Raw genomic sequence first — 144,179 nt, 5'->3', positions numbered from 1 at the left:
TGCATGTCAGCTTTCCCAATCGCTCAGGTTTACAGCAAACATAACTTCACTCACCGATATCCATATTGGTGTCAGAAACAATTTAGGCCTAAGCAAATAAGTTCACGTTCTCTTCCGACCTGCACAAACGTGGAGTGTATTTTGAGATATAGGTATGTTATATCATGTTCCTAAGCTATTCAAAAGAGAAATTTTAAAAATGTAACATCCCTTCCTATTCCAAACATACACACTACATTGTGTGTGTGTGTGTGTGTGTGTGTACAAATATACGCACATATACTGTACATACATATATGGTGTCATGCAAATTGACAAAAAAAATAAAAAATAAAAAACAATTGCATCCAAGAAGAACCCATGATGAGTTGAAGTCAAATTGTGACCTTAAAATCAAAGATCAAATTGCTATCAGGAGCTTGAATGGCACCTGTTTGATATGAAAAGTGCACACTGCAGTTAGAGCCACTATATGGAAGGGTACTTACAACAACCGCTTGAGTTTCGTGACACTCATATCAAGGGTAAAGGCAAAAACTGTTATTAAAACACTTTCCTTGTGGCCAACAGCTGTCAGTCTGTATGAACATGGAAAGATATAATAGTATCCACATTATATTGCTAAAGAACAAAAACAAATAACCATTATGCGATTAAAAACCCACTATTTGTCATGACATGATTCATTTACACACCAACTGACCTTTAATATATGCTATTAATCCTGAGTTTGCTCAACTTGACAAACCGGATAAAGCTTAAGATAAAATGTTAGACTTACCACATTACAAGGTAAAAGAAGCAGCATGAATATACAACGTATTTGTCATATTCTATCATTTACTGTTGGATCACATATTAGAGAAAGAAGACATTTCATAAAAACTGAAATGTAGCCTTAAAAGTTGATAAAAAAAAATGAATTAAAAAATGACAAACATTCCCTCTCCATTGGCATGTTGTCATTACCAACTGCTGATTCAGCGAATTACAAAAAACTACTTCCAAGTATTGAACAATGAATCAGCTCTTGAGCTGGACTAACCAGAGACCACACACATAGACAGACAAGGTTTCCCTTAGAACCTTGACTGACTTCTTCCTTGGCATCACCACCACAAAATACAATCTGTTTAGCTACACGACCCATTTGCACTTTAACACCAGGCTTCATCAAATCCTACTAGCCATCATTTGAACAGCACATTTACAGCATTATTACTGAGGACCATATGATGGCCCATTCATTTTGTTCAACACTAGTGGTTAAGTCAGGTAGAGTGAATTTGGAATAAGTACATGCATTAAGGGAAGTGAGGCATACTGCTGGTGCCAGTGCTTGTGTGCCTGCAGATAAGTCAAAAAAACTTGGCTATATTTAATGATTGTGTGTTTTAGTACAAAGACGCAGGCCTCCTGGGACATTGGGGGTAACGAATTGTGTTACTACTAGCCAAAGTGGCAAGTGTTTCCTTTACCGCAAATCTACAGACTCCTCTAAACTGTAGTGTGATAACGCAATACAATGCGGCCCCGAAAACCCCTTATCAAGTAGGACCAAAGTGAGCTAACGAGAGCCCTCAGACACCCACTTCACCCCTACCGATGAGCTGGGCAGTGTCATCAGTGGTGGGGGGGCTGTCCTCTGCCTCCGCCTCGTCCGTTTCAGAGTCAGTGTCATCCTCTGGGGAGTAGTAGCCTTCGTAGCCCAGGATGGGGGAGTCGCAGTGAGCAGGGGAAGCTAGGCACTGGGCAGTGGTTACTGTGGTGGAGGTGGTGGCCGAGTATGCCCCTGGGCTGTCGGTAGGTGATCCCGGGTTGGAGGGGCGAAGGAGTGGGGTACGCTCCGAGTCCGCTTCGCCTTCCACCCCGTCCTCCTCCCCACTTCGTCCGACGTCCTCCTCGGAGTCGGATTCCGAGCTTTCTGGGTTGTGCCGCGTGACACGCTGTTTGCACACTGGACACGTCTTCTTCGTCAGTGTGAGCCACGGATCGACGCATTTGCTGTGATAGGCTGTAGAGAAAAATAAAAATTGTGGGAAATGTGGGATAAAACTTTGTTTTATTTATTTTTCTTCTACAAAGAAGTCCTGAAACTGCCATAGCTGAGAACAGACACACTTATACACAATACACATACAGATGTAATTTCATAATTACCATGTGAACAGGGCAAAACCCGCAGCTTATCTCCCTCCTCATACTCATCCAGACAGATGGCACAGACATCATAATCATCACCTGCCAGATGACAAATTAGAAATTAAGTATCACTGCATTTGACAAATCACACCATTTATGAATCCATCCATGGAACAGACGCAAATAATGCAGCCAAATATATGTCTGTATTTGAATCGACATAAACTATACATTATTCCAATATTACACAAAGTGTCCATTTGCATTCACTCATTCATCAGCAAAGACATTTTGAAAGAATTCCTGTCTAGCTGCATTCATAAGAGACCGCATATTACAAGACTTAGAATTCCTGTCTCCCAACATTCCTGAGAGAACACATTGTTTATCACATACAGTGGGTGATCTAAAGAAAGTTCTTTAACATGAAGGTAACTATCTGAAACTAGCTCGGTCGCAAGACAAATTTCAGTGCAAACTGACAATAAAGTACTATCATATCATCTGGAAGGGATTATTCAATACAATAATTGTCTAAAAAGTTAGCAAAAAGGTACATAGTACTTTTGCCAAATTTCATAAGAATACCAAAACCAAAACTGTCAAAAACAAATATGTGTGTTTACAATCACTATATTCAAAATGTATTCAGACTAATTACGAGTAAGACATCCATATTGGTGCATTCCTGCCTCAAGTTTTTAGCATTGTTTTGAGATGGCTGAAAAACGAATTACGGAAAGTAATTAAATATATTATAGCCAATTCTTGTCACCTTTTTTAAACTTATGGATTGGTATCCGCTTCAGTTGTTCCTTGGACAGACGGTTTTTCCTCAGTCTTTTTCTGTATTGTACACAACGTATAACCTGAACCAGGTGAAGACAGACGAGAGAAGACATGTTATTGATACCATGGCAATACCAAAATTACAGTGGCCAACAACATATTTCAGTGACGATAAAAGGTATCACGTTTAGTTCTGAGACCAGAAGTTTGTCCACTGAATCAAACAAATCTGATTTTTAATACCAAAAATGGTCCCAAAAACAAAGCAATACCCTACCAAAAATACTTTTTGTAGTTCCCTCAACACTGAACTAGGGCTGGGTGATACAATTATTTCAAACTTTTGCCTCAATTACAATTAATTAATGGTTGTTTAACAAAAAGGTAAAATAGCAGACCTACAAGCTCACATGTGTTACATTGCGACACGTTGTAAGCTTGTAGACACGCCACCATTGTACAACGGAGTAATACAGTGGTTAATCAGATCATCAATCAGATCATTTTAAATAATCGGTTAATTGCCCAGTCCCACAGTGAACAAATAATTGCACTTACCAAGATGACAACCATCACAAGAATGATCATGCCAACCACTCCAGTGAACGGAATGAGATAGTATGAGAGTGGAAAAGCAAACTCCGGCTTGAGAATCACATAGGCCCTGCAAACCAAAAAAAACAACATCAGGTTTTGTACAGGGAAAAATATAAGCTAAGCATTCCAATGTCAATCATAATACCAAAGTTTTACTAGAATGTAATTAAGAAAATAATCACGGCAGGCCCATGATTCATTTGAAGGCAGCACTTCGTCCTACGGATACTTGAACTACTTTCTAAAATTCTAAAAATGTCTTCTACATCCTGACAGTTTTCTGAAAAAGCTATGTTTCTATGTCAGTCGTCAGGCTGTCCAAGTAGGCTATCTTTTGTTGTTTTTCTTGTTTTTTCGCTCTCTTCGAAGTTAAACTGGGCAAGCTCTAAACTGACTGGGCCACGGTTGCAAGGGGGCCGAGACGCGAAGGGGTGGTTGCGTTATAGTGGAACGCTACATGTTCAAAAAGACAAGAGGGGAGCTAAATGCATTAATGTAGCACAGTTGTTAACTTAATTAGTACATGCGCGAAAGGGAACATTTCGACAATGCATTAGGCATCTGTCAATAATGCATTGTATTAAACCCAAATGCGATACCTTTGCATCTCTGCACCGAGTCGAAACAACACGGGAGCCTCAGCTGCTGCAAGCGGAATATGGTGCTTGTAGCCCAGCAAGACTCCGTTGCCATAATTTATAATCCAATTCATAATATGTTTGGGAAACTCAAAACTCCCTCCCTGCCATAATAATAATTCAATGTGCGACTTCTCAGTCTATCGTAAGGCAGATCTACAAGCTCACAAACAACGCGGTGCAACCAGACGCAGTGTGAGCTTGTAAATTGGCTATTTTCGGTGCGTGACACCGTCGTACGATGCGTATACATTACGCTTTTAAAGTGACGGTACACAATTAACAGTTCGCCGTTAGGTCTGCGCCCGCCGTTGAGTCTTTTAAATCACAACTTAAAACATTTTTATATTCACAAGCCTTTCCATCACCGACATGATCTTGCACCTTTCCTTTTATATTACTTTGTCCTATTTGCCTGTTGTTTTACTATTGACGTCTTCTGCACTGAATTGTACTGTATTGTATTGTATTGCATTTTATTGTATTGTATTGTATTCCACTATATTCTGCCTTGTGAAGCACTTTGGTACAATGAGAGTTGTTTTTAAATGTGCTATATAAATAAATTTGATTTGATTTGATTTGAGTAAGCCACAGAAGTACCTCCACAATTATTATTTTTCCTCATAAGTTTTGTATATTTGATTAAATAATTAGCTTTCATCAGTCAAAGGGGCTCTGATTTGGATTTGTCATAATGTTGTATAATGTGCTTACCCTGGTTCTGGAATGATGAAGTTCCTGAGAATTTGGGAGGCATAGAAGCTGGTAAATACTGACGGAATGTCAATCATCTCTGCAATGGTGTCTGCAAACATATCCAGGCACACAAGATTGGTTATAAAACCATTAGGAACAAACTTGGATGGTAGCAGTCTTATTTCAGCAAACTTTAAACAAAATGTTGTCAAAAACGTGAGAACTTTTAGAAAGAAGCCTAACCATTGCCGTAGTTCATACTAAGCAGAGTGTCCGAATACATGTTGTGAACAATTGCAGCACTGAATCCAGCCAGCTGTGCATTGAGTACCTGAAAAATTAGGCATAGTGTTATTCCAGTGTATGTTGTATAAAAATATACATCGTATTTAAGAATACATGTCATTCACCACACTGACCTTTATATCAAAATTACAATCATAGCGCCTGATGAGAGCTATGTATTTAGTAACATTGACATCACTAGTTGCCGACAGTGGAGGTGGAGGTTCTATTGCTGTGCAGCCATTAAGGGGACGGGATTCCACCAACAAACCCTTTAGGACACAATGACAATGAAAACAATTATATTTATACAACAGCTCAGATGCCACATGCTTTGAGTGTTTATTTCTTAATTTCCCCACTCGTACCATAAGTCCCTCTTTGGGGAGTGCAGCTCCAAACAAAGCAGGAAGGTCCTCAAACAACATGGAGGTCATATTGCTATAATGCTAAAAGAAAGAAGAGAGACAAATAATGTAATGGTGCCAGAAAACAAATTTGTTTAATTCTAATTAGAAGTAAAGGTCATGCAGCATACATACATATATATGACTATATATATATATATATATATAAATGAGAATAATGAGATTACTTACCGCATAGATATAGGCATGTGTGGGTGAGGGTGCCAGTGTACAGCACAAGGCCAGTGTTAGGACACTCAATCGAGCTCCCATGCACCACACCATTCTTGCTCACTGGTGGTTGCACTTAACTGTGAAGAAGGATGCAATTAAATAAGACAGGTATCGCTCATCAAAGGGGCTCATCAAATGCACTATTTTTGTCATGAAATAAAATACATCCCGCTGGATGGGCGCAACCCGGAAAAAATGACTCTGACTGGTACATTACTTTATTAAAATGGCAAAGTGCATTTTAGAGAAGCTGGGGAACTGAGACACTTCCCAGCTTTGAGAATAGACTTTTACCAATGTGGTCTAGCAGGCTTTGTTTCGGTGAGTAGCTACGTCGTTTTGTTTATTTTTGGGGAATTCTAAACGCTCGCACGGCAGTGGGAAAACTGCTAGAGCAGTGGAGGCGTGCCCGGCAGGGCGTTGGTGAGAGACTCGCTATAAGCACTGGACCAGGGCTAGGGCAACCTCGACAAACAATGCATGCTCGGGCATGCTCTGCTCATGTTTAGGATTAATTGGGAGTGTTTAAGTTATCAATTTGACTAAACAAAGTTACCACACCTTACAGTGTAAATGGCTGGAATGGCTTAGGGTTGACGACAGCATCTTGCAATGGGTCTGGTCCACAAGATTCGCTACACCACCAAGATACCCATGTACCTGTCTAAATACTTTCTTAATGCCAACGAAGTCCACACCCACAACACCAGACAGGGAGGTCAACAAACCATGTGCAACCCAGATTCGGCACAAAACAAGGGACAATTTTAATTTCGCTCCTATGCCACCAAAATGTAGCCTGACACTCAGCCTGAATTTTCATTTCGTTTGAATATATTTTTTTAATGGGCGTGGCTAGCGATTCAGGGGCTGGAGCCAGGCTAACCAAAATGTGGAACACCCTACAAACAGTCATTAAGACAAGTTAATCCCTTGACTCCTTCAAAACCGCTCTCAAAGGGCACCTACAGACGGCTGCAATTCAAAACTGGCCACCGTAAAATCTAAATCCCCCCCCCCCCACCCCTTTTCCCCTCACCGTTTGTTTCTTCTCAGTTTACCTCCTTTTATGATGATTTTCCTGTTTTTTGATTATATAGAAGTGTATATTTGTATCTCTAAATGTTCTGATGAATTATAAAGGGTGGACCCTATTGTAAACAAGTGTAATGCTTTATGGTGTCGTCCACAGTTAACAGTTGTGTATTGAGTTGTGCTTGAAATGTACTGTAATTCTCCAATCTGTTAATAAATACTTCAATCACGTGGCCTAGTCGCTTCTTTTGTAATTGTTTTCGAGACCTGGTTGTTATTTTCTCTCGCAAAATCTGGCAACACTGCTCCCTCCCTCCCTCCCGTCCCCTTTCATGCTTAGAGCCGAGCGAGAACAAACCATCTGAGGAAAAGCAGATTATTACTGAGGTTGTGCTGTTGAACACTTACGTACTTATGGCCCGCAGCCGTTCAAGTTTCATCTGTAACAACCAGTAAATATTTCAACACAAATATTATATTTAAAAACCCGTTTAGAAAATCCCAGAATATTTAGCATTCAACGACACTCCAGCACCGTCTCGAGAACAAAAACACGGGTAGCTGCTACTACTAGCTAGCGCCATAGAGTAAGACAGAGTTACGAAAACTCCGTTCACTTCATGGGGCCAGTCCAATGGCGGCTCCCCTACATAGAGAATGGGGACAATTAGGGACAAGTCCTGGTCCGGAAGTAGGCACAAATGCATTGGATCCAGGCAACAGCCCAGCTTCAATGATCTTAAATCCCTTTATTTTAGATTGTTTTGTAGTAATCGTACAACATAATTACAGAGACCGTAGTTGTTACTGCGCAATGCTTTACAATAGTTGTCATGTTGCACACATGTCTAAAATTGCTCTTATTTGCGCCGCCCTCGTTGAAAACAATGTATTTCCAACTCCAGTTTGTCCCAGTTCAGGCTGCATGAACAGCGCTCGAGCGCTCGGTTTCTGCCCCCTCAATATCCTAACTCTTCCATTAGAGATGGCTCTGGCTAGCGCTACACACCATAATACACACGGGCGATATCGCTAATATTGTAAGTTGTCCACGTTATTAGAATCATTACACATCGTTATCCAAGAAAGGGCTAATATATACTCTCTGGTCCAAAATAGTCTCTGTTGTGAATATCCACCCTGCAGGTGAAGGAACGGATTAACACTGTTAGCTAACGTTAGCTCCATTTTCTTCTAGCTAGATAAATCGTCAAATATTAGTCGGTAGAAAACTGTGTCACACTTGTCTCTACAGCTCAGCTACTTACCACCACACACAATTGTTCAATGTTGCTCGAATGTTGCCCAGATTGTGTCCTTTAGTTGACAAAGAAGTGCTAAATGCTAGCTAGGTCCGCATCGCTTCTTCTTTCTGCTAACTTTGTGTTGTTGTTGTGTTTGTTTCCTTGCTACTTCCGGAAATATGGCTGGATGGAAAATCCTGATGGAAACCATAAACACGGGAAGTGACAACTAGCGACCCCTGCTGGTTTCATTGAGTCCTAGAAATAATACACTCCTCACTGAAAATTTAAATTCATTCACCGTATGTCACAAACAAGTCACAAAGTACCGGAGTGACGGAGTCTATCATTTGGATTAACTCTATCCAGATTCCAGACAGTTATTTTAGGAAAACAAGTGAACTATGATTATAATAAAATAATACATTAAAAATATAGTGTATATATTTTAGCCCTTCATAGCTCACCTATATTCACAATCAAATGAACATGTTTTGTACTATTACATGTAAATGGAGTCACTGCATTGTATAGTAGGCCTATTGCTTTTCCAACTGAGTTATGAAAATGACCACTGATGACCTTGAAAAAGGAAGTAGGCCTACTTTTGACCTTGATGGTGCACAATGCAGACAGTAGCCTATAGATAGAGCGTCCACTTGACTGCAGTGTATCTGTCTGTTTATGTGTTTGTCTCAACAAAATAAGTCAAAAATGGATGGGCTTTTCATAAAACTCAGAGGGGTATAGGCCTCCCCAGAGATGAACTGGCTTGCATCTAAAAGGATAATGACCAAAGACAAAATGAGATAATCAATCATAGCTCAGGAATGGAGAAATGTACAAGAGGTGGTGCTATACTGATTGATTGATTGATTGATTGATTGATTGATTGATTGATTGAACATTTTATTAACAGTTTGCAGAATTACAGTACATTTCAAGCACAAACTCAATACAAAGGCTGTTAACTGTGAGTGGACGACCCAATTAATCATTACACTTGTTTACAACAGGGTCCACCATGTTCAATTCATCAAAACATTTAGAGACGTACAAATAGACACTTCTATATAGACAAAGAACAGTACAGGAATTCATCATAATGGAGGTAAAAAGGGAAAATAAACATATACAGTGAGGGGAAAAGGGGGGGGACTGCATGAAGGCAGGGTTTGCAACCCAGGTGGCAGTTGCATTTTATTGCTTTTAATTTCACATTCGATTATTACTCTTCTAAGAATCAGAATCATAAAACATTCTGATTCTTAGGTTCCTCCATCTGAGGAATGACACTATAAACACTATAGCTACTACTAGCTGTTGAATACATGCAGCACTGATTTCATTTCCATTTACTTTTTGCCAAATACACTGCAAGTTAACCCACATTTTCTCTCACACTTTGGTTAATATAGGTAGTATGTAAAACGTCTGGTATATATGGAGATAAATGGGTGACCACATACATATATGCATTGCACATTTTATTGACTGAATATATCCGTTGGTAAAAAAAAAAAAAAAAAAAAAAAACCTGCATGGTGGTGGTGACTGTGGTGGCACAGATTTATACAAAAGAATGCTACAGGGATAGCCCAGATAAGCCCTCATATTATTTCCGGTGATAAGCTTAGACTTTTTAGTTTTTACTTTCCACAAGGGCCACTTACAATTTGCACTTGCAGCCACCATAGGTGCTCTTTTACAGGAGTTTTGAAGGAGGGTCACACATTCTGGCAGCATAACAGGTGAATGAATTTGACCCCATTTTTGTGCCGAAACTGGGTTCAGTGAGATCAGTGGGGCTCCTTCTGGTACTGAAGTGAAACTGGGTTCAGTGAGATCAGTGGGGCTCCTTCTGGTACTGAAGTGAAACTGGGTTCAGTGAGATCAGTGGGGCTCCTTCTGGTACTGAAGTGAAACTGGGTTCAGTGAGATCAGTGGGGCTCCTTCTGGTACTGAAGTGAAACTGGGTTCAGTGAGATCAGTGGGGCTCCTTCTGGTAAACTGGGTTCAGTGAGATCAGTGGGGCTCCTTCTGGTAAACTGGGTTCAGTGAGATCAGTGGGGCTCCTTCTGGTAAACTGGGTTCAGTGAGATCAGTGGGGCTCCTTCTGGTAAACTGGGTTCAGTGAGATCAGTGGGGCTCCTTCTGGTAAACTGGGTTCAGTGAGATCAGTGGGGCTCCTTCTGGTACTGAAGTGAAACTGGGTTCAGTGAGATCAGTGGGGCTCCTTCTGGTACTGAAGTGAAACTGGGTTCAGTGAGATCAGTGGGGCTCCTTCTGGGTTCAGTGAGATCAGTGGGGCTCCTTCTGGTACGGCGTTGTTCCTGTGTGTGTCTTTTAGGTACATCTCTGTTTTCTCACGTATCTTGAAGACCAGGCCCATCGCAAGTTGCTTTACCCTGTCCCCTCACGCCTCTACCCTGAGCCATCCCACCCTTGACCCTAGCAGCTGCATAATAAGGTGTTAGGTGAGTTATTCTGGGTGAAAATCCTAGCAGTAAAGCAACCTGACCAGTTTGTTTTGAGAGGTCTGCAGTTTAATGACTATAATGAGTAGCCTGGCTTTGGCCATACCGATAACGTGGATTCACTTACGCTCTATAGCGGGGAGGAGGCGTGAGTGAATCCACGTTATGTGTCTGGCAAATCCAGGCTAGGTATAATGACTAATGAGTAGAGTGTGCTCCAGCGCCACCGATATGTTTCTATTTGATATCGAGTGTCACAAGTAATGATGTAGCTGTAGCACACTCATGTGCACTGCACTGGTTTCGGCTTTAAAGTGCGCTTCACTCTGCTCTCCGTACCCTGGTAAAAATGTTTGTTTTTATTATATTATACTGCACGTAATGTTAAGTATGTATTGACTTTTATAATTTAATGTTTTTACCCATTGTATTTGTATTGGGCCTCTGAGCTGTTCACCTTGATTCCATGTCAGGGCATTGTTGAGTGCAGTATAGCTTATACTAATTGTGTTTGTTTTGCAGTGAAATTATTAACCATGATGAGTTTAAATTTGTTAAATTCTGGTGTCTCCACTAAGCTCTCCAACCCCAATTTTTTGAGCTCTGCCTTACAAACCTGTTTTGCTCAAAGCCTTAAATGGTTGTTGGTGAAATTCCAACTGATGTAGTCGGTAGTGTTTTAAATGTTTTAGTAAACCCTATTTCGGCCAGGGTGTTACACATAGTCGAAATTACGTTGGATGAGTGTCCTCCGTGTGTTCCTATAGTGACCATCCTGAATAGAAAATGTGTTCTTTGGTTGACTTTCCACTAATCTGACCATCAGGTTATACATTTAATTTTTTTATTTTTTATTTTCACAGTTTTGTTTGTTCAAGATTTCAGGGTATACAGTGCTTCCTTTTGGATAAGGATCCAGCACGCACGCACATCTCCAGAAATTCTACAGGTGCTGAACAACAAAAATCACACCCATACGGAACATACCAAAAAGATGATAAGATATACATTTCATTTATTCTAATCTAACCCTTTATTTTCATAGGGATATGCCTTTGGTCTAGTGGTTAAGATGTTGGCGTTTCATGCGGGAGACCCGAGTTCGAATCCCGGGCGTTACATTGGTGCCGTGAGGCGGATCGGGTTTCCCCGTGGGAGGAGGTCTAAAGGGGGGTGAGTGTAGCAGAGTGGCTCAGAGCCTCTGCCTGATGGGAGGAGGTCTAAAGGGGGGTGAGTGTAGCAGAGTGGCTCAGAGCCTCTGCCTGATGGGAGGAGGTCTAAAGGGAGGTGAGTGTAGCAGAGTGGCTCAGAGCCTCTGCCTGATGGGAGGAGGTCTAAAGGGAGGTGAGTGTAGCAGAGTGGCTCAGAGCCTCTGCCTGATGGGAGGAGGTCTAAAGGGAGGTGAGTGTAGCAGAGTGGCTCAGAGCCTCTGCCTGATGGCCTCAAAAGTCTAATATCTCCCCTGGTCCATATAGGGATATCCCTTAATTTGGTCTAGCGGTTAAGATATAACCACTATATATATATATATATATATATATATATATATATATTTCTAAAGACTTAATATTTAGACTAATATTGATATGGCAGTAATGGGAAACTGACTATCAAGAAAATAAAAATATAGCACTTCATGTCAAAAAGGTTGCGACCACTGCTACAGTATGGGGTTGTATTGTAACTCCTCACTTCATTTCCATTTAAAAATGTCCTTGTATGTCCTTCAACAGATTTGTTACCGAGTAATAAATTAACACCTGCAACCAATAACTTTGAATTAAATTAAACTGCTTCTCACTGGCCACAATATATCCACATGAAAATGCCTCACAAAACAACATATGCACATATTTCTGTGAAAGATTAATTCATTTCAATTAACCAAGGGGCCTGTATCAAATCTGTTGAGCATTGTTTCTTTGCTGATGTACAGCAGTGGTTCCCAAACTCTTTCATGTCAAGGACCCCCAAATTGACACTAATTATCCCGCGGACCCCCATTTGAAAAGACATGCCAGGGACCCCCATAAGAGAAGATTTTTACGGCTCTAGCAGTGATTTTCAACCAGTTTAATTTCAAGGACCCCCCAGTTTGACATGCATTAGTCTACGGACCCCCATTTAATGGCTTTTCTATCTCTGGGACCCCAATTTATTTTGTAAAATCAATGTTAATTTAACTCTGAGAGTGTACAAACGGAACCAAATGAACCCGTTAGGGTCAATTTGGTTCCATTTGTACACTCTCAGAGTCATAGACCCATAAGGGTCCATTTGGTTCCAAACTATCATTTAGCTGGGTACCCCCTGGAACTCCCTCAAGGACCCCTGGGGGTCCACGGACCCCACTTTGGGAACCACTGATGTACAGTACGTAGATCAGGGGTGCCCAAAAGGTAGATCCCGATCTACTAGTAGATCACAATTAAAGGCTGTGCAGGTAGAGCACATGACATGCCCCTGAAAAACAGTGGCGTGCACAGACATTTAGAGGGGCGGGTGCTCAAGTGAAAAAAAGGGCACCTTGTGCAGCGTGTGGAACCGGCCGGTTGCCTTAATAGTGTGAGATTTATAGATTGTGTGGCCTAAATAATATATTAGAAGCTTTTTATCAAGAATTGATCAATGTTACCATGGTCCACATCCACATACTGTACACTGTACACTTTATTTTCAAAAGGGCACATTGCCAAAAGGGCAGGGGGTGCTCTAGCACGGCCCCTAGTGTCTATCTGTGCACGCCACTGCTGAAAAATATATAATTTAAATAATAAAATATGTATATTTTTGGCATCTGCCACTTGAATTATGTCACTTGATTGGTTGACATCAAAAGGGCCTGTGTCAGCTCAAACCCACAATGCAATACTTTGTTTTCAAGAGTGTTGCGCACAAACGTCAGTACAGTAGCATTACAACATTATATACAAATAATATTCTATTTTCCATTCCAAGTGTTTGTCTTATATGTAACGCCAGTGCTATTCCAAATCCCCCTCAGGTACATTTTCACAACTGTAATTTGTAGTTAAATCTTGTGGTACAAAATGTAGTAAATTAGACAGCATTTCCTTTGAGCAGATAATGACAATCATTTGGAGAATCTAATAATATTTTAATAACAGAAAGACATTTGATAAGGAATACTCTTTTATTTCAGTCAACATTCTTAAATAGCAGTAATAAATTACATTCTTGGTTGACTTTTATTTGGTATTATAGGCTTTAGCCACACAGACTCTCCAAGTGAGTGCCACAACACAGTCCACAACAATAACTTTCCAGGAATCCATTCCTGAAACATGTTTATTCCTGCTCCATGGTGTTTAGGCCTAAAAAGTGAGATACACAGCACCTGGAAAGAATTAACAGAAGCAAAGGAATCACTGGAGAGAAATATAGGTTTATACATATCTTACAAGACATTTTTTTGAATGGGGGGAGAAAGAAAGAAAGAAAGAAAGAAAGAAAGAAAGAAAGAAAGAAAACAAACAAAACAATGTGAAACCATTGCATAACAGATTGATTGATTGATTGAAGTATTTATTAACAGTTTGCAGAATTAATTACAGTACATTTCAAGCACAACTCAATACAAAAACTGTTAACCGTGAGTGGACAGAACTTACAAGAATCCCTTTCCACAGCCCAGAGGTCCAAAGAACATTTCTGATGGCAGGCACACCTTTCTACACACGCCACTCAGGGTGGGGCAGGACCAAGGAAAGGATGCAGCCTCATTTTCAACAACTAGAATTAAAAAATAAAATATGTGTGATATTCATTGTTTCCCCCCCCCCCCCCCCCCATTGCTATACAACAAAAAAGGTTAATTTACCATCCACAAAAGCATAGAAATTGATCAGCAGAAGAACATGCAGAGAAAATAAACCAACACTTACTATGAAGTGATAAGACAACCAAGATCACCATCACCAACAAACGTTGATAAGACATTTTTCAGGTGTTCTTACTCCAGTGTTGCTATTACCCAAAATGAGGCCTGGTTCTGTTTTTATTTGGGTCTCATGGGAGGAGCAGAACTAATGTGGAACAACATAGCGGTCACTATGTTAGTCATTATGGACATGCTGTTCTTAATCCCATTTAGGAGAATTGCATCCCAGTGTGCAGAACTCGTGATCAATTATCGTCATCATCATGAGACAGGAGGAATCCACGACCAAGAAACTGGAAAAACCTGTTCTCAGCTGATTTAAACCTCATGCTTATCCTTAAGGATAAAACATTTTTGGCTAAGAGTGTTTTATCTAAGCAAAGTTGTAAAAGTAACCAAACACCCAGCAGGTTTATGTTCAAAGTGCGCATTTGCCTATGATCTTTCACCCAATTATTTTTCATGGCAGTTAAAAATCAACAGTATATAGAATATAAAGAAAAAAAGATCCGGGCACTCAAGGTTAAAATGAGGAAAAGGCAACTGCCAACATGTTTCCACCTAACCGGTCTTCATCAGGGCAAGAATGAAGCACATCGCCAAACACACTCATTTATATAGCAGCAAGAAAACACAGCTTCGCAAATGAGATAATTGCCAAGTGTCAGAGGCACATGAGTAGCAATCAGTTATACCTCAGTAATTACATAAACATTAAGCATTCAATCAGCTGCTGACATCACACATGTGTATGACAGCAAGAGGACTATACAATAGCAAAAGCTAAGCATCGACTATTCAACAAAAGAAAAAGGACACTTTTATTACAAATAATGAAAAATTATGAAAAAAACATAATAATCAGTATAGAAAACGAAAAAACTAAAGAAAACACATAAAACTAGAAAAAGTGCCCTTCTGGGCATGTCTCCACCAGGAGGATAGGAGTGTGTGTGATGTTTGGCAAAATGTTTAGGAGTGATATAAACATGTTTGTTTGTTTTTTGCAACAATCTTCTTCATTGTGTTGAGGAAATGCAGAGTCATAGCATCTCTGAGGATAGAATTCTGGATGAGCAGGACATGTGCAGCATTTTGTACAAAACGGGCCACTCCTGACGACTTTGGAAGGCAATCTTAGCCAATCAGTGTAGAATCTGAGAAATCAAACAGACTCGTCTTGATCACATGACTACAGAGATCATGTATACCGATTTGCATGAGATTTGGATGAAATCTGTGCGACTAATATAAACAATGTGTTTTGCAGAAATCGGCCTCATGGTGGCGCTATAACCGGCAGATGTGGAGGGATGCAGGGAAAATGGTTTTCCATGCCTCTAGGGAGTGCGCATACAAAGTTGTACACATAACGATGCAGTTATAGGTAAAAACAGGAATTGCCCTGTTATAGCGCCACCATGAGGCTGGTTTGGAAAATAAATTGTGTCATGTCGTCCTCAGCCTAGTGGAAATGTGCGTGTATAATTTCACGGAAATTGCACACTGTGTTTGTGATTTGTGGCATTTTGTTCGAAACGGACCAATCATGTGAGCTTTGGAAGCGAATCTTAGCCAATCAGGAAGGAAGATGGGAAATGGTGCAGATCCGTGTTTATCACATGACTATGGAGATAGTGTATACCGAATTGTGTGATGTATGGATAAAATGTGTACGAGTAATCTACAGAAATATGTTTTGCCTAAATCGGCCTCATGGTGGCGCTATAACAGGCCGTTGAGGAATATTTGGGGCAGAGGTTCGTCGTTGGCATCCAGGGAGTGTGTGTGCAAAGTTTGGCATGGATCGGGCCAACGGTGCCGGAGATTAGCTGGTAACAGACGGACGGAAGGAAGGAAGGACGGACAGACGCACACACACACGGACGGAGTGCAAAACATACTCTCTCCCCATGCCTTCGGCCTGGTGGAGACAATCAATATCTTCATTGAGCCCAGGAGGGGTCAGGGCATCCAGGGAATGAATCCAAAAAGTTTCCCTTTGGTTCAACTTCCTAAGGCGATTCCCACCCCTTGGGAAAGGTTTAATGTGTTCAATATATATTATGTTGAACAACATGACACTTTCATGTAATTTAATGTAACCAAGCTGAACACGATTCAATGTAACCAAGCTCTTATTTATGGTGACCTGTGGTTATGCAATCTCATGTAGAACCACTTCAAACTTCATTCATACTGTGCACTTTGCAAAGCAAGAATGTTTGTTTCTTTGTTTGTTTGTTTGTTTGTTCATTCATTGTTTCTAGTTGGTGGGAACAACAATGCCCAAATTAAATATTTGTAAAATGAGACACACATAGTTAATCACACATAGTTAATATTAATAAAGATTATATTGCTGTATAATAACATTTTAATTCTGTATTGAGAAGGCAAACATGCAGGGCAAACCAGTAAGTGGATAATATTATTTATATGGAATATTGTTTGTGATATATGTGTGGGCTTACTTGGATGTATTCCTCTACTGATAGAAAAAAGAATGGAACGCTATAATGAACTATGTTCATCTAGAAACAGGTTGGAACACCACAAGTTCCACACTTGTGGTGAAACAATGTCAATGTTTTTGAAATAACAATAGTAATAGCATAGCTCAACCAACTGAGCTATCTGGACACAGTCAGTTGTTTCATTGTAAACAGTAACATCATTCAGTGTTTTGGTAACAAGTATATGTGTCCTCATTTTGGGCATGTCATTATCCATTTCGTGCAAACTTCTCTTCAACCGGGATTTCAGTTAATGGTCCATAGATTGTGTGTAGGACGCACACAAATTGCTCAAAAATTCAGGCAGAAAATCAGGTATAAGCATTTTTCAAACTGCTCAAAATGGCTGAAAATCTGAGGGCGGAGCTTACTTGTCAAAGTGACAGATGTGTTCCCCATGAGTCAAGGAACATGTGGAAACAAGTGCCATGAATTTTGGCCAATTCAAAGGTTTCATTTTCAAAAAATTGCTATAGCGCCCCCCTTTGGCTAATTGGAGTAAGACTGCTTTCAGTACTATTTGGCATGCCCCTCTACTATACTGTAAAGTGACATAAGCATATGACACTGCATGTATGTATTATAGGCGAATTTTCACAAACCAGCAATTTTCATTGGCTCATAAATACTATGATTTTTTATCCGTATAGGTCCAAGTTCACGTGTAGACGTTTTTGTGCATTTTGATCAAAGATCCTGGGAGGAGATACGTTTGAACAGTTTTTCATATAATTCAAAATGGCAGGTGATCAAGGTCAGAAGGTCAGAAGTCAAAAGTCAGAACACGAAAGTTGTTCGGGATGAGGAGACACATATGTGTATCAAAGTGTCATTGCCAACGATCAAACGGTTCATGAGCTATGCACGTTAACATTTTGCATTTTCAATTGAGTGCTATAGCGCCACCATTTGGCCAATCGTCATGGGCTTCGCATGGTCACCGTTTGGCATGGCCCTCAACCAGATTCCCGTGTTTGGCGAAAACCGACTGCACAGTTCAGCCAGAACAGCTATTTTTTGTCGGAAGGAGAAGGAGAAGAAAAAAACCCACAAAAACAATAAGTGACCAAAGTCACTTTAGCCATCAAGGGGCGCCGCTGGCCAAGTGGTCCAGGCGCATGCCACATATAGGCTTTGGCCTGACAGCGCATCGCATGTTCGAGTCCCGTTCATGACGACCTTTGCTGCATGTCTCTCCCCATCTCTCTCTCCCTCTTCCCTGTCTCATCTTCACTTGATACTATCAATAAAGGCAAAACAAATACAAAGTTTAGCCATCAAGTGTTCATTTGGTTTCCTATGTTTGGAATGTTTTTTTGTTTTTTTTAACGTTTTTCTCCAGTATGGATACTCAGGTGTCTCTTTAGATTACCTAACTCACTGAAACTCTTCTCACACTGTTTACAGTAGTATGGTTTTTCTCCAGTGTGGACACGCAGGTGATTCTTTAGATGAACTAACATCCTGAAACTCTTGTCACACAGTTTGCAGTGGTATGGCTTTTCTCCAGTGTGAATACGCAGGTGAGTCTTAAGTTTAGCTGACTCACTGAAACTCTTGTCACACTGTTGACAGTGGTATGGTTTTTCTCCAGTGTGAATACGCTGGTGTTTTATTAGAGTACCTAACTCACTGAAACTCTTCTCACACTGTTTACAGTAGTATGTTTTTTCTCCAGTGTGGACACGCAGGTGATTCTTTAGATGAACTAACATCCTGAAACTCTTGTCACACAGTTTGCAGTGGTATGGCTTTTCTCCAGTGTGAATACGCTGGTGAGTCTTAAGTTTACTTAACTCCCTGAAACTCTTCTCACATTGTTGACAGTGGTATGGTTTTTCTCCAGTGTGAATACGCAGGTGTTTCTTTAGACTATCTAACACACTGAAACTCTTCTCACATTGTTTACAGTGGTATGGTTTTTCTCCAGTGTGAATACGCTGGTGTTTTATTAGACTACCTAAATCCCTGTAACTCTTCTCACATTGTTTACAGTGGTATGGTTTTTCTCCAGTGTGAATACGCTGGTGTTTTATTAGACTACCTAACTCACTGAAACTCTTCTCACATTGTTTACAGTGGTATGGTTTTTCTCCAGTGTGAATACGCTGGTGTTTCTTTAGACTATCTAACACACTGAAACTCTTCTCACATTGTTTACAGTGGTATGGTTTGTCTCCAGTGTGAATACGCAGGTGAGTCTTAAGTTTAGCTGACTCCCTGAAACTCTTGTCACACCGTTGACAGTGGTATGGTTTTTCTCCAGTGTGAATACGCTGGTGTTTCTTTAGAGTACCTAACTCACTGAAACTCTTCTCACATTGTTTACAGTGGTATGGCCTTTCTCCAGTATGGATACGCAGGTGATTCTTTAGATTACTTAAGCGACTGAAACTCTTATCACACTGTTTACAGAGGTATGGCTTTTCTCCAGTATGGGTATGCTGGTGGGACTGCAGATGAGCTAGCTGACTGAAACTCTTTTCACACTCTTTACAGTTGTAAGGTTTTTCTCCAGTGTGGATACGCAGGTGTGACTCCAGGTTACCAAACGTATTGAAACTCTTGTCACACTGTTTGCAGGTGCATATCTTCTTTCCTGTGTAACTCAGCTGATGTGTCTTCAAGTCTCCCGCCTGAGCTACATTCTTGGTAAACTGTTGACGACCGTCAGATTTTGGTCCATCCGTGTCTCCTTGTTGCTGGCTGGCTACGGGGCTGTTGATTTGCTGCCAGGCTGCCGAGGTCATCTGTTCATTCCTCAGCGTTTGGCAGTAGAGGTCGTTGTGGCTCCTCTTCTTCACGTGTTGATGGAGGAAGGTGGAGGCACCGGCATATGGACTCTCAGAACAGGAGACCTGAGTCTGGACATGTGGGGACTCACTTCTTCCTTCCATCATCACATATGATGCTACACAGTATAAATGGACTGTGGTGGGAGGAGAGTTTTGGGTTTCTCTCTGAAATATGTCTCTTTGTTTTATATTTCTCTCTCTGTCTGTCCCTCTTCTCTGTCTCTGTCTATATCTTTGTCTCTCTTAAGTAAATCCCTTAACACAACCTTCTACACATCGCTCTGCTATGAAGTGAAAGTCTAACAACACTTTTCACCTTATGTAGGCTGACCAGGAGGTGAGGTCTGATGTCACACACAACATAAACCGCTGCAGTGCAAGCCTAGAGCATAACTAGCGCAGGCTGTTTGAGCGACTTTTGACAACGTTAAAAAAAGCGACCTCAAAGATTCCCACTTGAAATCTGCTAATGCATGGTTGGTTGTGTGGAGTCTGGACCCTGCTAATGCATGGTTGGCTGTGTGGAGTCTGGACCCTGCTAATGCATGGTTGGCTGTGTAGAGTCTAGACCCTGCTAATGCACGGTTGGCTGTGTGGAGTCTGGACCCTGCTAATGCATGGTTGGCTGTGTGGAGTCTGGACCCTGCTAATGCATGGTTGGCTGTGTGGAGTCTGGACCCTGCTAATGCATGGTTGGCTGTGTGGAGTCTCCACCCTGCTAATGCATGGTTGGTTGTGTGGAGTCTCCACCCTGCTAATGCATGGTTGGTTGTGTGGAGTCTGGACCCTGCTAATGCATGGTTGGCTGTGTGGAGTCTCCACCCTGCTAATGCATGGTTGGTTGTGTGGAGTCTGGACCCTGCTAATGCATGGTTGGCTGTGTGGAGTCTCCACCCTGCTAATGCATGGTTGGCTGTGTGGAGTCTGGACCCTGCTAATGCATGGTTGGCTGTGTGGAGTCTGGACCCTGCTAATGCATGGTTGGTTGTGTGGAGTCTGGACCCTGCTAATGCATGGTTGGCTGTGTGGAGTCTCCACCCTGCTAATGCACGGTTGGCTGTGTGGAGTCTGGACCCTGCTAATGCATGGTTGGCTGTGTTGAGTCTCCACCCTGCTAATGCATGGTTGGTTGTGTGGAGTCTGGACCCTGCTAATGCATGGTTGGCTGTGTGGAGTCTGGACCCTGCTAATGCATGGTTGGCTGTGTGGAGTCTGGACCCTGCTAATGCATGGTTGGTTGTGTGGAGTCTGGACCCTGCTAATGCATGGTTGGCTGTGTGGAGTCTGGACCCTGCTAATGCATGGTTGGTTGTGTGGAGTCTGGACCCTGCTAATGCATGGTTGGCTGTGTGGAGTCTCCACCCTGCTAATGCATGGTTGGCTGTGTGGAGTCTGGACCCTGCTAATGCATGGTTGGTTGTGTGGAGTCTGGGCCCTGCTAATGCATGGTTGGTTGTGTGGAGTCTGGACCCTGCTAATGCATGGTTGGCTGTGTGGAGTCTGGACCCTGCTAATGCATGGTTGGCTGTGTGGAGTCTGCACCCTGCTAATGCATGGTTGGCTGTGTTGAGTCTCCACCCTGCTAATGCATGGTTGGTTGTGTGGAGTCTGGACCCTGCTAATGCATGGTTGGCTGTGTTGAGTCTCCACCCTGCTAATGCATGGTTGGTTGTGTGGAGTCTGGACCCTGCTAATGCATGGTTGGTTGTGTGGAGTCTGGACCCTGCTAATGCATGGTTGGTTGTGTGGAGTCTGGACCCTGCTAATGCATGGTTGGTTGTGTGGAGTCTGGACCCTGCTAATGCATGGTTGGCTGTGTGGAGTCTCTACCCTGCTAATGCATGGTTGGTTGCAGGAGTACAGTGTTGAGAGACAACCCCTAAAAAGCCAATCAGCGAAACAAAAAACACTGACATCATCTCCAGTCTCCAATCAGTGAACGACACAGGCCCGGAACACGGGCCCTGATTGGGTACATAATCTGGACCCTGCTAATGCATGGTTGATTTGTAGTCGTAACAAAAAAATCACACCCGTGTGAACTGAGTGGTGTAAGGTTTTATATAGCATGATCAGCTGTGGTCTGACGTAATGTCTGACGTAATGAAATCATTATTATTATATAAGGTAAGGTATTATATAGCCTGATCAGCTCTGATCTGACGTAATGAAATCACACCTGGATGTGATTTCACAACTGGCTTTTTTTGTGCAGAGAAAATGACCACGGTTGCTACGGTCATCCAGTTCACCCGGGTGTGATTTAATTACGTCAGAAATTATTTTGAACATAGCAACCATGCTCATTTTTTTCTGCACACAAAAGCCAGTTGTAGGAGTGGTTTACACCACTCAAAAATGACCTCATCCCCCAACCTAATTTGGAAGCGTATGCCAGTGGTGTCTGTCGGCCAATCAGGGATTGGTTGATGACGTAACTAAGGTACATTTGGTGATCTGCTGGGTGTATGTATGTATGTATGTATGTATGTATGTATGTATGTATGTATGTATGTATGTATGTATGTATGTATGTATGTATGTATGTATGTATGTATGTATGTATGTATGTATGTATGTATGTATGTATGTATGTATTTGGTTAAAATGGGTAAGGTTTAAAAAAAAAGGCAAAAGCATGCTCTGTTGCACTGGCCTAAAAGTGGGTCCTCTAAAACTGCTTCAACTTCTGAGAATGTGTTTGGTTCATTAGCCACCAGATGGCATACCTTATAAGTATGTATGTCTGTATGTCTGTATGTCTGTATGTATGTATGTATTTAAAAGGGGGGCTTTTTTGTAAAATCCCAGCCTACAATACCTTCATATATTTAAAATCCAAAGTAAGGTTACCAGTGAAGGGCAACCCGCCTATTCACTGGGGACTATGCAAGGCAGAGGCGTCCACCCCCCTGAGTCCAAGTTAGACTAGACCGCATACCTGTATGTATGTATGTATGTATGTATGTATGTATGTATGTATGTATGTATGTATGTATGTATGTATGTATGTATGTATGTATGTATGTATGTATGTATGTATGTATGTATGTATGTCGGGGTAAGAATGGTGGTACCTTATTGGCTGTCGATGGTGACGTAACTAAGGTACGTTTCAAGGTTGGTATAAGATCAGTAACGGGTCTAAAGGACTTAGAACAGCAATTGTAATAGACATTAGATAGTAGCAGTACTTGCGTGCTCTGCTTGCGCACAAGTTGTTGTGCAAGGTGCAAGTTGGCACCTTGACAGAGTGCATTTCTAGTTGAATAATAATAATAAATATAGCTGCAAGCAGCGATAAGGTGGGACCAAGAAAGAAGACAATACACAATAAGATCAATATGCACAAATAAGACTCACAGGCTGAGTTGTCAGTACCCAGATTTGAACACACAACCTTGTGGTCGAAGGGCGAGAGCTCTACTGACTGAGCTACACGGAGACAATCAGTGACTACAATATAATCAGAAAAAAACCCCACAAAAACAATAAGTGATCAAAGTCACTTCATAACTTCTTGGTCCCTTAAAAACACAAAAACAATAAGTGACCAAAGTCACTTTGTGACTTCTTGGTCCCTTAAATATATAATAATAATAAGTCCAACAAACTAAAATTGTGAACAAGAAGGCACTGGAGCAGCTCAGACGATTTAGGCCCTTGGTTTATTATAACAGGGTGCAAATAAAGAGTGACAATGTTTCAATGTATAAGTTACATCTTCGTCAGGTCATAGCCCGAGGGGGCAACACAGTAAGGCTTAATATGGTGCCGGGGGCAGGCCCTTAGTTAACCAATGTCACACAGCCAGCAATCAGCCAGCAATCATTAGTTCATATATGTTTTTCACGTACGATGTAGGAAAAATAGTACAAAAATAGAACAACATTTTTGGTTTTAAGAGACGACTGTCAAGTTGACGACTGTCAACTAAAACTGTCTTTAGGGCATGACTCCTTGGACACTATCAAGGGTCCAGTGGGAAGTCATTACTGTTCTCTTTTCTCATCCACTCGTTTTATTCTCAAGGTATTGTCCAAAGAGGTCTCGCTTGGTGCCTAACGTTGGTGTTTAATTGCTGTCTAGAGAGATGGAAATTCAATGTGGACCAATGACCTCTAACCATTGTGATAAACATGTTCCATATTTGCATAATCCACCAAAAAGTGGAAAGTTGAACATTTGCGAAATTATTTAACGGAAGTGCATTTTCTTGATTTTGTTTTTTTATGTATCAATGAATTGACTATATTATTAGTGTGTCTGACCATATAAGAATTCTAGTTTGATTTTGCAGTTCGTCATTCAACGTTGTTGAATCTACAAGCTCACAATGCATTGCAGCTCAACCCATTGTGAGCTTGTAGATCTGCTATTTTCTTTATTTTTAAATATTGTTGAAAGTTTTTGCCAGTAATGACAGGCCCAAAATAGACATTTCATTCTCCCCTTCCAAAATCGATAATTTGTATTAAAATCCATTATTTTTATAATCGATTTAATCAATCAATTATTTTGATTATCTGTTGCACTGCTGTAACGTCTCAAAAATCAGTAAATCTTATTCTTATAAGATCAAGGTTCAAGTTTATTTAGTGTCCCCGAAGGGCAAATTGGGTTGCAGCATGGACAGTACAGGGGCAGCGGTGGCCGAACGGTTTGTCTTGTTATCGGAAGGTCGCCAGTTCGTATCCCCGGACCGACACGTTAAAATTACCACCGCTGAAGTGCCCTTGAGCAAGGCATTAAACCCCTACCATGAAATGTTCTATGAGCAGGGTCTGGCTGTAAACAAGTTCGTCAAGCTTAGTCCATTCACCCTGGGTAAACAAAGAACTTTGCTTACTTTGCTTTGTACATTAAACAATGAAACAGTACAAATAAAACATAAACAGTACACATACAGTAGCAGATACCAAAGTGCACATTAACCATTAAAGTGCAGGCGTTAAAGTGCTAGGCGATAAATGCACGTTGGCCATAGAAAGTGCGTGTGCTTATAGGCACGAGACCAATAAAGTGCTCATCATAAGGTTATCTCCTTAACCTACCCACAGCAGCATTCAGTGTGCAAATAGAGACAGGGACAAAGGAATATTTGTGCCTGTTTTCTGTGGCACAGTGGGCTCACAAGCGGAGGCCGGATGGGAGAAGGTTGCACTCTCCATTTTAGTGGGTGAGCAGCATCAGATCGAATACACAGCGCTTAGTATATGCACCCCGTTCATTTGTGAGCGAATTATCTTATAGAGGCCACTTTCACAATTTGTCGACATTGAACTTATAGCCAGTTTCCTTAAACAGTACAGGCGTTGTTAACCTTTTTTATACATCACATCAGTGTTTAGGTCGAATTTCAGCTTGTCATCAATTATTGTGCCTAGATATTTGTAGCCTGGTACAATATACTGTCTGTCCATTGACAACACTCTTCTTGAGATTGTACAAATGGAACCATTTGTACACTCTCAGAGTTAAATTAACATTGATTTTACGATATAAATTGGGGGTCCCAGAGATAGAAATGCCTTTAAATGGGGTCCGTAGAGGCGTAGACTAATGCATGTCAAACTGGGGGTCCTTGACATTAAAAAGGTTGAGAATCACTGCTAGAGCCGTACAAATCTTCTCTTATGGGGGTCCCTGGCATATCTTTTCAAATGGGGGGTCTGTGGGCTAATTAGTATCAATTTGGGGGTCCTTGACGTGAAAAGGTTTGGGAACCACTGCCCTATGACTCCCCCGAGTCATACGGATATCCCTTTGACTGGTTAAGATGTTGGTTTTCCACGTGGGAGACGGAGGGTTCGTGGAGGGCCCTGAACGGCAGGGCCAGTTTATGGAACTCCAACATCCCTTGTCAAATTAGCTTATTGCCTTCTTCTAGAATCTATGCAATGGGAGAGTCTGTTCTCCTATATGGCAGTGAATGCTGGACCCTGAAATCAACCCTGCAAAAGTCTCTATATGGGTGCTATACCAGAATGTTGCATGCAGTATACTTAGCAACTTAGCAAGAGTACACGTGTACACAAGAATCATGTTACCACAATAGTCTATAGCAAGAAAGCTAGGAGAATGCATGAGACTAGCAGCCAGCAGGACACTGCCAAAAACACTAAGCTGCCAGCCAGCAAAATAGTTCTGTGGGGAACCATCACACTGGCACCGGTCACGAGGATGTCCCATATTATTAACATAGCTCATGTGGATGTACTCAAGAAATATGCTGAGCGCAAAGCACCACCGAGCTGGCCAGATATATGGAGGAACCGGGATGACTGGAAGCGACGATGAGGACGAACAAACCTCTCTTCAAATAGATCTCACCACTCTTCAAATAGATCTCCCACCTTTACCTGCCTATAACCTACCTACCTAGTGCCTGCCTATACACACACAACACACACACACACACACACACACACACACACACACACACACACACACACACACACACACACACACACACACACACACACACACACACACTATACGCAATAGGTCTAGGAGGGTGTAACTCGTTCAATCTGGTACCCAGGAAGGGTGGCCCTTCAGACGTGTTGAGCAGCCGAGCGACAGCTCCCTCTCAGCCCTGGAAGTGCGCCCGCGTATTGTGCGTATTGCATATAGTCTTTTTCTTATTGCCGCATTCCTTGGCCCCTCTTATAACTGCTTGCAGCTATATTTTTTATTTTTACACATTTCTTCACGTACAAAGTGACAGATGTGTTCCGCGTGTTGCAGGTTCGAGTAGTCCTCTGTATTTTACTTCTACACGAAGGCATCTTACAAACAGTGGGTAACCTGCCCTCATGTGGCCATTCTGGGGTCTTCAGATGATGCTCCTTTCTATTCTGGCAGTGCAAACTGGCTGGTATATCTGGGTGCTGTATTGTCAAAAAAGAAAGAAAAAAAAAGTCTGGTGCAGTGCCATCATTTGAAATGTGGCTGAGAAAACTGGGTGAAACCCTGAGAGCCTTAGATTAAAAAAAGGCAGGAAGGATTGATAAGGAATACCGGCATGGGATCTGGTGCTGAGATATTTAGACTACTAAGGCCTGAGGGTGGTGGGAGATTGTATATGACTGACTGTATGTCAACCTGGTAACAGTAGGCCTACTGACAATATATTTGTTTATTTTGCTCTTGCTTTGGTATCTTCATGTCTTCCTTATAGGGCAGGCTATATGGTTAACTTAAAATTGAATTTCTAACAGTGACGACACTTCAATTCAAAGAAGTGGAGTTTATTCAAACACTAAATAAACTGTGTTTACGGTTTACTATTGCTGTATTACTTCGCTTGCTATTACGCGCATTAACAAAGTGTGGGCATGGTCACATTGTGGCGGGCTGGGGGCCACCACAGGGCATGGCTGGATGCAGGCTGGGCCTGTGGACATGTCTGTTGTATGGTGGACATGTGGACATGTCTGTGGACATGTCTGTTGTATGGGTGTGAGAACCAATTATTTCCTGCCATGTCTTGTCCTGCCCTTTGCTGTAATAAGCTGTATGTACATGTAATTTAATTTGATTTCTTTAATGTAGTTTTTCCTTTTCTTTTTTTCGCCCCCTTTTGTTTTCTGAAACTTTGAATAAAGATAGTTACAAAAATTTAAAGTGTGGCCATTACATTCAAAACAACAAACAAAATCTTTGGAGACTGTCTTTAGCGCATGACTCTTTGGACGCTATATCAACTCAGTCCAGTGGGAAGTCATTACTGTTCTCTTTTCTCATCCACTCGTTTTATTCTCAAGGTATTGTCCAAAGAGGTCTCGCTACGTGCCTAACTTTGGTGTTTAATTGCTGTCTAGAGAGATGGAAATTCAAGGTGGACCAATGACCTCTAATCATTGTGAAAAACATGTGTTGCATCAGCAATGTTCCAGCAGGCAGAGATGCATAATCCACCAAAAAGTGGAAAGTTGGAAATTTTCTAAATGGTATAATGAAAGTGCATTTTCTTGATTTTGTTCATGTATGAATTGACTATAGTCTTAGACTATTACTATTAATAGTCATTCAACGTCTTCAAATCTACAAGCGTACAAAGATTTTACTTTTCTGAATACCCCGCAACGGGAGACCGGGGTACGATTCCCAGGTGTTGCACTTGCATGATGGGCCCGACATACCAACAGTCCTACAGTCATTAGTCAGACAAACCCGTGCTGCGGGTTAAAATTCACCCGTGCTGCGGGTTAAAAATCACCTGTGGCTCCCGACATGCGTGGCGGGTTAAAACGAATCTGTGTTGCGGGTTCAAAATCACCCGTGGCTTCCAATGAGGTTAGTGTATGGTTATAGGGTTTGGGCGGGGAGGGTCTGACTCATGGTGTGTCTGACTGACTGTTGGTATTGATTACCAGTTTAGACACTCGTGTGATCAGGGGCCCTAAAGATGAATACAATATTAATATAAACATCTTAATACTGTCCAATACTTAGATACGGAGGGGGGTGAAATTACGACAGGCAGTTCCTGTCGTAAAAATATGACCCCCCCAATATGACCCCCCAGTCATGCCGCACGTCCCATGCTTCCCATAAACGACCATACTCCACGTCTATCCAATAAACCATCTTAAAGGTTCTTATGTCTGATGCTTGGTCTTTCCTATAGTGAACTGGCCATATAAGGAGCACGTCTTGAGTGTACAGGGTTTGATGAGGTCAGATCAACATATGGAATGTCAGAACAGGTCAGCTCCATACAGTATATGGAGATCTAAGGGTGGTAGCGGGGACATTCTCTTGAGTGTACAGGGTTTGATGAGGGCCTGTTGAGAACTCTAGTTTTCGCCGGCTGCCGGGCGCGGCTGCACTAATAACTTTGGGGCAGGCCCGTCTAGAGTTTGACATTTGAATGGGCAGGTACAGTATAAGTCAAAAGGGAGACATCGAAGAGGAAGGATTGATGGGGAAGGATCAATATATGGAATGTCGGAAAAGGTTTCTGACATACCGTATATTATATACGGTATGTATATACGGTATATCCATATATGGACATCATGTGATGTCCATATATGGATATACGGTATGTCAGAAACCGCCATCAGGGATCTCCATATATGGACTTAACTGCGACAGCAGGTCACATTTACTATGACATCTGGGTCTCCACATCTCCATCCCTGATGATGTCACATGATGTCACGAGACCTGAACTGCAGGTTCGAGTAGGCCGGCGCTAGTAGCAATATTTCATGGAATAAGACTCCCTCTTGTGCATTATTGGTTAAGTATCACACTTGGGTATTAATGGCTAACCGTAACTACAACAAACAAACATTCTGTAATGATGAAATACTCACTTGGGCCATTGACGTCAACCTTCCACTCCTCAGCCGTAGCTAGTATTAAAAACGTCAACTCTGGCCGAGATGACCACATGGAGAGGAGGGTTGACCATCAGTGAGATACTATAAACTCCATTATGGTTAGGTTTGAAATAGTTATAGTATAGTGCTCAGTGTGAATGTGAATGTTTGTCATTTTGGTAGTTCTATAGTTAACTAAAATAACCTTGACTGAAATACACAATAAGCCAAATGTTCTTTTGCTTATTAATTCATTGATCTTTATTTGTCTTAATGTAACACTCAAAGGCTATTGATTGATTGATTGAAAATTGTATTCATAGTTTGTAGAATGGGTATAGTTCAAACGATGTGCAGGTCAATACAAAATCTGCTATGAGGATAAACCAGAAAAAGCACTTCTTGTTTACATCAGGCTATGCAATTATTGAGTGTAATTCCAAATGAGTCCTTACTTATATTGTACTACTCTAATAGATATTTCTATCTGACTGTCAAAATGTATTTCATGTAATAACAACTTGTATTTTAATTCATTTTCAGAATTGAACCCATGCAGGCATGGAAAATAACACAGTGACGTCATTCACGATGACCGCGTATGCTGTCATGGAAAACTACAAACATGTACAGTTCACCATATTTCTCCTGCTGTACATCATGATTATCTTTCTGAATGTGCTCCTGATTTATGTGATATACAAACATGAAGAACTGCGTCAACCCATGAATCTGTTCATATGTAATTTAGCCATTAATGAAATATATGGCGGTACTGCATTGTTGCCCGCAACTATGAGTCTGCTCACATCCGTGACTCACCAAATGTCTCTGAAAGGCTGCCTGACTCAGATTTACTCTTTACACACATACGCATGTATTGAATTTTGTATTTTAGCAGTTATGGGTTATGACAGATACGTTGCCATATGTTATCCACTACATTATCACACCATCATGTCTGTGTCGAGGGTATGCAAACTTGTAGCATTGGCATGGCTATACCCATGTCTCGTTTTCCTTTTTTATTTCACCTTAACTTTAAAACTGAAATTCTGCGGCAGATTCATACATAAATTACACTGTGTGAACTTTGAACTTGTCAAAAACGCATGTTCTAATACTTCTCACATTAATATCCTAGGCCTCATCACCCTTTTGTTTCTCATGGCTCCTCAGGTAGTAATGGTTCTTTTTTCTTACGTACGTATTCTCAGAGTGTGCGTGAACTTATCGAAAGACTCTCAAGTGAAGGCTCTTAAAACCTGCGTACCACATTTAGTGTCTATTGCAAATTATACCATCGGCACGTTTTGCGAGGTTATACAAAGTCGATTTGAGATGAGTCACACGCCTGCAGAAGTGATGATAATGCTCTCTATATATTTCATCATAATTCCAGCAGTTACCAATCCACTGCTCTATGGAATCGGCACTAAAGCCATAAGAGTTGCGATTTTTAATCTATTCTTTAGGAAAACGAGGAGGGTACCAAGATAAGAAGAAAAAGGACACTGCTGTATAGGCTATACATCAGCATTATTTAATTGTACTATGTACAGCATAGTATAGCATATATGTATAGTTTATATGTATAGTGTCATTATATAGATATGTTCTAGTTATAGTTTATATGTATAGTGTCATTATATAGATATGTTCTAGTTACGTTCTTAGCTTACGCATGTTTCGCGATAAATGCATTTTACATATGTGATGTATTCCCATGCTTTTTGTTCTTGCTTAATGTAAATCGCTCTGGATTAAGAGCGTCTGCTAAATGCCTAAATTGTAATTGTAAATTGTATTTTATTATTATTGTTTCATTTGTTTCATTGTCTTTGCATTGTTTAAATTAAGCTGTTCTTTTTGTATTACTACTACTATCATGTTATTTTGTAATACTAAATATGTATTGTACATATTATAAATACTAAGCCTACTAGAAACTCAATTGACAATTTGACATGTTAATATGCATTTGATACTATCCAAGGGGAAAGTAAATAAGGTTTATGCCAGTATATCAGCACTCGAATGTAAAAGTCATTAAATCCGGTCATATCCCAACATCCACACATTCTAGTCCTCTGCATTTTACTTCTACATGCAGGCATCTGACAAACAGTGGATAACCTGCCCTCATGTGGCCATTCTGGGGTCTTCAAATGATGCTAAATGGTAAATTTATATAGCAGGCGCTTTACATAAATTGTGCATTACATTCACCCATTCATACACCGATTGCGGCAGAAGCCATGCAAGGTACCAACCAGCACATCGGGAGCAATTTGGGGTTCAGTGTCTTGCCCAAGGACACTTCGACATGTAGACAGGAGGAGCCGGGGTTCGAACCGCCGACCCATGGATCATTGGACGACCTGCTCTACCTCCTGAGCCACAGTCGCCCCTGAAATAACTGCTCTGATGTTCTGGCAGTGTAAATAACTCGGGGGTATTTGGGTGCTGTATTGCCATCATTTGAAATGTGTCTGAGGTGAAAGCTGGGTGAAACCCTGAGATGCAAGGCAGGAAGGAGAAGGGTGTTGGTGCTGAGATATTTAGAGGGCCTGAGGGTGGGTGGAGATGACTGACTGTGTGTCAATTAACCCTGTAACAGTACTGACTATATATATATATTTTTTTTATTTTGCTCTTGCTTTGGTTTCTTCATGTCTTCCTTTTTCCAAACTATACGTATTTATATTAATTATAAATAAATCTGCCACATTATAATGATAGCAGGTTTGTTTTCGTTTTTTATGCCACAATAAAATGTCACGTACACTAGAGCATGGGCTCTCACTGACTCCAATGCATTCCACCGAAACTTGGGTGTAGTTTGACTCCTATGGTGCGACGAATCTACCGTCTGGAATTGCATGATAGCGAAAATGACGTCAGTGTCGGTGACCATACCTCCATTCCATATACCTTATGGCACAAACTAGGAAGAGCGACTTCCTGAGAAACTAGTGCTTGTTTACTTGTTTGAGATGACTGTGTACTAGTGGATGTCACCTTTTTCCAAACAAACACATAGAGAAACAAAACTTCAATCTCATTGTAAGATATGCGTTAGAAATTCATAATTATTTTCCAAACTTCCCACGTTAGTAGTCTGATTCAGTAATCTTTTTTTGCCTGTGAAATTTGCGGAGGGACATTCTTTCTCAAGTCTGCTCGGATGCAGACTTACATGGGACCAAAGCTTTCTGTAGTGGTGTAGCCTATGTCATTACAATGCCTTATTCTAGAGAATTTAGACTACTAACGTGGGAAGTTTGGAGAATTCCTTTACACCCAAAATATAGGTGTAAACAGCTTAGTGAATCGGGCCCAATGTCTGTGAACTTAGAAGCCCTGCACAGCCAGGGCTCTCCCCTTCCCTCGTTCAGCTACAGATATGCTGGATCACTGTAGAAACAAAACTCTGCCAGGGACATGGAAAAGCATCTATCAAAATAAAAATAAATTACTCGTTTTTGAAAAGGTTCAGCCTATTCCACTTATAAATATAACTTATTGATTGATTGATTGATTGATTGATTGATTGATTGATTGATGCATGCCATGGGGGGGAGGGGGGCAGGGACAGCTGAGGGAATGAAATCACCTGTTTCCGAACACAGTTTGAAAACAAACAAAAAATACAAAAATAAAACGACAGCATCAAAAACAAAACAGGAAAAAAATAGTAAACTGTTGCTATTCGGCCAGCTCTTTAGGGAGAAGTTACTGCCTGGACGTCATTGGAATGCTGTGAAAACAACACGACCGAATCTCAGTAGAGATAAAAGATGTATATAAAAGATGTTCATGTCACTTAAGATGTGGAGGGGACATCACCCTCATCAAAGACTAAATACATGTTGTCCAAAATGCAATACTGTATGTATGGTACATGAATCGTAGCCTACTACTGCATGTATAATAATATAGGATCTTCACAGCACCTGTTTTGTCACAGCATGGAGAATTCATCCGCAGTAACCTCGGTGGTGCTTTCTGCATACTACGGAATGGAAGCTCAAAAGCCAATGTATTTCTGCATTTTCTTTCTTTTATACATTGCCATTATCGCTGAAAATCTGCTATTGATCCGAGTGATCTTTATTGAAAAGACACTGCATGGACCAATGTATTACTTTATTTGTAACTTGGCTGCAAATGGACTCTATGGAGGCACTGCTCTTTTCCCAGCTGTAATGAGCACTTTGTTGTCAGATTCGTACGAGGTAACTCTACCTTGGTGTCGAACACAGATCTTTGCCATACATACATATGCATTTGTTGAATTTACAATTCTAGCTGTAATGAGTTATGATAGGTATGTGGCCATCTGTTACCCACTGCAGTATCACACACTCATGTCACTTAGCAGAGTGTATAAACTAATAACTTTAACTTGGCTTTATCCCTATGTTGCATTTTTCATCTTTTCAATGTTATCATTTCAGTTACGACTGTGTCAGAAAGACATAGATAAGTTGTACTGTGTCAATTATGAACTGGTAAAACGCTCCTGTGCAGATACAACGGTCCTGAACTGGGTAGGGTTAGCTTTTGTATTTGTATATACATTTCCACAGCTAATCACAACATTCTTCTCTTACGTACACATCCTGAAGATATGTGCATTATTATCCAGAGAATCTAAGCAAAAAGCTCTCCATACCTGCGTTCCACACTTGTTTGCATTAGTAAACTTCTCTGTGGGGTGCTTTTTTGAAATAATACAAAGTCGATTCAATATAAGACATTGGCCTTATGGAATCAAGGTGTTCTTGTCTCTGTACCATTTGATCTTTCCTCCCATTCTTAATCCAATGATGTATGGTGTAAGTTTAAAATCTGTAAGAGTAAGACTATTTAAATCTTTACTTGGAAAATAGTCTAAATTCAAAGCAGTAGCCAAGATCACTGTTTTGCTGTATTGTGTATGTTGTTAATTAACATTTAGAACATACTGCGGTACTGGAAACTAGTTGATATATAAAAGCAACAAAAAATGTGAACATGCAAGTTTTCAAATTGTACATACATCCTGATCACACTGCTAAATGATGACTTTTCACACATTTCTGAATGAGAGAAATCAATACCAACAGCAATCAATAGATTTGTAATTATTGAGGTGAAAATATTGATAAATGTATTTATTTTAATTATTTGGGACACATGTGGCTCATTGTACATTAGCTGCATTTTGTTTTGAGTGCTACAGTATCTTTGACTCATCTGCATACCGGTAATAATTTTTGCCTATGTCTTTTGTGGAGTTTGTATCTTTACCTAAATATATATTGTTAATAAATGCACATTTTCAAATATCTCTATAATCAATGCAGTTTAACACACATTATTTTATTTATATGTGTTGGTGGGTCTTTACAAATATCACGTCAATCAGCTAACCATATATCTTTATCCAATACTAAAAACATGTAGTAACGTAAGTAAACTACGTCAACGTTAAAAAAATATGACGTATATTTGTCATTGTTTTAATTAACGTTACAACAGTGATGAATTTAAGGGCATCATAAAGGATGTGGTAATGGAGGCATGTGCTTATTTTCTTGAGAGGCCACTTTGATTGAACAGATTTTTTGGTTTATTTATTTTTTGTGTATTTGTCTATATCAGGGGTGCCCAAAAGATACCAGTAGATCACAAAGGCTGTGCAGGTAGATCACATGACATGCCCCTAAAGAGTATTTCATTTAAATATATTGAAGAAAAAAAACGATTAAAAAAAAACAACATTTCTCCCCCTCTATTTCCCATTCCAAGTGCATTTGTCTTATACTGTACAGAATGTAACACGAACTCTACTATTCCGAAGCCCTCTCAGGTACATATTTAAACTATTTTCAGCAATGGTATAATAATTGATTTGGTGGGTAGATCATGCCGAGCTGGTCATTTTGAAAGTAGCTCTCAAGTCAAAAAGTGTGGGCACCTCTGATCTATATCATGCAAATATGTTGTACTTTTATATGTTACATTATATACAACATAGGGATGCTAGCTAGGTTCATGTGGTGGTTAATGTATAGTCCGCACAGGTGAGTCTGTGTCTGATGCTGTGAGTGGGCATGAAACGTCTGCAGTGCAGCAGCACTGTCATGCAGGGGTGAACCTGATATTGATAGATCCTAGAGGGCTGTGCCTAGAAGGGCTGGGCGATATGACAAAATCTCATATCACGATATAGATTATTTTTTATCACGATAACGATATACTCACGATATAGCATATTTTTTACGATACAGATTTTTTTTTATCTAAAAAATAGATTTTTGTTCAGGCCGAGTACTTTACTGTACTGTACTGTACTGTACTGTACTGTACAAGCTCTCCTCCCTGGCCTCTGTCTGTGTGTTAGGCTGCACAACAGTGACACTTGGTGGTGACAATAATTATGCTATTTCCGTGCTCGGATACAGGGACACAGGGACACACACATAACCGTCTATAGTGGTTGCACCACTCAAAAAACAGGAAAAGAACACTTATGCCAATATCAAACTTATGCCAATTACAATATGTAAAATCACAATATCCAGTCTAATTATATGAATATAATACTGATGCCCTGCCCATGCACAGACAGGCCTAAAGCAAGTACAACAAGAATACAAAATAAAATATATATAATAATAATTATTATTATTATTATTATTATGACAATTAAAAAGCAAAAATAAAGAAATAAGACTTTCCCATTCAGACACAGAAGTACAGGCCTGTGTCTGCATTAAATTGTCTTATGGAAAAAAGAAATACCTCATGTCACTCAGTTGTTGTTGTTTCAGTTCATTTTAAGCTCTGTATAGGGAATCAAAATGTTCTGTTGTAGTTGTAGTCACTGTAGTGTAGTTTGTTAAAGACGTTGGGAAGCTTAACGATGTTTAATTGACTACAGGCGATAGAGTGAGAGACAACGCGACCGCGTCGTCAACTCTCCAATGCCCAGCTGTGCGTATGGGAGTGGATGTTTTTATTTTCCTTTTTTTTTTGATGATCACAACTTAAGTTAGCGTCTTGTGTTGTTGTTGTTGTAAGCTGTTGCTGAATTAAGAACTTTTCAAATGGAATAATTTATTATATAATAAATATAATTTAACAATAAAACAAGACAGGTAAGAGGAAAGAAGTAGAAGAAGTTTGCACCCGACGGACAAGCTCAATTTTTCAACTGTGTAAAACATGCGTCTGATGCGTGGCTCACGCAGTTTATCAATTTGACCCAACATGAAACCTGCATTTATGTGAATGGCCGGTTACTTTAGTGTTACTCCGCTCTGAATCTCGTCAGCCATCATCTCCCTTCATGTTTGTTATGAAATAACAGCACAGCGTGGCTGGGCGCTGTGACGTAAAATACTGCCGTACCGCTTGTTTTGCGACACAACGATATAAACGATAGAGAACATTTTTCACGATAGACATTTTCTATCGTCTATACGATATATATCGTCATGTCGCCCAGCCCTTGGAATGCTGTGAAAACAACATGACCGAATCTCAGTAGAGATAAAAGATGTAGCCTATATAAAAGATGTTCATGTCACTTAAGATGATGAGGGGACATCACCCTCATCAAAGACTAAATACATGTTGTCCAAAATGCAAATGCAATAATAATATAGGATCTTCACAGCACCTGATGGAAATAAAATTCCGGCGACCCCAAGGATCGTATTAATGGATAAAAATAAATTATATCTATTCTGTAATGCTAATTAGAAAGGACTGTAAATATATATATCTTCAATAACCCAGCAGGGAGACCAAATACCGTGCTGTATTTACCTTAAAAATGAGTGAGTAGCCCTTTAAATCTTGAATGACAGTCACTCTACCATAAAAAAATAGAAGGATACCTTAAAAACGAATTGGAGACAGACGAAATAAAGTTCTGAGAGGAAGTTTAAGGTTTTAACTGTACTTTTTAGTAGGTAATAAAGTCAATTTACATAGAGAATGTGCTACATGGTTCAGATAATAATAATAATAGTACAATACATCACTATAATTTAGAGTATTCAATTGTTCCAATATGGATCCGAACTGAACCTCTTCACAGTATCTTCCTGGCTTATACTGCATCTGACGTCAGTTGTTGATAAACGTTCATTGGCTGAATAGATAGTTCATTTCCGCAATATCCACGGTGGTGCTGGTTGTCGAGTACTCATTGGACCAGCACATGGATGATGAGACTGGTCTCGTGACATCTTCCTTGGTTCAGTCATTGATGACCATAGACCGGGAAAGCACAGAGGCTGGCGTTGCTATGGCAACCTGAAGATAACATTCTTTCCCTGATAGCTGTGAACTCTTTAACAGAGAAATGGCCGGCTATCTACTTTCTCACTGGGCACCAAGGCCAAATACATGCAGTGTTTATCCAAATAGACCTCTCAATATGCCACTTAACTTGACTGGGGACAGACAGTATGGAGACCGAATAAGGAGTCAACAAGATATAAGATCTGAATGTGGCGTCAGGAAATCCATAATATAAATATGATAAAATAATATAAAGGATAAGATGAACCACCCTGTGTAAACAGGCAGTAGGCTATGAGTAAAATGATGATATGGGAGATGACAAAATATGACCTATATGGAACACGGTCTGGGCACAAAATTCTATATGTGTTGACCAACAGAATATGATGGAGTGGCCAACTTGACATGACGTGTAAACAACATGTCAGAATTTATCTATCAACTCCGCCCTTAGTTTACAAATAATGTCAAGGTGGCAACAAAATAAACCTACTTAAAATGGGAAAAGGTCAATTATAATTTATGGAATTTAGGATGTCCGAATGTGGAAAAAAAATAAAACAATTAAAACCTTTTTTTTTTTTTTAATAAAAAAATAATAATAGAAGCATAAGCTAAGCAACTAGCAACAACAAATAATTATATAAATGTACCTAATAATTGAACAAGGTGTTGTAATGTAGAAAACCTCAAATGACTTTCCCTATACCACAACAATAGAACTGATTTATTGATTGAATGGTGGATCTGAAAAATGAGAATGATTAAGAAAATAGGAAAGATAGAAGGGGGGAGAAAGATGTGCATGAGATTACAGCTAAAAATGGGATTGGGTGATGAACAAATTGGGATGGTAAAATATATCTATATATCTAAATATCTACATTGAGGTAAGGGGCATTGAAGTTAAGGTAAACAGAAAAATACCATGTCATGTTCCACCCAAAAATGGGTTTTTATGAAATTAATGACCGAAACAACCTAAAATTTGGAGCCAAAGGTCAAATGGACCACAGGACCGCATCAACATGGGGGGCTTCGTCAGCCAGGTGCACTAATCACATTCCTTCAGATCACATCAGTGGGTCACATTTCAGGGCTCTCAAACAGCAAACGACCAGTAAACTTAAGAGAGGCTATCCTTATGACAGGTAGAAGTTAGTGAAAAGTCAAGATTTTTTTGTCTGGGGTCCTGTGGAAACCTTACTAACATTATCACCCACAAAGGTGGGTTCTCATGGCCAACAGGCCTGGATACAAGTCCATAGGATCTATGTGCATGTATCCTCAAAATAATTTAGACAAAACTCACATGAGAAGGTATTCCTCATTCCCTTTAATTCAATACTTCCTGAGTCCTCGTCGGTCCTAATGGGGAGGCATATACACCAGTTCCTGGAGAATGGATGAACAGAATGAAAGGGAAAAAATTAAAACATGTTTTGGAGATATGAACTGGGAGATATGTGGAAGAATTATTGAATTCAGAATGGTAACTTAACTATGGAATAATGGCAATGGAATGCCACAGCAGAGGTTTGGTTCTGACTTCTTTGACTACCTGCGATATGAATATCAGAGGAGAGAAAGGAGAGAAAAATACTTTGGCCAAGGCCCAATATTAATATCAAATCAATAACAGTAATAACAAATTACATTAAATGATGGAGACAGTGGATGTCCATGGTAAAAAAAATGGGAAAACACCCTAAAACTGAGAGCGTCAAAAACGGTATAAAATTAACCTTGAGTGTCCTGAATGGACTAAATTTAACCTTAAGTTGGGAAGGCTGCGTTCCCGATTGGAATGCACCCAAAACTGGGAGGGATGGTGATTAGATAGCTGTTTATATAACAAAGAAGCAAGTGTTCTCAAAACATAAAAACAAATGAAGAAAATAAGAAATGGAAGGACAATGGGTGAAGGGGGGAGGGGGAGGGGGTGGGGGGAAACAAAAAAACACAACTGTACGAGTATGAGTGTGGTTGGTGCAAAAATAAAAATAATGATTGAATCAGGGTAATAAAAAATAAAAATAAAATAACCATTAGAGGCATGGTGAAATAAAATTAACCTTAAAGGCATGGTGAGGTAGAAAACATAACCAATAATCAAAATGAATAATGAACTGAGGCTGGGTTTCCAGTACTCACTATCACTGGGAAATACAGTACTCAAGGCTGAGGTTCAGAGAGAACAAGAGAGTGCACTATGACCAGCATATCACTCACCTCGATCCTCTGAAACCCCCCCCTTCACGTCAACGCCAGTGATAGTGGCCAGAAAATCCTGTGGGTGAACCATAAAGAAAACAAAATATCAGAATTATACAGGGAAATATCAGGTGAGAATGTATAATGACAATGTAACTGGGTGTTTAAAAAATGAAATAAAAAAAATACAATACTTGAGGGTTTACTGTGTAGTTTGGCAGGCAGAATTCCATATAGGAAAACTATAACACATTGGTGAGACAGGTTAAATAGGGGCAAAAACATGACTAATAAATGATACATTTTGATAAATTTGATTGATAATAAGGATAATATATTTGTACTTAAGAGAGAGAGAGAGAGAGACCCAACGTTCTCACAGTATGCATTTCACAGAGATTAACCCTAGAGGGAGGATACTTAGAGAGGCAGGGAGAGAGAGAGAAAAATATCTCCAAGTATTCTAATTTTTTCTATATTTTTTATATTCAATTGTTTTAATTGCAATGATTGATCCGTTAACACAGGAAATTACAGCTGATGATGACAGAAATAAACGCACAAGTCTATTTTGCCCTGCATTGCACTGGACTTTAAGACTATCATGCATAATATGGCATGGCAAATGCAACACGGACAGAAATAAACAAAAAAAGTAGGTCATCACTCCTCAAAAAACACATGTATGCAAATGTACTTATCAAATACGCTATTAATGACGTAGCTAATGTCACGTATAAGACGCCAAAAAAGAAATTGTGAGATCACAAGTTCTACCTGTCAGAGCCTTAAGTTACTCGTTCCAAGCAGAGAGAGATTTAAAGTACAAAAATAAATCATTAAAATAAATAAAGACCGGTATGAAAGTATTCAAATGAAAGAAATTAAAATGGGCTCCATAATCTCCCTCCTGTAGTAAAAAGAGAGGAGAATGTACTTTAAAAAAAATGAATGGAAAGAACAGTGTGATCTGTTCACTTTGGAAAATGGTGAAATGTTCCTTTAAGGGGGAAAAATCTAAAAGGGAGAATAACTAAGAGTTTACACTATTGAGGGTCGTGGTCAAGATAAAATAAGTAAGAACTCTTTCTATTGTCGTGTCGACTCAAGGCAGGAAAGACATCTTGGAAAGGAAGAAAACAATAAATATATGCCCTAGGCTGACATACTCCAAAAGAGCTATGTCAAAGTCTATGTCACAAGATATGAAGTTAGGAGAGGTATAGCCAAACTAAAGAGATAGGACCTACGTATGTCCTGAAACGTTATAAAGTTGGATATAAGATAGACAACCTATTGTGACCATTCATTAGTTGGGGAAAATAAATAAATAAATAAATTGGACAAAATAAATGTAGTAATAAAAATGATAAATAGGGAGAATAAGTTCTGTCTTGAATGTGAAAACTTTTATGACTGAAAATAATTAATTAAATTCAAAAAGGGAGTATTCCACACATATACAGGGAGAGAGAGAAAGAGACAGACCCAGCGTTATCCCCGTAAATCTCACCTGGAGGGAGGACAGACAGAGACAGACCGTTCTCACTGTGCATATCACATATGGAGGGAGAATAGAGAGAGACAGACATATGTCAGAGACATATGTCACTCACACTATGTATTTCACATATAGAGGGAGGACAGAGAGAAAGAGACTGTTCTCACGCTGTGCATTTCACATGAGAGATATTACGTAGATAGACAGACAGGGCTGCTCTTTCAGGCATACCGACACAAAATAGGATATACTGAAATTTGTACCTAATGTTACATGTAATATTATGAAAAATATCCAGATGTAATCTTAAGGCAATGATAAAAAAATGTAAATGCAGTAAAAACTGTAAAAAGAACTATTCCTAATACACTTCTGAAGTTATAAAACAAGATGGCGTTCCCACAGCACAGACTGGGAGGGGGACACGCACGCACACACACACACATCACATTCAGGAGGGCATGGATGGACAGGGAGGGAGAGACACGCACGCACACACGCACACTGAGACTGCACTGACATGCATTACAAAGTAAGCGCACGCACACACATCACTAACGGGAGAGGAATGGGAGACACAAAACAAATGTAGATAAGAAAAGCGTAAATTAAAACAGTCGGACAGGGAAAAAATCGCCTCAGCTGAGGAGGGGAACGAGATAAATGAATCATAATAATCATTAAACTATCTAGTAAAAAGCAAAAGCTACGCTATGCCACAGCGCTAAATAAAAAAAATAAAAAAAATCAAACAAAAAGGGAAAAGGGTGTGTGGAGGGGGAGAGGGAACAGACGTCATATCTGACGTGGCCATGATAGCTCCGTCACATAATTAGTCTGCTTTTATTTACTAAAGACGTAAATAATTTCCATGATGTGAAGTACTATATGCAGCACATTTTCTCTGTAAATCGATTCCTACCTTATATCGTTGTTCACGTCGAAGGAGTCAAGATGGAGAGCAGCTCTTCAAACGAGGCAACAAAAATCTTGTCTAATTAAAAAAAAAAAATTATGATGGGGGGAAAAAAAATGGGGAAAGAAACTGTAAATTTGGAATAAACTGATTCTTTTTTCTGTCCCCCTGTCTAGTGATTAACACTTGCAGGGTTCTGAATCCGGCTCGATCGACCAATTGATGGAAATAAAATTCCGGCGACCCCAAGGATCGTATTAATGGATAAAAATAAATTATATCTATTCTGTAATGCTAATTAGAAAGGACTGTAAATATATATATCTTCAATAACCCAGCAGGGAGACCAAATACCGTGCTGTATTTACCTTAAAAATGAGTGAGTAGCCCTTTAAATCTTGAATGACAGTCACTCTACCATAAAAAAATAGAAGGATACCTTAAAAACGAATTGGAGACAGACGAAATAAAGTTCTGAGAGGAAGTTTAAGGTTTTAACTGTACTTTTTAGTAGGTAATAAAGTCAATTTACATAGAGAATGTGCTACATGGTTCAGATAATAATAATAATAGTACAATACATCACTATAATTTAGAGTATTCAATTGTTCCAATATGGATCCGAACTGAACCTCTTCACAGTATCTTCCTGGCTTATACTGCATCTGACGTCAGTTGTTGATAAACGTTCATTGGCTGAATAGATAGTTCATTTCCGCAATATCCACGGTGGTGCTGGTTGTCGAGTACTCATTGGACCAGCACATGGATGATGAGACTGGTCTCGTGACATCTTCCTTGGTTCAGTCATTGATGACCATAGACCGGGAAAGCACAGAGGCTGGCGTTGCTATGGCAACCTGAAGATAACATTCTTTCCCTGATAGCTGTGAACTCTTTAACAGAGAAATGGCCGGCTATCTACTTTCTCACTGGGCACCAAGGCCAAATACATGCAGTGTTTATCCAAATAGACCTCTCAATATGCCACTTAACTTGACTGGGGACAGACAGTATGGAGACCGAATAAGGAGTCAACAAGATATAAGATCTGAATGTGGCGTCAGGAAATCCATAATATAAATATGATAAAATAATATAAAGGATAAGATGAACCACCCTGTGTAAACAGGCAGTAGGCTATGAGTAAAATGATGATATGGGAGATGACAAAATATGACCTATATGGAACACGGTCTGGGCACAAAATTCTATATGTGTTGACCAACAGAATATGATGGAGTGGCCAACTTGACATGACGTGTAAACAACATGTCAGAATTTATCTATCAGCACCTGTTTTATCACAGCATGGAGAATTCATCCGCAGTAACCTCGGTGGTGCTTTCTGCATACTACGGAATGGAAGCTCAACGTATTTCTGCATTTTCTTTCTTTTATACATTGCCATTATTGCTGAAAGTCTGCTATTGATCCGAGTGATCTTTATTGAAAAGACACTGCATGGACCAATGTATTAAGACCCTTAAAACAAGGCTCCAGACTTCCCAAAACAAACTGGTCAGGCTACGTGGCCTCACTCCCCGAACCCACCTCACCCCTGCCCACTTTGACAGGCTGGAATGGCTTAGGGTTGACGACAGAGTACAGCACCTTGCAATGGGTCTGGTCCACAAGATTCGCTACACCACCAAGATACCCATGATGTAGGCTACCTGTCTAAATACTTCGTTAATGTCATCGAAGTCCACACCCACAACACCAGAGGGAGTTCAACAAAGCATGTGCAACCCAGATTCGGCACAAACAAGGGATTAAATTCATTTCACTCTTATGCCACCAAAATGTGGAACGCCCTACCAACAGTCATTATTAAGACATGCGAATCCCTTGACTCCTTCAAAACTGCTCTCAAAGGGCACCTACGGACGGCTGCAATTCGAAACTGGCCCCCGTAAAATCTGAATCCCCCACCCACCCCCGTTTCCCCTCACTGTATGTTTCTTTTCCCTTTTTACCTCCTATGACGATTTATTTTGAGACTATATAGTTGTGTATATTCGTACGTCTCTAAATGTTTTGATGAATTGAAAATGGTGGGCCCTATTGTAAACAAGTGTAGCCTAATGCTTTATGGTGTCGTCCACTCACTGTTAACAGTTTTTGTATTGAGTTGTACTTGAAATGTAATGTAAAAAATACTATAATAGTTCAGTAGGGTGTTTTGTTAAGGAAACCTGACAAATATAGTATACCGGTACTGTATGTTAGTAGTTACATGAACCTAATACGTCAAAATGTGTACACACGTCTATGACCTGCTACACCACTTGTTACCTAGAATGGAAATGGAACCAGTGATTTCCGATTTCATCCTGTAGCCTGCGAGTGTGAATACTGTAGCAGTGTATGCCAAGATTGGTGTAAAAACACCATGAACAGATTCAGCAGATCAGCACGGACCATGTTCTTCAGCATGGTTTGGTATTGAGCATTAAAAAAAATAGTCCCAAAACAATGAGAGAATACCGGACTGCAGTTGTTTCACATGGATTTGAGCAAAACATATCCAGATCACACACACAGAAATGATCACTACCAGCAAATCACAAAATAAACACACATTGCTGGCATTGGTGTAGCCCGTTGTGCTCACTCATTGGCTTGGTCTCTCTACTCTCTGTTGTGTTCCTGTAACTTCCCTAATACCAAGGACTACACCACTACAACTACTGGCTACAGTCTTGGGAACAGCTCCGTTCCAGGTAGTCAACCAGCTGAATATTCAGTTTACTTATCAGTTTTACATAACACAAAACAATCAGTGAAATGACAAGAAATCCTATTTTGTAGCAGTTTTATTTCACCTAGTTTTCCCTTGTAAAATATAAGGTGCGACATACAGATTTAGTATAAAAAAAAGTTGATAAGTAATAGCATCAATTCTATACAATACAGTGCATGAAATATTAATTAAGAATTGTGATGTGAAGACCAGAGCAGGTACTGGGCACTAAATGAGTACATGAATCTCACAAGCTCCCTTAAGTGCTTATGGACAAACCCCCTTTTTTCCATCAAAATCTAAATGAGTTATCGGAGAAAGGACCATTAAGCCAAATTGATACTTAAAGCAGATCTAGACGCTCATGTGTCGCGAATGTGACACGTGAGCAACACATGGGCTTGTAGATCTGCTTTTCACCATGGGACACCATCGTGGGACGGACCATACATTGGGCTTTAAGAACCACACATCAGACAATCGTCTCGGTTCTCCAGGGAACAGACCAGGGCAGCAATGTTCTGTTCTTTGATCTCCTCTTTGGTCTTGGTTGGCTGGGCGTCCATTAACTTCTCCTTGTCCAGAGTGAACTGGATGGGGTTGGCTGCAGGCTTGGTCCGCAGGTAGTACATGCCAGTCTTCAGACCCTGTGAGAAGATGGTGATAGGGATTATTTATTGTTCCCATTTTAATATTACAGCTTTCTGTCTCAAAACTTCTCATGTCAAGGACCCACAAATTGATGTATGCCTGTGGAGCCCCATCTGAAAAGATCTTGTGCCAGGGTATGATTCCATATTTATCACAATTTAAGCCTGCAACGCATTGTGAGCTTGTAGAACAGCCATTTTCAAATATCCAAAGAATAAAATGGGGCTAAAGTATTGTTAGATTGAATTTGATGCAATATTAACACATTTTGCAGGGGACCCCACTTTGAGAACCTGCTGTCCAGTGGGCCCAACTTACCAGTTTCCAACCATAGAAGTGCATGCTGCTCAGTTTTCCATAGTTTGGTTCTGCAATATGGATGTTGAGTGACTGGCTTTGGTCGATGAAAGCGCCACGATCTGCTGCCATCTCAAGGACAGTCTTCTGGGAGATTTCCCATACGGTTTTATACAGCTGTTTCACATCGTCTGGGATCGCCTCAATACCCTGCGGCAATCAAAGGATGTATAAAAATGCTATACCAAAGAATTTGAAACTATGTTGAAGTTTTAGTGCCTTATACACTAGAAAAACCATGAATAAATAATAATTACCTGGATAGAGCCATTCTGAGCAATCAACTGATTCTTCATCTCCTCATTCCACAATCCTCTTTCTGTCAGATCTTTCAAGAGGTGAGGATTCACGATCTAAGAGAATACGAAATAGCATTTTGCAACTCAGCAGCGTGTACAAACAACTTTGAAGAGTACAAGGAGGAATGACGCCAGTCAGACATTACTGACCTGGAACTCTCCAGAGAGAACCCTGCGTGTGTAGATATTGCTAGTGTAAGCCTCAACCGACTCGTTGTTACCCAGGATCTGGGCGGTGGAAGCTGTGGGCATAGGGGCCAGCAACAGGCTGTTCCTCACTCCATGCCTGAATAGAGAGTCGGTGGTAAATTAATATACACACACACAAGCCAAACCTGGTGAGATGGGCCCTAAGGGCAACAGTGAAGAGGTTACAGTCTTACTTTGCAATCTTCTCCTTCAGTGTTTTCCAATCCCACAGGTCTGTTGGGGTTTTCTCCCACATGTCATGCTGAAGAATCTGACAAACAAAAGCAGGTCTCAATCAGTATTGCATAGGCTGAACTTTAAAACCATGAATAATGTATTTGTCCTCACACACTGTAAGAGATAACTTTTGGACAATATACTCACTCCCTTGCTGACAGGAGAGCCAGGGTAAGTTTCATATGGTCCTAGTTCTGCTGCCAGTTCACAGCTGGACTCCAGGGAAGCATAGTAGATGGTTTCAAATATCTGAATGTTCAGCTTCCGAGCTTCAGGGCTTTCAAAGGGATAACGCATCAGGATAAAAGCATCAGCCAAACCCTGGACACCAATTCCGATTGGCCTGTGACGCTTGTTAGACTTCTCAGCCTGAAAAAAGACAGTAGGAAGGGTAATTTCTTAGTCTTAGTCGACATGGGTAATCCTAAGATCCATAAATAAGTTGGAAACCATTACTAGACAAGACAACATACTGTACCTCAGGCACTGGGTAGAAGTTGACTTCAATGATCTTGTTCAGGTTCTTGACAATGACTTTGGTGACATCTGCCAGTTTTTTAAAATCAAAGGTCTTTTCTGGGGTAACGTACATGTTGAGAGCAATGGAAGCCAGGTTACACACAGCAACCTGAGGTGGGGAGAGAAGGGACAGAGTTTCAAAGACATCATTAAACAAGACGTAAGGTTAGGCAGCTGGCAAGAACATCAGGGTAAATATGCATGTCCATCAACCAATACAAATGATCTAATGTGCTTCCCGTACCTCATCTTTACTGGTATACTCCACAATCTCTGTGCACAAGTTGCTGCATTTGATGGTGCCCAGATTCTGCTGGTTGCTCTTCCGATTGCAGGCGTCCTTGTAGAGCATGTATGGTGTCCCCGTTTCGGTCTGGGACTCAATGATGGCGTGCCACACTTGCTGCGCTTTCACCACTCGCTTGGCCTTGCCCTGCTTTTCATAGCTGGGGACGCACACATGACCCATGAGACAAACTAGCCTAGAGCAAACAGGATCTACAGTATGAGGAGAACAGAATCTGGCATCTGCTGTTGTCCTTACCTAGTGTAGAGCTTCTCAAACTCCTCCCCCCAGCACTCATCCAACCCAGGACAGTCACTTGGGCACATCAAAGACCAATCCTGTAAGTAAATATGCGCAATTAGGGGTGGACAGTATAACAACGGTATGGATTTTGACCATAACGTCATACTGTGCTTACCGATAGAGCTTTTGTTTTTTTCCCCCCCACTTGTTTTGTTTTGGGAAATAAGTCAGCAGTAGACCAACATAAGACATGCTATCACTGTGTACTCGAGTATTGAAAGGGCTACCAAAGCACTGGATGCAAGATACGTGGTACCTGCCCGCAAATACTTTGGTTTTGCCACATTGAAATGCCAGAACTATAAATGTTTCTTCTTTTTTTAGTACTGCAGTTTTTTGCACAATAAACATTGTGAAAAGCCCACCTGGTTGCTCTCCACTCTCTTCATAAAGAGGTCTGGAATCCACATGGCATAGAAAAGGTCTCTGGCTCTCTGCTCCTCTTTCCCCGTGTTCTTCTTCAGATCCAAGAAGTCAAACACATCAGCATGCCATGGCTCCAAGTACATCGCAAAGGCTCCAGGTCTCTGAGGAGAGAAGAGAATGTGCATTACATTCACCTATTCACACACACCGATGCCGGAGGAAACCATGCAAGGCACCAATCTGCACACCGGGAGCAATTAGGGGTTCAGAGGGGGGGGGGGCGTGTTCGAACTGGGAACCTTTACGGTTGCCATCCGGTCACTCTACCCCTGAGACACTGCCGCCCCAGAATGATTATTAGCATTCATGATTAGAACAGTATGCAATAAAACTATGTTTATAGTCATATTTACCCTAAGCTGAGTTCCCAGAAGCTCATAATTACCCACACCACAGCTAAGCCATAATAATGGGAAAACTCAAGTCCTACTAACCTTGTTGCCACCTTGATCAACATAGCGTGCAGTGTTGTTGTATACACGAAGCATAGGAACCAGGCCATTGGAATTGCCATTAGTCTGAAAAGCAGGAAACAAAAAAGTATTAGACAAAAAATACAGATGAGCTCCCCGACCCCACAGAAATTTTGTTTAGCCAGTTTGTTTTATCCCTTTTTGTCCCAATTAGGTCGTTAGGTCAATAAACCCTCCCCTATGATGACTCACCTGCCAGTGAGGAGCACCCACTGAGAGGATGTAACCTTGTGTCATAAACCCTCCCCCATGATGACTCACCTGCCAGTGAGGAGCACCCACTGAGAGGATGTAACCTTGTGTCATAACTCAGGCTTTTCACCGCAGAGGAAATATATATATTCACGTTCCGGTTGGCGTTGCATTGTTTTTGTTCCCCACATAATGCAAATCAATTAGTTTAGTGTCCCTAGTCGCGCTACGAGTTAGAATAATATACTGTATAGTATAGCTGTAGACATACCAAACGATTATTATGACGTAAAGTTGTTTCCACTTCAGACCGGATCAGAACACGATAAAAATGGTATTGCTAGGGAGGCTGTATCGCCTTCCCTGCCCAGAACATGCGCAATTGTGTTTGTGTAGATAGACGCTTTGGCCAAGCTGGATGCACTGCGATGGATTTGAAAGTCAAACCCTGAACTCTGCTGTGGTGGTGGACGGTGGACTTTACCCCTGTGCCACCCAAGTATAACTGAAGTTATGGAAATCTACCATAATATATTTTTTGTTTTTAAAAAACATTTCCCATTATCGACTCCTTTGTAATAAATTGATATTAGTCTCCTACTCTCCTTTCAGTCTGTGCCCCTTATCGATTATGAACATCATTGCTTAATCTCGGTACGATGGAGGAGCTGGAGTTTTAATGTTTAACTGAGGGAGAAGCAATCTGCCTCACTTTGACGTTTACTTGCATAATGCTTTTACTCCAACGTGTGGCAAAGACTGGACTGGCATATTTATCACTTACCCCTGCAATGTAGCTGCCCGTTGCTCTGATACAGCTAACTGCCACACCGATTCCTCCAGCTGATTTGGAGATGAGGGCGCATTGCTTTAGTGTGTCATAAATGCCTTCAATGCTGTCATCCTTCATGGCCAGCAAAAAACAGCTGCAAATAGTCAAGGACAGGTAAATTACATTGATTGATTGAAATATTTATTAAGTTTGCAGAATTGCAGTACATTTCAAGCACAAACTCAATACAAAGGCTGTTAACTGTGAGTGGACAACCCAATTAAGCATTACACTTGTTTACAAGAGGGTCCACCTTGTTCAATTCATCAAAACATTTAGAGACGTACAAATAGACACTTCTATATATAGTCAAAGAACAGAACAGGAATTCATCATAAAATCAAACAAAATGCCATTTCAAGCATGCACCATTTGATACTGTCCAGTGTCCAGCATATTTTTTTACCTCGACAGCTGTGGCCGGTTGGTGCCAGCATTGAACAATGTTGGAGATGCATGTGTGAACCACTTCTCTGACAGCAGGTTATAGGTTTCGATGACTCCATCAATTTCTCTTTTATGGATTCCAACAGCCACTCGCATGAGCATGTGCTGGGGTCTCTCAGCAACTACAGATAAAGCACAGAATTTTTAATATCAATTCATTGATACAGACCAGTCTATCAAAAATACCAACATCAGCATTATGAGTCACCATAAACTATAAATGTGTCAAATAAATTCTCACCTTTGCCATTAATCTTCAGCAAGTATGAGCGCTCAAGTGTCTAAAACCAGAAAGACAAATTTAAGTTTATGCTAAAAAAAACAAAAAAAACATGTACAAATGCTATTTAGTCATAAAAAGTACCTTAAAACCAAAGAAATTATAGGAGAAGTCTCTGTCGAAAATGATGGCCGAGTTGAGGCGCTAAAAATAAAAGCAAAGGCACAATATGAGAGATGGAAGTGATGTGTGCTCAAATGCAAGTAACAAACATACATAGTTGACCAAAACCAAACACAGCATACTTACATCCTTGTTTTCAAGGACAATGTTGAGCGTATCCTTGCAGATCATGGGAGAGTGGCGGTTATTTAGGGGGTTGACATAGTTGTACAGATCCTCCATCACATCTGCAGTGGCAGAGAGAAAAAGCACCTACGTATAACTAAGTGAAGAACTTATAGTTACACAATCTTTAGAGGGCAAAAAAAATAATCTTTGAGAGTCAGAGTAATCTAGTAGGAGTGGCGACACTAGTGTTGACTCCCATTGTAACAATGGAATGCGGAAGTGCTCATTCTATCTCAATGGAAAAGTTCCAATGTTTGGAACTATAGCCCATAGGCTTTGCGGCGAGATCAAAGCGTGTCGCTACTTTCCTACTCTACACTCTGATGTGTGAGTAACAATGCATGTCATTGTTGTACAGTGTAAACAGCCATTTATTACAGTATGATGTAGACCGTTAAGAAGACCATATGAATTACACAATCTCCAAGAATACACTCTTTAAAGTTATATACACTCACCGCTGAACACTTTCTTTGTCTCTTTATGCAGGTTTGAGACAGCAATGCGTGCTGCCAGAAGGGCATAATCAGGATGCTTTGTTGTGAGGGTGGCAGCTATTTCTGCTGCCAAGGTGTCAAGCTCTATAGTGGTGACTCCACTGTATAGACCCTGGATCACCTTCATTGTTATCTGGGTCTGAACAAAAATAATGAAAATGTTACTTTATAATTTTACAGATTATGGATATTTATTTACAGAGAACAGCGGTCTGTACAGTGTACACACTTACCGGATCCACAAAGTCAGAATTGAGTCCATAACAAAGCTTCTGTATGCGAGATGTTATTTTATCAAACATGACACGCTCCTGGCGTCCGTCTGAAATTGAAGAATATGCATCGATTAACATCAATGTATAAAAATTGTAAGTGTGCTAACATATATACCTACTTTCAAAAGGTCTACAAGGTTTGTGTTATATTTTATATTATATTTACATTTTATAAATGGGGCCAACAATATATAATCATTATTAATTACATTTAACACCTACTATTTCTACAATTACTACAACACTTGTGGCTAACCAGTCATGTTGGGCACAAACAGTTTGAGGGTACCCTGAAATGTTCCCAGTCTACATACTGTGAAATTAAGATTCAATTAATCAATCACTTAAATCCGAGCACAGAGCATTTTCATAGGATTTTACACAGCATGCACTCGTTTTTATTAACGGGTCGCGCCGTCGCGCTGCTGCCTCCTGCAAATTCGAAACAGGTGGTACGCAGGGGCGTACAGTGACTTACGACGAGTGCTTCCAAGCTCCAACACTTAGAAAAAGAATCACCTGCACAGAATTGTATGAAACAAACTCTTGGCAGATTGAAAGAGGATAATTCAAGCTTGGCCTAGAGCTGAGATGTTGGTGAGTTTAACGTCGTTGAATACAAGCAGATCGCAAAAGCAAATTGGACGAATGGGGAGTCGATGGAGGTTATTGCAACTCTAGATTCACCCCATTATAAAAAAAACAAGAGTTGCAAATTGCGGCCAGGTGCCTAGTAGACCCCGTATCTATACCTGAATGTGATACCTATACATTTATAAATTCCCAATTTGTATGGTCATCAATTTGTTCATTGTGGTTTGCTTGGCGCCAATTACGACAAAGAGCATACCGCTTATGTCAAAGATAGATTACAGTACATTTTATAACGCGCTATAAATAATGTCAGATTTTTGTATTGTATTGTTGTTGGCATGTCTTGGTTTTTATAGAAAACCAGATTAACGTTCGCAAACATTTCGCTGACGCAACATTACACTGGAGATCCATCTTTGTTTTGACTCGATTCAAATAAAATACCAAACCCAAACCTACCTCGCTTTATTACGTGCATATCAGCAAATAGTCACTCGGCAGTCCCCGAGAGAGAAAGAGCAGTAGTTAGAGTAGAGTTTTGCAATAAATTGCTGTGCCAAAACCGAGTGATGTGTATGATGTTCACAACAGAAGAACCTCTCAAACAAACTGAAGAGAAGAGAGAGCGCCAGCCGAGCCTAGTCCAAAAAACCCGCGACTATTGTGCTTGTGTCAACAACACAGCCAATCCAGTGTGGGAAAGCCTGGTGACGCAATGTCACAGCCAATCCGCGAGTAGTTGCACTGGCTTTTGGTCCAATCACGAGGCACTTCCCTACTTTTGTTCATATCCGGAGCTACATTTGGCGGGTTGCATTTTGTCATGATTACCAAATGATGACCAAGTGACTGTGGTTTGAGTTATTATTAATTACACAATATGTAATTAATAAACATTAATTATTGCTATTTGTTGTTCTTGTTCACAATATCGATCAATCAATCTGCATTTACTGTGATCAATCGAGTAGTGTTGATCAGCATTTAGCCATTTATTTACATTTTGTCCAGCATGTAGCTCAGTACAACACACACACACACACACAAACACAAACACACACACACACACACACACACACACACACAGTGTTGTTGACACTGAGCCCAGCCCACCTGCTATTTACAGATATATAGCGTGTGTGTGTGTGTGTGTGTGTGTGTGTGTGTGTGTGTGTGTGTGAGAGAGAGAGAGAGAGAGAGAGAGAGAGAGAGGAATGTCTGACAGTTTCTGGATGTCTGAATGTCTGAAATGTCTGAAAGATCTCAGCTGTTCAGTTCCACATGTTGGATAACAGTTGGTACACTGTGGGGCACAGCAGGTGTCAATTCCAGGGGCCAAATTACCAACACCACATATTCTCTAGTTTCAGAGTCTGCACACATGATGATCCGTCCACACAAGCATGTGTAATTTATTTTTTACTTGTTGAATTCAATGACATGAGCTTTATTTTGAAAAACCGAGACAGGATATTACGTTGGCCTCACCACCGTGAATGAGGGGCCGGGTGTGAACCTGATCCTACACGGAACATTTAATTCAACATCAAAGCAGCAAGCAGTTAAACCACCAGCAACAGCACACACACACACCCGTCCCCAACCCCAAGATGGCAGGGGTGTTCGAGGTGGAGGTGAATGGTATTGAGCACCACGATCATGGAGTTGAGCATCACGAGGAGCCACATCAGGTTAGAGACAGTCCGACAGGTTTACATGAATGTACATGGTGGAACAGATGGTGCTGAACATGAACCCAGCCATGATGCGGCCAACACGGAACTGTAGTAGTACTAGACATCTTTGCCAGCGGTGTTCTGGGTTAGCCCTGAGCTACATAACGTTTAGAAGCTAATATAATTAATGGCTGTTTTTGCCATCTGACACGGCGATATCGTGATTCATGAAGTGATCGTTTGATCCAGTTATCTTGTGTGAAATGCCTCGAGCGATCAATATACTCCGTAATGTTCAGCTGTTAGCGTTAGTTAGCTGGCTAACAGTCATAATGTTGAACCTTAGCACCAGTGGCAGTAGCCTAGTGCTAGCTGTCAACAGTCATTTGCTGAATTAACACCGCTTCTTCAGCCTTGTATCAGAGCCAAATATATGTGTTATGATCGATTACTACGTCTGTGTTTTTACAAAATGCCAATGAGCTGCTGGTGTGGCCCCGGTTGATGGAGTCAAAGGTCATACATAATACAGTTACAGTGACAGTAGCCTACTATGTCTATAGCCCCCAATCAAAATGCTACAGAAATATGCTAACACTCCATATAGGAAAGTTAGAAGAAGAGTAATGTATGACTGTCACTGTCCAAGCCAAGGATGGTGCACGAAAAGGATTACACAAACATTTCTGTCTGTCTGCATCTGTAACATTTTGATTACACATGCATTTCTATTTTCTACCAGTAGTTATAACACGCACGCGTGCACACACACACACACACACACACACACACACACACACATTCATTACGTTTTATAGCAATATAACAATTATTAGTTATTAGTGTTGACAGTTACTAAATTGATTGATTGTGCTTTCTGTTTTCCCTGTTATAGGTGGATCTGTCCAAGCTTTCACCAGAGGAGAGGTGGAGGTCAGTATCTTAAGTATATATATATATATATATATGCATCTGTTATGAGAAGTATAGAACTAAACTACTTCAACCAGTGATTTGTGTTGATACATTATAGTGACGTCTATCGCCCTGTCCCAAAAGTTCTTTGACAATAGTTTGATATTGTATTTCTTGTATTACATTGTATTTCTGATATGAGACTATATATTGTTTAGTACAGTGGTTCCCAAAGTGGGGTCCAGGGACCCCCAGGGGTCCTTGAGAGAGTTCCAGGGGGTCCCCAGCTAAATTATAGTTTGGAACCAAATGGACCCTTATGGGTCTGTAACTCTGAGAGTGTACACTCCCAGAGTTAAATTAACATTGATTTCACAATATAAATTGGGGGTCCCAGAGATAGAAATGTCATTAAATGGGGGTCCGTAGACTAATGCATGTCAAACTGGTGGTCCTTGAAATTAAAATGGTTGAGAATCACTGCTAGAGCTGTCAAAATCTTCTCTTATGAGGGACCCATCATATATTTTCTAATGGGCGTCCGCGGGCTGATAAGTGTCAATTTGGGGGTCCTTTACATGAAAAAGGTTTTAAAGGCTGCATTTTTTTTATCCTTTATTTACCCAGGGTAGTAGCTGAGCACAAGTTTTTTTTCAGCAACGCCCTGCACATAGAAACACACAGACAGACACACACATTAAAACCTGGGAGCTGACCAGTACAACCACAGTCTTATACTGTTGGCCACTAAGCAGCTCCACTGGAGCAGTTGGGGGTTCAGTGCCTTGCTCAAGGGCACTTCAGCGGTGTTGGGTGAGTGGTGACAATCACTTCCCGACCCAGATTTTTCCTGCCCATCCGGGGAATCGAACCGTCAACCTTTCGGCAACAAGGGCGCTCCTCTAACCCTTAGGCCCAAGTACAGTGATGTAATCGTCTGAATGTACCTGACTGTTCTAAACTGACCTTTACCCACGTAGTTATTAGATTAGATTATATTACGAATGATTATCAAAAATATCATTGAGTAAATATATTGTTAAAGCACCAATAGTCTTCCCCCACAATATTGTCACAATATCAACATTGATGTATTCCACCACTTGTTTACTATTCGTTAACCCATTTTGGGTGCTCGTAGCGCGCCACTCGGTAATAGAAGGGACTGTTTAAGATTTAATCTAGATAAGGATTAAAAAAATGTTTCTGCAATTGGAAATTTAGTATTAAGTCAAGGAAACAACCTTAATGTCCATAATAAGCATGTCAAAACAATATTTGATTCTGGAGAATGTCTTTTTGCTTATTTACCTGTTATGTTATGTTACCTGGTATGTGTACACAGTAAAATCCTGTGTTCATTTAACAAGTGTAATAATTTGTACTCTCAAAGTTGAGTTTTACCGCCTTGAAATGAACAGAGGCGTGCTTGCTAATTGCCTAAGTATCCACTGTGTCTTTTCCTTTAGGGTCGAGCATTCAAGAATGCATGCCAAACACAAGGGCCACGAGGCCATGCACGCTGAGATGGTGCTGATCCTAATCGTCACCCTGGTTGTCGCCCAGTTGGTCCTCGTTCAGTGGAAACAGCGGCATCCTAAGTCGTACAATGTAAGCCTCGGCAAAGGACTCACCAGCAAACCATTTTAAAGCTAAGACATGGACAGATATGCATGCATGTAACCGAGGTACACATTGTTATTTTTCACCTGAAACGGGTCCTCTGTAAGAACCTTCTTTCTGTTACAGAAAATGTGCTGTCCCTATTCTTAAATTTACAGTCTGTGGAATGTCGGATGTTAACTATTGAGCACCTGTGTGTTCATTAAGGTATTTGTTTACTAATCTGTATTCTCTGCTATTTTTTTAAGCTGGTGACTCTGTTCCAGATGTGGGTAGTTCCTCTCTACTTCACTACCAAGCTTCATTGGTGGAGGTTCCTGACCACATGGTTTATCTTCTCTGTCGTCACAGCATTTGTTTCCTTCCGTGCCACTCGCAAGCCACTGAACTGTACCACTCCAAGGTATAACAAATCCCACACACTTTTCTATAGGCTCTTTATAACTACGACAGGTAAAGCGCAATAAAATAACATAACCCTTCCTTTCTTCGGAAAGGGAGGTGAACTGGGACAATTTCCGACGTCAGAAGGAGTATGTATTGCGCTTACCCCAGAACCTTTATTGTTTGTTTCCAGAACCAGGGATGTACTTCATGGAAAAAATACAATACAAAGCGAAACTAGCTGATCTACAAGCTCAGATCAGCTTGTAGATCGGCTACTTATAAACTTATTATATAAGTTTGTTAGTACCACCTCCTGAACCGGGCCCAAATTAGGTTCTGCGAACTTTACCAACCAAGTCACAGCGCATGGAAAGAAAGGACCTGTAAGATATGTTAGATTGCACAGTTCACTAGATCTTGTTGTCGAAAAGAGCCATATGTTATTATTGATGCCAGAGTTTGTGTGACCCGTTTCTTGTGAAACTTGTGTTTATTGATGATGCTTCATTGAGATTAATTCCACCTTTCCTTTCCGTTAGGTTGGTCTACAAATGGTTCCTGCTGCTTTACAAGATCAGTTATGCCACAGGAATAGTTGGCTACACCGTTGTAATGTTTACGCTTTTTGGTCTAAACTTGATATTTAGGTAAGTATTATCATGTGTGTACATCATTCTAATACTTAGTGGCTCCAAACTTCTTTCTTGCTTTCTGTTTGAGAAATTCCTGCTTGGAAATTATGCCTGTGTCCTGTCCACTAGATGTTGCTGTTGGGCTTGATAGCACATGTAATACATGTATACCCATGTTTTGTTTAAGACAAATGTAAACGGATATCCTAACCCACCTTCCATTACAATGCATTTTCAGATATTCAAAATAATTTACTATTTTATTCTATCAGTTTATACAATTGGGAACTTTTACAGTTTTGCCATTTCTTTGCCATGTAATCAACCATGATGAATTCTACAGACTATTTAAAATCTTATGATGTTGTGCTACTGATATCACTAACTGCATGTCATGTAACCGCTAAGCTAAGCAATGCCTTTTTTTGTGTCCAGAATAAAACCGGAGGACTCGATGGACTTTGGTGTTTCTCTGCTTTTCTATGGTTTGTACTATGGAGTCCTGGGTAGGGACTTTGCAGAAATGTGTGCAGACTTCATGGCTTCAACAGTGGGGGTAAGTGGACAGGTTGTACATGTGGTACTAGGGGTAAAATAGTTAATTTAATTAATCGATTATAACAAAATAATAGATTTCTTTATTTGGGGGAACGTTTTTAAATTCCCCTTTGCTTTCCATATCTTTAAAAAAACAATTGTGAAAATAGAAAGTCTACAAGCACGTCAGTAGATCTTGTAGAACATTGTGAACTTGTAGATCTGCTACTTTCACAAGATACTTGTACTCAGTGCCAAGTATTAAATAGGGCTTAAGTGGTTAGTCAGATCGATTTAGTCAGTTATAAATAATATTTTCCATGTTTAATATATATATATACAAAATAAAACTATCAAAAAATGTTCTTCTTGAAAAATAAATTGATAGAATAATCAATAAGAAAATAGTTGGAAGTTGCAGCCCTATTTAATACTTTTTTTTACAGTGAAATAACATCTCCACTGCTTAATGTAATGCATGTAAGATACTATCTTAGATTTAACTTCTCTCTCTCTCTCTCTTTTTGTCTTGTTTGTTTTAGTATTACAGTGCGTCCGGTATGCCAACCAAGCACCTCTCAGATAACATCTGTGCTGTGTGTGGTCAGCAAATCCTTGTAGATGTCAGTGAAGAGGGAATCATTGAGAACACGTACAGGTTATCCTGCAACCATGTGTATCCTTCCTTTTGAAATGTATGCAGAGAACGTTACATAGATGTAGGTAGGGCTGTCACGAGACCATGACATTTCAGTTGCAGATTATTGAATCGTTAATTGTTATCCGTATGACAATTACAGGGTATGCGCGTGACATCATCATACCCGGAAGTTATGCGGGAACGCCTACTACTTTTCTGGGCTTGACAGCCCATACATCCAAACAGAAAAGTCCTCTCTGATTGAATTAACCCATTTTGGGCTTTTGGTGTTTTAAACATTATGTTATAATTTAGCTATTGAAAAATAGCAGATCTACAAGCTCATAGCGCGCCACCGAGTGGCGCGCTATGAGCTTGTAGGTCTGCTATTTTTGAAAAATCGTGAAAATATTTATTTCAGAAAACTGGAGGATTTAGAAGATCTTTTTTAAATTTCGAGGTCAGGCCTCGAAATTTGGGTTAAATGACGTTAAACGACATTAAACTCACTTTGCCACTCGATTTCCCATTCACGTTATGCATGTGCATACCCTCTATTGTGGTTTGGACATTGAACATGTTCATGTGCTTACCCTCTATTGTGGTTTGGACATTGAACATGTTCATGTGCTTACCCTCTATTGTGGTTTGGACATTGAACATGTTCATGTGCTTACCCTCTATTGTGGTTTGGACATTGAACATGTTCATGTGCTTACCCTCTATTGTGGTTTGGACATTGAACATGTTCATGTGCTTACCCTCTATTGTGGTTTGGACATTGAACATGTTCATGTGCTTACCCTCTATTGTGGTTTGGACATTGAACATCGGAACATTTACATTTCTGCATTCAAAAATCTTCAAAATACAGTGACTGACACTGAGCGGTACCAATACTACAGTATTGAATACAGTATTCAAAAAAATAATGAATGTACTAAAACGAAACATGCAATAATTGTATACTTTTTTATCGTGGAAATGGCACATCTACAAGCACACAACGTGTCGCACTGTAGATCGTCTATTTCTTCTATTTTTTTTTAAATGTTTGAAAATGCATGCAACAGCTGAATTTATACAGATTAATGGAAATTAATAAATAATGCGATTATGTAATAATTGTGAGTGGCCTACATGGAAGTATTGACACGGTTGCATGACACGGTTGTTTGTTTATGGTTAATTATTACCACCTACTTCATAGGAAACTCACTATACTCCAATACAAGAAGAGGAATTAACGTGACCTTTATCTGACTACAGTTCTCATGGAGGCATGTTGTAACCTACAGTACTTCCCATTTCCCCTTCCAATGGAAAGGCCCTATTATATCGGTATCTAAACTTCAACTGTATTGTTGCATCACAAATTTACACTAGTTTAAATCGATTATTTTGAATTGCAGTTACAATATAAATATAAAGAATAAAAATGTGTAAAGTATGTATATAAGAGGCACAATGATCATACTGTGATATTTAATTTCATATTTATTTATTTCATTTCAGTTATGGTTTTACGTGATTATATTCATTTTATTTTTTACATATTCCATACCAGAAAAGAAAAGGAGCAGGAAGAAGATAAATCTTATTTATACCTGCCCCAATCAGAATCACACGTGTGAAGTGAGGGGCCCTCTTATCATCATGCATCACATTCCGTGCTCAGCCAATCAAATCATCACAAATGTCATTCCGGGCAATCACTTTTGGCGTCTTCACTTTTCTGTCCTCACTTTTATCTCCAATGTGTACTTTGCTCAGCCAATCAAATCATCGCTATGGGGTGATCAGCCAATGTTTGTGTTCACACAAACACACACAGCTGGGCCAAGTAGGGGCTAGTAGTGCCCCTCAAAAATGTTTAAATATACAGTATTCTGTCTATTTAGCTAAATATGTCAATATACTCACAATTTGTGACAGTGAGCATACGTATATCTACACATCAGATACGTCAGATATACAGTGACATTCTGCAATCTATTGTGCAACATACAATATCAAATACCAAATAAACAATGTAAGAGGATGTATCTACAGTCAGATAAGTGACATGTTCATACATCAAATAAAAATGCAGAACGTAAAGGTATATGGTTGGAAGTGTACAGACATGTGCAACAGGGCTCAAATTAATGCCAGTTCAGCAGCCTGACATTTGATACTGCCGTATCCCCTGCCTGACGGTAGCAGCATGAACAGATTGTGGCTGCGGTGGTCTTCTGATGCTTTTTGCTTTGGCTACACAGTCTAGTATGAGGGAAGCTGACCTCCGACGCCTCATTTGAACTAAGAAATTGGACTGACTAATACAGGACAATAACTACTGTACATCATTGGTTCAGTGTTTAACGTGATGACCTGCGGTTATGTTGGACTATTGGTGTTTATCCAAGATGTTGACACCGTTGTATTAAATAATGTATTTTTTTCCATAATATTATTGAGCCCAATTACTGCCACATGAAACCTTAATTCCTCAACCAGATTTCATGAGTTCTGCATAAGGGGATGGTGCATTGTGGGAAAGAAGCAAACGTGCCCATACTGCAAGGAGAAGGTGGACCTGAAGAGGATGTTTAGTAACCCGTATCCTTTTAACTACAGTACTTTACTCTCATATATTGTGTCTGGATTATTATTTTTTTGTCTTCATATTCTTAATGCAATGTTTCTCCCACACTCACCAGTTAATTTGTGCCAAACCCTGCTACTCATTGGGAGAATCAAATCAAACTCACATGTGTGTGGTAGAAGCTTTTATTCCAAGCTAGTTAAACTAGATGCATACATTTTTATTACAGTATAATACATACTACTAGGGGTGTAACGATACATTGTAACAGCGATACGATACATGGTGGACGATTCATGGACGATATTGGTTCATTATGGCGATACGATACGAATCAATGATTTTAAATCGATACAGTAACTATTTAGCACATACATTAAGTATGTGTGAAACTTGTGGATAGTGCAGTTTAAAGGAAAGATTTATTATGGATATAAATAAGTAAACCGTGATTCTCTTGCAAATGTATTCGAACACATATAGACAATTCCACGCCTTGACATTAACACAGAGAATACACACATTTATCGATAAAGTGTAGCTATATGGAATGGAAACGTATTTTTTTCTTCTTAAAATTGCTAAATACAATGCACAAATACTTAATACAAATACTTATATACTTATAGTATTGATAAAATGTATTATTTACAATCATTTACAAAACGATTCAATACCGATTATTTCCATTTCAAAATGATAAGATACGATATTTGCTGTTTACATATCGATATACTTTGATTGTTTTTTTTTTTAATTAAAATCGATATTTCGATAGTTACTATATCGTCATTGTCACACCCCTATACACTGACACCACGGCGCGTAAACAGCGCCTCAAACTGTGACTCCGCCCACAAACGGGGGAAGTTGTGATTTTCGCTCGTTCACTGCAATGCAATTTGCGGCATTTTCAAAACAATATTGAGCAGAGTAGCGATTATCAAACGTATTTGCAATGCCATACGTTGAAAGATCTGTTGCCCGTGGACAAGGCTACCTCCGCAAGTTAGATAGCATCGGCATAGATGTTTGTCCGTATGTGATTAAGGATTGGACCAAGTTGCATTGGCAGCCATAGAAAATTGTGACGTTTTTGGGCGTTCCTGTCTAGCGTGGTGTCAGTGTATAGTACTAATACAGTGATGGAACCAAAATCCCTGTTCCACACACACACAAATGAAAGCACATGTCGGTGCTTAGTCATAGCTAAAGTATAATAAAGATATTAATTCCATTGTATCAAGCCAACCTGCCAGTTAGTTTGAGGTCCACGTGACTATCTGGCATGCTGTGCGAATGAGAAAACATGAGGTTATATAATATTATATAGTGTAGTTGTAGGTCATAGAACTACTAGGTTCCTGTTCCTTTTTTCGCGTTGCAATCTTGAGCTACTATTAACTAAAAATTACACCACGCTGACATTAAACAACTTTCATAACTTTCATATTGCATTTTTATCTTTTAGAATGTATTATTGTGACAGTTTAATAATGCAATGTCCTGTGTGTTAATTCATAGTAAGCATGCTGTCCCGGTAATTCAGCACTTGTTTTATTGTTGTCTCCTTAACCCACTCTAAAGCTGGGAGAGACCACATGTCATGTATGGACAACTTTTGGATTGGCTTCGGTACCTTGTTGCCTGGCAACCTGTGATTATAGGACTAGTGCAAGGCATCAACTACATTCTGGGCCTGGAGTGACATGCAGCTGTGGGGGAGGATGGACATACTACATACTGGCTCAAAGGACCCAGAGCCTCACAGTGGACTAAAAACATCCATTTACAATGTGTCTATATATGTACCTTTTGTATATATTTACAGGCACAATGTATGTGTATTTACGATTTGTTGGAATTTACTAGTAATCTGTATTTTGATGTCTGTTGCCGTTTTCCAGCTCTATGTTTCACACAACATCACACCGTGAGACTTGATTTGGGGTATTGGATGGCCGAGTAAACTGTTTTTATAGTTACATTTCCCAGTAATGTTTTAATGTTTCATTCACAGTATTGGCATCCACAGTAATGATTAACAAAAGGGTCTCTTCTAGAGTAAATTATTTCCTTCATCTAATGCCTAGCAGTCCTTTCTACCTCTTAAGTTCTGCCCCCGTTGGTTTGTAAGATTTCAGGTTGTGCAATGAAATTAAACCTGTTGCTCCCTTCGACTCCGACATGCGCATAAAATACTCCATAGACTCGGGACTCCTTTGTCCTTGTGGATTTGTTTTTGTTCTTAAATCAAGTACTCTTCAGGTCTTCTTAAACTGTTAACATGTTGCCAAAACGGTTCTACAAGCTCACAATCTGATGCTTTGTGAGTTTGGGGGGGAGGGATTAGGAAATGGTCTGCTAATAAAGGTCATGTTCTGACTCTTCAGAAATTTGAGTGTAATCTGACCAATACACAAGAAATATTGCGGACGTGCCTCCCAGTACAATACATATAACTTATCCTCCTTCAAATTAATGAAATACCTGAGTTGGTTGGATCAGTGAATATCCCAAAAATATCAATACATCTGAAAACGTGGAGTACCCTGATCTAATATGATATAGTACTGATGTTGAAGACTAGCCTAGACTCCATATTTAGTTATGCCTTACACAAAACTCCAATATGGGCATAAAAGGTACAATACAAATCTCCCATTTAATGGCAGAACACAGACTGGTACAACGGGCCGTGTGGAGTATGCATTCACAACATTGATCGTTTGACATGCATCGTTCTATATTGGTTTGTTAAACCTATTGTCTCATTAGCAGGTTTCCTGTTAAAGGGATGTAGTTCACAATTTTTGAACTTAAGTTGTATGAAATCCTTGCCCCCCACAAAATGACCAGAACTACATAATATTTCACCGAAACCAGAGCAGAACTCTCACCATGGGACTTGGTTCAATCAATTAATACAGTAAGTTGCAACCACTATATTAATGGCAAGTATTTCATACAGCTTAAGTTCAAAAGTTATGAACTATCGCTTTAAAGGTACTGTTCATGGTTTTCTGGAAGTACTTGTCAGTGTATGCCACATGCTGAACTCTGAATGTCACCTCGGACAGCACTATGGACGACGATTGATTGATTGAAATATTTATTAACAGTTTGCAGAATTACAGTACATTTCAAGCACAAACTCAATACAAAGGCTGTTAACTGAGTGGACGACCCAATTAAGCATTACACTTGTTTACAAGAGGGTCCACCATGTTCAATTCATCAAAACATTTAGAGACGTACAAATAGACACTTCTATATAGACAAAGAACGGAACAGGAATTCATCATAATGGAGGTAAAAAGGGAAAAGAAACATATACAGTGAGGGGAAAAAGGGGAGGGCGGTGGGGGGGGATTCAGATTTTACGGGGGCCAGTTTCGAATTGCAGCCGTCCGTAGGTGCCCTTTGAGAGCGGTTTTGAAGGAGTCAAGGGATTTGCATGTCTTAATGACTGTTGGTAGGGCGTTCCACATTTTGGTGGCATAGGAGCGAAAATAATTTAGTCCCTTGTTTGTGCCGAATCTGGGTTGAACATGGTTCGTTGCACTAGGCATGGAGGGGGGAAGCATTGAATCACTTCATGCGTCGTCCCTTAATAAATGTCATGATTTAGTACATACGTTACACACCAGTATCTGTGGGTTGTCTGTGAATATTAGGATCACATGACTTGTTTGGAAGGTCAGCATTCACACAGTAAAATCCTCTGTTCATTTACCGTATCCAATTAATTTATGACCCAACCAAGAGTTGAATTAACACCGAGGCTTTTGTGTATGATTTACCATCATAATGTATATGACAAATTCAATGAAAGCAATTTGTGACCAGGTCCCTGTGGAATTTCCCTGTGTGCCTGCTGTTGGCTGCAGTGCGTGTAGGGAAGTAAGAGTTGTATATATAGTGATTAGGTCAACGTAACAAGGTATTGCTAGAACCAACGGCGAAGATGCAGATGACACATGCTCTCACAGGTAATAACTTTTAAAACTGTTTAATTTAACTTTGCTTTGATGACATTGTCTAAAAGATTTCTATTTTCACACCCAGCTGTTGGATGTCTTTTTGTCCTGCTTTCCAAAGCTGCAACAGGTACAGTTTGTATTGAGGGCAACATTATATTTAAAACATTTGTAATTAATGAATCACTATCACTCAAATTGGTTTATTTTCTCTAGAGGAATCTCCTGAAATAATTGGGCCAGACCATATCGAAATGAAAGCCTGCCCAGGTACTATATTTGAATTTGCACAAATGACAGCACTGAACACTGCCCTAGTATCTATAGCAAAAATACCTCATTGTTAGATGACAGTCAACTGACTTATGTTTTACGTTCGATGGATGAAGATAATATATTGTTTTGGATGAAGATGAGACCATGTATTAAGAGCAGCGTAAATGCAAGTCATTTTAAAGGTTTAAACCTTTTGAGTTTCAAACTGTTCTGGATGGTATTATACATTTTCTGACCTCAACAGGAAAGCAGCTGGTTCTTGACTGTAAGGCATATCCCAATTGTCAAGATGACTTGACTCTTATCTACTGGTTGGTCGATGGCTCATTCCCTGAAACAGCCTTCACCAATGGTAGAGGAGTTGAAACCGAAGAGTAAGTTTGAGGAGTTGAAACATTTACATAATACTAAAATAAATGTGACCAGTAGGCCTATAAGTTCACCATATCACGTTGCCAGCCACATCTCTGCTGATTCTAATGAAGTTCTTTTATTAGGACAGACTGCTGGGAGAATTGTGAAACGAATGAATTAGGACCCATTCTAAGTACACTTATGACCTGTGAATAGAACATTAATTAATACAGTATTATTATCATCTATTTTTAATTTATTTATTTTTCCAGATCAGTGTCTGAAGGTGGTAGGATTATCCAGAGGAGTTTGGTGTTGAAGAATGTCACACCAGAAGACTTCACTTCTACTTTTGTGTGTGTGGTGATAAACTCTGTTGGGTTTGCAGAAAAGCACATCACACTGAGTACAAAGTGTCCCAAGAGAACTTTGTTCAAGTTGAGTAAAGTTAGGAGGAAGAATGCCAAAGAATAGTTACATTCAGGATTTATTTTGCCTGATGTGTAATCAAATTATTAAATTACATAATGCATCATATACTTTAAATTGTTATTCTGTTATATTTTTGTTTAATGTTTAAGTCTTCCATACAGAGCTGGCGGAATAACAGCTAGACCAAATTATAACCATAAATACATTGAGTTGAAGCCGTTATTGTGGTTGTCTAATAAACTGGAAAGTGTATGTTATTTGAGTTTAGTGTTCTGTCTGCTCTCTGCTACCCTCTTGTTTCCTTCCTCACTCACACGCTCGCTCTCGTGCATGAGGCACAAAAGATAAGCTCTCACGCAAAAATAAAAAGAGAACAATTAAAATAAGCTCTTGACCTTTTTTTTATTCTTTTGGCATACAAATATGTTTATGCATATGCAATTATTCGTCAAAGATGTCAATCAATCAAAACAGTTTTTGTCTGACATTTTTTTCTCAAATGTGGTTTGAAACCATGTCCATAAACATTCAGGGTGCCAAAGACAAAAGACATTACATTAATTGGTAAATAGAGATGAATCCTAAGGTTTAATCAATTCCAGAAGTCTGCTAAACCACCTTTTGCCACTACAGAGCTTTAAGCTATAATGTCAACTGAAATGAAGGCAAATTAACAATTTTCTAAATTTCGACATCAGGTCTAAATGGGTTAATGTGCCTTAAATTAATTTCACCACACTATGGAAGACTAGACATGGCGGGGGAGTGGGGACGGACGGACACATTGACGTTCATGTGTCATTGTCTATGCTTTTATTTAATGTCCCTTCAAAATGTCATGTGTGTGGCTATGAGGATCACATGACATGGTTTGGAAGGTCTGCATTCACAGTCAAATCCCCAGTGGTCATTTATCCAATTATAACCCCCGAGTTAAATTATCACTGATAATGTATATGAAAAATGCAATGAAAACTATTTGTGATCATGTCCCTGTGGAAGTTCCCTGTGTACAAGGCCACCTGCACCTGCTTAGTGGCTGCAAAGACCTGCTCATCATGGAACCAATATGCAGATGACGTCCTCTCAACAGACAACACATTTAAAAAACCCTTTTTTAATTGATTGAATACTGTCATAAATGGTAACGGCACAGTAAGACATTTAGGCTAAAATGAAGACAAAAAAAGTCTTGGGGAATTGTTTCCATTATGGTCCCATGTATTCAATTCATCAACATGGCATGGAATATTAACACATTAATACCATCAACTACAACTATATGTAGAGAGGAGGAAAAATAAAAACGGAGGCAGTGAATGACACCTGAGAATTGAGCATTTTGTTCAAGTTGAGTAAAGGTATGTCCAAATGTAAAGCTATATGGAAATAACTGTAGTGGGTAAAATGACAATTCATGTTCTGGAGAAACAAAGTTAAATTATGCACAATGGATCTTTTTTTTCCTTTTTTCCCCTGATGTATAATTAAATTGTATGGGACACAGATTTGTATCATATCCGTTTATACTTTAAATTACTCAAGACACAATTAAAATAAGATCTTGGCCTCTCATTTTATTCTTTTGACAGAAACATACAAATGTTTATGCATTTTATACAAAATGTCAAAGATCAATCAATCAAAATTGTCTTCTCAATTTGTTTTCTCAAATTCAGTTCTGAAGTCATGTCCATAAACGATTTTATACATGATTATTACCTCATTTCAGGGTGCCAAAGACAAAATTGGTAAATACAGATAAATCTTAAGGTTTACTAATTCCAGAAGTTTGAAAAAAAAAAAATATATATATATATATATAAAATATATACACACTCATATACATACACACCACCATGTTGCAAAGCAACCTGACATGAACTAAAATCAAGACAAATTACAATGATTAATGAAAATGTATAGTTCATGTGTCAAAGTTGTGTAGCAGGATGATAGTCGGAGGCTTGTGTAGTTTACGTTTCCATACTTTCAAAAAGGGAATGTGAACGTAAGCAAACAGGATGCAAGAGTGTTCTTTCAAAAGAGTAATCAAAGGGTTGATGCCTGCTTTGACCCTACAACACCCAGCTCCTCCAAACAGTGATGCAAGTTGGCTATCCTGTCAGGGTGCAGGTCTTCGTTGAACTTCGTCTTGATGAATGTGGCCAAGTCCTCCACGAATGACTGTTTTACTGAAGAGGTGATCATGTTCTTCAGCAGTTCTTGGTTGGTCTTCACTGCCATCCCCATCAGGAAACGCAAGAAGATGTCATCTCTTCCATCTTCGCAAAGCAGACTTCTCTCCACAGCACACTTGTACAGATCCAACCATGAGGTCGTCTTAAAGATTTGTGAAATCTTGCCTTTCAGGGCCGCCAGGAGAACATTCTTCCCATGATTGCTGAAGGAGAGAAATACATAGAGAGCAGCCATGTACTCCTGCATGGTGGAGTGGATAAACATCTGGATCCTTTCCATACCGAAGACACATCTTCCATTATCAAACTCTGTGCAGATGCCACTGTTTTGTACTGCCTCTTCGTGGGTTATCTCACTTTCAGACCAGAGTTTCCTATCCATCTCCCATTTGCCACTTTCAAGCATGGAGAAGGCCATCTTTCCCATTTTTATGAGGAAATCTTGTTCCTCTTCTTGGCTGCGGGGTTTGGCTCTGGTGCTGCGACTGTTTAAGTTCCTCAGTACGAGCTGTGTGTACACCTTGGTAATGGTTCTGGGCAGCTCTGCGTGTAGGCCATGTTTTTTAAACTCACTTTGGAACTCTGTACGCAACAGTGAGCAAAACAAAGGCAGGTGACACATGATGTACATGGTCTTGCAGGATTTCACATGGTTAATGACTTTTTCTGCTTGAGCTGGGTCCTCAAACACTTTCCTGAAGTACACATCCTTCAGGTCATCATTGAATCCACGTACTTCTGTTACTTCTTTGTTCACGTCTTGCGATGGAATTTTGCAATTCTTCAGCGGCCGTGTAGTGACCCAAATGAGATTGTCGTGGTACATCGTTCCCCTGAGGAGGTTTACTATCAAATGGGTCATGGGAGCAGGAGATTTGGGGTAAACACTTAAGGTTGCTTGGCTGAAGTCAAGCTCCACTGGGTACTCATCATAACCATCAAAGATAAACATGAAGTGTCCCTCTCCATCTAAACTCTCTAATGACTTCAGCCTCCGGGCATCTGGGTAGAACCTGTACAACATCTCCACGAAGCTGATCTCGGGGTCCTGAATTTTGTATATATCTTTGAATGGCATGGGAAACAGGAGGAAGATGTGTTCGTGGCTCCGCTCTTCAGCCCAATCAAGGATGAACTTCTGCACAGACATAGACTTCCCTGACCCTGGGGGTCCAACACTCACAAGAATGGTGGTCTGATCATTCTCAATCATATCCTTATTAAAGATCATATCTCGTGTCATTGGTTTTTCTGGCTCACGATTGCACTTTGGCTTCTCTATGTTCCTTATCTCATGTTCATAATTTGGCCCATGATTATAAGTGAAGGTCTGGTGGAGAGGACTGTAAACACTGTACTGCACTTCATTTTGTTCCAAAGTCTCCTTTACACTGCCATATCTCTGCTTTAGGGTGTTCCTTAGTCCAAAGCGTACTTCATCTGCACAAACAAACAAAACAAAACATTTAGGTAAAAAATGCAAATATTAAAAAAATATATTTTTTTGTAAAGAAATACATATTTAGCCCCATGTTCGAATGCCCCCGCCCCCTGTCAAAAAAAGCTAAAATCGCTAAAACAAAAGAAAGCAGCAAATGAAAAAAAAAATGAATACACATCTTTTACTTTCTCTAATAACAACCTAAAACACGAACCGTGGTTGAAAAAAACTAAAAGTTGTCCTTTGGTTTGGTTAGCGTCTCCCCTGCAAAATTGTATTGTTGGGCAATGGTCTGCTAATCAAGGTCATGTTTTGACTTTTCAGTGAGTGTAGTCTGACAAATTCAATAAAATATTGCCGAGCCCGACTACACTACTGGGTCAGAAACACATTACATTAATACATATTGATATATTAATATAATACATTTTCTAAATTATGTACATTCTTCGGTACATGTAACAGGAGCATACTAAAGAATATATCCGTAATGTCATCAATATGATACTACAGTACTGACACCATAGACCTACCTGAACTCCATATTTGGGCATGCCTTACACAAAATTAAATTAATTTAACCCATTCTGAATGGGCACCTCTTTTGGTGTTTTAAGCATTACTGGTATGTTATACTTTACTTAATGAAAAATAGCAGATCTATAAGCTCATAGCGCGGCACCGAGTGCCGCGCTACGAGCTTGTAGATCTGCCATTTTCGAAAAATCGTGAAAATTTGGCGCAAATCTTTGGGCATGCCTTACACGAAAGGCTCGGCCGGCTGGTGGCCATAAGGCACGGATCCATATCTGGGCACAAAAGGGGCATGCCCATATATGGCATATACTGATGACATTAGGGATCTCCAATATCGACATAAAGGGACAGGTGACTGACATACAGAGATCTGAATATATGGGCAGATCAAACTTCTATAGTACAGTATGAGCATGAAAGGTACAGTACTCCTAACAGGAACACAGACAGACCGGTACAACAGGTATAACCAGGTGGGTCATTCATTCCCAACTTACATTGTGTTCTATTGGTGGTTAGTATGGTGTCATTAGCAGGTGTCTTGTTAAAGGTCATATTATTCATAGTCTTCTGTAAGTACCTTTCTCAGTGCAACTCTGTAAGGGACTTTTTTTTCTTTTAAATTAATTTCACCACACTATGGATGAAGACTAGGTAGGCATGGCGGGGGGGGGGGGGGGGGGCACATTGACATTCATGTGTCATTGTCAATGCTTTTATTTAATGTCCCTTAAATTAATTTCACCACACTATGGAAAACACATTGACGTTCATGTGTCATTGTCGATGCTTTTATTTAATGCCCCTTAAAAATGTCATGTGTGGCTATGAGGATCACATGACTGGTTTGGAAGGTCTGCATTCACACAGTAAAATCCCCAGTGTTCATTTATCCAAGTATAACACCTGAGTTAAATTATCACTGAGGCTTAGTTTAATTGTGTATGATTTACCATCATAATGTATATGAAAAATGAATGAAAAACTATTTGTGATCATGTCCCTGTGGATGTTCCCTGTGCACAAGGCCGCCTGCACCTAAAACATGTAACTTATAGTCGGCTGCAAAGACCTGCTCATCATGGAACCAATATGCAGATGACGTCCTCTCAACAGACAACACGTTTAAAAACCCCTTTTCTAATTAATTGAATACTGTCAGAAATGGTAACGGCGGCCCAGACGGTTAGCTCAACCGCCTGGGCACCTAGGCTGCCAAGCCAGCCGGTCGGCGTGCCGCAGGTTCGACTCCCGAGCCCGACGGCCGCGTGTCACTCCCCATCTCTATCCCCCTTTCCTGTCTAGTTACGGTACCCTATAAATAAAGGCAAAAAACGCCCAAAAATATCTTTAAAAAAATGAAATGGTAACGGCACAGGGGCACAGTAAGACATTTAGGCTACAATTCCCCAAAAGTCTTGGGGAATTGTTTCCATTATGGTCCCATGTATTCAATTCATCAACATGGCATGGAATATTAACACATTAATACACGCCATCAACTACAACTATATGTAGAGAGGAGAAAAAAGAAAAACGGAGGCAGTGAATGACACCTGAGAATTGAGCATTTTGTTCAAGTTGAGTAAAGTTATGTCCAAATGTAAAGCTATATGGAAATAAATGTAGTGGGTAAAATGGCAATTCATGTTCTGGAGAAACAAAGATGTTTGGCAAAATGTTTAGGAGCAATATAAACGTGTGTGTGTGTGTGACACGGCTAGGCCTGTTGTAGCGCCACCATGAGGCTGATTTGAAAACTGTCAAGTGGCATTTCTTCCAAAGCCTAGTGGGAATATGCACGCAGTTTCACCACAATTGGACGCTGCGTTGAGTAGTTGTGGCGATTTGTACAAAACGGGTACAAAGCGGGCTACTCCTGAAAAGTTTAGAAGCCAATCGTAGCCAATGAGGGTGGATTATGAGAAATCAAACAAACCCGTCTTGATCACATGACTATGAAGAGCATGTGTACCGATTTGCGTGAAATTTGGATGAGTAATATTCGAAAATGTGTCGGCCTCCTGGTGGCGCTATAAAGAGCAGATGTGAACAATTCCAGGCAAAAGTTTTTCCTTGGCCTCTAGGGAGTTGGCATAAAAAGTTATCCACAGATCCGTGCAGTTAGAAGTAAAAACACTTTTCGGCCAGTTATAGCGCCACCATGAGGCTGAGTTGAAAATGTTCATGTGGCATTTTTTCCTCTGCCTAGTGGGAATGTGCGTGCACAATTTCACGGAAATCACACGATGTGTTCATGATTTGCAGCATTTTGTTTGAAACCGAGCACTCCTGCGAACTTTGGAAGCCAATCTTAGCCAATCAGGATGGAGTCCTGAGACCCGAAACGGGTCTCACGGGTCTCAACGGGTCTCACCATTCAACGAAACGTTGAATGGTTCTAGAAAGACTGTGTACCAATTTGCGTGATGTTTGGACAAAATCTGTAGGTGTACTGTCCAAAAACTTGTTTTGCACAAAGCGGCCTCCTGGTGGCGCTATAACAGGCCGTTCTGGAAATTTTGGGGCAGAGGTTCATCGTCTGCATCCAGGGAGTGTGTGTGCAAAATTTGGCATCGACGGTGCCGGAGATTAGCTGTTCACAGACGGAAGGACGGACGGAGTGCAAAACATACTCTCTCCCCATGCCTTCGGCCTGGTGGAGACAATTATGCACAATGGATCTTTTTTTCCCTGATGTATAATTAAATTGTATGACACAGATTTGTATCATATCCGTTTATACTTTAAATTACTCAAGACACAATTAAAATAAGATCTTGGCCTCATTTAATTCTTTTGACAGAAAGATTTTATACAACATGTCAATTTGTTTTCTCAAATTCAGTTCTGAAGTCATGTCCATAAACGTTTAAAAGCTGTGCGATTTTATACATGATCATTACCTCATTTCAGGGTGCCAAAGACAAAATACATAATTGGTAAATACAGATAAATCTTAAGGTTTACTAATTCCAGAAGTTTGAAAAAATATATATAGAAATAGTTTATATACATACACACCACCATGTTGCAAAGCAACCTGACATGAACTAAAATCAAGACAAATTACAATGATTAATGAAAATGTATAGTTCATGTGTCAAAGTTGTGTAGCAGGATGATAGTCGGAGGCTTGTGTAGTTTACGTTTCCATACTTTCAAAAAGGGAATGTGAACTTAAGCAAACAGGATGCAAGAGTGTTCTTTCAAAAGAGTAATCAAAGGGTTGATGCCTGCTTTGACCCTACAACACCCAGCTCCTCCAAACAGTGATGCAAGTTGGCTATCCTGTCAGGGTGCAGGTCTTCGTTGAACTTCGTCTTGATGAATGTGGCCAAGTCCTCCACGAATGACTGTTTTTCTGAAGAGGTGATCATGTTCTTCAGCAGTTCTTGGTTGGTCTTCACTGCCATCCCCATCAGGAAACGCAAGAAGATGTCATCTCTTCCATCTTCGCAAAGCAGACTTCTCTCCACAGCACACTTGTACAGGTCCAACCATGTGGTCGACTTCGTCTTAAAGATTCGTGAAATCTTGCCTTTTGAGGCGAGGAGAACATTCTTCCCATGATTGCTGAAGGAGAGAAATACATAGAGAGCAGCCATGTACTCCTGCATGGTGACGTGGATAAAGGTCTGGGACTTTTCGACACCGAAGATATATTTTCCATTATCAAACTCTGTGCAGAGGCCACTGGCTTCTACTGCCTCTTCACTGGTTATCCCAATTGTATCCCAAATTTTGTCCCCCACCTCCATTTTGCTACTTTCAAGCATATCGATGGCTATCTTTCCCATTTTTATGAGGAAATCTCGTTCCTCTTCTCGGCTGCGGGGTTTGGCTCTGGTGCTGCGACAGTTTAAATTCCTCAGTAGGAGCTGTGTGCACACCTTGGTAATGGTTCTGGGCAGCTCTGCGTGTAGGCCATGTTTTTTAAACTCACTTTGGAACTCTGTACGCAACAGTGAGCAAAACACAGGCAGGTGACACATGATGTACATGGTCTTGCAGGATTTCACATGGTTAATGACTTTTTTTGCTTGAGCTGGGTCCTTAAACACTTTCCTGAAGTACACATCCTTCAGGTCATCACTGAATCCACCCACTTCCATTGTATGTCCGCTCACTGAGTCCGCCATTGGCAGGTTCAAATTTTTCAGTGGCCGACTAGTGACCCACATTAAACTGCTGCGGCACATCGTTCCCCTGAGGAGGTTTACTAGCACCCCAGCCAAGGGACCGGGTTCAGTGACCTTAACAGATAAGGTCCGGCTGTATTTGAGCTTCCCGTGGTACTCATCATATCCATCAAAGATAAACATGAGCTTTCCCTCTCCATCTATAGAACCTAATTTCTTCAGCCTCCGGGCTTCTGGGTAGAACGTGTACAACATCTCCAGGAAGCTGATCTCGAGGTCCTTCATTTGGTATAGATCTCTGAATGGCAGGGGAAACACGAGGGAGATGTGTTCGTGGCTCCGCTCTTCAGCCCAATCGAGGATGAACTTCTGCACAGCCATAGACTTCCCTGACCCTGGGGGTCCGACGCTCAGAAGAAAGCTGACATTATATTCATCGATCATATCTTTACCAAAGATCATATCTGGTTTCATCGCTTTTACTTTTTCTGGGTGACGTTTCTTGCGATCTACTAGCTTCTCTATGTTCCTTATCTCATGCTCATAATTTGGCCCATGGTTATATGTTAAGGTCAGGCGGAGAGGACTGTAGACACTGTGAAAGGGCTCCTCCACTTGTCCCAAAGTCTCCTTTACACGGCCATATCTCTGCTTTAGTGTGTTCCTTAATGCAAAGCGTACTTCATCTGCACAAACAAAACAAAACAAAACCCAAAACTTTAAGTGAAAGACCCTTTTTAACAGTACAATGTATTTTGTAGAGTTTGTTCTTTGGTTGATCAACTCTGAGCAATGCAGTTATTTAAAAAAACAAAAGCACTCTGCAGAAGCAGTGTGGGGGATTTGCCTCTGCAGAGTGTAAATGTTTTACTTTATCTACGCATCGGAGTTGATTATTCCATTATGTACGTTCTCATGGGGTTGACACTTAAAGGTTGCTCTATTTACTGGGGCAAGTGGAATTTGCCATTTCTGGTTGCCTGAATGGGCACATGGGTTTTTGCAGGCTTTTTTTTTTTTTACGAGTTTCATCATATGGGTGCAAATAAAACCTTTTAATAAGTCAATATACACTCCATCTACAAGGTGAGGCAGTTTAATTCCCATCGAAAGGAGGTGTCATTCACTGCTGCCATTTTACCCTTTGTACATATAGTCGTTTGTATTCGTTGATGACATGCATTAATATTCTATGCTATGTTGATGAATTGAATATATGGGACCACAATGGAAAGGACAACAATGGAAACAAGTCCCCAGGACTTGTTTGTGCTATCCTTTTCAGGAGTCGACACTAAGGTCGCATTCACACGGGACATGTTTACGCTGCGTAATAATGCCTCCTCATCCTCGCGTGCCAAAGACCAACTTCTTCATCCCACAATGGCACAGTCTTTGGTTCATCCCGTATATATTTGACGCGATTGCATTCACACCTGCAGTGATATACCCTCTGGTGTGCATTCACACCTGCAGTGATATACCCTCTGGTGTGCTTGGAAGTGTTTTGGCAATCTAGAATGCGTTTGTTTGATCCGCACCAGAACACCTGCCAAACGCACTTTCCGACAATACGCAGCAGGATTCATTTTAATGGCAGTAAAACATCCTGGTGTGAATGCGACATAAGATGGCCGACTGCCTGTGGCAGGTAAATAAAAGTAATCGTCTGTCTGTCACACACACAAACAAACGGCTATCTACAAACTCACGTCGTTTCAATTTCAGCTTTTCCAGTAGAAAATCTAATCATGGCTTTTGACTCTACGGGTGGGTGTGTGCGTGAGGAAAAAGATCCCACCCGCAGACTTGTCGCCTGTGCTGCGGTTCCCTCCCTAGTCCCTTAACCAATGTGTGAAAATACAAGAACACACCAAGCAATACATAAAGCCTCCCTCCAAAACAGCAGTGCCAGTACCTACTGACATTTTGTTTATTAAAGAAACGTCAATGTGAACCCATAGCTAGTTAGATATTTGGCATGCATATTGCAGTAGCCGGTATGACTTTTTTTTTTTTAAATATCGCACAGCCCCAGAACTCAAAAGTATAAAACGTTTTAAATTGAACGGTAATTCAATTTTATAATGGGTAAACACTGGGTCGGGACCAATTTTTATGGGTCACGACTCACGAGTAGAGTAAAAATGTTTTACTACATTAAAAAATATATATATATATCTATATATATACATACACAAACACACACACACACACACACACACACACACACCCACACAATAGATTATTATATAAATTAATCGAAGACATTCGATAAATAGTACAAGTAGTGAAAATGTAGTGAATTAGTGAAAGTGGCTGATCTACAAGCTCGTAACGCTGCGCCAAGCGACACGCACTTCTATTCCATCCGCTATTTTCACTATCGTTTGGATCCTGGGCAAACGTCTAATCTCTCTTTTGGGTCTCGACCTGAAAAGTAGAACATGACCTGACCAACGGGCAAGTGCCTCTGAGACCTTAGTGTCAACCCCTGAGTCTTACCATCCCTCCCTGTTTACATCTGACTAATGAATAAATACAGTCATGTAAAAAAAAAATACTTACTCCTTGAGCACCTCTCCTCAAGATGATCGACCGACGTTTTCTTTCCCATGTTCAGGAGAATGTACTTGGTGAGCTGCATTGTCACTTCGATGTCATAACACTCCAGCAGCTTGTCCACCAGGTCAATCATGTCCAAGTGCAGTGGCGGAATGCTGAAGGACTCTGGATACCGATTCCACAGGGTGTCTTTGAAGCACCTCAGTTCATTCGCTGTCAACTTTGTCAAGACTTCACTGATCACCTAATTTTGAGAGTATACAAAAGCAAACTTTCATAAGTTGGGATTTTAAGAGTACACCAAAGCAAACTTTCACAAGTTGATGATTGCTGTTGGGCAAAGGTTTCTTATGGCCTTTACTTGTGATGAATAGCCTAAATATCTATCAATTGACAAATACTATATTTAAATGAGCCCGTAAACAAAAACGAACCTTGAAAGTGAATCCTACAGTCAGGGAAGGGTGCTTAACAAAGCACCCGTCTCGGATGAGCTCTGGTCTTGCAGGAGGTAGTGAGATGGTGTCATCTTTGGTTCGAACTCTGGTGAAGGCATTGGTGAAATTTGAATATGATGCAGTCAATTAACAAATAGTTATACACGGTAGAATCCTGTGTTAATTCCACATTCACTACTCAAATAATAATGATTTTACTTTGAATACACATGTAAAATTGGATGACAATTGTCTTACTTGCGTGTTCTTTTTTCACAATCATCACTGTCGTAGGAGTAGCAGCTTGAGAATGAGTCCCTTCTCTCTAGGCAGACACTGTCAGACAGGAACCACAAAGCACAAAAATGTAAGTGTGATTTTCAAGATGCATGATGGTACTGACTGAACCCATGAGATCACCTATTATAGCACATTTCTTTGTGATTAACCCATTTAGACTTGAGGACGATTCTACAAAATGTCTTCTAAAATCATGACAGTTTTCTGAAAAACCTATGTTTCTGTCAGTGGTTTTCAAACTATTTCATGTCAAGGACCCCAAATATTATATGTAATTGGCTGCCGACCCCCATCTGAAAAAATATGTTGTTCCAGGGACCCCCCCAGAAGCAAAGATTTGAGTTAAAAACGTTCGCTCTGAAAGAAAATATATTCAAAGATTTCACGATTTTTCAAAAATGAAAGCGCTATGAGCTTGTAGATCTGCTATTTTTCAATAGCTAAAGTATAACATAATGCTTAAAACACCAAAAGGGGTTCCCGTCCAGAATGGGTTAACCCATTTTCGGCGGGAACCCCTTTTGGTGTTTTATAGCCGATCTACAAGCTTGTAGGTCTGCTATTTTTGAAAAATCATAAAAATGCGGCACAAATCTTTGAATATATATTCTTTCAGGGCAAACTTTTTTTTAGTCATTTCGGCGTCAGTCCTAAATGGGTTAAATAATACAAATCATTAGGCTATGAGAAAATGGTTAATGTATAATACATTGTGAAGTCACTGTGTGTACAACAACTTGACTGCATGGTGTAGCACTTGTTTTCTTGTCTTTAAAGACCTGTACCTTGCAGAGTTTTTATCTCCACCGTCCCAAGACTGAAGACCACTATCGCTCCCCATTGAAGTGTAACTCAAAACTGGAGATGCAGCCCTTTCAACAGTTCGCCTATGACAAATGTGTAAAAGAAAATATGTTATTTTCCAGAACCGTACATCACAGTAACAATACAATCATAAAGAATAACCTAGTACCATATCATCAACCACCTTTCTTTACATAACACACACACACACACACACACACACACACACTCTACTGGATGAAAATCAGTGTTCTGTGTTAACACAGTTGCTTCAAAACCTAAATTAATGCTTTCAATGCAAGCGAGTTTAACAACTTGATACACAAAGAGCACTCAGTACGCCAAACGCCAGTGGTTCTCAAACATTTTCATGCCAAGGACCTCAACATTGATATGCATTGATGTGTGTGTGTGTGTGTGCGTGCGTGCCCGGGTCCCCCATGAGAAAAGATGTCAAAAATAAAGCTGATTTATTTTTGAATAGCCAAAATATAAAATAGGTCTTATTGTTTAAGTGATAAAACTACATGGAATTCTATTCCAAAGACTATGACTAAAACTAATTCAAAAATTGCTCTCAAAATTAGCATTGCTTTGAGGTTAGTGTTTAGCAACAAATGGGTGTAAGCACAGTTTGGACGTCAAGGCGCGGCAAAAAGCCACACGTGGCAGGTGTCTCTTCCTGGTTTTTAGACAGCTGGTGGATGGAAATTAAGCTCCACCCACGCAGCAGAATGCCACGTCGGCCAGATTTCCGGAAACTCGTGCCCCTGCAGCAAGTGGAAGCCGCGGGGAGAGAAAAACAGGAAGAGACGCCTGCCGCTCACGGCTTTTGGCATCTTCGTGACACTACAGTGTGCCTGCACTAGGTGCTGCCAGACTTACTAAAGAGCCGCGCACGTTCTCGGCTGTGCGCAGCTTCTTTTTCCAGGTTTTTAGACAGCTGGTGGATGGAATTTAAGCTCCACCTCCTCTGGACGACGCCAGATTCCCGGAAACGCTCTCCTCCGCACAAGTCGTCCGCGGAGGTGGAGCTTAATTTCCACCCACCAGCTGTCTAAAAACTGCGCACAGCTTAAGACTTGCGCGGCTGTCGACCGTTTTGCGCTTAGGTGTGGAAACACTGACTGTCTGCTCACCAGTTACTGGTATCCATAGGTGTAAGCTCCAGAGAAGGTCTCCTCTCAGGTGTATAGTAGACCTCGTCGTCATCATCATCATCATTCTCTCCAGCACCAGACTCCAAAACGGAAATCCTGTCTGAGTGCGTGGAACTCATTTCTACTTCCCCCTCCATGGTTGTGAAGGAGTCAGAGTCAGAGTAGGAAATGGTTGCTGTTGCTCACAGGAAAAGCCTACAGCAAAGGAACAAATCATTTGACAAATTAAAATTGACTCAACATTTTAGTAAAATGTATGTATGTATGTGTGTGTGTGTGTGTGTGTGTGTGTGTGTGTGTATGTATGTATATATATATATATATATATATATATATATATATATATATATATATAGGATTTTGATAAACATCGATATTTTCATACAATAATTTATTTTTACACATATAATACTCTGTAGGCTACACAAGAAAGAAATGTAGAACAAGACTTGAGAAATATCATAGGCAACGCAGATACGCTTCTCCTTCTTGGGGTAATGAAAATAATAAACCTCCCCCCAAAAAAATTAAATCACCATATGAGAATTAACAGCTCTTTTACGATAAAAAAAAAAAACATTTATCTTGACGTCTGTTCATGTCTTGTTTCATTATCAGTGCATAGTTTTAGTATTTCATAATTAGGTCTACGAGCTTTTCATCTGCCCACATAATCATTTTAATGTTCGAAATTGTATACAATAAGCCTACAGTTTGATTGTGTTTTATGGTTAGCTATACGGCGGGCTTTGGCCAACGGTTGACGTGTTGGTAGCGCTATGGACCAGAGCTAACGTGTTGGTATCACCGTTTCCTTATTACTTCTATCTATGGAGAATGCGGAAATACTGGGCCAGTATATTACGGATTGAAACTTTACTAAATTGTACCCTTTCGGCGATTGAATCACGCGATGGGTTTCATGATCAAATCGGCTTTCTGTGCTCACAAGTTCACAACACTGACTGACTCTGTGAGTCAAAGTGTAATTTATTATTTACTTAGCGATTAGTAATCTTTGTTCATAGACAGTACTGTACAGCAGGCCAATAAACTACCACAACAGAGCAATGCCTACCACTATTAGCTTTCCATGTACAGTATCATGGATGTAGGACCCTGTAGGATATAGTCTACAATACATGATTATGCTAATATTCTAATGAAACAAAATAACAAATGTCTTAAAGGTTACCCAAATATGCCTCGTTGCGGAGCTTCGTCAATGTCATCAAACTTTCTTTCAGTTTCGAGTGTGCTCTGCTGCTCTGTTCTGCAGTCTCTCCAGACAGAGAGCCGTGACTCCACAAGAGTGTCGGTGGGGCGTTTGCTTTGCTGTGTGTCGCCTGTGTGCATTTACTGCCACCAAGTGGACTGGAATAATAATGCTCAGATTTTACATAAATACATTTTAAGTAACATAGGCCTATACCATAGACTCACCTTTGTGACCTTGCCATTATATTTTGTTATTAAGTGTTACTGTCTCCAAGACAGTAGCCTTTTATTATACCGCGCTAGGGCTAAGCTATTGGATGCGTTGGACAAAGCTGATACATAAATTAGGCCTATAAGGCTAAATGTAAAATGAGGCAAACCACATAGGCAGCAGCCGCATTTTTTAGAGAAAGTGAGAAATCTGTACTGTGTGTGTGTGTGTGTGTGTGTGTGTGTGTGTGTGTGTGTGTGCGTGCGTGTGTGCGTGCGTGCGTGCGTGCGTGCACACAGCACACAGGTCTACATTCAGTGCATTGTAGCAATCCGGGGAATAACCATGTATTTTTCTAGGAGAATTCCAATTTCCACCGGTCATTATTATTCCTTGGTTTGTGGTCCTGCATGCTTAATCATGCCGCTGCCACTGTACGGTAGCCTGTACGGTAACTGTACGGTAGCTGTACGGTAACTGTACGGTAGCCTGTACGGTAGCCTGTACGGTAACTGTACGGTAGCTGTACGGTAGGTTATAGCTGCCTAAATGTAAGTTTTAGATTTCCCAAATTGCTAAATCAAGGTCAAACTGATTGCAGGGATGGATTAAGACTCAAGGAGGCCCTGCGTGGCCCAATTATGCTCTATATTTAAATATAGGCCTATAGTCTATAAGTCTATAATATTGTTCCCAAACACTTTCAGGTCACAGACCCCCAAATTGACATTTATAGCCCGCAGACCCCCATTTAAAAACATATGCCAGGGACCCCATAAGAGAACATTTTTACGGCTCTAGCAGTGATTCTCAACCCGTTTAATTTCAAGGACTCCCAGTTTGACATGCATTAGTCTACGGACCCCCATTGAATGGCATTTCTATCTCTGGGACCCCCAATTTATACTGTAAAATCAATGTTACTTACGGACTTACGGGTCCGTTTGGTTCCATTTGTACACTCTCTGAGTTACAGACCCATAAGGGTTCATTTGGTTCCTAGCTGGGGACCCCCTGGGACTCCCTCAAGGACCCCTGGGGGTCCCAGGACCCCACTTTGGGAACTACTGCTATAGCTAAGGGCACTGGCCCCATGCATTAGGCCTATATAATCCGTCCGTGCCTGATCGTGATGGATTATGTCAGATTAAAGATAGAAACATGTTTATCCACATACTGTATAGAGATTGATTGATTGATTGAAGAATTTATTAACAGTTTGCAGAATTACAGTACATTTCAAGCACAAACTCAATACAAAGGCTGTTAACTGTGAGTGGACGACCCAATTAAGCATTACACTTGTTTCCAACAGGGTCCACCATGTTCAAATCATCAAAACATTTAGAGACGTACAAATAGACACTTCTATAGACAGAACAGGAATTCATCAAAAAAGAATTCATCAAAACACAGTAGTATATACCTATAGGCTATAGTATATGGTTGAAATGATTAATTTACCTCATACCACCCAAGAAATCTTTTGAATCTTAAATCACCTGCAGGCTATCAGCACACCACCTGCACCACTATAGGTCTCATCTGCCTTTTAATATAACATCCAGATATGGCACATTTATAGGCCTATACAAATACTGAATTGATTTGCCTATTTATAAACTTTCATCAGGTGTAGGAGTAAATTGATTATGCTGAGTGTAGGCTATTAGTCTAGCAACACTGACAACCCCATGGGTTGAATCAATGTTAAGCCCTACTGTATGCATGCAGACGCCACTTTGCAAATAATTGCATGTCGAGTTCCTTTGCATTTTAGCCTACTAGTACAATTAGTTACAATAATAGGCATATCAAAATAGACAATATTATTTCATTACTAAACTAATGCTCAACATTTATTTTCTACGTTGTTGCATGGACTGCACTGCAATCTAAAACTATTTATTGGAAAGGATGAGTCACTTTGTTGAGGGTCCCGAAAGGGGCTAGGGCTAGGGGCACGGCTATACAGCAGCACACGCCACGGGCGTATATATGCGCTTTCTCAAAAGTTAGTGCAAAAAGCCAAAAATGATGAATTACCAGAGAGTAACCTTGTACTCTCAATAGTGGAATTGATTCGTAATTGGTATAGCCTAAAACACATTATTGCTTATTTTCTATTATAGCCACTAGCCAGCCAGGTGCTGTGAGATAGCATCTTGTTTCTGGACTGGACAACGCATCAGATCAGATGTTTGTCGGAGGAGGATGGGAAATAAGTGGGGACCAGACCATGTCAGCATCCTTGTTCCTTTAGCGCCTGTCGATTCCGCTACACTGAGCTTTGTTTGATGGAGGCATGAGCAGCGACAAAGGAAAGGGAGAGAGGGAGAGAGAGTGAATGGAGGAGGAGGAGGAGGAGGGAGATTAGGAGGAGAGAGCCTTAACGTTCGTGTGATGTGTCGAGATAAACAGGCTGGGAGGCTCAGAGGAGAGGCGGCGATGGCTTCGTGTCTCTGTTGTTCGTGCAGGTTTTTAGAGGCGAAGCAAATCTTTCCCGGGCGCGTGAGGTAGGGAGGGATGTCTTCGCCTTCTCTCTGGATTGTTTGTGATGAATTGCAAACGGCTCACGCATGCCACCCACCACACTGCCAACCCAACATCAACAACGAAGCAGTAGCATGACGTGAATGACAAAAGAGCTTGTTCCAGCAAACAAACCACAACCATAGGAATGTGCGACAACAATCTGGTTGGTGGTTGGCCCAACTCAAGCTGATCCAAGCGACATTCTGGATTTTTGGGGACCCACCACCACCTCGCTGTTAGTGAGGCTATAGGCTACTTCTTCTCAAGACAATCCCAGTTGAAGAGAATTGTGCGCGCTGGGATTTGGGGGGGGAGGTTGGGGGAGCGATCCTATTGTCAGGCAAGACCAGAAAAACTTATCCAATGGCACTGGTCATGGAGCCTGTGAGCAAGTGGAGCTCAAGTCAAGTGGTAGACTGGATGAAAGGTAGGCGATCATTGCACAAAACTGATAGAAATTAGCACCAAACCTGCTACAATGAATTGTACCGGGCGGGGAGCCAGCAACGAATCTGTGTCGGCTCCAGCCTCAGACATTTATATTATAGCTATACTGAAACACCTGCTGTAAATCACTGTTGATTTGGAAATTATATAGGCCCAATACAAAGCTATAGTTTCTCTTGAGGCAGTGAAACGGTTAAACAACTGTAGCCTAAGCATGTGATAGTAGAATAGATGATAACAATTTCTGATTCTTTGAATTTCAGAATCAGAGATTCAACTGTAAGATAATAATTAAAGTTAACAACACATAGGATTAGGCCACATGCATTGGCGAAGTAGCCTAACCATAAGTTCTGAGTAAGAGGAAGATGTTGATGATCAGAGCATTATAATTGTATTTATTTTTTTAAATAATGGACAATCATGTCACATTAACATGTGAGTTAAAACTGATGACATTAGATTACCCCATGTTCTGTGTGTTATAAGAAGCACCACTTAGTAAGTTCCTTCCATGAGCCTATGGCTACTGAAGCGTATGTTCTGAAACTTATCATATTCTATTATTTGTGTTCATATGTGACATATCAAACATTATGGGATTCAGAGTTGTAGGCTACTGGCTACATATAATACAAGGCCAATTAGGCCATACCATTTAATGTATTTATAAGATGACCATCACTTTACCATTATATTATCTAAGATTATTTTTAACTAGCTATTATCAAGTTCACATGAACAAATCATCACACACACCAAATGATTGCATATTGCAAATTACATGGCTATTTTATACATATTTGTTACAGGAAAACAAAAATGGCAAACCGATTTAAATTCATAAATGTCAACCTCTGATTTATGACTCACTCCAAGTAAAGAAAATCAATGATGAAAGGATGAAATGAATACTTGAAGATAGTGAGATGTGATTTGATGATGATATTTATCATTTATATTCATATCTCAAACCTTTTCTTGGTGTGAGTGTGTGTGTGTGTGTCTGTAGAAGTGTAACTATTTTGTTAAGTTTATAATGGTTTTTGTAGGCCTATTGTCCGTGCATAGCAGCTTATTCATGAACACATTACCATAGATGCTCAAGTATAGTAGTCTAACTAGCATATATAGCCCTATACTACACTGTAAAGTCCTGCATTAACTTTATCATTATAAAAGTGTAAAATTGTAAGGATCTCGGTACACAACTCAATTTCCAAACATACGCCTGGCCACTCCTTTTGTACATATGAATACAAGTCTTAGATAACTGTTAGTTAACATTTTCTATTACAAGAGGACTGAGTCTTGCTATTTTTCTGCACATTTCTGTGAACACGTCAGCAGTTACAATATTTGACAAGCGTAAGTGTAATTGGAGCATTTCTGTCAGTATAATGAGAAGGCATAGACCTGATGTGCAGAGGGAAATAAAGAGAGACATTAACAGTTAACACGGTGGTTAATATTAATACGCAATCTAATATTGATTCGGTGAAGGAAATAGTGTGAGTAAGAGATGTAGCCTATAGGATGATGAAGAGAGCGTGGTTATGAGGGGGCGGAGGGGGGGGAGGGGTTCTTCAGTGGCCCACATGTGACAAGTGGAGCAGAGACAATTCTTGCATCCAGAGTCCGGTAATGGTAATTTAAAGTGAAGGATAGATCGGAATTTAGGGACTGGGAGAAGAGATGGATTTGGTTTACAGTCTCCCTTCCATTCTTATAGTTCCTGGGGACTTTTGATTGATTGATTGATTGATTGATGGAAGTATTTATTAACATTTTGCAGAATTACAGTATACATTTCAAGCACAACTCAATACGAAAACTGTCAACTGTGAGTGGACGACACCATAAAGCATTACACTTGTTTACAAGAGGGTCCACCGTTTTCAATTCATCATAACATTTAGAGACGTACAACAAATATATAGCCAAAAACAGGAAATCATCGTAAAGGAGGTAAGAAGGGGGAAAAACATAATACAGTGAGGGGTGCTGCATGCTAATGACCAGGGTCTGGACATTAGCATTCAGAAGTTTCTTTATTAGCATATGACCCAGTGGTGTCACTGGAGGCCAAATAGGGGCGCCGTCCTGTGACCTTCCCACAATTCCTCTCGTCACCCTGCTGGTGTTCTGTGACCATTAATAATCCCTGTCCACACACTGCGAACTAAGAAGAGATTCAGTGATGATTGTGTTCATTATATCAAGTGCAGTTTATCTGTGTAAATTGTACATTCGGTATATTGTCGCTGTTGCATGGAAACCTTGTATTGTCCAAAAGTATTACTTTTCAGGAAATGTAAAAAAAAACTTGTGTTCCAATGGATCCAATGTAGTTATAGGCCTATCTCACAGCCCCCTTTCCACGCCCACTTCCGGTAGATAGTGGTGTCATTTAACATTAGGCATTTACACTTTTTGTCTCTGGAGAATCTAAGTACATTTCCTAATGTTAAAATGTCAAAGACCGATAATAATATGAAGAAAACACAATGGTATATATAACAACTCAAATAAGTAGAATAAACCTTACCTTTACAAAACGGTAGTTTGTGGCTTGTGAAAATACCTCTTTTAACATGGAAGCCTATGGACCGCAAAAGAAATTACACCACTAGCTCCAAAAGGGGGCGTGGAAAGGGGGCGGGGAAATGCTGTGAGATAGGCCTATTGCGACCAAAGGTCGCAGTTAAAGGAGAATTCCATGCTAGAAGGCTTTCTTACCTTTCTTACCTTTCTTTGTAGTTGTTACGTCCCCACTTCCCATCAAAGAGGTCCAGGTGTTTTTTTGTGCAAAAACTCCTTATTGGCTATTTCCCCTACCATAAGCCCTCAATTAATTGCATTGAATTAAATGGGAATTGAATGGGGCTATGGGGTGTTGTGCTAATTCGCTTATTTCCATCGAAATAAGTAGTAAAGTGTGCCGCTTGGGATATTATTTACATTATGAAGAGAGGATATATACAAAAAATTAAATAATTTTGAGCGATGGAAATAAGCGAATTAGCACAACACCCCATAGCCCCATTCAATTCCAATTCAATTCAATGCAATTCATTGAGGGCTTATGGTAGGGGAAATAGCCAATAAGGAGCTTTTGCACAAAATAACACCTGGACCTCTTTGGTGGGGACGTAACGACTACAAATAAAGGTAAGAAAGCCTTCTAGCATGGAATTCTCCTTTAACTATGAAACCTTTGCGTTTTTTGGCACGGCACGGCACTCACAATCCCCATATATGGGGAAAGCCATATATGGGGAAAGCCCCATATTGTGTCCAGGTCTCGTGACATCACTATGACATAGGTCTCGTGACATCACTATGACATCATCAGGGATGATAGTAAATCAGGGATCATATCGGTAGTAAATGCGACCTGCTATCGCAATTACCGTAAGCCCATATATGGAGATCCCTGATGTCATCAATATTAGTATATGAATATATGTCAGAACAGAACCTGTTCTGACATTCCATATGTTGATCCTTCCCCATCCATCCTTACTCTTCGATGTCTCCATTTTGACTGATACCTGTCCATTTAAACTCTAGACGGGTCTGCCCCAAAGTTATTTGTGCAGCCGCGCCCCTGCTGCCCGGCAGCCAGAGAAAATTAGACCCATCCCTAAAGGGCGTAACCAGTAAGACCAGTAAGACTAGCCTGGCTGATTCGGTCTGGCTTTAGCCAGACTACGGTAAGACTAGCCTGGCTGATTCGGTCTGGCTTTAGCCAGACTACGATAAGACTAGCCTGGCTGATTCGGTCTGGCTTTAGCCAGGCTACGGTAAGACGGACTCAGGCGTCTTACTGGTTTAGTCACAAGCTCTTGTTAATACTTTTCATTGATTCAATATTTATAAAACCTCCAGACAGTCTTAACAACTTTCACTGCCAGTCTCAACAAATTTCAAAAACAGCGAATGCAGAACTACAAGCTTGTGTTGCACGATGCGATCCGTTCGTGACCTTGTACATGTGCTTTTTTCCACTTATCTTTCACAACACACACAGTCATATGACAAAGTAGGGCATTCATTTACAGGTGAAAAACTAAAAGTTGAAATATGGAGATACAAAGTAACAGCAACAATATATGTAATGTGCAATCTTATAAATGTGATATGGCACAAAGTGAACATATTTAGACACATCTGCTGTGTCTAACAGTGTGCATGGGCAAAATATGTTTTGTAAAACCTTTCCTGTGTCCAATTATTCACTGTGTTCCTCTTCCTCTTTGCTCTTCATTTCTCATTAGGTAGAAAAGTGTAATATGCCTTTAAAATATTTCAATTATCCTTTTTTGGGGGAGTGCGGGTATCATCAGTTCTCTTTACTTATTTGTTTATTTTATCCTGTAGTCAAGGACACTATGCCAAGACCTTACTTCATGGTTTCTATGGTAACGTGGAGAATTCTTCACTGACATAATGAGTCTCAATTAACTTAGTAAAGAGGCTGATTAGTTAAGCCTTTAAATGTTATGCAAAGCCATGAAACTCCCCGTGTTTCCTCTCCATCATTTTGCTGCCAGCTATAAACTTGAGCTGAATGCCTGATTAGGTTTAGGCCCAATTATACAATGAGATTGAATTGAATGTATGTGAGGGAAACCACAGTTTGTCTTTGCAGAAGAGCCATGAAAGAGGGGTGATGATCAAGGAGTGGTGGATGAGAGAGAAATAGAAAGAGATTAACTTGAAAGAGTGCGAATAGAGAGAGTATGGTTCCACCTTTCTACACTGTTAGTGTAGAGTCTACACTAACAGTGTAGAAAGGTGGAACCATACTCTATACATACTATACCGTACAGTCTAGTCTACACTGTAGACTGTAGGGTATATGTAGGATGTCCAGAGGGGTATCAGGTACAGTCGCCCCTAAACCATCTCGCCCCTCGATTGTTTTCCTGCCGACCTCACGCCGACCGCTCGGTGCCGCGGTTCTTGTATTCTTTATTTTGTTTTACTAAGAATAAGGTTAGAAATGTTTAGGGTTAGGCATAGTTTTACTGGGGTTAAGTTTAGGCATAGGGTTAGGTTTTGGCCTAGTTTTACTGAGGTTAATGTTAGGAATAAGGTTAGGTGTAACCGTTAAAGCATAATTTAGCTTAGGTTACTTTAGGAATACAAGGCTGCGCAGTTCCACCGGCTGTACGCCCGGGGCGAGTTGGTAAAGGGGCGACTCGTTTGGTATTCACCAGGAGTACTAGACTAGTCCATGATGTCATCAGCACAAATCAGATAAAACTGAATAATTAGACTTGATCTTTTTTTTTAGAACTGAGAACTGACACTGAGTTTTGAATATATTCTTTTTGTCTATGAATTTTAAAATTATATTTTAGTTGTTAGTTTAGAGATGAACTGTTAGTTAAAAAGGAAAGAAACAAGATCAAAAGCAATCACATATTATTTTAAATGTAAATTGTTGGTGTTTCCATTTTCATTTTACATCATGTTATAAAGCAGTATGATGTTTTATTTGTATTCCTTCATTTCACTAATACCATGTAATTAGCACGGATTTGGATTAACGTATTAAAATGAACAAACCTGTGTATTTAGTTTCCTCTGGGGGGGGGGGGGGGGGGTACACTGATAAAATAAGTGTTTGTTCCAATGTGGATATGAATAATTGAGGAGTGTAATTACTGGTTATCGATTTATTTGCAAATGAGGACTGTTTTAGATAACCTGACTCCGCCAGATGGGGCAGCAGAGAGTACACAATCAGCAGCAGCTAGAGGCGGGATAGCTGCTGCTGATTGGCCAGGCCGTTTTGTGGCCGGGCATCAAGTCTGCCTGAGAGTTCCCAGATGGGAGCAGGAGGGGGGAACCCAGTGTACTCTCTGCTGCCCCATCTGGCGGAGTCAGATTATGTTTTAGATCCATCTCTTTAAAAAAAAAATGTATTAGGCATTTTGTATATGACATAACATAACTTCAGAATATCATTGACAGATAATGAGTAATTAAGTAATATAAAACGAAAAAATAATAGTGACAGGTAGTGTAAATGTTCCAAATACAATACAAAAATATAGCTGCAAGCAGCGATAAAGCGGGACCAAGATAGAAGAAGAACAATGCGCAATAAGAACAACACGCACAAATGAGACCGACGAGCTGAGTTGTCGGTACCGGGATTTGAACTCGCAACCTTGTGGACCGAAGGCGGGAGCTCTACTGACTGACCTACACAGCGACAATCAGTGACTATATTGTAAACAGTAAAACCATTCAGTGATTTGGTAACAAGAAGGTGTGTCCTCATTTTAGGCATGTCTTGTGTGCGTGCGTGCGTGCGTGCGTGCGTGCGTGCGTGCGTGCGTGCCGGCCTGCCTGCCTGCCTGCCTGCCTGCCTGCCTGCCTGCCTGCTTGCCTGCCTGCCTGCCTGCCTGCCTGCCTGCCCCTGCCTGCCTGCGTGCGTGCGTGCGTGCGTGCGTGCGTGCGTGCGTGCGTGCGTGCGTGCGTGCGTGCGTGCGTGCGTGCGTGCGTGGCTGCATGCGTGCGTGGCTGCATGCGTGTGTGTGTTAGGCAGACAATCGTTCATAACCATGGATTTGGATTGAAGATCATCTCTTTTGTTTTTGTGGTGTTTAACATAAGGTGGCTATTATAACACCAGTCTTTAAAGTTATTGATCTCACTGATATAGCCCACAGGGCGTTCAACAATATGTACAAATAAGACTGACAAGCTGAGTTGTCAGTAGCTGGATTTGAACACACAACCTTGCGGTCCAAGGGCAAGAGCTCGACTGACTGAGCTACATGGAGACAATCAGTTACTCCATTGTTAAAAGGGAAATCATTCAGTGTTAGTTCAGCATAAGTACTCAAACTTTTAGAAATTAGCAGATCTACATGCTCATAACATGTCCCGGTACAGTACGGTACAGTATGGTACAGTATGGTACAGTGCAGTGCAGTACAGTACAGTACAGTACAGTACAGTACAGTACAGTACAGTACAGTACAGTACAGTACAGTATGGTGGCATACAGTACGGTGCAGTACGGTACGTTACAGTACAGTACAGTACAGCACAGTATAGTACAGTACAGTACCATATGGTACAGTACGGTACAGCACAGTATGGTACAGTACAGTACGTTATTACACATTGCACTTATTACACTATTACACTACTATTACACTATTACACTATTACACTATTACACTAAATACACTTATTACACTATTACAAAATTAGACTTATTACACTATTTCACTACTATTACACTAAATACACTTATTACACGATTTCAGTTACTAGTATCTCTATTATTGTGATGCCATGTCCTAGTGCCTGATGGGTCAAATGTAATCTACTTCAATATTTATATAGTTGAGTCATCACAAATCTTGCAGCACACAATGGATACACTGAGTTGTCTTTACCGGGATTTGAACACACAACCTTGTGGTCCAACGGCGAGAGCTCTACCAACTGAGCTATGCAGACACAGTCAGTTGACTCATTCTAAACAGTAACATCATTCAGTATAAACTTTAGTGTGTGTGTGTGTGTGTGCGTGCGCGCGCAATTTTCATTGGCTCATAAAAACTTCATTTTTTCACTTAGAAAAAATGTGCTACGATTATTTGTCCGTATAGGTCCAAAGTTCACGTGTAGAAGTTTTCGTGCATTTTGAGCAAAGATTCTGGGAGGAGTTACATTTTAACTGTTTTTCATATAATTCGAAATGGCGGGTGATCTAAAGGTCAGAGGTCAAAAGTCAGAACAGGAAAGTTGTTGGGCATGAGGAGACACATATGTGTATCAAAGTGTCATTGCCAACGGTCAAACGGTTCATGAGATATGCACGTTCAAAGTTTGCAAGTTTGCAAGTTTTGCATCAATTGAGTGCTATAGCGCCACCATTTGGCCAATCGTGATGGGCTTCGCATAGTAAAGTGACATAAGCATGTGTGTGTATTAGAGGCAGAAGAATAATTTTCACAAAACAGCAATTTTCATTGGCTCATAAAAACTTCATTTTTTCACTTAACAAAAATGTGCTACGATTATTTGTCCGTATAGGTCCAAAGTTCACGTGTAGAAGTTTTCGTGCATTTTGAGCAAAGATTCTGGGAGGAGTTACATTTGAACTGTTTTTCAAATAATTCAAAATGGCGGGTGATCTAAAGGTCAGAGGTCAAAAGTCAGAACTCGGAAGTTGTTCGGCATGAGGAGACACATATGTGTATCAAAGTGTCATTGCCAACGGTCAAACGGTTCATGAGATATGCACGTTCAAAGTTTGCAAGTTTTGCAAGTTTTGCATCAATTGAGTGCTATAGCGCCACCATTTGGCCAATCATGATGGGCTTCACATAGTCACCGTTTGGCATGGTCCTCTATCATGTTGACAAGTTTTGCGCAAACCGACTGCACGGTTCAGTCAGAACAGCTATTTTTGGCAGAAGGAGAAACAAATAAAGTACTGATCATATAATTCAAAATGGCGGGTGATCTAAAGGTCAGAGGTCAAAAGTCAGAACACGAAAGTTGTTCAGCACGAGGAGACGCATATGGGTATCAAAGTGTCATTGCCAACGGTCAAACGGTTCATGAGCTATGCACGTTCAAAGTTAGCATTTTCAATTGAGCGCTATAGCGCCACCATTTGGCCAATCGTCTTGGGCTTCGCATATTCACCGTTTGGCATGGCCCTCTACCAGATTACCGCGTTTCGCGAAAACCGACTGCACCATTCAGTCAGAACAGCTATTTTTGGCGGAAGAAGAAGGAGAAGGAGAAGAAGGAGAAGAAGAAGAAAAATAAACACAAAAACAAAGAGTGACCAAAGTCACTGCGTGACTTCTTGGTCCCTAATAAAAAAAGGTATATAAATGTGATAAACAAGAAAAAACAGTTAAACAGTGACAGATGTTAACAGACAAACAAAACAAAGACAACAGGACAGACACTCTTGCTCTCAAACTTTCCCAACAAGTTGTTGTATATCAACTGAATTACAGACATTTTTCTCTTTAAATGAAAAAAAAAAGTAAAGAAAAACCAATTCCAATTTTCGATTATGTTATCTATTGTGTAGGAGGGGTTAGCGTGCACCTATTGAAATAGTCAATGAAGGGTTGCCAAATCTGGTAAAATCTGTCTTCACTCCTAATTCAAACTTTATCTTTTCCAATTGCAAATATAGCTGCAAGCAGCGATAAAGCGGGACCAAGATAGAAGAAGAACAATCAATGCGCAATGAGAACAACACGCACAAATGAGACCGAAGAGCTGAGTTGTCGGTACCGGGATTTGAACTCGCAACCTTGTGGACCGAAGGCGGGAGCTCTACTGACTGAGCTACACAGAGACAATCAATGACTGCATTGTAAACAGTAAAACCATTTAGTGATTTGGTAACAAGAAGGTGTGTCCTCATTTTAGGCATGTCTTGTGTGTGTGTGCGTGCGTGCGTGCGTGCGTGCGTGCGTGCGTGCGTGCGTGCCGGCCTGCCTGCCTGCCTGCCTGCCTGCCCCTGCCTGCCTGCCTGCCTGCCTGCCTGCCTGCCTGCCTGCCCCTGCCTGCGTGCGTGCGTGCGTGCGTGCGTGCGTGCGTGGCTGCATGCGTGGCTGCATGCGTGTGTGTGTTAGGCAGACAATCGTTCATAACCATGGATTTGGATTGAAGATCATCTCTTTAGTTTTTGTGGTGTTTAACATAAGGTGGCTATTATCACACCAGTCTTTAAAGTTATTGATCTCACTGATATAGCCCACAGGGCGTTCAACAATATGTACAAATAAGACTGACAAGGTGAGTTGTCAGTAGCTGGATTTGAACACACAACCTTGCGGTCAAAGGGCAAGAGTTCAACTGACTGAGCTACACGGAGACAATCAGATACTCCATTGTTAACAGGAAAATCATTCAGTGTTAGTTCAGCATAAGTACTCAGACTTTTAGAAATTAGCAGATCTACATGCTCATAACATGTCCCGGTACGGTACGGTACAGTACGGTACAGTATGGTACAGTACAGTACAGTACAGTACAGTATGGTGCAGTACAGTACAGTACGGTGCAGTACAGTACAGTACAGTACAGTACAGTACAGTACAGCACAGTATGGTAAAGTACAGTACCATATGGTACAATACGGTACAGCACAGTATGGTACAGTACAGTACGGTATTACACATTGCACTTATTACACTATTACACTACTATGACACTATTACACTATTACACTAAATACACTTATTACACTATTAAAAAAATTGACTCAATACACTATTTCAATATTACACAATTACACTATTACACTTATTACACTATGAGACTTATTACACTATTTCAGTTACTAGTATCTCTATTATTGTGATGCCATGTCCTAGTGCCTGATGGGTCAAATGTAATCTACTTCAATATTTATATAGTTGAGTCATCACAAATCTTGCAGCACACAATGGATACACTGAGTTGTCTTTACCGGGATTTGAACACACAACCTTGTGGTCCAACGGCGAGAGCTCTACCAACTGAGCTATGCAGACACAGTCAGTTGACTCATTCTAAACAGTAACATCATTCAGTATAAACTTTAGTGTGTGTGTGTGTGTGTGCGTGCGCGCGCAATTTTCATTGGCTCATAAAAACTTCATTTTTTCACTTAGAAAAAATGTGCTACGATTATTTGTCCGTATATGTCCAAAGTTCACGTGTAGAAGTTTTCGTGCATTTTGAGCAAAGATTCTGGGAGACGTTACATTTTAACTGTTTTTCATATAATTCAAAATGGCGGGTGATCTAAAGGTCAGAGGTCAAAAGTCAGAACACGAAAGTTGTTCGGCATGAGGAGACACATATGTGTATCAAAGTGTCATTGCCAACGGTCAAACGGTTCATGAGATATGCACGTTCAAAGTTTGCAAGTTTGCAAGTTTTGCATCAATTGAGTGTTATAGCGCCACCATTTGGCCAATCATGATGGGATTCGCATAGTAAAGTGACATAAGCATGTGTGTGTATTAGAGGCAGAAGAATAATTTTCACAAAACAGCAATTTTCATTGGCTCATAAAAACTTCATTTTTTCACTTAACAAAAATGTGCTACGATTATTTGTCCGTATAGGTCCAAAGTTCACGTGCAGAAGTTTTCGTGCATTTTGAGCAAAGATTCTGGGAGGAGTTACATTTGAACTGTTTTTCAAATAATTCAAAATGGCGGGTGATCTAAAGGTCAGAGGTCAAAAGTCAGCACTCGGAAGTTGTTCGGCATGAGGAGACACATATGTGTATCAAAGTGTCATTGCCAACGGTCAAACGGTTCATGAGATATGCACGTTCAAAGTTTGCAAGTTTTGCAAGTTTTGCATCAATTGAGTGCTATAGCGCCACCATTTGGCCAATCATGATGGGCTTCACATAGTCACCGTTTGGCATGGTCCTCTATCATGTTGACAAGTTTTGCGCAAACCGACTGCACGGTTCAGTCAGAACAGCTATTTTTGGCAGAAGGAGAATAAAATAAAGTACTGATCATATAATTCAAAATGGCGGGTGATCTAAAGGTCAGAGGTCAAAAGTCAGAACACGAAAGTTGTTCAGCACGAGGATACGCATATGGGTATCAAAGTGTCATTGCCAACGGTCAAACGGTTCATGAGCTATGCACGTTCAAAGTTAGCATTTTCAATTGAGCGCTATAGCGCCACCATTTGGCCAATCGTCTTGGGCTTCGCATATTCACCGTTTGGCATGGCCCTCTACCAGATTACCGCGTTTCGCGAAAACCGACTGCACCATTCAGTCAGAACAGCTATTTTTGGCGGAAGAAGAAGAAGGAGAAGAAGAAAAATAAACACAAAAACAAGTAGTGACCAAAGTCACTGCGTGACTTCTTGGTCCCTAAATAGTGCATAACATCTTTCATAAGTGTGTTTTGGATCCACTCTTAATGCCATCGATATCAACTTAAGGGCCTGGGTGGCTAGTGTAGTGGTCCGGGCACCTAGGCTGCTAAGCCAGCCTGACGGTGTGTTGCGGGTTCGACTCCCGATCCCGACAACCTTTACCGCGCGTCACCCCCCATCTCTCCCCATTTCCTGTCACCATACTGTAGTGTACAGTACACTAGTATACTATCCAATAAAGGAAGAAAAAGCCCCAAAAAATATATAAATATATATATCAACTTATGTTCTTTACTGCACCAGTGGCCATTGAGCATTCTGTGGGCCACCGCTCTCAATTAACTGTCTGAGTGGTTGTGTGTTTTTAACTGTCTGAGTTTCAGCGTGGTTGTGTGTTCTTAACTGTCTGAGTGCCAGCGTGGTTGTGTGTGAGTGTGTGTGTGTGTGTGTGTGTGTGTGTGTGTGTGTGTGTGTGTGCATTCACGACAATGGGGACCAGAGGGTTTAGCCAGCGGGGGTTGGAGGGGTCAGCTAAGCCAAAGGTTGCTCACATAGAACATCTTGTGCAAGACAGTAATGTGCGTAGTGTGGAGCTTAACATCGATCCAGCCCTGAATTATTAGATAGGGACTGAAAACTCTTTGGGATTTAGAACATTGGTGTAGAAACAGTGGTTCTCAAAAACAGCAGATGTACAAGCTCACAGCACATTACTTCGTGCAGTGATACAAGCTTGTAGCCTTGTACATTTTTTTTAATGTATTAAAGAAATCACACCCGTGTGAAGTGAGGGGCGCTCTTGTCATCATACAAATTTACGTTATATTTGGCGGATATTTGACCTAATTTCTCCTTTCATTGTCAATGGCAAATATTGAGACACGTGGGGACAAAATTTACGCCATATTTGGTGGACATTTGACCTAATTTCTCCTTTCATTGTCAATGGCAAATATTGAGATGTGTGAGGACAAAAGCTGTATATAGGAGGGGCTAGCGCCTCAAATCTTCTCTCCTGGGGGTCCGTGGCACAAAACATTTTCAGATGGCGTTCCGCCTTTACATGAAGTTTGAGAATGACTGATTTAGAAGGCATTCGTAGAATTGGCCTCAGGTCTTAATCGGTTAAATAAACAAAGCCATATTTTCTGCTTTACTTGCTTTAATAGGAAAATAAACAGACATTATGGAACCTTCATATTGCTGTCAAGGTGGGGTGCTATATCTTGCGCCACCTGCCTTATCCCTTATCTCTAATATAAACCTATAATATAAACCTATTTGCCATTTTTTACTATTTTGAAAAACATTTTAAAATAGTTCAAATAGCTGATCTACAAGCTCACACCTTGTCGATGTAGGTCGGCTACTTGAACTATTTTAAAATGTTTTTCAAGATAGTAAAATATGGCAAAGAAGTTTAGGGGTAAAAGGTAAGGCCACACACTTTAGCCCAATGGTTCCCAAACTTTTTCATGTCAAGGACCCCCAAATTGACACTAATTAGCCCGCAGGCCTCCATTTGAAAATATATTCCAGGGACCCTCCATAGGAGAAGATTTTTACGGCTCTAGCAGTGATTCTCAACCCGTTCAATTTCAAGGACCCCCAGTTTGACATGCATATTAATCTACAGACCCCCATTTTAATGGCATTTCTATCTCTTTGACCCCAATCTTTATTGCAAAATCAATGTTAATTTAACTCTGAGAGTGTACAAATAGAACCAATGTTAGTTAGTTACAGACCCATAATGGTCCATTTGGTTCCAAATGATCACTTAGCTGGGGACCCCCTGAAACTCCCTCAAGGACCCCTGGGGGTCCCCGGACCCCACTTTGGGAACCGCTGCTTTAGCCCACAGAGAGACTTTAATCACCTTCCCTGGTGTCCCTATTTTGGGCATGATGTCATTAGTGGAAAATGTTCAAGAAACGATTTCAAATGTTTGCAGAAACGTGCAAGTGTACTTGTGACATATTGTGTGCTTGTAGATCTAACAAAGAACAAAAAAAACATGAAATATGATGCACATTTATGCCTGACAGTGACTATATAATGGGAAACTGAATGGGAAGCTGAATGAATGCAACATAATTATGGGTTGTGAAAAGGTTTCAAAAATATTCCAAATATGTTTGTTTTTCAAGATTTTCTCTTGCAAATAGTCTATGGGTTCGGGTTAAAGTGTTTAAACTGATTCTGACGCGATATTAACTGATTTCCCTGGGGACCCCAAGAACCCCTCAACAACAGTCAACAATATGTCACTAAAATTCACATGCCCTGCGACAATTACCGGCAGTACAGAGCTCTCCCCGTGTGGAGTGAAGAAAGTATATGTTTTTTGACTGCCAGTATGACTTAACAAGGGAAAGTAATGACAAGAACAAATTATTAATAGGCTCAGAAAGCCTAATGACAAACAAGTAGCCAAAGAAGTAGATTGTTATACAAAACCATCAATGTATCATCTTCATCTTATGTTCCTATAACATCTTCTTCCCGGCCACAGGTCTAGATGATTGCCTGCAGCAGTACATTGCAACCTTTGAGAGGGAGAAGGTCGGAGGGGACCAGCTACTCCGAATCACCCACCAGGAGCTGGAGGACCTCGGGGTGTCCAGGATCGGCCATCAGGAGCTCATACTGGAGGCCGTGGACCTGCTGTGTGCTCTGGTGAGCAGTGTTGCTTTTGGCAGCAAATTTTTATTTTAGTTTAGTGTTAGTCTAGTTTTAGTCGACTAAATATCATGAGATTTTAGTCGACTAAATCTACAGTTGATTTAGTCGACTAAAATGTATTTCGGTGGGCCTTGATGCCGTCGCAATGACTGTTTTTACACTTGCTGAAAATAGGCGATCTACAAGCTCACACCGCGTCGCAGCGCAAAGCGCTGTGAGCTTGTAGATCGGCTATTTTCAGCATGCAACCAAGTGTAAAATGACTCCTACTGGATCTCTTGTCCACTAGTCCCTTCCTAACATTTTAGTCTATTTTTTATTTGTTGACGAAATTGTCAGTATATTTAGTCTTAGTTTTCGACGAACATTTTTCATCTTAGTTTTGGTCGACGAAATCAACACTGCTGGTGAGTCTGTTTCCCGCTATGGCAGTTTATGGTATGTAGAATGTTTGAAGCATGTGAAGTGGCCTGGGAACTAGACAGGGAATGGCATCCACAAAATAGCCATTCATTCAAACCTCGATCATTTCATACAACCACTTTTCATGGGGTTCTCTTTTGGCTAGCGCTATCCGACCGCAAATGTTTTCAACCATTTGTGGTACATACTTTTTGGAATAATCGCTGCCAAGTCACACACAAACACATTTACGCCATCTCAAGGAATGATTACAGTTACAAATAGACACACATTTTACAAGATACTGCTGATGGCACAGAATGTAAAGAAAAAGCAGATATAAGGAGAGACTGGATTGAGAATTGGTTTAGTGGACAGAGGTTACAGATGTTAAATGAATGTCTGAATTCAAAGCCCTCTCATCCTCCATATATAGCTATAGCAGGGTAAGCTTTTGCCTTGGTCTCAAAGCCCCTTATGTAACTGGGATTTTAGTTTGAATTCTCTCTGGCATGGCTGTATTAAATGATTACTCACCCTCCTGCCCCCCACAACTCTGTCATGACAGACGCCCACAGGGCTGCACGTGCAGCGTGGCATTATGGGTAATGAGTGCTCTGGTTATTCCCAGACATGCAAAGTGACAGCTGGAGGGCAGTGGGGGTGGATGGGTGGATGGGTCAGTGGATTTGATCCTCACATTTCTCATACGAGTAGGACCTTCGGTGGGTTGGTTTCGATGTGTTTACTCTGATTTTGTTTGTGCGTGCGTGCGTGCGTGCGTGCGTGCGTGCGTGCGTGCGTGCGTGCGTGCGTGCGTGCGTGCGTGCGTGTTCCATTTTGGAAGTGGCATGTACATTTGACCACAGTCTGGAAGAGGCATTCCTTACCAAGGTGCTTAAGTACCAGCATCTTAAGGGGGTACAAGCTTTAGTTTCAACATACTATTGGTCTGACAACGACAACCTACCTCAAACCCTAACCTAACCATAACCGCAAGCACGGAGCAGCGCATGTTTGCCAACCTTAACACATGTTCGCCAACCTTAATCCGGTCGCCAACCTTAACACATGTTCGCCAACCTTAATCCGATCGTTTTCCCCATGTCGGTCCTATGGTATGTCGGAAAAGCGTGCGCACCCCTCTTAAGGATGATATTATACAGCTTGGTTACAAATGTAACCTACTTGTGTTCATATTTGGAAGCCTCGGTAATGTCCATAAATCAGTTCTGAGGGGCCTGCAGATTGCAAGAATGCCCAAGCCGAGAGCTAAGGCATTGGCAAAATTCTGTTCAGTGTCTGCGATAATTGGCAGTCGCCATATATGGAGGAGGCGATGCTTCCTGTATCCGTGATCTGTATCCTGAAGCACTTGTTGTTAAGTTTTGTCTGTATTGAAGAATCTCTTGTTAAATGTGAATGCAAATAAAGATGTTAAATGGAATGCAATTGAACATAATTATTCACACAGTGCCTCTTTTGCTCTTAATTTAAACCCCAATTAACCCCCGGCTATGATATAAGAGCGAGATGGCTGCCATGTGAGTAGGTCAATGCTGAAAAGTTGTAAAAAAAAATGTTAATCAACGTGAACCTCCCCTGACTGTCCTTTAGAACTACGGTCTAGAGACTGAAAATCTGAAGACACTGTCACACAAACTCCATGCCTCTGCCAAGAACCTGCAGAACTTCATCACAGGGAGGCGTCGCAGCGGCCATTACGATGGCCGTGCCACCCGCAAGTTACCCAATGACTTCCTCACCTCTGTGGTAGACCTCATCGCAGCTGCCAAGAGCCTGTTGGCTTGGCTGGATAGGTGAGGTTTGCAAAATAATGCATGGAATACCTCATTTAAAAAGAATATGATGACATATGAATAAGTATACACATTTGTGTGTGCCTGCCTGCACAAACAGACACACATTGTTTTGTCGTAGTAGTGGTTCGAGGTGTCATTTTGACTGCTTCTCTTCTCTCACGTTTGGTCTTAAGATGTGTATAAAGATTAGCTTACTGTATTCTGAAATGAAGAAAAACTAACATCAGACAAATTAAATATGTCTTCTGTGAGTTGAGATTATGTGTTCCTAAATGCTCAAAAAATGTTATTTTATGCAATTTCAGTGAGGAATGGCTTTACAAGAGAAATCGGTTTTATCCTGCCTTGGGGTACACCCTACCTTGTGCATCATACAACGCTGCTTTAACACGGCTTTAAACATAGGCCTACTGTAGTCAATTGCAGTAGTAATGTAAGACTTTCACACTAGTGTGACAGGAGTGTTATATGTAAACAGCATGAGAATATTGGTTCTTAGGGAATATTGCACTGCATTGTACATGTGGTACATTTAACAATGAATTGGGCTAAAATTAAGAATGATCTAATGGTTAATTCCAGATGTTACTTCTTTTTCAGGTCCCCGTTTGCTGCAGTGGCAGACTACTCCATTACAAGGAACAATGTGATACAACTGTGTCTTGAGCTCACTACAATTGTTCAACAGGTAAAAAAGAAACCCAGTAAGACACAAAACAAGCATGTGGTTAAGACTAAAATGTTTCTCATTTAAGCAATATTACACAAGAGTGGGTGCTGTTACTGTAACTGTGATTTGGTCATAAGCACAACGTTGAATGTGTTAGGACAATTCTATGACAAATTACTTATCAAAGAATTGAAGACAGTTTGTTATAGGTTTGTGGTTATACTGCTCTTTATCGGGGTAATACTGTATGTAGCTTGCACGACTCCAGTTGCTTTTAAGCACTCTGAGCATCTTGGTCGGGTAAGTAACTTTACAGCATAACTTTACAGGAACATTTCTCAAAGAGAAAACTAGCACTCACGGAACTCTCGATTTAAGGCACTTTAATTATTCTTTTAATCAGTTGGCATGGTATCGAGATAGACGACGCTGATGAAGGCTGGAGCGCCGAAACGCGTTCGTTGTACAGCTGCTCTGCGGCATACCATGCCAACTGATTAAAAGAATAATTAAAGGTGCCTCAAAACGAGAGTTCCGTGAGTGCTGGTTTTCTCTTTGAGAAAGTTATACTGCTCTGCCAACAAATATAGTTCCATAAGGGCCTCATCAAAAATGTTGCTAAGGACCTAACAGTCAGCCCCCACTATACAGTAGGTATGTAAATAATAGGCACATTTTAGCTAACTAGATTCACAGTAAAAAAGTCCCGGTATTGTTGTACTCTACCATATCTGCAATCTTGGAATTGGTCTTGTCCAGTGAAATTGCTTGGCTGGTACTACTGTATGTGATATAACAAATGTTCTAGTTGGTTAAGTCAAGTTGGTTAGAGATCCAGTTTCATACTGAATGTAAACCTGTCAGCGAGAAGCTACAACATACATTTCGGTAACAGTTGCTATGCATTCCATGTCTGACAGATGGCTTTGAAAGGTTAGCCAACACCAGAAACCCAACCTTAGACAATGTACCTTAGTTTAAAAACCTTTAACCAAGAGATGAAAATATTCAACACTAATTCAATTGAAAATAGTAGTTGAAATAACCTGAAAGAATTGGACACGCTGACACCGAAAGTATAGTATATCACTCAAGTTGGGTCTTTAGTTCGGATTCAGAGTGCGTTACAGTTGCAAAGAGATAGATAGAGAGAAGCATCCAAATGGTTCAAGATGAATCTCTGAATAGCATAAAATCAAGCATACAAGCATTTTATACCAAGGAAATGTTCAACATGTCAGTCCACAGTTGTCAAATGTTCATAGGTTGGAAAATATCATAACAAAGGTCCATAGGATGACACATCACATCATAGAGTTGTCATAGTGCTGTCATCCAGCGGCAGTCTGTGCATGTTGACAACTATAATCTATACAGTATAAGAATAAAGAAACAGTTTGAGGTGAGGATTTGTCTCAGATCGTCTTACAATAACATATAAATGAGAATGTGAAAGATAAAGGTAGGAGTTGACAGCATGGATGATAAAGATAAAGATAAAGATAAAGGTAGGAGTTGACAGCATGGATGATAAGATAAAGATAAAGATAAAGATAAAGGTAGGAGTTGACAGCATGGATGATAAGATAAAGATAAAGATAAAGATAAAGATAAAGATAAAGGTAGGAGTTGACAGCAGATTGCAGAGGCAGAGAGTGAGAGATGGACCTCTGTATTGGTGACTCATTTGTGTTGTTTGTGCATGTATGGTTTGAGCATATTGGAGGTTAGTAAAACCCACATACAGTATTTCAAATACTATTAATAGCGACACAGTAAAATCTTCAGTGTTCATTTATCCATTTTCAACTCTGAGAGTGTATACATTTTTAGCAAAATGTACCATTACAGCCAGGTCATATTTGATCATAATCCTATTCTCTCTATATCTACTGCAGGATTGCTCTGTGTATGAGACGGAAAACAAAATTCTCCATGTGGTAAGTCGCTCACTTTATTCCACTTTCCTTTGTGTATTATAATGCAAAACAAATCCTGCAAATGTACCATGACAGAACTCTGACGACAGTGCCTGCGCTCCTTCCTTCTTTTAGTGTAATACTCTTTCAGGAGTGTGTGACCACATCATCTCTCTGTCGTCGGACCCCATGGTGTCACAGGCAGCCCATCTGGAGGTGGTGCAGTTAGCCAACATCAAATCCACTGAGGGATTGGTAGGACCCCCGTTCACCCTGAGCTCTAATGCATCCAGTCTTACACACATCTCACCATACATCACAGAGACAGTTTATCTCTCATAGTTAATAAATCGCCATTTAGGATTCTATAGTGCATCCCACACCACATAGTCAATATTCAATTAACTCTGAGGGTGTGCAAATGACCCTCAGATTTTTCTGTATGCCAGTGTACAGCAGCATACAGTACAATTAAAATGCCAAGATGTTATACAGTTTTTCAGGAATTAACATGGACAATATGTTGCCAGGCAGACACACAAAAACCCACCCACACTGCTATGATAAATTCCTATCACAGCAATGTGGGTGTTTTTTTTGTGTGGTAGAATTTGCCAATGAAGTGAAATACCTCCTTAAAAACGACCTATAATGTCTGCCTATTGGCTTCAATGTGGCTTAAAATAGTACTGTGACATATTTGTCTTCTAGTATGTTTGATTTCATATACTGCATGTCTTAGACTACAGTAATATACTGCATGTCTTAGACTACAGTAATATACTGCATGTCTTAAACTACAGTAATATACTGCATGTCTTAGACTACAGTAATATACTGCATGTCTTAGACTACAGTAATATACTGCATGTCTTGAACTACAGTAATATACTGCATGTCTTAGACTACAGTAATATACTGCATGTCTTGAACTACAGTAATATACTGCATGTCTTGAACTACAGTAATATACTGCATGTCTTAGACTACAGTAATATACTGCATGTCTTAAACTACAGTAATATACTGCATGTCTTAAACTACAGTAATATACTGCATGTCTTAGACTACAGTAATATACTGCATGTCTTGAACTACAGTAATATACTGCATGTCTTAAACTACAGTAATATACTGCATGTCTTAGACTACAGTAATATACTGCATGTCTTAGACTACAGTAATATACTGCATGTCTTAGACTACAGTAATATACTGCATGTCTTAGACTACAGTAATATACTGCATGTCTTGAACTACAGTAATATACTGCATGTCTTAGACTACAGTAATATACTGCATGTCTTAGACTACAGTAATATACTGCATGTCTTAAACTACAGTAATATACTGCATGTCTTGAACTACAGTAATATACTGCATGTCTTGAACTACAGTAATATACTGCATGTCTTAGACTACAGTAATATACTGCATGTCTTAGACTACAGTAATATACTGCATGTCTTAAACTACAGTAATATACTGCATGTCTTGAACTACAGTAATATACTGCATGTCTTAAACTACAGTAATATACTGCATGTCTTAAACTACAGTAATATACTGCATGTCTTAGACTACAGTAATATACTGCATGTCTTGAACTACAGTAATATACTGCATGTCTTAAACTACAGTAATATACTGCATGTCTTAAACTACAGTAATATACTGCATGTCTTAGACTACAGTAATATACTGCATGTCTTAAACTACAGTAATATACTGCATGTCTTGAACTACAGTAATATACTGCATGTCTTAAACTACAGTAATATACTGCATGTCTTGAACTACAGTAATATACTGCATGTCTTAGACTACAGTAATATACTGCATGTCTTAAACTACAGTAATATACTGCATGTCTTAGACTACAGTAATATACTGCATGTCTTAAACTACAGTAATATACTGCATGTCTTGAACTACAGTAATATACTGCATGTCTTAAACTACAGTAATATACTGCATGTCTTGAACTACAGTAATATACTGCATGTCTTAGACTACAGTAATATACTGCATGTCTTAAACTACAGTAATATACTGCATGTCTTAGACTACAGTAATATACTGCATGTCTTGAACTACAGTAATATACTGCATGTCTTAGACTACAGTAATATACTGCATGTCTTAGACTACAGTAATATACTGCATGTCTTAAACTACAGTAATATACTGCATGTCTTGAACTACAGTAATATACTGCATGTCTTAAACTACAGTAATATACTGCATGTCTTAAACTACAGTAATATACTGCATGTCTTAGACTACAGTAATATACTGCATGTCTTGAACTACAGTAATATACTGCATGTCTTAAACTACAGTAATATACTGCATGTCTTAAACTACAGTAATATACTGCATGTCTTAGACTACAGTAATATACTGCATGTCTTAAACTACAGTAATATACTGCATGTCTTGAACTACAGTAATATACTGCATGTCTTAAACTACAGTAATATACTGCATGTCTTGAACTACAGTAATATACTGCATGTCTTAGACTACAGTAATATACTGCATGTCTTAAACTACAGTAATATACTGCATGTCTTAGACTACAGTAATATACTGCATGTCTTAAACTACAGTAATATACTGCATGTCTTGAACTACAGTAATATACTGCATGTCTTAAACTACAGTAATATACTGCATGTCTTGAACTACAGTAATATACTGCATGTCTTAGACTACAGTAATATACTGCATGTCTTAAACTACAGTAATATACTGCATGTCTTAGACTACAGTAATATACTGCATGTCTTAGACTACAGTAATATACTGCATGTCTTAAACTACAGTAATATACTGCATGTCTTAAACTACAGTAATATACTGCATGTCTTAGACTACAGTAATATACTGCATGTCTTGAACTACAGTAATATACTGCATGTCTTAGACTACAGTAATATACTGCATGTCTTAGACTACAGTAATATACTGCATGTCTTAAACTACAGTAATATACTGCATGTCTTAGACTACAGTAATATACTGCATGTCTTAAACTACAGTAATATACTGCATGTCTTGAACTACAGTAATATACTGCATGTCTTAAACTACAGTAATATACTGCATGTCTTGAACTACAGTAATATACTGCATGTCTTAAACTACAGTAATATACTGCATGTCTTGAACTACAGTAATATACTGCATGTCTTGAACTACAGCAATATACTGCATGTCTTAGACTACAGTAATATACTGCATGTCTTGAACTACAGTAATATACTGCATGTCTTAGACTACAGTAATATACTGCATGTCTTGAACTACAGTAATATACTGCATGTCTTAGACTACAGTAATATACTGCATGTCTTAGACTACAGTAATATACTGCATGTCTTAGACTACAGTAATATACTGCATGTCTTAGACAACAGTAATATACTGCATGTCTTGAACTACAGTAATATACTGCATGTCTTAAACTACAGTAATATACTGCATGTCTTGAACTACAGTAATATACTGTATGTCTTAAACTACAGTAATATACTGCATGTCTTAGACTACAGTAATATACTGCATGTCTTGAACTACAGTAATATACTGCATGTCTTAAACTACAGTAATATACTGCATGTCTTGAACTACAGTAATATACTGCATGTCTTAAACTACAGTAATATACTGCATGTCTTGAACTACAGTAATATACTGCATGTCTTGAACTACAGAAATATACTGCATGTCTTAGACTACAGTAATATACTGCATGTCTTGAACTACAGTAATATACTGCATGTCTTAAACTACAGTAATATACTGCATGTCTTGAACTACAGTAATATACTGCATGTCTTAGACTACAGTAATATACTGCATGTCTTGAACTACAGTAATATACTGCATGTCTTAGACTACAGTAATATACTGCATGTCTTGAACTACAGTAATATACTGCATGTCTTAGACTACAGTAATATACTGCATGTCTTAAACTACAGTAATATACTGCATGTCTTAGACTACAGTAATATACTGCATGTCTTGAACTACAGTAATATACTGCATGTCTTAAACTACAGTAATATACTGCATGTCTTAAACTACAGTAATATACTGCATGTCTTGAACTACAGTAATATACTGCATGTCTTAGACTACAGTAATATACTGCATGTCTTAGACTACAGTAATATACTGCATGTCTTAAACTACAGTAATATACTGCATGTCTTAGACTACAGTAATATACTGCATGTCTTAGACTACAGTAATATACTGCATGTCTTAAACTACAGTAATATACTGCATGTCTTAAACTACAGTAATATACTGCATGTCTTAAACTACAGTAATATACTGCATGTCTTGAACTACAGTAATATACTGCATGTCTTAAACTACAGTAATATACTGCATGTCTTGAACTACAGTAATATACTGCATGTCTTAGACTACAGTAATATACTGCATGTCTTAAACTACAGTAATATACTGCATGTCTTAGACTACAGTAATATACTGCATGTCTTGAACTACAGTAATATACTGCATGTCTTGAACTACAGTAATATACTGCATGTCTTAAACTACAGTAATATACTGCATGTCTTGAACTACAGAAATATACTGCATGTTGTACTAATAATTAACAGTATTAACCCATTCTGGGCGGGAACCCCTTTAGGTGTTTTAACTAAGCATTATGCTATACTTTAGCTATTGAAAAATAGCAGATCTACAAGCTCATAGCGTGCCACCGAGTGGCGCGCTACGAGCTTGTAGGTCTGCTATTTTTGAAAAATCGTACAAATGCGGCACAGATATTGATTTTGAATATATATTCTTTCAGAGCAAACGTTTTTTTTATTTCAACGCCAGGCTTAATGGGTTAATATCCCCAAACAACTCTAAAAAGTTAGCAACGGATTACCATTAACTCTAACTTCATCAAGTTAGAGTTGATGGTAATCAGTATTCAGTAGGTGATCACCTACTGTTATTTTTCTTCCAAGGTGTTCCCTTTACAGTTTGATTAGGTCTGGTTATTGGTCATTCATTATTGATACAATAACTAATACAATTGTCTCATGCTTGAACTTACTGAAAATTGTATCATCCATTAAATGAAGGAATGAATAGATTGTCCAATACCACCATTACCATTGTCCATTAGCTTAGGGACCTCAATGTAACTGCGCCCCAGTTGGGCAAAATCAGAAATTAACTTTAGAAATGACATATGGCTACATAATATGTAGCCATATATTGATAAACAACACTAAAATGTGTCACTTAAAGGAGAATTCCATGCTAGAAGGCTTTCTTACCTTTATTTGTAGTTATTATTACGTTTTTGTGCTAATTCGCTTATTTCCATCAAAATAAGTAGTAAAGTGTGCTGCTTGGGATACTATTTACATTATGAAGAGAGGATACAGTATATACAAAATAAATTGATTTTTGAGCGATGGAAATAAGCGAATTAGCACAACACCCCAATGCCCCATTCAATTCAATGCAATTCAATTCAATATTAGGGGAAATAGCCAATAATGCGCTTTTGCACAAAATAACACCTGGACCTCTTTGGTGGGGACGTAACAACTACAAATAAAGGTAAGAAAGCCTTCTAGCATGGAATTCTCCTTTAAGTGAGAAGGCACTTACTATATAATCATCGTCCCTTTGTGAGACTCCTCCATCTGAACATGGACCTACAAATGGACATAAGTACTGTATCTCGCCTGGGGCTACAGTGGTTGCCCCACCCCCACATCCACGCACGTCGTAGGGGCATGGAAGTTCTCTCATCCGTTCAATAAAACCTGCACAGAACACTAGGCCAAGTGGCCTAAAAATAAACCTTTTAGACTCATCTTAGAGACTGCCACACTGTGTGTGTGTGTGTGTGTGTGTGTGTGTGGTGTGTGCGTGCGTGCGTGCGTGCGTGCGTGCGTGCGTGCGTGCGTGCGTGCGTGCGTGCGCATGTGTAGTTGTGTACTCTACTGTACCTGTTTATTTGTGATGCACTTAAAGCCCCATTTACTCTTTCACTGAAAGCTTTGAGTCTTGGGCTCTGCATCATACTAGGTCAAGCAGTTTTTGTTTTAATCTGATTGAACTGCCAGAGGAGTGAGGTTTAACGAATCAGAAGAGGTCTGGTACTGTGGGATGCCAATCACGGTGGAATTGATTTAAAATATTTTAAGCGGACTACTGTCCAAACATGTTCTTGTCATTCGTAGAGAACTAGACATTTGTTGTCATTCAAGCAGCTGAAAACAATTGCTATGGTAAGACAATTTGACTAGAAAGATAAGTCTTAAAAGGACAAAATAGTGGCCGCACACACTGATGGCCAAAGTGCCGATTATTTAATGGAATGCAGAGTAGGAACCAGTTTGACCCCACCGGTGACTGTGGCGGCGTGGACCAGCATGAACGTTAAGGATGTATTCCCTTCAAAATGTGATTGTAAATATACCTTCTTACTGTTTGTCTACAGGGCATGTATATCAAATCAACTTATGATGGTCTGCATGTGATCACAGGAACTACGGAAGGAGTAAGTTGGCTATTTTAAGCCTAAATTATACTGTACCTATGTCATTGTCAACTAGGGGTATCAAAAGAATGGATGCTTTTTAAAGTATGTTTAAAATTATACCATTGCGTTAATTGATATTTATTTCAAAAGCACAGAAGCTATAAAGAAAACAAATCTACAATCAGATTTTCAACTCGACCAAACAACAACCTTTTTATACACCACTCTGGCTACTGGTTGTTTTGTGACATTGATGAATCATCCATTGGATGAATTAACTGAAATAAATACAGTATGTACAGTATTGCTTCAAAGAAAGGTATCACATATAGTGCTCACTGCTCAACATAAAAATTAGACATTTTTCAACACATTTTCACTGAAGCATAGATTAGCCTTGATTGTGCTCTGTCATATTTGAAGAGACCCTTCTCACAACGCGTGGGGTTTAGTGTACCACTCACTCAGTATATGATGGTAAATATACAACGCGTGGGGTTTAGTGTACCACTCACTCAGTATATGATGGTAAATATCAATTAAACATTGTAAATACACAGTACACATGGCTGGACCTACAGTATGTTCTATGCCTGTCAATCCATCAGTCTTTGGCTGATCGATGTAAGAAGATCCACGCTGGGGATGAAGTTATCCAGGTCAACCATCAGACAGTGGTAAATATATTTTAATCCAGTGTGTGTGTGTGTGTGTGTGCGTGCGTGCGTGCGTGCGTGCGTGCGTGCGTGCGTGCGTGCGTGCGTGCGTGCGTGCGTGCGTGCGTGCGTGCGTGCGTGCGTGCGTGCGTGCGTGCGTGTGTGCGTGCGTGCGTGCGTGCGTGGAACCAGGAATGAAATACAAAGTGCTAAGCAAGAAATCTTTCCAAAAGTGGATGGAAAGTGATTACAAATTATAATAAAAACCTCAAAACCAGACAATTCCATGGCATTAGCAAAATCTCTGATTTGATTTGGAGATCCTAACTTCCTATACTTAATTATGACAGGATGCAGTATCTAGTGAATGAAAGAAGAACGAGTTTAGATAACTCTCAGGACTTGTCATTAGAGAGGATAACAAATATCAGTACAAGCAAGCAAGCATGATTCACTAAAGGCTTTTGTGAAAGATTACTCATAATGATTCAAATGTCCGGATGCTTCTACATTGTTTTTGTGTGTGCTAGGTGGGCTGGCAGTTGAAGAACTTGGTGAACTCGTTGCGTGGAGACCCTGCAGGTGTCACTTTGACTCTGAAGAAGCGGCCACAGAGTACACTCACTTCAACTCCTGCTCTTCTGAAGAACATGAGGTGGAAGCCTTTGGCTCTGCAAGTACGGCGGCACTATTTTATTCCACAGCATTGTGTGTGTGTGTGTGTGTGTGTGTGTGTGTGTGTGTGTGTGTGTGTGTGCGTGCGTGCGTGCGTGCGTGCGTGCGTGCGTGTGCATGTATGTGTACGTGCGACGTGCGTGCATGTGTGTGTGTGTGTACATATATGTGCGTGTGCAAAAATGCTCCACAATAGGGATGCTAGGGATGAAGTGTTGAAGTGTACATAATTGCATATAGTCACTAACTAGGTAGCCTATTGAACCACTGTTAATTCAACATTGCCCACTCAAGCAACTCAACCATGTTTTCCAACCTCTCTATCTCTCTCTCTCTCTCTCTCTCTCTCTCTCTCGCTCGCACGCACGCACGCACGCACGCACGCACGCACGCACGCACGCACACACACACACAGCCAATCCTTCCTCAGAGCCCCACTAGCAGTGTTGTCACACCCACCAGCACTCTTAGCACCCCTTCAAGGAGGGACAGCTGTGCCCTGCAAGAACTCTACATCCCACCGCCACCAGAGGAGCCGTACACACCCAGGTGAACACACACACACACACACACACACACACACACACACACACACACACACACACACACACACACACACACACACACACACACACACACACACACACACACACACACACACACACAGGGTTATCTAATACCAGTGGTTGACAATGTTTTTTTGTTTTCTTTTTTGTATTAAAAAACCGTCCGGGCACCTAGGCTGCTGAGCCAGCCTGACGGCACCTAGGCTGCTGAGCCAGCCTGACGGCGTGCCGCGGGTTCACCTAGGCTGCTGAGCCAGCCTGACGGCGTGCCGCGGGTTCACCTAGGCTGCTGAGCCAGCCTGACGGCGTGCCGCGGGTTCACCTAGGCTGCTGAGCCAGCCTGACGGCACCTAGGCTGCTGAGCCAGCCTGACGGCGTGCCGCGGGTTCACCTAGGCTGCTGAGCCAGCCTGACGGCGTGCCGCGGGTTCACCTAGGCTGCTGAGCCAGCCTGACGGCACCTAGGCTGCTGAGCCAGCCTGACGGCGTGCCACGGGTTCACCTAGGCTGCTGAGCCAGCCTGACGGCGTGCCGCGGGTTCACCTAGGCTGCTGAGCCAGCCTGACGGCACCTAGGCTGCTGAGCCAGCCTGACGGCGTGCCACGGGTTCACCTAGGCTGCTGAGCCAGCCTGACGGCGTGCCGCGGGTTCACCTAGGCTGCTGAGCCAGCCTGACGGCACCTAGGCTGCTGAGCCAGCCTGACGGCGTGCCACGGGTTCACCTAGGCTGCTGAGCCAGCCTGACGGCACCTAGGCTGCTGAGCCAGCCTGACGGCACCTAGGCTGCTGAGCCAGCCTGACGGTGTGCACCTAGGCTGCTGAGCCAGCCTGACGGTGTGCACCTAGGCTGCTGAGCCAGCCTGACGGTGTGCACCTAGGCTGCTGAGCCAGCCTGACGGCGTGCCGCGGGTTCGACTCCCGATCCCGACAGCCTTTGCCACGTGTCTTTCTTCCTCCCATCTCTCTCTCCATTTCCTCTTTACTAGTTTACCTAATTTGTAATTTTGTAACGTCCACACCAGCATGAATGCAATAACAAAGGACACCAGCATACAATGCAATAACAAAGGACACCGGCAATAAAATGTTTAGCAAATAGAGTGAGAATTTTGGCAACAGCGTTAGAGAAGTTCAGTTTCCTAGTAGAAAAGTACCGTAGGCTCTGTTGGCCCTTCTTACAAATTGCATCCCGGGATAGTCTGTGATCTATAATAAGATCAAGATATTTATACTCCATCGCCACCTCAATCTCCTCTCCTCTAATAAGATAGAGCATCATGACTAGAATCTAGAATGGCCTTGGTGTGTTCAGATTCCAGTTGATAGATGTAAGCACAAGTGATAATACTTGCTGGGCATTTCTGCCTGACGCACCTCCGACGGTGCCATGGTGCTGGCTGCAGGGTCATCAGCCGGGAGCCACCCTTCACAGATGTTTCGCTCCTTTAATCCCGGAACATCTCTGGGTGGTGGAGCAGCGACAGGGACGTCTCCCTGCCGCCCCCTGCAGCCAGCGGAAGGATCCTTGTTCTCCCCACACTCTGTCCCCTGTGTTATTGCTTTTGTGGTTGTGGAATGAGTCCCAAGGGACTATGCATGGCAGGGACGTCCATCTCCCTGAGTCAGGCGTGGGCTGACCGCATACCACAGCATCTCAGGGTGGTGGAATATAGTAGCAGGAAAGGTTCCCTACTGCCCCCTGTCTAAGCTCCTTGTTTTCCCCACGATTTGTCATTTCTCCTGAGCCACAACCAGAAGCTTCCTTGTTCTGCCTCCTCTGCCAGGACTTTGAGGGCATTCTTAAGCTTGGAGCCTTTGATCCCAAGGGACTTTAGTAGCCGCTGGGTGGATGCTCCAGTGTAGCCTCTACACCCGACTTCCACTGGGTATGTGAAGGCTCTCCACCCTGCTTGTGAGCACTCACTTGCCAGCTCTGAATATTTGTCCCTCTTTCTCTCAAAGGCAGCCTCCATTCCCTCCTCCCAAGGAACTGTCAGCTCTACCATGATGACTGTCTTAGTAGAGGTGGACCACAACACGATGTCTGGTCGTAGAGAGGTTGTGGTGATCTCTTGCGGGAACTTCAACTGCCGGTCTAGGTCAGCCCTCATGTTCCACTCGCTTCCAGCTGACAGGAGGGACTGTGGGCTCTTGGTGATGCTCTGCGGCTTGCCCCCTTGCTTGACAAACTGGATCGACCGCTCTGCTGTTCTTGAACTGGCGCCATTTGCTTCCATTCTGCGTACTTCCAGGATTTCAGCCAGTTTCCGCAGAACGCGATCGTGGCGCCATCCATATCGGCCCTGCGTCAAAGCCACTTTACAGCCAGAAAGGATGTGATGCAAGCTTGCGTTCTGGGAGTCACAGAGCTTGCAGGTCACCTCTGTCCCGTACCACACATGCAGATTCCAGGGACTGGGAAGGGTGTCGTATGTGGCCCTGATGAGGAAACTCAGCCTCGCTTGGGGCATTCTCCACATGTCTGCCCATGTAATGACCCTGTTGACTACGGCCTCCCAATTGGTCCATCTCCCTTGTTGCTGTTGGCCCACAGCCTTGATCACATAGCTCTCCTCTTCCATTTTCACCACTTCTGAAACCACAAGGTCTTTCCTTTCCTTCTTTGAGGCTTTGGACCACTTTGTGGGTGCTGTTCCCCAGCCAAAACCAGCCCTGCCAGACTGCACTTGTCCTACCATTTCCTGGTGTTTCAGTCGGACGATGGCCTGGTCTACTGTCTGCATAGCATTCCATTTACGTCCTGTGCGGACTTGGGCCTTGGCGTTGCGGACAGTTGGATCAGGTGAGTCTCTCAGCTCGAACACAAGCCTCACCTTCTCCTGTTTGTAGCCCAGGCTGATGGATTTCAGTGGCAGCTTCAGTGTGGTTCTTCCAAACAGAGCTGTGTTGGAAAGACATCTGGGAAGGCCCAGCCACTTACGGATGTAATTGTTGGCTTTTGAATCCATCTTGAGGACAGTTGTGGAGGTGATATCACACAACTTTAGGGGCCACATCAAACGATGGAATAGGGTGAACTGGTAACACCAGACCTTGAGTTTCCCTGGGAGAAAGCTTTGGTCAATTTTGTTCAGGCCGTCCAAGAGCTGAGATGTGACTGAGGCAGCCATGTGCTTGTCAGACAGGTCGGCAGTGTAAAGCCTTCCAAGGCTCCGAACAGGTTCATCAACCACACGTGGGATTTCCTCACCATCCACTGAGAATGAGATGTTGTCATTCCTGACTCCTTTCCGGATGGAGAGGCTGCGTGACTTGGTAGGTTTTATTTTCATCCGGGCCCATGTTAGAAGCTCCCCAAGTCTTTTCAGGAGTCTGGAGGTACACACTGCTGTCTGGAGGAGGGTGGTGACGTCATCCATGTAGCTCCGTAGGGCCGGGAGTCGCTGACCTGATTGGGATCTGACTCCTCGGACCATCTGTCTTCCACCAATCAGGATGATCTCAAAGGCTATTGTGAAGAGGATTGGAGAAATGGAGCAACCCATTGCTATCCCCTTCTCTAGCGGGTGCCAACCAGTTGAGACCTCCTGAGTTGTGTAGCAGACTTGGAAGTTGTTAAAGTAGTTCACTACAAGGCTCTGCATGCAGGGTGGAATATGGAAGAAGTTGAGTGCAAAGCTGATGAGTTGGTGGGGAACCGACCCATAGGCATTTGCAAGATCCAACCAAACCACGTGTAGATCTGCTTTTTTGCGCTTGGCTGTCTGGATTTGCTCCCAGATCATAGCCGAGTGCTCCACGCAGCCAGGGAAACCTGGGACGCCTGCCTTCTGACAACTGGTGTCGATGTAATTGTTTGCCAGAAGGTAGTTGGTCATGCGCTTTGCCACCACAGTGAAGAAAATCTTCCCTTCCACGTTGAGCAGGGCTATGCCTCTGAACTGGCTGATGTTATGAGAGTCTTTCTCCTTTGGGATAAAGGTTGTGATTGCCCTGCTCCACGCTGATGGCATGGCTTGGGTTTTCCAGGCAACGCCCATCAGCTTCCATAACAGCTTCAGGAGTCCAGGACAGCTTTTGAACACCCTGTATGGTACTCCATTCGGGCCGGGTGCTGATGCAGCTCTCGCTCGCTCAACCACCTGCTTGACCTCAGCCCATTTCGGGGGAGTGGTGTCAAACTGCGAGGAAGGCTCAGGTGGCTGAGGTACATGGCCTGGTGATCCGAGGGGGTTGTTCTTTTGGCTGTCACTGAGCTGAACTGTGATGTATTCCTCCAACTCCTGCTCACTGATCTGCAGTGTCCCATTCTTCTTTTCCTCCAGCAGGCCTCGGGCATACTTGAAGGGGTCCCGGGAGAAGCTTGCCCTTGCTTTCTCCTTGCGGCTTCTGCGTTTCCTGATCCTTTCAGCTCTCCTCAGGTGTGCGAGTTTTACTTTGATCTGGTTCCACAGGTTCTTCAAGCCGTCTTTATCCTGGTCATTGGCTTTTCTCCATTGTTTCCGTAAGAGGCGTCGTTCCTTTACGAGCTGGAGGATTTCCCTCTCCCGTCTCCCGATCTGATTGGGAATAATCCTCCTCTGAGGCATTTCTCCAAATCGCTCTTTGCCTTCCTCGTAGATGATGTCCCCCATGATGTTCAGTTTGGAGGTTACGCTGCCTCTTAGTGTACTTTGGAGGGTGGTACATAGATTTTCATCGAAGCTGCTCCAGGATTCTTTGTCATTGGCTTTTGGCCACTTGACTTTGGCTTTCCGGATTGGCTTCTCTGATGCTCCTCTTGTGGGTTCGCTGCTTGGCGTTTCGTTGTGCTGTGGGCTGTGCTGTTGTTGCTGCACCTCCTGCTGGGAAGGCTGGTCCTCCTCTCTCTCACCAGTTGCAATGGTTGGATCAATAGCACTGTGGTGCTCAACCTGGCTATGATTCCTCCTTGTCTGATCTGCTTCTGCAGTGCAAGCTTGCATCTGGTTGCGGCCGCCGCCGCATTTTGCCTTCCCCTGATGAATTCGCAGGCCCCGGTAGGTTGTTTCCTTGGCCCACCCACAGCCACATTCTCTGAGGATCTTCGTATCATTCGTCATTGTCATATCAGTCGTTTCCGTGTAATCCGTCCTGCTTGGTCCATCTTCCATCCCGCCTCTCGGTGGACCGCCGGGCTGTTTTTTCCTTATGTTGCTTGTAGTTGAGTTAGGGAGTCCATGAAGCTTGCTTCACAGACATGTGGAAAGGGTAACTAGCCCCTCCACCCCTGGTGCAGTCTTTCCTGCAGCCAGCCAGTCTTCCCTGGCAGCCCACCAGTCTTTTCCTGGATGCCAACTGCTCTGTTCACAGTAGTCACTGGTAAGCCAGCTAAAGTAGATGTAAGCACAAGTGATAATACTTGCTGGGCATTTCTGCCTGACGCACCTCCGACGGTGCCATGGTATACGGTAGTCATTTAGAACTGGAAAACGTTCGACCAGGGTATCTGCTACGACAACAGTCTGTGTATAAAATATATAGCAATAGTGACATCACTTGCGGTGTGCCAATATATATATATATATATATATATATATATATATATATATATATATATATATATATATATATATATTTATTTATTTATTTATTTTGAGTGGTGCAACCACTCCTATAGACAGCTATGTGTGTGGCTGTGTCCCTGTGTCCCTGGGTCCGAGCACGGAAATAGCACCACCAAGTGTCACTGTTGTGCAGCCTAACACACAGACACAGAGGCCAGGGAGGAGAGCTTGTACAGTACAGCACAGCACAGCACAGCACAGCACAGCACAGCACCACTCACTTCAGACGGGTCTGATTTTTCAATTTCACATTATACTCCTTTGACATGGTGTTGCCTTCCCTTACACTGAGATCTGCCCATATAAAGGCAGCAAATCCAAATAAAATGTATATTCCACTTTTTTCTGCCCAACTCCCCCATCCATCGTCACCACCAACCACATAAATATTCCTCCAATGTCTCTTTGCTTGCAGAGATGAAAAGGGAAACCTGCCAGGCGGCGATGATGAGTCCCACTCAGATGTTCAAGTCGGCAAGGGCTCTGACTCACCCAACTCCTACTTGGACCAGGAGTGTAGGCGGCGTTTCCCCCTGGTGGAGGAGGATGCCATTCTCTACTGCTATGAATACGACCAGAACCATGGCAGGCTGTCACCTGTTCGCAGGGGCAGCAGCACTCCTTCCTATGGTATGACTCACTCAGGCTCAGGCACTAGTCATAAAGCGCTGATGATGAACAACGATATTTCATGCTTTTTTTTCCCGACTACAAGAACTAAGCGAACTTTTGTGCAGTGTAACGCATATCACAGTTTCTGGGTTTAACCCATTTTGGTGTTAGCATTATGTTATGATTTAGCTATTTAAAAATAGCAGATCTACAAGCTCATAGCGCGCCACCGAGTGGCGCGCTGCTATTTTTAAAAAAATCGAAGAATGACTGACATAGAAACATAGCTTTTTCAGAAAACTGTCATTTTCAAACAGACATTTTTAGAATCTGATCTCAGGTCAAAATGGGTTAAATTAATTTCATATCGTACACGTTATACGGCTCGGTTTCAGATGTATGTTATTTAGATAGAGTGTGTTGTTTTCTTGTTTACAGGTGCTACGTTTCTTATTTAGAATAGATAGATACAGTAGTATGTAAATGACGGGTCGAGATTAGATCTATCTTGATTTCGACCTGCTACTCTAGTTACTTAGCTGCTTTTTGTTGGTTGATTGGGTTCACGCAGCAAAGAATTTATTTGAATGGCCATATTGGTATGTATGGCTGTCTGGCGATTCAAGGGCTGGAGCCATAGGATAGCATTCGGAATAAAGGTTTCAAGGGATTCAGCCAAATAGCAAATGGCATGGAGACTCTGGCTGTCTGTCTCCTTTATGCCATTCTGGGCGGGAACCCCTTTTGGTGTTTTACGCGTTATGTTGTACTTTAGCTGTTGAAAAATAGCAGACCTACAAGCTCATAGCGTGGCACCGAGTGCCGCGCTACAAGCTTGTAGGTCTGCTATTTTTTTTTTATCGTGAAAATGTGGCACATATTTTCAGATGAGGGTCGGCAGCCAAATACAGATAATTCTGGGGGTCCTTGACATGAAAAATTTGTGAGCACCACTGACATAGAAACTGACATAGAAACATGAGTTTTTCTGTCATGATTTAGAAGACATTTTGTATGATCGTCCTCAGGTCTAAATGGGTTATTTTCTGAGAGCAGCTGCATAATGATATCAAAATGTTCCCCTGTGCTGTACACCCCAGGCCGGCTCAGGCCCATCTCAATGCCAATAGAATGCAACTGGGCGGGAGACTATGAAGACCCCACCAAGCTGAAGAGAGAGAGCAGGAGAGGTGAGTGAGTGGGAGGCTGAGGGAGGGGCGCAGAGAGAGAGAGAGAGAGAGAGAGAGATAGAGGACCAGACAGAGAGAGGGAGAGATGTGGCGAGTGGGTGGATATTTCATGATAGAGGATGGTTCTCTACAGTATGTCGCTCTCTCAGATCTCTGAGCAAAGAAGATGCAGGCTATGCCCACATGTTAGTGCTGTCACCATCATGACATTTTAGTTGACGATCATACAAATAATTTCAATTAACATTATTTAATTGTGTTTTTTTCTTTTGACATTTAACATTGGAAGATACACATACAGGTATACAAGAAAGAAATCTTTGAATTTTAAGCTTTTCTAAACAGCAATTGCACATGGATGATGGCACATATAACAAATAAATTAAATATAGGCCTACAAAACAAATGACTGACTGCAGCTAGGTACCAACAATAAATCAATTTGAAAATGTATGAACTATTTTCAGCATGGGAACTATTATGATTATTATGCTAAATAATTGATATGATTTATACCAGTGTTGTTGTCATGGACGTGACCCGTGTGTGTTGTGACATTGTAGATGCTATTTCTTTCTTTCTTTCTTTCTTTCTTTCTTTCTTTCTTTCTTTCTTTCTTTCTTTCTTTTTTCTTTCTTTCTTTCTTTCTTTCTTTCTGTCTTTCTTTCTGTCTGTCTTTCTTTCTGTCTTTCTTTCTTTCTTTCTTTCTTTCTTTCTGTCTTTCTTTCTTTCTTTCTTTCTTTCTTTCTTTCTTTCTTTCTGTCTTTCTTTCTTTCTTTCTTTCTTTCTTTCTGTCTTTCTTTCTTTCTTTCTTTCTTTCTTTCTGTCTTTCTTTCTTTCTTTCTTTCTTTCTTTCTTTCTTTCTTTCTTTCTTTCTTTCTTTCTTTCTTTCTGTCTGTCTTTCTTTCTTTCTTTCTTTCTTTCTTTCTGTCTTTCTGTCTTTCTTTCTTTTTTCTTTCTTTCTTTCTTTCTTTCTTTCTTTCTTTCTTTCTTTCTTTCTTTCTGTCTTTCTTTCTTTCTTTCTTTCTTTCTTTCTTTCTTTCTCACCGTTTCTGTTTTTGGGTTTGAAGGTATATTGTTGCCCTGGCAACTGCTAAAGATTTTATTTCCCCCCAGGGTTTTGACATGCTGTAGGTTGCTGCATGCTAAGCCTCATGACAAATGGAGTGGGATAAGAAAGCAAAATGCTCTCGTTTCAGTCTCAAGGAATACTCTCTGGAAAGACGTGTTTAATTCTACAGGGGGGCGTGATGATGATCTGTTGATCCTTTGGGCTTCTCAACAGCCAACGCGAGGGTGCTATATTTATACGTAAGAGGCGTATCTTGACATATTTGATAGCTGTCTGCCTGAGAGAGCCGAGCAGCCTTCTCGTCGTATTTATTTTAACCACTTAAACCCTAGAATCCATATTCTGGTGGGAACATTAGCCAAAAATAGCAGTTGACACGTTGAGGGATTGTAGATCGGCTATTTTTGGAGAGATTTGGTTTAGTAGATGGAAAGCAGTCCAGAGCCAACTCAGATCCAGTTTAGTAACTCTAGAGGGTTAAGTGGATAAAGGCCTTTCAGATATAAAGTGATATATTCAATTCAATTCAAATTATATTTGACTAGATACAAAGGTGGTCAGAGGTACTGAGGGACAGAATTGGAATCGGGGGCTCCTGGACCACTTTCTTGTTCGAGAAAGCAGTGATGAGACATTGCAGGTGTCTTTGCTCACTCGTGTCCCTACAGAGAACACCTTGCTGCATTATGCCCGCGAGGACAACAAACTAGTCACAGCGGCGGAGGAATTCCTGACGGGACGCAGTCTGAGCCAAAACAGGAAGAAGGTTGAGAGGGGAGGTAGCCCCGCCCACTACACGCTTGTCCCCGCCCTCCAGATGGAAGTGTCCCTGTCCACCTCCAGCTCGGACTCCATGTCCCTCTACCACGTCAGTCTGTTTCTAGTCCCTGTTTATATGTCCCTCTACCACGTCAGTCTGTTTCTAGTCCCTGTTTCTATGTCCCTCTACCACGTCAGTCTGTTTCTAGTCCCTGTTTCTATGTCCCTCTACCACGTCAGTCTGTTTCTAGTCCCTGTTTCTATGTCCCTCTACCACGTCAGTCTGTTTCTAGTCCCTGTTTCTATGTCCCTCTACCATGTCAGTCTGTTTCTAGTCCCTGTTTCTATGTCCCTCTACCACGTCAGTCTGTTTCTAGTCCCTGTTTCTATGTCCCTCTACCACGTCAGTCTGTTTCTAGTCCCTGTTTCTATGTCCCTCTACCACGTCAGTCTGTTTCTAGTCCCTGTTTCTATGTCCCTCTACCACGTCAGTCTGTTTCTAGTCCCTGTTTCTATGTCCCTCTACCACGTCAGTCTGTTTCTAGTCCCTGTTTCTATGTCCCTCTACCACGTCAGTCTGTTTCTAGTCCCTGTTTCTATGTCCCTCTACCACGTCAGTCTGTTTCTAGTCCCTGTTTCTATGTCCCTCTACCACGTCAGTCTGTTTCTAGTCCCTGTTTCTATGTCCCTCTACCACGTCAGTCTGTTTCAAGTCCCTGTTTCTATGTCCCTCTACCACGTCAGTCTGTTTCTAGTCCCTGTTTCTATGTCCCTCTACCACGTCAGTCTGTTTCTAGTCCCTGTTTCTATGTCCCTCTACCACGTCAGTCTGTTTCTAGTCCCTGTTTCTATGTCCCTCTACCACGTCAGTCTGTTTCTAGTCCCTGTCGTCATCGTCACAAATATTTCATTTATTATTAGAGCCCGACCGATATTATATCAATATTAGTCTCTTATTTGCGCTATTCAATAAAATAGTGTGTCTAAATAGGCTTGTGTCTAATGTAAATCTCAAAGAAAGATGTATAAACAATGATATTTTGTGAAAACTGTCATGTTTATGCTTGATGTTTGTCCTCCTGGGGTACTAGTTCCAGCAGTGGCAAACACACCACAATGACAGTCCTTCTATAGTTCTAATAAAAGTAGTGACATATTTTTGCCTTTGAATAATTGAAAGGCAACAGACTAGACTAGAGTGACTTCTCACATGGCATAAGTGTTGTATAAAAATATAAAGATCGGATCGGGAAAAATCTGTCTCAAAATCAAATGATCGGAATAGGATCGGGAGCAAAAAAACGTGATCGGGACATCCCTAGTCCCGATGTTTTACAACTTTCAACCTGGCGTCCCTATCTTGGGCATGTCATTGTAGGCGAATATTTCCAAAAATAACAGCTTTACAACTTGTAGATGTGCTATTTTTTGAAGAATGTCAATAGGGCTTAAGAGGTTAAATAAAATAAAATATATTCTAGTTAAATGGTCTCAAATAGAACCTTGTTTTTCAAATTGATTAGAACACTTTCTGACAAAACATTGGCCAATACATCGGTAATCGATGGCTTAGGGGCCTTAACCCATTTTGGGCGGGAACCCCTTTTGGTGTTTTAACTAAGCATTATGTTATACTTTAGCTATTGAAAAATAGCAGATCTACAAGCTCATAGCGCGCCACCGAGTTTGCGCTACGAGCTTGTAGGTCTGCTATTTTTTAAAAATCGTAAAAACGCGGCACAAATCTTTGAATATATATCAGAGCGAACGTTTTTATTTATTTCGACGTCAGGCCTAAATGGGTTTAGGGATCTCTAAAATCGGGACCCAAATATTTGGCATCGGTCGGGCTCTGTTTATTATCAACTGTTAGACTCATGGCAACGAGGGATCCCTCAGCATCTTATTGGCCTGTTTACTTTCTTTTATTTGTAGATGTTTGAACGGTCCTCACTTCTCTCAAGGTCAAAGAAGAAGAATAAAGGTGAAGTACATTCCTAGAAAGTGTTTTTTATAAACAACCCCTGATTTTTAAATTAACTCTGATAGTGTAACACAATTGTGATCACATGTTTTTACTGTGCACACGGTTATCATTATGTTACAGGTCATGTACTTCAGGGGTTCTCAACCTGGGGGCCGCGACCCCTCGGGGGGTCCCCAAATTATATTAAAAAAAAAGATTCTTTTTTTTTTTTGCAACTGAATGGCTGGAAAATGTACGTAGTACACACAGTGCATGCATACACTTTCCTTAATGATTATATCTTGTTTCAGTATTTATTTATGATGTATTTTCTCTATTATTAAGGATATTGTAGCGGTCTATTTGTATTGGTGGTGGAGGGGGGGGGCAGGGGTCGCGAAGACATGGCCAAAGCATTTTCGGGGGTCCCCCAGCCAAAAACGTTGAGAACCCCTGATGTACTCCTCCTGTTCTCATGGTCTCTTTTCACCTCTGCAGTTGGAAGTCCACGGTCTTCAGTCAGCAAGCGCAGGATCTCCTGTAAGGACTTGGGTCAGGGGGACTGTGAGGGATGGCTCTGGAAAAAAAAGGATGCCAAAAGCTATTTTTCCCAGAAATGGAAGAAATACTGGTTCATCTTGAAAGACACCTGCCTGTACTGGTACATGAATGAGCAGGTGAATAATATTGTTTGGTTTTAGTTTTCCCATGCACCCCTCAACAATAATTAAGCGGCCAATTTGGATAAATCTTAATTCTGAACACTTCTCACAAGCTTGATGTTAGGTTGGAATGATGACGCTGTAGCGTTTGACTTATCACAGGATGAAAAGGCAGAGGGCTTTGTGAGTCTCCCAGAGTTCAAGATTGATCGTGCCACTGAATGCAGAAAAAAGTAGTGAGTACAGATTTTTACGAATGCTTAAGCGATGTCTGATTTACTGCAAAACTGTGGATTAAATTGTCAGAGGGGCAAATTGGTGGTAATCGTGCCATTTTCTGTATTATCTTAATCTCACGTAGCGGGATCATCAGTGATCTCCACCTACTGGGAAAATCGTTAATTTATGAGCTTGAACAATGCCTGTTGACAGACCTACGGCCAAACAGAGAATACCATGCAATCATATCACTGTCCCAATATGAAGGACCACCCAATCAGTATTACAAGTACAGGTTCTGTAATGTGGTTATTTTTCAATTTAGATAAGACTATAAGATCTATGGTCTAATAGACAGCGTCAATATGACACATGTTAAATACCTGTATGTGTATTGGAGACCAATACAGACACCACTCAGATTGCCCAGCCTCTATCTATGTGAATGGTAGCTTGTAGTAAATGCTTCTATAGAGAGTGGAGCACACACAAAAAATAAGTAAAATATTCGTGATTTCAATCAAATAGTTGAATAAGATGCTACTTGCTCTGCTGCATCATGGACTGGCTTAATTGTTCACAAATGGTTTAAGTTTAAAAAAAAATTGAAAGGTTTTTTGAAAATGATGCTGTGTCAAAATCTGAGAGCTGTTGATCTGAGGGCTGCTGATGTCTCAGCCAGTTAGTATTCCACATGGGGCTTACAGTTAGTAACTTCATTTATCTCATCATTCCCGTTTCTTTCTGGCCTGGTGTTGCCATACTAATGCACACATGTAATTCAATTCACTCTGGCAGCTTCATCAGGTTCCCAGGCTAGTTCTCTATTCCACTGTCTTGATCACAAAAGCAGAGATGAAGTTTAACCCATACTGAACGGGAAACCCTTTTGGTGTTTTATGCATTATGTTATACACTTTAGCTATTGAAAAATAGCAGATCTACAAGCTCATAGTGCGGCACAGAGTGCCGCACTAAGAGCTTGTAGGTCTGCTATTTTTGAAAAATCGCGAAAATGTGGTGCAAATCTTTGAAAATGTATTCTTTCAGAGCAAACGTTTTTAACTCGAATCTTTGCTTCTGAGAGGTTCCTGGAATAACATATTTCCAGATGGGGGTCGGTGGCCAATTACATATAAATGTGGGGTCCTTGATTGACATGAAATATTGAGAACCACTGATATAGAAACATAGGTATTTCAGAAAACGGTCAGGATTTAGAAGACATTTTTTTAAATTTCGACGTCAGGTGTCTAAATGGGTTAAAACCAGTATACAGAAATGAGTGGATTGCACAACAGTGCTCGAGACGCCTTTGACAAGAGTGCTTGCAAAGTGCAAACAGACACACACATTCCACTTGCAGTCCCTAGCTGCAAAAGAATGGCACAATATGTCTCTATGTATTTAGTAACCATAAATATATATTTAAATTTGCCCTTTGATTCTCTTTCAGTGCTTTCAAGGCTTGCCATCCAAAGATAAAGAGTTTCTACTTTGCAGCGGAGAATGTTGACGACATGGTGCGGTGAGTGATTGAGGCAGAGCTAGCTGTCACTAAATGGTTCTAATGCCTTTTGTTAGGGAGACTCAAGAAACAACACGAACTGATCAAGAGTACTTACTTACAGATATGAACTGTAGGCTACGGATGAATTGGCAATTTCTGATATTTATTTGTTCTTCAGTATACTGCACTAGCGAATGTTCACTTTACCGCCACCACTGCAGTGACTTATGTGACAGTGCTATATTTACCTACATAGCTGTGCCATTGTGTGGTTCCACTTGTACAGTGAGCCACTGAACAGTAACAAATAATTCAACCAAGATAACCTTGACAGCTAAATCTAAAAATAGTGACCAAAAAGACTTAATCGTGACCTCCCTGGCATTCAATTACAGCTCGCAAAGATGCTCTGTACCAGCACAGACTCACCGACACAAACAGACCGACAATCAAACAAAAACAAACAAAGCACATACACACAAATAAAGCGCATACACGCACAATCATACCACGCATAGACTACCGTTAAACTCTTAAACTCCCTAACAGAAACAGGCTCCTTACCTAACACAGAGTGACTAGGCCTATATTATGTCCTAACCGTACGCTTAACACAAGAGTGACTAAGCTTTATCCATCATCCTAACGTTACAGTCACGGGTTCCAAAGACACTTCAAAGGCAACAAAGGAGAGAAAAAAGAAGGAAAAAATCCACAGATTCACAGGTCTGTTTTGCGTGGCGTAGAAACACCAACAGTCCTCAAATGTCGGGCGCCATTAATGATGTATCTTTCTTACAAGGAATTAGGTAAATTAATCCACAGAGCCCTGTAAGAAAGATCAGTATTCCCATAAAAAATACTACTACTACTACTACTACTACTACTACTACTACTACTACTACTACTACTACTACTACTACTACTACTGTCTACTACTACTACTACTACTAATAATAATAATAATAATAATAATAATAATAGTAATAATAATTTCGTTTTAATCCCTACTATCATAGTTTTTTTGCTATTTTAATTTTCATGTTATAATATCCACACACCTTAAAGAAATCTTAAAGCTGTGCATTGTGTGCAAGCTGTAAGATCCGCATTATCTATAATGATGCTACCTGCTGTATTTGATGTGTATTGTGACATGAATTAAACACATTGTTCACCTTTACAGTGCCGTCGCTACCTATACACGCAATACGGGTGGCTGTGGCTCAGGAGGTAGAGCAGGTCGTCCAATGATCTCTGGGTCGGCGGTTCGAATCCCGGCTCCTCCTGTCCACATGTCGAAGTGTCCTTGGGCAAGACACTGAACCCTACATTGCCTCCAATGAGTTGGTTGGTGTGAGCTCGCCACCATTGGTGTGTGAATGTGGGAAGTGAGGACGCTGGCGTCGACTGTTCGTCGCTTCACCTCCCAATGTATGAATGAATGAACCATTGTAAAGCGCTTTGAGCACTTGGAAAAGCGCTATAAAATGCAAAATGCAATTCATTAATACGCACTGCGAGTAGGGCAACACGCCGAGGGGGGCAACAAAATGTGCCAAACCGACCCTCAAAATAACAATTTTCACCGCGGCTCCACCGCGTAATAACGAGCGGCCGTGTGTGCGTCATCGCAAACAGTGAAAATAGCCGATCTGCATGAGGAATAGCAGCACTCTCGTCGGGAGGGGGGGGCAAGCACAAATATCCTACGAGTAGGGCAACCAAATGGTCAGCTACGTGCCTGCACCTTTACCTACCTAAGCACATGATAAAACAGATGATGATGATGTGACTCAGGACCACAAACTGTAGAGACTCACATCATTAGTGTTGTGATTTCATCCGCAGTTGGCTGAGCCGCCTCTCTACAGCAGTCACAGGGTACTCGGAGCATGAGAGGGTCCAACGAGACCGCGGTGAGAATGTTACTGACACTGTTGCAGTCACACACCCTTCATCAGATTCCTAATAATTATTCCACCATATAGGAGACATCAAATGGTTTTAATTATTGTGTTGTAGCGTCACGATCAATTAATTAAGGTTCAAGGTTGTCATTTCACATGTTTGCACATATTTTGATATTATTAATTATTTTTTGAAGCTTTCTGCATCATCGATTGGTTAGGTTATACTTCAATGGATATGATAGAGCCATCTTTGGCCCTGATTACGCAATTCATAGTATTCTTGTGCCTTGTTTTTCTCTACAATATGTCACAATGACCGCTTATTTGAGTATAGTCACCTGTTGTTAGCCACCAACATAACATGTCTTTGATTGAATACTATGAATAGCAATAAAAATACATTTTATTTATTATATTAATATTTTGTATTTGTATTAACATATATCTAATGATCAATATCCTCACACTAGATTATTGGAGTGAGAGTGATCATGAGGATGTGGAATTGCCTTCGATGTCCAAACAGGACAGTCCGCCACCACCTTATGACACATATCCAAGACCTTCCTCAGTGAGTCTCCTCCCATGTCTTCACCTGATACTGTATGTCGTAGTTTTGGGAAGTTGTGGAACTTTTCTGTTAATTAACCAACTGATGTTGTTGTATAGGTACCTCAGATGAGTCCGTACCTGGAGCCAAAGCATCGTCACTTCTCTTCGTCTGACACGTTTCAGTCACGTTCCCCCAACGAAGAGTTCAGACCGGTTCCTCACGTGAGCAACTCCAGCAATGACATCTCGCTGGGCCCGAAGACAAGCAGCCAGCGCCGCTCATGGCAGGACCTGATCGAGGCGCCCTTGGCTAACACAGGCTTACACTACTTGCAAACACTGCCGATGGAAGGTGGGGTGCTGCGTGAAACCAGAGGACAGGTGTCTGTGGAGTACCGCCGACAGTCTACGCTACCCACACAACGCAGCCTTATACAAGACCAGTATGGGCCTGTGCCGCTCCCCCTCAACCCCACTGTCTCCGCGGAAGCTGGAGGGAAACCCCGCAGTTTCACTCTACCCCGAGACAGTGGACTCCATGCTGTCCTGGCAGCCTCTACCAGTGCATCAGGACACCGAGACCCCCAGCGTCACCCCCAGCAGGACCAAGCCAGAGACATAGGCAAGACACCACAAGACACATGAGACACAGAACACATTCTCACCACATGCAATGTTGAATACTGTTATTTACAAATTGTAAACTGTATTTTTCTTATTGAAGGAAAGGTTCTTCGGACCAAAGATGAATCACTTATATACTTCATTGACTGCATTTCCCCAGGGGTCTATATATTAGGCTTTGATGCGGCTTGCAACGATGCATAAAGATGCATTGTGAGCTTGTAGATCTGCTGTTTTTGCTGAATGTTTGGCCCAGAATAGGAACGCTAAGGTTCATGTAGTTAATTATTTCTGTGCTAGGCTAGGGTACGGCATCAGCCAACTACGTACATGTTCGTCGTCCGTCCCCCCCCCCCCCCCCCCCCCCCTAATATATGAAAGCGGCGACCGTCAATTTACCTTTTAGCCTCCGTCCCCACCAGCTATGGGATTTTTAAATCCAGCTCCATTGAGCCTCCATTATAACAGGATTTTCAAAGCCTTGTATCTCTAAAGCTTTGAGCGCTGTCCATGGTGATCGTAAATCATTTGTGACTTTGTCTCGCATCGCTCCGGACATGTAACTGTTTCTGACGAGAGCTAAGGGGTATGAGCTCACGGCTAACGATCAATGTACTCACAACCACAGCCCCCACCTCACTGATAACACGGAAATGAAACAAGGATCGTAGAGTGAGAGCGGACGGCTGGCACAGGTTAGGTGTGCTTATGCTGCCACCTAGTGGGCATCGCAAATAATTAAGTAATTTTGAGTTGTCCCATGCCCCAGAGAGTAGTTGTCCCATGCCTCAGAGAGTTGTCCCATGCCTCAGAGAGTTGTCCCATGTCTCAGAGAGTTGTCCCATGCCTCAGAGAGTTGTCCCAATGCCTCAGAGAGCTGTCCCATGCCTCAGAGAGTTGTCCCATGCCTCAGAGAGTTGTCCCATGCCTCAGCCTGAGCCTGTGCTCCATGCCAATGTGTATATGTTGTGCTGAGGAACAATCCTTTCAATCCACGTTAATGTTGAACTCTCAGCAAGACAAAGACACTGGCCCGAGGGGCCATTCTTTCTCTGTGTCCTCATTTCTGCGTTGCTCTGCCATTCACTTCCTCCAACATCGCGTGTAAAGACTCGGATCTTGCACAAAAGCAGACTGCACGATACACACACACACTGACTAAAGCACAGACCCGAGGCCTCATCATTACCGACTACCCTCAAACGTTTCACGTTCCATTAGAAAAGAGTGATAACACATTAACTAGACTAGAGAGGTTTTATTTTGAAGTGCAGTGTAAGAAGAGGGCCACTCGGGGGCAGTGTTTTAAATAAAACCGCCAGGCAGGGCTACCCCTGATGACTTGGCCGCAGTGCAGTGAGGCGGCATTAGTCATATGCTTGTGGTCTCATGCATGGGTTTCATCCCACCACTCATTCTGCCTCTCCTCTCTGTGCTGGCTATACTGGCATATAACACATTATTTTAAATAGAACAGATTGAGCAACTATACAGTGTATATACTGCATCAGCCATCGGATCTTGAATATCTTGCAGAGCCAAGTTTCAGGACGTTATGTTGTACACTCCAGTGACGCATTATGATTACCTTGTTACACACTGTTGGAAATTAATTGAAAATACTCAGTTGGAAAGTCATCCTAATGTAAGATGCACTTACAATTGTGTAACTACACGTACTAAAACACATCTTTATATAGGCTACTGTGACGTTCCAGTTTGAGGGAGTAGAATTGTAAGTACCGTACAGCTCATTAAAAAGGCAGTAGAACAGGTAGGACTTTAGTATTAAAAAAATATGTTTTTAGCCTTAAAGGATATATATATATATATATATATATATATAAACAAAGTTTTTTTGTTAATAGCTTAAAGCACTACATTCTGATAGTAATCATTAATATAGAGTGGCAACAGGGGTCTGTCTCTCTAGCTCAAAATACATTTTCAGGTGGGTTTCCAATTTCAGCCAGTCAGGAGGCAGTATCCATTTCTCAGCTTCAATTGTATAGTGTTCGAATTCCAATGTTATCTTCTAATTTCTTTGTGTCATACCAAATTAACTGTAATTTGTGTCGAGTTCTGTCTCCTGAGGCTGATTGGATAAAATTGGTATCCCGACCTAAAAATGCATTCTCTGTTTACTAAAGAGCTGGAGAGACAGGGAAATCCCAGTTACTGAACAGAACACACTATAGCAATGAGTACTATCAGAATATAGAGCTATTTAACACTTGTTTTAACAAAATAAATTTACATACACCAGTGGTCCCCAAACTCTTTCATGTCAAGGACCCCCAAATTGACAATAATTATCCCGTGGACCCCCATTTGAAGATTTTTACGGCTCTAGCAGTGATTCTCAACCAGTTTAATTTCAAGGACCCCCATTTGCATTAGTCTACGGACCCCCATTTAATGGCTTTTCTATCTCTGGGACCCCAATTTATATTGTAAAATCAATGTTAATTTAACTCTGAGAGTGTACAAATGGTTCCATTTGTACACTCTCAGAGTCACAGACCCATAAGGGTCCATTTGGTTCCAAACTATCATTTAGCTGGGTACCCCCTGGAACTCCCTCAAGGACCCCTGGGACCCTCAAGGACCCCACTTTGGGAACCACTTACATACTGTACACTACCTTTAAGTTTGCATTCCAGTTGTTCTATACAGACACAGCGTTGGTAATTGGTTGTTCTTGGTGCCTGCAGGCTGTGAGCAGGAGAGGAGGCTGCAGACACAGTGTTGGTAATTGGTTGTTCTTGGTGCCTGCAGGCTGTGAGCAGGAGAGGAGGCTGCAGACACAGTGTTGGTAATTGGTTGTTCTTGGTGCCTGCAGGCTGTGAGCAGGAGAGGAGGCTGCAGACACAGTGTTGGTAATTGGTTGTTCTTGGTGCCTGCAGGCTGTGAGCAGGAGAGGAGGCTGCAGACACAGTGTTGGTAATTGGTTGTTCTTGGTGCCATGCAGGCTGTGAGCAGGAGAGGAGGCTGCAGACACAGTGTTGGTAATTGGTTGTTCTTGGTGCCATGCAGGCTGTGAGCAGCAGAGGAGGCTGCAGACACAGTGTTGGTAATTGGTTGTTCTTGGTGCCATGCAGGCTGTGAGCAGCAGAGGAGGCTGCAGACACAGTGTTGGTAATTGGTTGTTCTTGGTGCCATGCAGGCTGTGAGCAGGAGAGGAGGCTGCAGACACAGTGTTGGTAATTGGTTGTTCTTGGTGCCTGCAGGCTGTGAGCAGGAGAGGAGGCTGCAGACACAGTGTTGGTAATTGGTTGTTCTTGGTGCCTGCAGGCTGTGAGCAGGAGAGGAGGCTGCAGACAGACTCCCTCGGGGACCTGTACCGAGCTCTGGAGCACGCCAGTCTGTCCACCAGGCCCGACTACAGGCCAGACGGACACTTGGAATACAAGCGCTCGTTTGTTCGCAGAGTCAACGACCCACTGCTCAGTGAAAAGCTCCACCGCCTCCAGATCCTACAAAGCTCACTTAAGGTAAAACAAACACCTGTCTTGGCTGCTTAATATTTATATGTTTTATTATCCGCTCAAAACAGCTTCTGGTTAAGTTTCTGTTTATGGCTATTGCCAGACATGTGGTGTGTGTGTGTGTGTGTGTGTGTGTGTGTGTGTGTGTGTGTGTGTGTGTGTGTGTGTGTGTGTGTGTGTGTGTGTGTGTGTGTGTGTGTGTGTGTGTGTGTGTGTGTGTGTGTGTGTGTGTGTGTGTGTGTGTGTGTGTGTGTGTGTGTGTGTGTGTGTGTGAGAGAGACAGCTCGTCACAGTATTTACACATTCTGAGATTGTAGACAGGCTATTTTCGGCTTCATGGTTGTGGTTAAGAAACATTTTAATGACATTAATAAAATCACGATAATGAGTTAATAATCATGACATTTATTTTCTACAAATGTGTCTGCATGTGTGTGTGTGTGTGTGTGTGTGTGCATGTGTGCGTAGAATGCATGTATTATGTGTCTGCGTGTGCATGTGTGTGTAGAATGCATGTATTATGTGTCTGCGTGTGCATGTGTGTGTAGAATGCATGTATTATGCGCTCAGGTACAAATGAATACAAATATCCATCTCTCTACAGAATGTCCCACTTCAAGACAAAGACCCCTCATTGGACTTTTTAGGATAAGTTCCGAGCATGGGTCTGTTGGTAAAGTCCTAACAACAGAAGCATTTCATGTGCCTCACCCACCCAGCCAGCTCTCTCTTCCCAGTGGCCGGAGGCTCCCAATGTGTCTACTGCACCTGCATGGCTCTTAACCCATTTAGACCTGACAACATATTCTACAAAATGTCTTCTAAATCCTGACCAGTTTTCTGAAAAACCTATGTTTCTATGTCAGTGGTTCTCATACTATTTCATGTCAAGGACCCCAAAATTTATATGGAATATAATCTGAAAATATGTTGTTCCAAGGACCCCCAGAAGCAAGGATTTGAGTTAAAAACGTTTGCTCTGAAAAAATATATATTCAAAGATTTGCTCACATTTTCACGATTTTTCAAAAATAGCAGACCTACAAGCTCGTAGCGCGGCACTCGGTGCCGCGCTACGAGCTTGTAGATCTGCTATTTTTCACCTTGCTCACACAACAAGAACACAACACAAAAGGCAACACATGATATCTTGCGTGATGAAAATTGGTCTTACTGAAGACCTTTGCATTAAATTGATAGATTTAACAGAGTGCCCTATAATTCCCCATGGCTACTCCCCTCGATGGAGAGACATTAAATAGTTTTAAGATTACGCTGTAGTTGTGTACACTACAGCAATCTCTTATAGAGTACTCTTAAAGCATAGCAATATTGTTTCACATTTGTTTCCATCAACGTAATGCATCATTGTCAAAACATGGTTACGTTAAATATGAAACAATACTTTGTAAAGGCTAAAGATACAAGGCATTAAAGAAGACAAGCTTCCATGTTGTCAAATAGTATGATTTCACAGTAGGCTAATGAATGCTTAGAGTGATAGCCTGACGACACAGAATAAGTATTGTCTACTTGAAGTTTCTTTAGTAACTTGTCACCTATCTGGTTTGTGATGAATATGTTACTTTACAGTGTGTATTTTTTATGGCAAAATCCTCTTGACTGGTGTGGTCTGGATGTTGTGTAGATGCCTCCTCCTAGGCCTCGATCCTCTTGACCGGTGTGATCTGGATGTTGTGTAGATGCCTCCTCCTATATGGAGGCCTCGCTGACATCGAGGCGTTTCACAGTGAGAGCGTAAGGCATGCAGAGGAACGCGCTTTCCCTTCCAGGTCTGCTTCCAGCCCAGCTGGTGCCCCAACCAACCAATTGGAGTTCAGACTCAGAGATCCTTCCAGGTCTGCTTCCAGCCCAGCTGGTGCCCCAACCAACCAGTTGGAGTTCAGACTCAGAGATCCTTCCAGGTCTGCTTCCTTCCAGCCCAGCTGGTGCCCCAACCAACCAGTTGGAGTTCAGACTCAGAGATCCTTCCAGGTCTGCTTCCAGCCCAGCTGGTGCCCCAACCAACCAGTTGGAGTTCAGACTCAGAGATCCTTCCAGGTCTGCTTCCAGCCCAGCTGGTGCCCCAACCAACCAGTTGGAGTTCAGACTCAGAGATCCTTCCAGCTTCCCATCTGCAAGTGCAAACACACCCAATTGTGTTCGTTGGAGCACCCGGCCAAGCCGGGAGTCACCAAGGAAGAATCGAACACCATTCTCTGCCGTGTTTGGAAGATTTGACCCCTATGCCATTTGGATGCTCCACTTTAGCCTTTACTAAATATTGTTTCATATTTATATATGTACAGTGTACATTTGTGTACATTACAAATAATATTAATGCAGAATTAAATATTTTTGGCAGTTCTTTTTATGTGCTTCGGTGATTCGTTTTGGTGGAACGCACCTATAATATTCTTAATGTTAAGAGTGTCATGTTTATATGCCTGTAAACACATTTTGATTATGGTGGATAATGGTGGTAGAAGCAAATAAAAATTAAAAAGAATCACAAACAAAACAACAAAATCCACTGATGGTATCCTGTAACCTTCAGGATAGGTATTATACAGTATACGGCGTGCAGGCTATAGGACACTAACCTGACTCCGCCAGATGGGGCAGCAGAGAGTACACTGGGTTCCCCCCCCCCCCCCCCAGTGTACTCTCTGCTGCCCCATCTGGCGGAGTCAGGTTAATAGGACACATCTTGATCCACAGACATAATGGGAACGTTGCGTGAGTTGGGTCTACTGGGAGTGTACATGCATTTGTGTAAAGATTCACGCCGGTCTGTAAATCTAGTGCCGGAGATGAACTATTCACAGACACATACGCAAAAGAGACATACTGTACATACGGATGGACGGGCAGACAGACAGACAGACAGACAATAAGACGATAAAGAATCAGCAGCAACGTGATAATATCTCAACACTAAGCTATCCAGTGAGGTTGTGTTTTGCGTGATTATAAATCATGGGAGTATGGAATGGGTATCATTATATGGCATCATCATATAACGTCTGGGTTGAAGAACAGTGAACCTATCGTTTAAGTTAATTAACCCATTTTGGCCTGACCTCGAAATCTAAAAAGAATATTCTAAATCCTAAATCCTTCTAAATTCTAAATCCTTTTCTGAAATAAATATTTTCACGATTTTTCAAAAATAGCAGACCTACAAGCTCGTAGCGCGCCACTCGGTGGCGCGCTATGAGCTTGTAGATCTGCTATTTTTCAATAGCTAAATTATAACTGTTTAAAACACCAAAAGGGGTTCCCGCCCCAAAATGGGTTAACAGAAATGATGATGTTTGGCTGTCCCCAATATTTTTGGTATGCATGAGTGTATGGTATAATTATGCGTAGGCTGTCTGTTCTAAAAGTGCACAGGTTGTTACACATTAAAGCACAATGTTTTTGGGGTATATAAATACAATTGTAAAATAAGTGCTGTGCCTCAGTGGTTGTGAAATGTACACTGTACAATTTACCATTCCAAGATAGAATATGTGCACAAATTATTCCTCAAAGCCCAGGGCACACAAATGTTATAGAGACCATTTTGTGATGGGATCACACTAGCCACATCGGTGTGTGTGGTGAGCTTGAGCTCTGGGGCCCCTTTTCCACCGGTTTGTTCCAGTTCTTTTTGGTTCTTATCACCATGACACTTCCCCAATTGAGTATACTTACACTAAGACAATGATTTATTGTATTACACATTTTATATTTTTAAATATGCAAATGAGGCATTATGTGGGGAAAATATATGAAAAAGCTACTACTGTGGAAGGGTTATCATGTATTAATTTACTTGTATGGATCCTATAAACAATTTAATATAGGTCTAGTTTTTCCCACCAATTTTGGAGCTCTGGCTCTTGGACTAAGAACCAAAAAGAACTGAACCGGTTCCCATTGGGAACCAACCGGTGGAAAGGGGGTCTGGGTGAAGACTGAGAGAGGGACACTGACAGTACTATGACAGTTAGACTGTTTGTTTGGGGGAGGGCCAGAACGCTAACGTGTTGAGATTGTTGATGAGGTACAGATCAAATAGTGAAAACCCTTTTTAATCAACACTAGACGGTTACTGAGACATAATTAAACACCTGACAAGGTGAAAAACAGTACCAGCCATGCTGTTGGGTCTGGTAATAAAGACTGGCAATAATAAGCCAGTTTTGTACAATACGTTATAAAGCAATGATCAGAATATGTGTCTATTTTTGTATGCATGCTGTCTACCCAAATGTTTGTAAATGGTTTTGTATTCCTGGGTGTGTGTGTGTGTGTGATCTGGAGACAGCTGGCATCGACCTCATTTCGCCTTGTGTTTCCAATGTTTATTTTTACATTAACCACTGACAGTTGTTTTTTTTAGTGTTCTCTGGAAAATGTGAATAATGGTATTTATGAACTCTCCAAAGTACAAGCATGCTTTGTATAATGGAAACACGCCATGCCATTTGACATTGAGCTATACAGTAGGCTATACTGTATGCTGTGCCTCATTGTAATTAAACTTAATTTTTTTTTTTAAATCAAATAAACTATGGCATGGTCATACAGTACTCGAACTCATTCACTAAATGTTCTAAGTCCTATGTTGAAATCAGATGTTTGCTATAGCATTACGGTATGTCATCAAGAACTGCAGAAATATGAGTGTCAAATCTGTCAATTAAACTGTAAAGCAGTGCTGCATGCACTTACATTTTATAAAATCAAATCCCTTATGAACATACAACATATATATATATATATATATATATATATACACACACACACACACACACACACACACACACACACACACACACACACAGTATATGCCTAATTGGCACTCAAGAGGAGGAAGGATGCTTTAATGTAAGTTATTTAACGTAACCCCAGTTTATATGAGAATACTGTAGGCACAGCCCTCTAGGATCTATCAATATCAGGTTCACCCCTGCATGACAGTGCTGCTGCACTGCAGCCTTTGCATGCCCACTCACAGCATCAGACACAGACTCAACTGTGCAGACTATACATTAACCACCACATGAACCTAGCTAGCATCCCTATGCTGTATATAATGTAACATATAAAAGTACAACATATTCGCATGATATAGTCAAATCCACAAAAAATATATAAACCAAAAAATCTGTTCAATCAAAGTGGCCTCTCAAGAAAATAAGCACATGCCTCCATTACCACATCCTTTATGATGCCCTTAAATTAATCACTGTTGTAACGTTAATTAAAACAATGAAAAATATACGTCATATTTTTTTAACGTTGACGTAGTTTACTTACGTTACTACATGTTTTTAGTATTGGATAAAGATATATGGTTAGCTGATTGACGTGATATTTGTAAAGACCCACCAACACAAATAAAATAATGTGTGTTTAACTGCATTGATTATAGAGGAATTTGAAAATGTGCATTTATTAATAATATATATTTAGGTAAAGATACAAACTCCACAAAAGACAAAAATGATTACCGGTATGCAGATGAGTCAAAGATAGCACTCAAAACAAAATGCAGCTAATGTACAATGAGCCACATGTGTCCCAAATAATTAAAATAAATACATTTATCAATATTTTCACCTCAATAATTACAAATCTATTGATTGCTGTTGGTATTGATTTCTCTCATTCAGAAATGTGTGAAAAGTCATCATTTAGCAGTGTGATCAGGATGTACAGTATGTACATACAATTTGAAAACTTGCATGTTCACATGTTTTGTTGCTTTTATATATCAACTAGTTTTCAGTACTGCAGTATGTTCTAAATGTTAATTAACAACATACACAATACAGCAAAACAGTGACCTTGGCTACTGCTTTGAATTTAGACTATTTTCCAAGTAAAGATTGAAATAGTCTTAGAGGTGCTGTGGTACCAGGAGGTAAATAAAGATTAAACCAAGTCTTATGGTTTACTGTCACACACACACACACACACACACACACACACACACACACTCACGCTCACACTCACACTCACACTCACACTCACACTCACACTCACACTCACACTCACACGCACACGCACACGCACACGCACACACACACACACTGGGGGGACACTGGGCACTGGGGAGACACTGTGGAGGCACTGGGGGGACACTGGGAGGCACTGTAGGGACACTGGGGAGGCACTGTGGAGACACTGTGGGGACACTGGGGAGGCGCTGTGGGGACACTGGGGAGGCACTGTGGAGGCACTGGGGGGACACTGAGAGGCACTGTGGGGACACTGGGGAGACACTGGGGAGGCACTGGGGAGTCACTAGGGAGTAGGGAGGCCCTGGGCAGACATTGGGGAGGTACTGGAAATGTTTGAAAACTAACTGTAACTAGAAAAGGTGCCCTTCTGCTAGCACTAGCATTAGCATCATCGGCTAGCATTAGCTTAGCCGATGATGCTAAAGAAGCCAGAGTCGGCGTTGTGATGCAGTGAGTCTGTCGTCTTCACTACAACAAACTACCTTTTGCTTTGACCGAGAAGCTTAAAAAACATTTTTCATAGTAGGCCTAAGGTCCATTATTTATTCGACATTTTGAGCCATGGAGCACCATTTGATGAGATTTTTTATCCCCTCTCAGCCCCAAGACTTAGAATATTTTTGTTTTTGTCGTTGGATACGATTTTGTCCACAATTCCATGCTGTGGTACCATTAGGAGAGACCACCAACAGGTAAACGTTGATCAAAATAACAATTCTTCTACGTTCTCTTAATTGTGTAGACGAAAATTAAGTAATGCAGATGCTTAAGAAAAAATAACCCTTTTATTTTGATTGAAATATTTATTAACAGTACATTTCAACAGTACATTTCAAGCACAAACTCAATACAAAGACTGTTAACTGTGAGTGGACGACCCAATTAAGCACTTGTTTACAAGAGGGTCCACCATGTTCAATTCATCAAAACATTTAGAGACGTACAAATAGACACTTGTATATAGTGTAAAATGAAACTAAATTGGGTCTACAGTATAAGGGTTGAAGATCTACAGTATAAGGGTTCATTTGGTAACCATCAGTTAGCTGGGGACAACCTGGAACCTGCTCAAGGACCACTGGTGGTCCCTGGACCACTGGTTGAGAACCACTGCCTCATACAAATACATTACATGATGTGTTTATGCGTGTTTATTGAGGGGTGCTAGCCCCTCCTATATACAGGTTTAATGTTTGTGTTTAGGTCAATGTTTGTTTAGGGATGCACCGAAAGAGAACTTCTTGGCCGAAAACCGAATACCCGAAACGCTCCCAAAACAACTGGTCTCTATGACACATCTAGGGGCCGCAATTTGCATTCAAAAATTTTCCTATAGAAGCTTTGTCATTGGTTGAAAAAAAACCTGGTCGCAATGACTAACCAATCAGGAAGCTGACGGGCAAATCGACCAATGACAAAGCTTCTAGGAACATCTTTGAATGCAGATTGCGGACCCTAGATGTGTCACTGAGACTACATTTCTTTTGGGAGAGTTCTACCCATTGCTGGCTGTCTGAATACCAAAAGAATCAGACCATTCTGAAGCGAGTGGTGCAACAGCATAGTACTCTAAACATAGTCCCATTTGGTACTCTAAACATAGTCCCATTGGAGTGGTTGCACCACTCAAAGGAAAAGTCATTAAAATGTTTACATATTATTGCTTCTAGCAGCTTTAATGGGTGAACTCACATTCTTCTACTCAAAGGTTATCTCAATGGTTTATGACGTGGAACGCCGAAATGGTCTGAGTATAATTACTTCCAGGGGATATTCTACATTTTGGCTTTCCGCCTGCAGGTGATCCTTATCCTGTATTATTAAATACAGTCTTTTATTAAATAGCCTACAGTCATTATTTCGAAGATTAATAATAATTATACATCATTTACTTATCAGTAACTAATTAATAATTGTAGTGTAGTAAAAACTATCTCGCACTCATTAACAGAACTAGAAGGTAACTGGTCGCGGAAAAATAAGGAGACTGAAGCCCTCATTGAAATGAGGACGAATACATTAATCAATTGCTTAAGGAAAGACAAAAACACTGTAGTGTACAGAATATTCAGTCCGTCTGTGTAAACATGGAGTGGTGTGTCACTGCTGGCCTGTCACTGTGTGGGGACTTTCTTCATCTCTAAGATAAACTCGGAGGTCGGATTAATGTTGTGCTGTTGTCTGCGCTGCGGCTGCGCCTCCACGTGCCCAAAAGAACAGTGCGTGCGCGGCGCGCTAGGCCTGATTGCACACTGGACGCGTTTTTCGGAAAACCGATGGAGAAACGCCGCTAAACTCCGAAAAACGCGCTCCTCTGTGAGCATGGACCTTTAAAGTTGAGTTCTTTAAACCACTCCATTTCATTTGATCATGTGATGGTTTTTCATAGTTTATATTATTTGTGTGGCGACGTTGACATGAGTTAAAACGTCTTAAATCTCCTCTCTCTCTGCACGGGCTCACGTGTCTATCTCTCTCACACTCACACACACACACACACACATGCGCACACACTCTGGTGTGAAACACTTTGCATGTGAGAGTGAGAGAAAGACTGTACTATGTACAGTTTACATTTATGTCTAATCAATCAATCAGTGTGTGAGAATCTGCCGCAGTGATACATTAAATGTATCACTGCGGCATTTTGTGAGAGTCAATAAAAAAATGATTTGTACTGTCCCATACATACATACATACATCTCACACGTTGATTCACACGGTCGACGAAGTCTTGGACGCTGACTTGAGCCGGATGATCCAATGTCGAGTGGTTGTGATCCAGTGATCCACGGGGGGTCATCCGCTGCCCACGTGGAATACCAAACGACTCGCCCCTTTACCAACTCGCCCCGGGCGTATAGCCGGCGTAAATTATGCTAAAACGGTTACACCTAACCTTATTCCTATAACCTTAACCTCAGTAAAACTATATGTCTAAACCTAACCCTATAAACTTAACCCCAGTAAAACTATGCCTAACCCTAAACTTATTTCTAACCTTATTCTCAGTAAAACAAAATAAAGAATATAAGAACCGTCGGACTGAGCGGTTGGCGGAAAAATCGAGGGACGAGATGGTTTAGGGTGGCCGTTACCCTGCAGGCCTACTGCTTGACGTTGCACCGATTACCGAATACGAGCCAGTTGGAGCTGGTGGGGTTGCAAAATATGGACAAAGTAGAAAGAAAGTTGAGCCATAAGTATTAGTATTTAATTATTAGTAACAGGTGTGTTGTAATGTTTATTTTAAGATTAGATACTATTGGTCATGAGTCATGACTCGACTGGCCCCATGAAGTGAATCAAACTCTGTCTCACTCTCTGCCGCCCCAACCTAGGCCTGATTAGGGGAATTCCATACACCTGCTAAATCATCCACACCTGTATCTTCATTAAAGTAGTCTCCTATCTCCCCACTCACCCTCTCCAGCAACACGCACGCGCGCACACACACACACACACACACACACACACACACACACACACACACACACACACACACACACACACACACACACACACACACACACACACACACACACACAGTCATTCCACAGAGACTCCACTTCACCAGGACTTTTCCCCTTTGTCCAAGATTATGTTTTGAGTTAGATGTTTACTGACAGGTGAATTTATGTTGTAATTGTATTAGAAGGAAATGTTTGTGAACTTATATGTAAATTCCTAGCCTCCATTTAGTCGAGAGCATTTGATGCCATGTTGGTAGTTGTTTGATCCAAGCTGTGTTTTATGTTCATGCTGATTGTATATTCTTCATATTGAATGTTATTCCTGTCTTATTTTGTACTGTGGTTGATGTTATTATTTTCACACACACACACACACACACACACACACACACACACACACACACACACACACACACACACACACACACACACACACACACACACACACACACACACACACACACACACACACACACACACACACACACACACACACACACACACACACACAAAGTCAAAATTTCATCATGCTTTATGTAGCGTAAAGCATGACATGACATGTCAATCTAGGGGGTTTTCATGATGCTGAATGCATTCCAAGCATTAGTTTTGCACAAAAAACACTCCTTTGGCTAAAATGGCCATAGCCGTCATCACAAATGTGATGAGATAGCACATTTGGGCTCTGCCTATATGGCTATGGCCGTTTTAGCCCAATGAGTGTTTTTTTTTGTATTACTTTTTTGCCTTCTATAGGTTGTTATTGGTATGGTCACATATTATGCCAATTATGAAAATTGCTCAACATATACAAGTTAGTATTCGGCAGTTTCTACATGCAGGGGACCCATACTAAACACTTCTAACATAACGTTGGTGTACTCAACATGTCCGGGTTCACAATGGGGCTCTATGGGCTGGCTACTAGACTATTATTGATGCTCTATTAAAATATCACTTAATTACACTACCCTACATTATTACAACATACATTTAATACATACAAAACCTCCTGCGCCTCTGCTGCTTACGGATATTTTCAAATTTAAAGTGTCTCAAAACAAAACGGCACTGATGGTGAATGTTATTATGAAATGACCCCTACAGGTACTGTTACAATAGGTGTCCTTTTGTAGGAACCTTGGTTATAATAATAATAATACAACTTTATTTGTATAGCACCTTTCATGACATGAAATGCAGCTCAAAATGCTTTACAGAGCAATGGAGAGAGAAAAAAAAACATTTCTATGTTACAATATTGATACTTTTTCCTTTTTCATGGATATTACGAAATTATCCATTCCAATTTCCAGGTACAAGAAGAGAAAATGAAAGTGGCTTTGTGTTATGACTTATGAGTAACAAAGCAAAACTAGAGGCCAGCTGTCGTAAATACATTTAAGACGGCTGGCCACGCCTTAAACACTGAAGTTACAAAGCAAGCACAGATAGAAAACCATTATCTTTTCACATGCCAAACTGTTAAAACACATGCTTGAATTTGTTCAATCATTTGGTTAATTTATAGAATTGCTGCATTCAATCTTCTTTAATGCAATTGAATCCTCACATTTGTCATCCACACAGGGGGTGTCTTGTGGATTATCAATATAGGTCCTTTGAGTCTGTCTTGAGGACTGACGGGATGCGGTCATGACGTGAAACAGTTTACATGGAGAACTGTTTATCAACTTAAGGAGATTCCTCCTGAACCTCCCTCCTACACAGAAATACAGGAGGGGGTTGAGACAGCCGTGAGAGTAAGCAATGACCTCTGTGATTTGTAAAGTCAATCTGATTGCCTTGCTGCTGTTACATTCTGTATAAACATCAAGCAACTCCAAAGCTTTGAAGAACGAAGCAATATTATAGGGCGTCCAGCAGCAGAAAAACGCAGCTACAAGAACAAGAGCCAAGCGGATTGCGGTTTGTCTCATGGGTGTTTGGCTCCGTCGGACTCGGAGCACACAAATTGTCCTGGTGTAGCAAAAACCCATGATGGCTATCGGAATCAACAAGCCTAGAATGTTCATTTTGAAAAGGCCGAAGACAGCCCAGAAGTGCCTTGGTACCTTTTCATAGGTGTATAAGGGAGCACAGAATGAGCGAGTTTTGCTCGAATATGGTAACGTCTGTACCTCAAGAAAAATCAGTTCTGGAAAAGAGGCGAGAAATCCAGCAAACCATGTAACAGCAGCTACAATCTTTCCAACAGAACGTGTTCGTGTTTCTAGTGAAGAAAATACATGCACTATAGCCAGATACCAGTCGACACTCATCACGGTGATGAAAAAGATCCCGCAGTAAAAGCCAATAAGGTAAACACCGAGTACCACTTTGCACATAGCTTCCCCAAACAGCCACTGGTCCCGTGCTTGGTGGGCTAGGAAGGGAAGGGAGCACACAAGGAGAAGGTCAGCAAAGGCCAGGTTGAGGAGGCACACATCAGTCATGGTACGGATCCGCTCCCCAAATATTTTGACCCAGAGGACAAACAGATTCCCTAGAATTCCCAGGACAAAGAATAGAGAATAGAGCACTGGAAGAAAGTAGGATCCATGATTTCCATATTCACACGGACTCCAATAGTCCTCCAAGCCATCAAGGTAGTCGATGGTAGAGGATTCTTCGGGTGCCGGTGCCATACAGTAGGTGATCTAAAGAGTAATTGCAGGAAAAGAGAAGGGATTAGGTGCATTTCATAATTAAGTATATTAAGTATACTGTAACCATATAGGCTTGCATCACACCAGCTGTCAAACAAAAGTTATTACAA

General features: G+C 41.0%; 8 protein-coding genes across 11 annotated transcripts in view; 4 read left to right on the top strand and 4 right to left on the bottom strand.

The window, feature by feature from the left end:
* rnf167 (ring finger protein 167) overlaps positions 1-8,239 on the bottom strand; it is an 8,890-nt gene extending 651 nt beyond the window's left edge. The window contains exons 1-10 of one of the 3 annotated variants that reach the window (XM_079508865.1): positions 8,095-8,239; positions 5,750-5,868; positions 5,519-5,599; positions 5,285-5,422; positions 5,109-5,196; positions 4,884-4,974; positions 3,490-3,595; positions 2,918-3,011; positions 2,161-2,241; positions 1-2,014 (exon numbers count right to left, since the gene is read on the bottom strand). The exon at positions 1-2,014 is cut by the window's left edge and continues 651 nt beyond it. In XM_079508865.1, coding sequence (XP_079364991.1) covers positions 1,581-2,014; positions 2,161-2,241; positions 2,918-3,011; positions 3,490-3,595; positions 4,884-4,974; positions 5,109-5,196; positions 5,285-5,422; positions 5,519-5,599; positions 5,750-5,842 — 1,206 coding nt within the window. In that variant the 5' untranslated portion in view covers positions 5,843-5,868; positions 8,095-8,239 and the 3' untranslated portion in view covers positions 1-1,580. Of the gene's footprint in view, positions 2,015-2,160; positions 2,242-2,917; positions 3,012-3,489; positions 3,596-4,883; positions 4,975-5,108; positions 5,197-5,284; positions 5,423-5,518; positions 5,600-5,749; positions 5,869-7,234; positions 7,381-8,094 lie in introns of those variants that run through there. The other 2 variants (XM_079508866.1, XM_079508867.1) reach the window with 2 other exon arrangements.
* Positions 8,240-29,655: 21,416 nt separating this feature from the next.
* Positions 29,656-30,594, top strand: LOC306928687 (olfactory receptor 51I1-like; the record flags this gene model as incomplete). Its single annotated transcript, XM_079508957.1, has 1 exon — positions 29,656-30,594. One exon carries the CDS (start codon positions 29,656-29,658, stop codon positions 30,592-30,594), a length of 939 nt encoding a protein of 312 aa, XP_079365083.1.
* Positions 30,595-33,065: 2,471 nt separating this feature from the next.
* Positions 33,066-35,237, top strand: LOC306928686 (olfactory receptor 51L1-like; the record flags this gene model as incomplete). Its single annotated transcript, XM_079508956.1, has 3 exons — positions 33,066-33,541; positions 33,746-33,950; positions 35,211-35,237. 3 exons carry the CDS (start codon positions 33,066-33,068, stop codon positions 35,235-35,237), a joined length of 708 nt encoding a protein of 235 aa, XP_079365082.1.
* A 9,593-nt stretch (positions 35,238-44,830) lies between these two features.
* LOC306928226 (ribonucleoside-diphosphate reductase large subunit) lies at positions 44,831-52,614 on the bottom strand. The gene is made up of 19 exons (XM_079508176.1): positions 52,383-52,614; positions 51,288-51,376; positions 51,016-51,193; positions 50,516-50,616; positions 50,351-50,410; positions 50,228-50,267; positions 49,946-50,108; positions 49,492-49,633; positions 48,477-48,560; positions 47,982-48,143; positions 47,572-47,651; positions 47,272-47,473; positions 46,987-47,136; positions 46,656-46,877; positions 46,466-46,542; positions 46,233-46,368; positions 46,041-46,136; positions 45,745-45,933; positions 44,831-45,422 (listed from the first exon to the last, which is right to left on the bottom strand). The coding sequence occupies exons 1-19, from the start codon at positions 52,399-52,401 to the stop codon at positions 45,234-45,236; spliced, it is 2,379 nt and encodes a 792-aa protein (XP_079364302.1). The 5' UTR covers positions 52,402-52,614; the 3' UTR covers positions 44,831-45,233.
* Positions 52,615-53,421: 807 nt separating this feature from the next.
* Positions 53,422-63,100, top strand: rnf121 (ring finger protein 121). The gene is made up of 9 exons (XM_079508177.1): positions 53,422-53,614; positions 54,495-54,532; positions 55,984-56,125; positions 56,386-56,540; positions 57,064-57,171; positions 57,592-57,712; positions 58,236-58,369; positions 60,833-60,934; positions 62,508-63,100. Exons 1-9 carry the CDS (start codon positions 53,534-53,536, stop codon positions 62,626-62,628), a joined length of 1,002 nt encoding a protein of 333 aa, XP_079364303.1. The 5' UTR covers positions 53,422-53,533; the 3' UTR covers positions 62,629-63,100.
* Positions 63,101-67,519: 4,419 nt separating this feature from the next.
* nlrc3l1 (NLR family, CARD domain containing 3-like 1) lies at positions 67,520-80,900 on the bottom strand. Of its 2 annotated transcripts, none has more exons than XM_079508312.1 (7): positions 80,745-80,900; positions 79,529-79,744; positions 78,371-78,472; positions 77,544-77,621; positions 77,283-77,391; positions 76,852-77,092; positions 67,520-69,603 (listed from the first exon to the last, which is right to left on the bottom strand). In XM_079508312.1, exons 2-7 carry the CDS (start codon positions 79,684-79,686, stop codon positions 68,015-68,017), a joined length of 2,277 nt encoding a protein of 758 aa, XP_079364438.1. In that variant the 5' UTR covers positions 79,687-79,744; positions 80,745-80,900; the 3' UTR covers positions 67,520-68,014. The 2 variants fall into 2 exon arrangements, with proteins under 2 accessions (XP_079364438.1, XP_079364437.1); XM_079508311.1 differs by lacking the exon at positions 67,520-69,603 and adding an exon at positions 72,909-74,969.
* A 2,930-nt stretch (positions 80,901-83,830) lies between these two features.
* On the top strand, positions 83,831-132,907 carry LOC306927624 (connector enhancer of kinase suppressor of ras 2-like). The gene is made up of 22 exons (XM_079507424.1): positions 83,831-83,940; positions 98,380-98,543; positions 100,569-100,771; positions 101,375-101,462; positions 103,343-103,384; positions 103,499-103,618; positions 109,860-109,919; positions 110,510-110,578; positions 111,088-111,234; positions 111,648-111,781; positions 117,759-117,973; positions 119,056-119,145; positions 120,886-121,085; positions 122,912-122,960; positions 123,441-123,619; positions 123,767-123,840; positions 125,280-125,351; positions 127,185-127,252; positions 127,717-127,817; positions 127,916-128,420; positions 131,717-131,916; positions 132,515-132,907. The coding sequence occupies exons 1-22, from the start codon at positions 83,877-83,879 to the stop codon at positions 132,560-132,562; spliced, it is 2,892 nt and encodes a 963-aa protein (XP_079363550.1). The 5' UTR covers positions 83,831-83,876; the 3' UTR covers positions 132,563-132,907.
* Positions 132,908-134,605: 1,698 nt separating this feature from the next.
* LOC306928685 (C-C chemokine receptor type 4-like) lies at positions 134,606-143,925 on the bottom strand (the record flags this gene model as incomplete). Its single annotated transcript, XM_079508955.1, has 2 exons — positions 143,128-143,925; positions 134,606-134,728 (listed from the first exon to the last, which is right to left on the bottom strand). Exons 1-2 carry the CDS (start codon positions 143,854-143,856, stop codon positions 134,606-134,608), a joined length of 852 nt encoding a protein of 283 aa, XP_079365081.1. The 5' UTR covers positions 143,857-143,925.
* Positions 143,926-144,179: the final 254 nt, after the last annotated feature.

Source organism: Electrona antarctica (genome assembly GCF_951216825.1).
Source record: "Electrona antarctica genome assembly, chromosome: 8".
Lineage (NCBI taxonomy): Eukaryota > Metazoa > Chordata > Actinopteri > Myctophiformes > Myctophidae > Electrona > Electrona antarctica.
The sequence above is the reverse complement of the archived record's forward strand: the minus strand, read 5'-3'. Positions and strand labels throughout refer to the sequence as shown.

Bases quoted from the DNA above. Each gene is read 5' to 3' on its own strand.
- LOC306928226 (XM_079508176.1), bottom strand. The intron at 50,411-50,515 runs GTAAGTATGCTG...TTTTATTTTTAG, and splicing joins TTGTCCTTGAAAACAAGGAT to CGCCTCAACTCGGCCATCAT. The intron at 48,144-48,476 runs GTTAGTAGGACT...TTCTCTCCTCAG, and splicing joins TTGATCAAGGTGGCAACAAG to AGACCTGGAGCCTTTGCGAT.
- rnf121 (XM_079508177.1), top strand. From the start codon at position 53,534: ATGGCAGGGGTGTTCGAGGTGGAGGTGAATGGTATTGAGCACCACGAT. The intron at 54,533-55,983 runs GTCAGTATCTTA...CTTTTCCTTTAG, and splicing joins TCACCAGAGGAGAGGTGGAG to GGTCGAGCATTCAAGAATGC. The intron at 60,935-62,507 runs GTATCCTTTTAA...CCCACTCTAAAG, and splicing joins AAGAGGATGTTTAGTAACCC to CTGGGAGAGACCACATGTCA.
- nlrc3l1 (XM_079508311.1), bottom strand. From the start codon at position 79,686: ATGGAGGGGGAAGTAGAAATGAGTTCCACGCACTCAGACAGGATTTCC. The intron at 77,622-78,370 runs GTACAGGTCTTT...CCTGTCTGACAG, and splicing joins GGAGATAAAAACTCTGCAAG to TGTCTGCCTAGAGAGAAGGG. The intron at 74,970-76,851 runs GTAAGTATTTTT...TTGTTTGTGCAG, and splicing joins TGAGGAGAGGTGCTCAAGGA to ATGAAGTACGCTTTGCATTA.
- LOC306927624 (XM_079507424.1), top strand. From the start codon at position 83,877: ATGGCACTGGTCATGGAGCCTGTGAGCAAGTGGAGCTCAAGTCAAGTG. The intron at 117,974-119,055 runs GTATGACTCACT...TGTACACCCCAG, and splicing joins CAGCAGCACTCCTTCCTATG to GCCGGCTCAGGCCCATCTCA. The intron at 122,961-123,440 runs GTGAAGTACATT...TCACCTCTGCAG, and splicing joins GTCAAAGAAGAAGAATAAAG to TTGGAAGTCCACGGTCTTCA.